The sequence below is a fragment of the Micromys minutus genome (genome assembly GCF_963924665.1).
Source record: "Micromys minutus genome assembly, chromosome: 2".
Classification (NCBI taxonomy): domain Eukaryota; kingdom Metazoa; phylum Chordata; class Mammalia; order Rodentia; family Muridae; genus Micromys; species Micromys minutus.
This window is the reverse complement of record NC_137971.1, coordinates 67,452,803-67,568,993: the sequence shown is the minus strand read 5'-3', so window position 1 is coordinate 67,568,993 and position 116,191 is coordinate 67,452,803. Positions and strand designations below refer to the sequence as shown.

General features: G+C 40.6%; 3 protein-coding genes and 1 pseudogene across 6 annotated transcripts; 2 read left to right on the top strand and 2 right to left on the bottom strand.

Annotated features, from left to right (window-relative positions):
- Positions 1–781: 781 nt before the first annotated feature.
- LOC308417642 (small nuclear ribonucleoprotein G-like) lies at positions 782–1,387 on the bottom strand (annotated as a pseudogene). The gene is made up of 2 exons: positions 1,351–1,387; positions 782–969 (listed from the first exon to the last, which is right to left on the bottom strand). The product of its transcript is annotated as a small nuclear ribonucleoprotein G-like (transcript).
- A 1,793-nt stretch (positions 1,388–3,180) lies between these two features.
- Positions 3,181–13,494, top strand: PSTK (phosphoseryl-tRNA kinase; the record flags this gene model as incomplete). The annotated part of the gene is made up of 6 exons (XM_080913308.1): positions 3,181–3,396; positions 5,550–5,841; positions 6,076–6,274; positions 9,645–9,720; positions 10,215–10,308; positions 13,279–13,494. The coding sequence occupies 6 exons, from the start codon at positions 3,181–3,183 to the stop codon at positions 13,476–13,478; spliced, it is 1,077 nt and encodes a 358-aa protein (XP_080769434.1). The 3' UTR covers positions 13,479–13,494.
- Positions 13,495–14,386: 892 nt separating this feature from the next.
- IKZF5 (IKAROS family zinc finger 5) lies at positions 14,387–41,522 on the bottom strand. Of its 3 annotated transcripts, XM_080912855.1 has the most exons (4): positions 41,416–41,522; positions 29,359–29,559; positions 19,286–19,468; positions 14,387–18,183 (listed from the first exon to the last, which is right to left on the bottom strand). In XM_080912855.1, exons 2-4 carry the CDS (start codon positions 29,489–29,491, stop codon positions 17,240–17,242), a joined length of 1,260 nt encoding a protein of 419 aa, XP_080768981.1. In that variant the 5' UTR covers positions 29,492–29,559; positions 41,416–41,522; the 3' UTR covers positions 14,387–17,239. The 3 variants fall into 3 exon arrangements, with proteins under 3 accessions (XP_080768981.1, XP_080768982.1, XP_080768983.1); XM_080912856.1 differs by lacking the exon at positions 41,416–41,522 and having other exon boundaries at positions 29,323–29,471; XM_080912857.1 differs by lacking the exons at positions 29,359–29,559; positions 41,416–41,522 and adding an exon at positions 24,816–24,828.
- A 178-nt stretch (positions 41,523–41,700) lies between these two features.
- On the top strand, positions 41,701–81,704 carry ACADSB (acyl-CoA dehydrogenase short/branched chain). Its single transcript, XM_080911396.1, has 11 exons — positions 41,701–41,835; positions 60,709–60,868; positions 62,053–62,153; positions 64,502–64,708; positions 65,935–66,105; positions 67,587–67,712; positions 69,436–69,528; positions 72,164–72,253; positions 76,303–76,440; positions 78,415–78,514; positions 79,175–81,704. The coding sequence occupies exons 1-11, from the start codon at positions 41,794–41,796 to the stop codon at positions 79,243–79,245; spliced, it is 1,299 nt and encodes a 432-aa protein (XP_080767522.1). The 5' UTR covers positions 41,701–41,793; the 3' UTR covers positions 79,246–81,704.
- Positions 81,705–116,191: the final 34,487 nt, after the last annotated feature.

Sequence of the window (116,191 nt, the reverse complement as noted above, 5' to 3'; positions counted from 1 at the left end):
CACAGCACCAAGTGCATCTGAGAGACACCAGTTTTTCAAGGTTCAAACAGTCTCTCTGCCTCTTCTGATTAACCCAAACAGCAAAGGCCTTGCTGAATCATTTCACCTAAAGCCATCACAAAGACTTTATAAATTGCTACATCTTCCCCCTTTCTGTTTTTGTTTTAAAGATTTGTTTATTTATTATATATAAGTACACTGTAGCTGTCTTCAGACACACCAGAAGAGGGCATCAGATCTCATTACAGATGATTGTGAGCCACCATGTGGTTGCTGGGATTGAACTCAGGACCTCTGGAAGAGCAGTCAGTGCTTTTAACCACTGAACCATCTCTCCAGCTATACCCCCTCCCTTTCTGTTTTTAAGCAGATTTGTTAGAGATAACAATTTTGTTGGAGATTTTGGAGTTGTGCAGTAAATATGGCCTTTTGTCTAGTTGTCTATCTAACAGTTTTATGCAAATAAAATCAGAATACATTTCAAAGCCAGTAAACTTCTAACAGCTTACACTTCCAAATTTCTTGAAGGAAGTCAGGACTGGAACTCAAACATGGCAGGAACCTAGAGACAGGAGCTGATGCAGAGACCATGGAGGGGTGCTGCTTGCTTTGGTTTTTTTTTTTTTTTTTTTTTTTTTTTTTTTCTTTTCTTTTCTTTTTCTTTTCTGAGTATCACAAAAGTTTATTTATAAAAAAGTTCCATATGAAAATGTACCTGACCTAATTCTACATCACAATCAAACAGGCCTTTGGGGAGGGATGTGGACACACTGCCGACCAGTTAGACTCTTTCCAAGGCTTCTAACTTGATGATGCTGTTTCCTCGATGACCACCATCCAATGTTGCTCTGTTGCCCGCTTGCTGCCATCTCCCCACACTCATCAATCACAAGTATTCCTTGTACACGTCACCTTTTAACTTCAGTGATAACTTCTTGTCCATAAACTTCTTCAGTTCGGGAGGGTGGGCTTTGGTACAAAGGCGAAGGAGTGGGGTGCTGCTTTCTTATAGAACCAAGGTCACCCACCAAGGGATTGAACCACCCACAATAACCTGGGCCTTCCCCCATCCACCACTAATTAGGAAGATGCCCTATACACCTGTCTACAGCCAGATTTTATGGAGGTGTTTTCTTAACTGAGGTTTCTTCCTCCCCAGTGACTGGTTTACCTAGAGCTATATAGCACAATGGGTGGCTGACCCTTGGCAAGTTAACATAAAGTTATGTTCCTAAAGCTTACAGATAGCATAATGCTTCTTGACTTCATAAAATTTGAAGAATTTCAGGAATGCAGATCCAAGAGTGGGATGAGTGTGGGGTCAAGATGCTTCCTGCTCCGGAGGAATACCCATGTTAATGTTAATGCATTTGTTCTGTGCTGTCATCCTGGACACCCACTGGCTTTATCCAGACTGAGACACATTACAAACTTTAGAGCTTATCTGGGGGCAGTGGTTTCATTTGCAGTGTTGGAAACTGTGGAGCCAAGGAGTGAAAGATGGCTGTGATTGTTAATGTTGCCAACCTAGCATGATCTAGTATCACTGACAAAATGTGCTTCTGGGCATGTCTGAGTAAGTTTCTTTTTTGCTTGTTTATGTGAGAAACTTTCTAAATTGGGGTGACTAAGGTGGGAAGACTCCAAATGTGGGCAACCTATGGATTGGGATCCTGGACTGAGTTAAGAGCAGCCAGCAATTGGAACACCAGGATTCATCTTTCTCTCCTTCCAGTGGATACAATGTGGCAATCTACATTATGTTTCAGCAGACAAGATTTTCCTGCCATATCTCACCGTACCCTTGAACATCAAGACAAAACAAATGCTTAAACTGCTTTTTGTTGGTAATGAGAAACATATATATATATATATCCTATCCCCAAATAGCCATGATTTTGTTGCCTGAGTAAACAAAAAAACTTGTGTGGGTATGGAGAAGGAAGAAGGATAAAAACAAATGGTTTAGGATATTATCTTGTATTGGGCCAATGGCAAAAATGTGAAAGTGCTTTTCCTCTTCAACTAGAAGAGAGATAGAGAATGTGTGTGCACTTTGTAATCATACATTAAAACAGACCTAGCATCCGATTGTCATTATCATTTGGGTTTTGCTTGTTAATTTTTGTTGTTTTGGTTTGGTCTTTTGAGAAAAGGTCTCACACAGTAGCTCTGATTGGTCTGGTATTCTCTTTGTAGACCAAGCTGGCCTTGAATTTACCATGACTCTGCTAACTGAACCTCCAGAGGTGCGTCCCACCCTGCTTATATCAGTTGTAGCTCACTTCAGCACACACTGATTTTGTTCTTGAGTGTTGACCACAGTTTGAAAACATCTCTTATGAATAAGAAGTACCATAAAGGTATTCAAAGAATCTAAGCTTATTTTTCCGTACAATACACACATGCACACCTTTTTGTTTGGTAGTTCATTGAGGTCTATTAGTTTGTTGGATTGATTTTTAGGAAGGGTAAGGAGTTTGAGACGGTCTCTTGTAGCATAGGCTTGCCTCGAACTCTTGCTCCTTCTGTGTGCTGCTGTGCTTCTGTGTTCGGCTCCTTCCAACTGCTGGGGCTATACCGCAATTGCCAGCTCCCTAATACCTTTTTTTTTCTTTAAATTTGAGTTTTCTGCCAGTATGCATTGGGGATAAGGGTGTGCCTTTTCTGTCCTTATTTTTTTGCACTAGCTGCCGCTTGGCAGCACCAGGACTCAGTAAGGAATATTCAACCCTTGCACCCTTCAAGCCCAGAAAGAGAAATATGCTGCCCTCGCTTCACCTCCTGCTGTTTGATTTCCCGCACTTTACCCTTCAAAGCCTTTCTTGAGTAATTTCTAGTCTCTCTTTTGTACAGAGGACACCCTAATGGCTTGAAGGTGGGGCAGAGATGATTATATCTGGAGTAAAGCCAACTCTGTGGCCCTTAAGGAGTGTCCAGAAAGTATGAAAAGCGCCAAGGACATCTGGGACATCTGGCCTAGGGTACTAGTGTCAGGGGCAGCTGACACTAGTCATTCACAAGGTCCAGAAGGCCACCTGAATAGCAGCCTGGACCAAGGCATCATCTCCGCACTCGCATCCTCCCTTGTTCCTCCGCAATGTCGCCAGAGGGCGCGGCATGGTGGGGCACTGCGCGTGCGCACTGGGCGCAAAGGTTTCTGGAGACTGCAGCAAGGGCATGGGAACCGCGGCGGGTTATGGGGCCGCTCGCTGCGGCGGGCGGCCGAAGCTGGGACTGTGCGTCCTCTGCGGCTTGCCAGCGGCCGGAAAGTCGACTTTCGCTCGCGCGCTGGCCCTCCGGCTGCGGCGGGAGCGGGGATGGGCCATGGGCGTTCTCTCCTACGACGAAGTGCTGCCTCTTTCGCTCCCGGACGGCGCTGGCTCACAGCCTCGGGTCAGCATCGGGTGGAGGCGGACATGTTCCGGTTCGGTTGCAGGCTGTGGGGTTGTGGGCGGTAGATGGCGAGCCGTTCTGGATCCTGACCAAGCAGTGCCTGCGTGGGAGGGGGAGCCTGATAGGAGCCGGAAGTCAGGGAACCTGGTTAGGTCCGCTTTGTAGAACTGTGATTCAGAATAATGTGGTGCTGAGGTCAGGGTCATTGCTTCGTAGAGGTGTTTATGCCAAGTTTGGTACGTTCATATATTACATATTCTATGCAGTGGAACTTTAAGATACGGCCTAGCAGTGTTGCCTGGGTTAGTCTCAAACTCCAGGGCTCAAGGATCACCCTGACCTCTCCTGTACAAGAGCCCTAAGGCAGAGTAAAGGTTTTAGTGTACAAGGTGGACGTCCTAGGCAAATACCTCCTGATAATAATCCCTTTGCTAGTTTCTCCGTAGGGTATAGGGTCTAGACAAAGGGAATCTTAAAAAGAAAAAAAAAAAGGTTAAAACCGATTTTGTAGGACTGGAGCTCTGTACCATTTTGGAATTCCCCATGAGAATAAAGAATACAAGATACAAGATAAATAACAATTGCTAGGCCTCTCCAGGAAAGTTTTACCAAATAAGGCCTGGTCTGCCACCAGTTTTAGAAAAAATGGTGCTTTCTTGGTTGACAGCTAGATGGAGTACTAACCTTGAATTGTGCCAACTGCATACTTCTTAATCCCTTCATTTACACGACAGTGAGGCTTACCATGATAGACGTACAAGGAAGCCATCCACATGGCAAGAAAGTCCAGTGTCCAGTTGCATACTTACTCTAAAGCAAAAGTCTTCGGAAATCTTAACTTGTTACACTTGATGGTTAGTGCTTGGGTGTAGAAAAGTTACATGAACTAAAAGGCAAATAGGATGACTACATTTCTAAGTACATACAAAGTACACACAGAGATAAGTATGTACAAAGACTCGATGTATTTGGCATGTGGAAAACTTGTATATTTCTTCATCCAACTATGCTGCTTCTGTGTTGGTCATGAGGACAAATAAAACGGTATTGTTATTGGGAGTGACTTATATGATAGTATTCGAATGACTTTGGAGAAAGATAAAGGTTATTGATGAGGATTGTTTTCCCTTCACCTTTATTACTGTGTTATTTATCCTGCCCCCCCCCCTCGGGTTTTACTTGGTCAGTGTGATTAGAAAATCTCCACCCTTAGGAAGTGGCACACATTTCCTTCTCTGGGTTAATCTGGTGTAGTTTTTGCTGACAGGGCAGGAGTAGGGCTCTTCTCCTGTGCTTTTGTAGCTCCTCTAGCCTGACTGCAGAACCACTCTCCTCTCCACCATCAGTGGAAACACAAGACCTGTATTCTTGAGCTCCCTATCTCCTTCCTCCTGTTTCTGCCATCTTCCCCAATCTCACAATCCAACTAGTTGGTCTGAGGTCTTCTACTTGACCAACGGACCTTAAAACAAACTTCTCTTACTACTGGTATCCTGTTTCATTTCAAGAACAAACCAACATTGTCACAGCTTAGGTTGTTTTAATCCAGCAGGATGTTGATCATGGTTCCTTTGGTCTCCTATGTAGTAAAGGGTTTTCATTCTCATATAATCATTCATTCATTCATTCATCCATCTATTCATTTATTTATTTAAATTACATTCATAGAACACCTGTAAGGTGTCAGTCAGCCTCTGTGCTGGAGGCAGGTGGTCTGGCAGGGAGAGACATGAAGGCACACAGAAGTACCCAACTGATACAAGCCTGGCTAGAGTATGGACAGCGTACAGAATAAGGCTGGATAGCCTTCTACATGACTGTGTCTGACTTCACGCAGCCCTGGGGACTTTGGGAATATTCCAGGGAGAAAGGAACTATAAAGAACTGCACGTGTGTCAGTTTTGTGACCTGAAATTTTAAACAGGAAGAAGATGGCAATAAAATAAGATGACTGGCCAAAATTCGGGCATGGTGCCACATGCCTTTAATCCCAGCACATATAAGGCAGGGGTGGGTGAGTCTCTGCGAGTTCGAGGCCAGTCTAGTCTACAAAGTGAGTTCAGAACCGCTAGGGCTATTACACAGAGAAACCCTGTCTGGAGATAAAAAGCCTGATATAAATTGCAATCCTTTGTTGTTGTTTTTTTTTGTAGCCATCCCAGTGGAAAATGTTCCGACAAGAACTGTTAAAGTACCTGGAATGCTTCCTCGTAGCGGTCATCAGTGGGGCTCAGATGTCTGCCCCACCCAACAGGACTGAGGCTGTGTGGGAAGATTTTATAACCTGCTTAAAAAGTCAGGATTTGATCTTTTCTGCAGTGCTAGAGGTCCAGCCTTGCCACCTCTTAGCAAAACCTGCTGTTTCTACACCTTTGTTTTTGGTGTTAGATGACAACTTTTATTACCAAAGTATGAGATATGAAGTCTACCAACTGGCTCGGAAATGTAATTAAAACATTTTTTTTCCTTACACGTGGAAACATCGATTCACATATATCAAAATCACAGCTGCCTTTAGTGAGATTTTTAAATTGGATTAGGTTTATATAGATTTAGTTTTTAGTGGGTATTCAGTATTGCAAATGGAGTTTCTCCTGCATCATCTGGGACTAGTATATATTTATTTCACATTTCTGGAGAGACAGACTGGTAATTTGGTAACTTTAAAACTGTTTTCAGATTCACTAGGCTTTTGCCAGCTCTTTTTAGATTGTCCCCTGGAAACATGTTTGAAGAGGAATGGCGAGAGAACCCAGCCACTGCCAAACGAGACCATCCAACTCATGGAGAGAAAGATAGAAAAACCCAACCCTAATAAACATGCCTGGGAACACAACAGCCTCGTAATTCAGAGTTCAGCATGTTCTTTGGAAGCCAGGTATTCCACTCTAAGCCATTTCGATGCTTTCCTGGTAGGTACCCTGGAAAACATAAACTGTTTGGGGTTGACCATTCTCCCACAGGCTTGGGGAATTGTGTGGTGGAGCCAACTAAACCAGGAGTCTGTCCAGGATCACCAAACTTTTAACAGCTAACATTTGGATCCAAGTTTTTTTTTTTTTTTTAAATAAATGTCTTCTTTTAACTGTTCAAACTGTAATGTCTCGGGCTGGGGAAGATAACTCAATGGGTAAAGGGTCTGCTGCACTGGACCTGGAGCTCAGATATGTAAAGTTGGACATAGCTACTCACATCTATAATCCCAGCACTGAGTGGGTGTGGTGCTCATGACTAGCCAGTCTGTTGAGAGACCCTGTCTTTTGGTATTCTTGTTAAAAGTTGCCTACTAAATAGGATGTTTTCATACTGCTTTTACACAGTTCTGTGAGCTCAGTGGTCAAGCACCTGTGTAACTTGTGCAAAGTCATTGCATGAAACCTAATATTCCTTAAGAAGTCTTAAGTTATATTAAACTAATATTGGGTTCTGATTTGTCCTAGAGCTCTCTACAGTTATCCTGCCCATGTGTATGTGAAACTTACCATACGTGATATATCTGTAGAATTTTGGAGCAGTACATTTTTTTATTAGAAATTTCATGAATGATGGAAATGTTCTCTGTTCTGTCCAGTATGGGGGCAGCTAGTCATGAATGTTGTTGAACACTTAAAAGTATCTAATGCAAGTGACATGTGAGTTGATAGTTCATTTAATATGGCCTCATATGGCTACAGACTGTGCTGTTAAACAGTGTAGACCAGACACATTGTGCACATTTCTTTAGTTTAATTTTTCAGCTAAATGTTTTTTTATATAATCACAGCATTTCCTGACTTCTCCTACCTCCTCCCATTGCCCCTCCATTCCTTTCCAAGTCCATGGCCCCTGATTGTCTTATACATACATAATCCATTTATATACATACAGTATATAGTACAACCTGATGAGTCTGTTGAGCGTGGCTTGTATATATGTGATTTCAGAACTCACAACTTAGTTTGGGGCCTCCATAGGGAAGACTAATTCTCTCTCAGTAGTCATTTGTCTAGGAATGGGTCCCATAAGAATTCTCCCAAGTTAGACTGTCTATTGGTGTTGTCATAATTCAAATCTTATTTAAGAAGCCAGATTGTTGAGATAATCATGGGTATGGCTTCTGTGTCATTGCTAGGAGACAATCTCACAGCACATTTTCTGGTCCACTGGCTCTTATGATCTGTCTTCTACGATGTTCTCTGAACCTTGAGTATAGGAATTGTGTTATAGATGTAACCACTAGGGCTGGATATCCCATAATCACTTGTTTTCTACATTTTGGCCACTTGTAATGGTTGCAATTGGCTGCAAAGAGAAATGTCTTTGAGGAGAGGTGAGAGCTGTACTTCCCTGTGGGTGTACGTGTTTAGAAGGCTGTTGGGAAGTGATGCTGGTTTACTACAGTGGTAGTAGTAGGTTCTCTTCTAAGATCCATGGTCTCACTAACCCCAGATAGTGGGATAGGTTTCCAGTACCAGGCATGTTTTCTTTCTGTTGAGTGGGCCTTAAGTCCAAATAGGCAACTGCTGATTACTGCCAAGAAATGATTACCAGCCACGATTGCTACTGTAGAGATATTGTCCCATGCTGGTTTTAAGCTTATTTAAAAAAAAAATCATTCTTTCAAAGTCTTCAGGAAGATTTCTCAGGACAGATTCTATATAGTTTATAAATTTATTTATAATTTTTATTTTATTTTTATTTATAAATACATACCCACAATAAAATGGAACTAGCACTTAAGTTGCTATTGTCTATACAGTTCATAAAATAAGTCACTGGTGAGGTTTCCAGTTTTCCAAAACAGGGTCTTAGTCTGTAGCCTACCCAGGCTGGCCCCAAATTTATGATTCTCTTTTAGTTTCCCAAATACTGTGTTTGATTATATATAGATGTGTGCCATCAAGCCCAAATAAGGTGTCTGGTTTTGTCATAAAATCCTGAAACTGAGAAGTCACATCACCAGTGGAGTGCTATTCTTTCTGGAGCGCCTATAAATCACTTGGCAGTAAATGGCTGATTGAAGTAGTTTTAGAATGTTGTCAGTTGATCTTCATTGCATTGACACCAGGAAGATTGGGGTAGTAGATAGAATACAGGTTTCTGTGTCACTGCCAGCCCTTACTGTAATCTGCAGTGTTGTCCTAGGTCTTACAAATGTGCTCAAATGACTTGTATATATACAGATAGTCACAGGGCAACCAAATTGAGGTAGTGCCAAGTCTGGAGTCCCATAATGCAAACTGAGAGGTAAATCTGATCAAGGCAACCTTCCCCAGCTTCTATAATGTAATAATAACTACTTAGCATATATACATATTGGCAGTGTTTCTGGACACAATGGTCCATCCTTACAACCCTTTAAGGGTAAAAATTGTATAAAACTTCCATTTTATGCTGGGAGAACTGAGGCCCAGGTAAATCAAGTAACATGCCTAGGGCGTAAATGGCAGAATAAGTGACCAGTGCAGTCACATTCTAGAGCCTCAACTTCTCTGCAATAAGAAAGATCAAGGTGGAGATGTTACATAGAACAGTCATTAGCTTGTAACTTCAGATCTGATCCCTTTACTCTAAGTAAAGCCTAATATCTGCTCCTGACTTTCATATTCTAATAACTACCATCCTCCCAAATGAGCCTCCTATACTGTGTGAGCACGAAGAGCTTGCTTCCAGGTCTGGTGTCTGATGTTGTTTCCCCTCTTGGCTTAGCCATCTAAGGTGGAATGAGTAACAGTACCTGGCTACCCAGTCTCTCAGAACCATTACTTTATTGTCTTCATTTGGCCCCTTTCCAATGTGCAGTATTACGTTTGCTCAATGACTTTCCTGTCTCACTGCATTCCATTTTTAAGGTTGGAGTGGTGGGCACCTTGTTATACTCCAGATTGGCAGTTTCCCAGTCTCAGCTTTACAGTGTTTACATATGAGATGCTTAATGTGTATATGCACTGAGTGAATGAGTTCTACCTGGATTCTCTAGGAACTTTTGGGTAGTGAAGAAATTTGTTAATCCTTACCTAGTGAATAAGAAGCAGCCAGAGGGACTACAATAGAGTTTTAAAAGTCTTCAGTCCAGGGGAAGAAATTGCTTATTGGTATATCTTAGAAAATTAGCCTCTTATGATGGCTTGTAATTTGTTTTGAGCTTCACTTAACATTTTACAAATGGAAGAATAAAACCTAGTTTCATTATTGAAATTTCTTAAAAAAAAAAAAAAATCACATCCTACAGAAAGATTTTTTTATACTTGGTTTCACTTTCTCCGCAGCCTAGAGGTGACTGACTTGTTGCTTACTGCTTTGGAGAATCCCATACAATGTGCTGAGGATAATATAGAACAAAAGGTAAGTATTCTAGCTAGACTTGGTTTGCAAATGAAAAGGAGTAACTTTCTTACAGGGAGACTTTTTGAGCTGATGATAGCAAGAGAAAAGGTTTAAAGGTCTGTTAGCGGAATAGCACTGTGGCAGCTTTTGGCTTCTGACATCCAGGCAGGGAGCTGCCAGGGGCCTGTGCTGGCTGGCCAAAGCCTCATGGTAAATGTTCAGCCATGCTGGAGCCTTTGAACAGGACTTTAAATGGGCCAAGGTGGAAGTATTTATACCGTCAAAGCACAGTAACAACTACATATAGGCTGGAGGAAGTGTTCATCCCTAGAAAGCCAGCTCTTGCACACTTACCAGCACACACTTTATAACAGGACCTGATCTCTCTGGATCTTCTGGGAGATAAAATGACAGAAAACCACCACTGCTTTTCTTTTGGTCCCTTCAAATGAGTCAGTACCTTGGTCATTCCTTTATAAATTATTCCCAGTAACAGTGTCTGTATTGCACAGGAAGCCGACAGGATAATTTGTTCTACTAACATCCTTCATAAAGCCGATGAGACCCTCCGAAGAACCATCTCTCAGACGATGAGGGAAGCCAGAGGTACGTTGACTTCATTTTGGGCTGTTTAGCTGCAGGGGCACTCTCTCTTGCTGCTGCCTTCACACCAGGAAAATTTATTCTATCCAAGTTTATATTGGTGTTTCAGATTAGTGTTTGCCGCTTGGCTGCAGAGCTAGACCACCCCTTGAAACTGCATGTTTTACTCCTTACTGATTGGTCTCTTTCTTTCACTAGACCTTTTCTTAGATGCCAGGGAATCAATTAGGAAGCAGAACATTCTAGGAAGGAGACAGACAAAAAGGAAATTATATGAATACATGTCAGTTCCTTGAAGTAAAAGTGGTAAATTTATTTTTTGAGAGTAATTAGGGTACTGAAGAGGTGATTTAATGGTTAAGGGCAATCCAGGATCAGGTGTTAGACTAGTATGGGATTTGAACAAGGTCACTGTATTATAAATATAAATAGTACTTAAAAGTAAGTAATCATATTTCAGATACATGGTTAACTATAGCTTTTCCAATAGTTGCTTTAGATCTTGAACATTTAACTCCTTGCTATGTTTAAAATTAGTTAAAAAAAAAAAACAGCACATTAACTCCTTTGATGTGCTAAATGTTTTATACTCACTTTTAAAAATCATGTACAGTGGGTGTAATTTTGTAAATAGGAAATGGAGGTTCACAGTGAATCAAGTAACTTTCCCACAGCTGAACAGCTGCTAAATTTGAGGGCCAACCTGGGATGAAGGTGATTCTGATACAGAGCTGTGCCCCTCGACCTCTGTCACCTGCATAAAAGCTGAAGACACTGAAAAACAGTGTATTAACCACAGCATGTTTCTCAAATTCTCTTTATCCATAAGCATATGTTGTAAACTGTGTGTAATGTAGTTTATAAACACAGGCACATGTGAAAACAAGCTTAAGAAACACACCCTCATGTTTAATGAATGCTTTGTTTTCTCATTTTAGAAAAATGCCCATCGCCACTTATCACTGAATTACAATCCAGAAATTCTAAGAGGGTCAGAGCAGAAATGACATACAATTACACCAAAGCAGAAATCATTCTAGTTTTTTCTCAGCCATTTGTTTCTTGTTCTGTCTTATGCCCAAATCATTAACCATTCCCACCTATTGAGAAAACAGACTTTTCTGGAGGGATTGATACTGCTTTCTGAATGTGTGTTTGAATAAAACTAAAATATTCAGTTACTTTGCCATCCAAAGTGAGGTGGCAGCCCACAGATGGTATAAAACTTGCAAATGTCTCACAGACACATAAATATATTTAGAGAAATCTTTACCACTCAGTAACACAGGTAACCCAAATAAAAAATGGATAAATAATCCAAATAGACACCCCCCAAGGGAAATAGAGAGATGGCCAGTATTCAAATGAAAACACGTTTAAAATTTAATGCACAGCAAAATATCAAAATATCAATCAAAATAATGGGAGATAGTGCTTCACAGCCATTAGAATGACCAGAATGAGGGGGTCCAAGACTTCTTAATGTGGACAAACCAGAACCCTCTACTGGTGGAAATATAAAATGATATATGTACTTTGGAAACAGTTAGGTGGTTCTTCCAATGTAGTTACCATGTGGCCCAGCTATTCTGCTCCATGGTGATAGGATGGAGAAAAATTATGTTGATACAAAGCTGTCTATAACAGAACTATTCATAACAGTCAAAAGTTGCAAACAACCCAACTGTCTATCACTGATAAATAGTTAAATACGATGTGGTTGCCCATATGATGGGATGTTATTTGGAACAGCTATAAGACGAGAATACTGACACAAGGGGAACCTTGCAGACATCTCAATGAAAGAGCATCAACATCCAGAACTGGGAAATCAGGTCAGCAGGATGAGAGTAGTGGGTTAGATCAGGGAAGTAGGGTTGAGAACGGTGACAGGGGAATCTAGGTTTTGATTTTAAGTTATGAAAATGTTCTAAAATTGACTATGGTGATGATTGCACATATGTGAATAATGTAAAAAAAAATATTTGTTTTGTTTTTTGAGACAGGTATCTCTGTATCTTAAGTATCTCTGGCTGTCTTGGAACTTCTTGTAGACCAGGCTGGCTTGAACTCACAGACCCACCTGCCTCTGCCTCTCCAGTGCTGGGGTTAAAAGCATGTGCCACTGTGTGAGCTAAGCTATTACATTGTTGGTGGATACATTTATGGTGTATTATATCTCAATAAAGCTAATTTCAGATGCTCAGGAACACTACCCATATGGCCATGCCTAGTAGAACATTTCTGTCATCATAGGAAGTTGCCTGGGACAACTGTTCAAATGCATTATTTATCAGCTTCAAAAAACCAAGTTGTCGGTTTATTTTTTCAAAGCAAAAGATAGTAAATTAGGTATCTTGGCTCAGAAATAACCTACTGTGTCAGGCCTTTAATCCTGGCACTTGAGAGGCAGAAGCATGCCATCTATATGGATTTAGGGTCAGTTTGGCCTATGTAGCAAATTCCAGGCCAGCCTGTGCTACATAATGAAAATCTGTAAAAATTTCTTCTAGGAATCTAGAGAGATGGGTCAATAGTTAAGAGCACTTGCTATTCTTGTGTTCAGTTCCCAGTACTGACATGGTGGCTCACAGCCATCTATAACTCCAGTAATAGGGGATCTTATGCCCTCTTCTGGCCTGTGAGCAGTAGGCATACCAGTGATGCTCAAACATACATACAGGAAAAACATTCAAGTATGTAATATAAAAATAAATAAAATCTTTAAAATACATACCCTTCCAGACTTATCTTTTTCTACACTTCAGAGCAAATTCTAACCCTAACTCCCTGTGGCTGTTATTTTAGAGGCTCTTCCAGATCATATGTGATTTCTTAGCTACGAACTATCATAAATGCCTCCTAATTGTTTATTGGAGAATCTGGCCTGTCTGATGGAGTCAGATGACTGATGGCAGCGGGGGCAGTCCAGACTGACTTATAGCAATAATGCTAATATGTGTTTTGTTTTAGATGAACAAATACCTCTTCATAACTTGAAGCATCTGGCAGAAGAGCTTAACAGGCTCAAAGCAGACATTTTGGAAGATCTAAGACAAGGAAACAGAAAATATCTGTGCTTTCAACAAACCACTGACTTATCAGATGTTATTTCTTCTTTTTGTAAGGAGAGAGATACTATTGTGCAGAAGTATTTTTCAAAGCAGCATTAAACTTTCTGAATTTCTAGTCAAGTGTCTGATTTGGGTAAAACTATTTTGTATGGCTGGGTGTTTTCTAAACCGATATATGACTTTCCATAGAACACACACACACACACACACACACACACACACACACACACACACACACACACACACACACAAAAATCCAGAATGTCTATTCTAAAAGTTCCATTAGCATGCCAGAATTTACTTCAGTGACACAGACATATGCCTCGTACTAGGGTACTATATATAGCCCAAACTGATCTGAATAAAAGGGATGTATTAGTTCCTGGCATAAAGTATGCCAAAATACCTCAAGAAAACCACTGAAAGAAGGAGAGATTGATTTGGGCTCACAGTTTCAGGAGCTGTACATGGGCTGGGGAAGGCATGGCCACTGGGTTGGCTTTCTACAGAGTGCCGGAATCTTGTGGTTGTTGTTTCTCCCACTGTAGATAAGGGAACTGAGAGCTCTAGACCAGAATCAGAGGCAGATAAAATCTTCAAGGACTAGGGACTACTTCCACCAAAGAGGCACCACATTCCCAAGGCTCTACAACCTTTTGAAACAATGGCACCAACTATTCAAATGCACAGACTGAAAAGCCTCTGGGGCACATTTGTCATTCAAACCATAACAACTAGATATGAGTTTCAGAACTATAGAGCTCTTTTGTTTTAAACTTATTATAACTCTTCTCTTTCTATAAGGGATTCTAGAAATTCAAACTAGCCAGTCATAAAATCCTTTATTAACATTTTTATGTACCGTAAATTACTAAAAAAACTCAGTTTGATTCTAGTTTTAAAAGACAAAAAACAAAAGTCATTAGAAAGTGTTATTTTTATTCATACATTACAAAAGCAAAGCATTATTCACAATAGGAACTACATACTATAGTTACTTCAGCATCAGATTGCTTTCCTGATCCCTAAACAATATAATGTATCTTACAACTGTAACGCAAGCCTTCTTACATCTTGCATAGAAAACATGTTCCGTACATCCAGGTATCAACAAAAATCTAGAAAGCAAATACCTACCTCCTAAGACTAACAAAAATGTCTTTAGCAGGGAATTTAATTTTTTTCCAACAATTCTTCATTTGATAAGTATTTTTTGTTTTTCTTTTTTTCAGTAATATTCCCTTTGTCAAACATCTGCAGATGAACAGCAAACACATTTCTAAAATGAAACCACTGAAACTACCCGATGGGAAAAATTTCAAAACTGAAGTCTAGTCTTCACTTGAATGTCAACAAGTTGTAGCTACATACTACATTAGTAAAATCTGAAATAAAATTATTCTGTTAATCTCTTCACAGTTTAAAAAAATATTAGTGGAGATAAATTACCAACTTTAAAAATCTAAACTCATGTTCACTGAACAAAAATAAATTTAGTTTCAGAACATTGCCTGTCAATGGCAAAGTACTATAAATAGTGCATGTTAAACTTTTCTCAACTCATTTCTATAAAACATTTGGTTAAAAATAAAATGAGGAACATATTTAGTATTTAAGGAAAGAATCCAACATCTTTCCTAGTACAGAATTTAACTCAGAATATTTAAGCAAAATCCTAAATCTTCAAAAAGTTTCTAAGGTAGATTTGCTTCAAATTTTTAGTGCATTCTGAAGTACTTGTAGCTTCATGCATCGACACCTTTGGAAGACCAACTGTGCTTGTTATGTTATTGGAAAATTAGTTTTTTCCTTCTAGTTTGTAATTATGAAAAGTCTTTTCCATTATTTAAAATAAAATGTACCTTCAAAACATTCGTCTTTAGTTGTTAGGACAAACAAATTGCACGTGTCACTGTGTGGCCCAGAATGTCTAGGTGATAAAGCTGGCTGTAAGGGGAGCCCTCCCAGCCTCTGAGATGTGTCTTGCAGCACTGCCCAGCCTGGCAGGGAACTCCTGGGCTCTAGCGCTCTTCCTGCCTCTGCTTCCCAAGCAGATGGGGCTACAGATGCGCAGCAGTGCACTGGGCTTCTTCCTCTTTCGGGAAGTCTTCACTGTTTGGGAGTATTGCTTTTAGTTGAATCAAACTTTAAAAATAGCAAAGTTTCCAAACATCAACCTGTTTCTTTCTGGAAGCTGAGGAGCACAGTCAAGTTATGTATTTAGAAAGTGTTGTGCTAATCTAGTGAATGATTTAAGCAACAGACCAAAACCACTAGAAGGTTAGGATCACAAGAGAAAGTGTCTTTGGGGCTGCACTGTAGCAATGCAGTCGGGATGAGCCAAGACTGGCTATGTAAGCACAGGCACCCTCTGAATGGCTTTCTAGCACAGGGAGGGAGGGCACAGATCCATTAACAGGGCACTTGGGGCTTAATGGATAGACACTCTCAATATTTCCCTCTTATTTACTGTAAGAGGTGATTTTTGGTCATAAATGTTTGACAGGGTATTTCTTTAAGAAGCCAATTGGGAAGAATTTCAAGTTATTAACCAAATAAAAATAAAAAATTTGCAAAGTACACAGAAAGCAATAGTAACTGACAATGTTTTATTATTTTGCCAGGCTCTCTTCAGAATAAGCTACTTATTACACGATACAAAAATAATGGCTTCCTATATAAAACTAACCACTCTAATTATAAGTAAATTAAACGTCACATTTAAATGTGCTTCATAATAACGTTCACTCTTTAACCCTTCCCACTGTGGTGACTGTTCCACCGTCTGTCCGTGAGGACTCACAGAGAGGACTCCAGTTGCCTGCTCTGTTTGGGCATGCTCTTGTTACTGTAGTTGTTCCTCGATATTAATTTTTCTGGATTTCTACATAGACCCTTCTTGGAAATTATGGGCAATAAATGTACAGAAGGCTAAGAAGGAAACTTTGGAGATTGTTTTGAAGCATCTTAATAAGATGGATGAGTTCCACTTCCTCTTTGGTCATCAAAGACTAGGAAGAATAAAATAATCAGTGTGGTTGTCAATCTTACCTGACACCATAATAGGTGAACGCAGAATTTTAATGAAGGATTCAGACTGAAAAAGGCATCTAGCACTCTAGTATATTTACCTGTGGCTTTAAAATAATACTCAAAGTATATAAATATATATATATAAATGAAAAACAAACATGTTTATACATTAAATGAACAGATATCTCAAATACCATACACAATTTTCAATTTAGCCCCAAATTTCAACTTCCAAGGCTTTCATTTTTATAATTTAAATTTAAGAAGAATTGTTTTATACTTGCCCTTGAAGAGAAAGATTTGTTACAATGAAACAAATAACTACTGGTTTCGGTTGTAATGAAACTAACTCAAGTTATGTGAATGAAAATAGCATTTTAATTATGAACAAACTTAAAGGCAGTTTTTCTATAAACACTGAAATGTTATAAAACATTTTATGAGTAGTTTATTGTGCCATTTTGAAATATGGCAGAAAGAACGTCTCACTGTAATGTATGTACTGAAGTATCAAGTGTACGGAGAACCCTGGCCATCCTTATGGACAAGTGTAGGAAACTGAACACCTGGTAAGATTGCGACTGTACTTCAGCTGGCATAGGTCTAAATGAAAGACACCAATGCATCTAACTATCTAATACAGAAATAACCCTGACCAGACTTTTATGAAAAGTTAACAAAACCTTTTTTCGCTATCAAACTTCTATTTTATGAATAAAATGTATACATTTTAAATTAGCATATACCTTATTAGGGATGATCAAAACTAAAGACCAAACTATAAACTCCCCAAAGGCCAAACCAAGTGAGAGCAATGCTGATTGTGTTCAGTGCTGGTTATGTTGCCCTCTTGCAAAATGACAGGCAAAATCATACTTGTTTTTACATCTGCACCCACATATATTACATTGGAAAGGATTTTCATACCCATGGCACCCCATGTGAATAGTGTAAAGGATATTGTCCGCAAAGTACATGTCACAGTGCTGGCAGTGGTGGAGAAGCTGAGGATCCTGGGCCGGCAGGGTTGGAGCTGGAGTGCTCGGCTGGCTGTTTCCTATGCTGGGGGTACTGGTGTGGGCACTTGGTTCACTGCTGGGCCCTGCCACTGGACTGTAGTTCCTCTGACTATGCGACGGCCGAGGCTCTGGACTGGTTGGGGAGGAGCTCTGAGGAATACTTGCTGACACAGCAGAGACGACTGCTTGGGCAGAGGGCTGCTGAATCATGAAAGGCTTTTCATCAGGGCAGGGATCTACATCAGGGGAAGCAGGGTTTTGGTTTTCTGGTGGTAAGCTGGACAACTGTCCAGCTAAAGTAGAGAGCTGATTCAAAGGGTTGTCAACCATGAGTTCCTGGGGGTCCCTGGGCAGGCCACCAGTTTGTGTAGTTTTCGATATAGTGTCATAGGAGTCGGTCTGAATATTTGGAATTTCGTGGGTAAAATCATTAAGGTAGTCTGGTTTCTGGACCACCATGGAAGGTGGACTTAAGTTGATTAGTGCTCTTCTGCTATACCCAAGATTGCTTGTTTTCTTTTGTAAAACCCCCCACATTTTCTTGCTGCTTAAGGAAGACCTGGTACCTTTAATTGGTACCATTTTATGTTTGCGCCTTCGATGGTGGGACAGGTTACTTCGGTCACTGCAGCGGAAGGAACACAGTTCACATTTGTATGGTTTCTCCCCAGTGTGAGAGCGCATGTGGGCTTCCAGATGGCGCTCATAAGCAGATGCAAACGGACATAAGTGACAGCGGTGAGGCTTCTCACCTGTTTGAGAGAAACACGGAAGAAACTGCAGGAGCAGCTCACTTACAGGACTTTTCATGTTTGTCCACTGGTGTGAGAATGGATACAAAACACAAAATGCTCTGCAGAAATGCATACTTGTATATTAGCTTTGCAAGATCTGTAAAGAAACCTAAGAACTGAAATAAAGCTTAAGAACTCATTAGCAATGATTTGTGACATATTTTTAGAATCTATTTAGTATGAAAACCATTACAGCTTCATCTGGCACTTGGGGAAAAGTAAAAATATTATTCCCCTCATAATTAAGAGATATAAAGATTTTATCAGCCAGGGAGTGACAGCACACACCTTTAATCACAGTACTTGGGAGGCAGAGGTAAGTGGATCTCTGTAAGTTCAAGGCCAGCCAAGGCTACACACAGAGACCCTGTATCAACCCCCCCCCCCCAATATTTTTAATCAACAGTATGTTTCATATTCTCAGATATATCTATACACAAATAATTTTTTTCAAGGGAGAAAAAAAAAAAAAAAAAAAAAAAAAAAAACACTCCCTACCCTGTAAAAGAAAGTTCAAAATCAAAATGAACTCCTGGTCCAAATATAAAATTTCCAGGGTCAGGCTTCTCCTCCACTTTCCTACTCGAGTTCAGAAGGACCAATCTTATTCAAAGCTCAAACTCCATGACGTAGTACTAAAAAGGCACAGCCTGGCATGGAGCACATAGAAAAGATACTTGGTGAGGGTAAGGCATACTTTGGAAGGTTTTTCCAAAGGATGGTTAAGAGAAACATGGTACTCTACAATTGTACAGAAACCTATTTTCTATAATTTAAACGTTATTGTGAAGAAAAAGATAAAACATTAACCTTAGTAATAACCTCTTGAACCTGACAGCAGAAAGATAAAAGATTATAAAGATCAAACAGAAAAATGGGTAGGTAGGAGGATCGATCTCTCCAAAGGGCCTGTTTCCAGTATTTGTATTCCTTTAAGCCACTGCTTTGATTTTAAAAAAAGGAGTTACTACCCAACAAACTTTCAGGAAGCTTGTTTGGAGCAGTCAGAGCTATGTGGACTTGAATTCCATGGTTCCCTCACCAGCGGCTCCTTCATTACCTGTGTGAATCCTGATGTGCTCGATGAGCCGGGCCGTCCCTTTGCTGGCATAGTTGCAGTACCGACACTTGAGCTTCCCATCGAAGGTCCTTTCAAACCCGTCTACTAACATTCCTGAGTTGTCATCCAGGGAAACTTCAACAGAGGGGTGATCAAGTCCGTTTTGATCACCATCTGTTCCAGCTATAAACAAAAGCAAAAGAAATCATGTACCTCAGAATCAATCCAGTTCAGCATTTTAGACTCAAGTGGCTAAAGATCTTCTACAAACTGATAGTTTCCTTTTGAAGAGTTTAATTCATAAAACAATCCAGATTTCTTGAACTGGGACAATGTTTACAGGAAAGTAGAATTACACTCAAAGAACCTTTAAAGAGGATCTCAAATTATTTATATATAAAAATTTACCAATTCTTTTGCTTTTGAAGAAAACAAATAAGGTGGAGAGAAATAAAGAAGTTCTTCAAGTAGGAGATCACAGGCACACACAGGTGCAATGTCTATGACACTGGTCATTCAACTTTGCTACAACTTTAATTAGGAGTTGTTTTAGTTCTAAAACAACAACTCAATTTCCTTTTGTCTAAAAACAATTATAGGATATTCTGTTATAGTCAGTTATTTGTGTTTTAGATTCTGGGTTACATTTAAGATCTGAAAATTCTAATTGAGTACATCAAGGAAACAAGGTATCTGACAGCTCTGAATGTAAGGACTATATGGATTTCAAAACTAAGATGTTTGTGTGTTTGCTTTTCAGTTGAACATATGAAATTTGTAGAAAGCAACAGCAGGAACAGATACTCATAATTAGGAACTACACATGTTGGGAATTACACCCTGGTCTCTTGAATCTCAGTCCTAGAATCTGTTCATATTATTATTAAAGGCAAGATTTGTATTCCTTCTTCTTCATGGGTACAGGACTTCAGCTTGATGCCAGGAGGCATAGTCCTTACATGCTCAGTTCAAACCCTATTCCTTTCCTTCTGCCCTTCACCATAAATAATTTCCCTTGCCTGGGGAAGTTCAGCAGATTGGTCCAACAGGGACCAAGGAGAGACTAGGCATGTAGTCTCCCTTTCCCCCACTGTTTTCCTTAAGACCTTGATGCTCAACATTTTGGTAAACCGAATCACTAGATCTAGGTAGGAACTGAAGCTTACCTTTCTAACAAAACTCTGGGGGAAGGGTGTGTGTGTTGGGGGATGATCCCTGATCACTGCTTTTCAGTCCCTGCATCTTCATGGCTTACAAGATCTAGGTCAGAGTTCAGCAAATGTTTTCTACAGGGCTGCGGTAGTAAATACTTAAAGTCAGGTGGGTTTGTCTCTATCACAATACCCAACTCTGCTGCCGTCCCGTAAAAGCAGCTATTGAAAATAAGCAAGCCGGGGGTGAATGAAGTTATTTTACAGCCCTTGTCTAATGTGTGCAATAGATGTTGATGGCCAGTAGTGCAAACAAGCGACAAATATGTAAAATAAGCATGCAGGTGTTCCAATAAAATTTTATTTATGAACAATGAAATTTAAATTCCATATAATTTGCATGTGTTATTACATTCTTTTCATATAATCTTCAATAATTTCTAGTTGTACAAAACAATTTTCAGACTGCAAGCTACAGGAAAGCAGTTAGATGAGGTCCTTGGGTGATACTCAGCTGACCCTGAGCTAGGTTAATGTAGATTTATGTTAAGGCAATACATGATAGACAGGGAGAAGAGGTGGGAAAAAGGAGAGGAAATGGAAGAGGAGGAGTCAGAGGAGAGGATGGAACGGGAACAAGAGGACAAGTTCATGACAAGTGAGAGGGATTTCTTAGGAGGGGAATAGAGAGTGTAATGGTAAATCTGCCCAAAATAGACCGCAGTTTGTTTTCCTAATTATGGAGTCATGTTTTCATTGAATAGGTTTATTGGGGTTGAAGAGGAAAATACAACAAATTGGTGATTGGGTTGAAAAGGATATTGCAACAATTGGCGCCCAACATTTGATTTAGAACCCAACTAACCTGAGTCTAAAGTTCGCTGCTCCCCAACCCTAGCCCCTAGAACAGGGATCTGGGCTGGAGCAGTGTTGGATTGAAAGTTGACTGGGTCTGAGGAGCCTACAGAGAACTGCAAAGAGGTTCCCTCCCCCAAAGCCTAGACAGAGAGCTACAGCCAGGGGCAGTATCAGGAAACAGAGGGAGGAAGAGAAGTCTCTGGGGCACAACTGCCTGTGAGATAGCCTGAGACTAGCATATAAGCAAGCGCTGCCAGCTTCAACCCAAATCTGTCCTATATGTACTTTATGCTTATACTAACTAGTGGGATTTCAATGTATGCTATCAACCCTCTAAAAGAATTAAGTACTGACAAAAAATATTCATATAGTGTTATGCCAAAAATGCCTTTAAAATATGTATATATATATATCCCTCTTTTTTTAAAAAATAAAGTTGAGAGAGAGAGAGAGAGAGACAAAGGAGCGCCGTGTTCTGAATTGAACAGCAGAAAAAAAGGTACAAAGGGCTCCAGATCAGGTATTTTGATACTTAAAGATGAGAAACACAATAAATATATTTTGGGATTTATGGCATGATATTTTGGATAGTATGACAAGGATGGATTTTAAGGAAATAGACACCTTATCATTTACCATTATTGTGATAATTATTCTTTTGATTTACTATGTCCTCTCAAAAGACAGGGCCTTAGATAAAAATTTCCTTGCCTTAGAAAAGAAATTACAGGTAACACTTGAACTAAAGGTTCAGGATTTCCTAAGTCAAAATAAGCAACAGAAAGAGGAGGATGAAGGCTGGAGACAAAAGCTAGAGGAGAATCTAAAAAAAAAAAAAAAAAAAAAGAAGAAGAAAGAAAGAAATCAACAATTCACAGATCAGACTGAATGGCAAGGAGATAGAGATAAAATTTGGAAGCAAAGTCTAGAGGATAATTTACTGAAGCTAGCAAATCAAAATAAGGCAAATGCTGCAATATCAGAATTGCAACATAACAAAATACACAGCAGCTTACAGATAGACTGAGCAGCAAAGAGAAAATAATGAGGTTTGGAAGCAAGACTTGGAGAATAACTTTTTTAAATTAATCAATCAAAAATTAATGGACATAGACTATCAGAGTTGCAATATAAAGAAAAACTCAAAATATGGAGGCAGAGCTTTGAACAGAGAATACAGTAACTTAAGGAACAGGAGGAGTGACAAAAGGAGAGACATGAAATGTGGATACAGATCTTAAGGGAGGAATTTAAAATTTCAATCAATGAAAATACTCAGGTAGAGACAGAGGATAAAATTAGAGAAAGCCAAACAAAAGTTGTTAGAAAGCAAACTTTAGTTTATCCAGTTAATATACAACAAAGATCTCCAGATGATGACCATCCACAGGGTTATGAAGAATTTGAATGGCAACCTGTGGATGTACTAGAACTGAGGAAATTTAAGGAAAGTCTTACTAATTTTGGAATGTACTCGTCATTTGTAAAACAAATCCTGATTTCTTGGGCTATTAAAAATAGAATAATCCCCCAAGACTGGCGAGATATGGCAAGAGCAATATTAGAGCCTGCTGCAAATTTACGGTGGTTCTCATGGTGGAGGGAAGAGGTGAGGGAGATAGCACAACAAGATGGAGCCTGGGTAGAGAGATTTCCACAGATCAGCTGCTTGGCGAAGGTCGCTTTGCTGAGGTAGAGGTGCTGGCTGTATATGATGAAGAAACTCTGGCATTATGTCAATTGTCAGCTTTAAAGTCCTGAGATAGGGTTGCAGAATCAGGGAAAAACTTGAACCATTCACTCAAGTCATACAAGGTTTTCAAGAAACCTTCCCTGACTTTTTACAAAGGCTAACCTTGGCTGTGGAAAGGAGTGTATCAGGCTCAGCAGCAAGAAAGGCAATAATTGAATCTTTAGCCTTTGAAAATGCAAATACTGTATGCGAGGAAGTTATCAGACTACTGAGGGCAAGGTCAGCATCAATAGATGAATGGATTAGATATACAGTTGATGTTGGATCTTGCTCACCTGATATAACTGTAATAGGAGAAGCTGCCACTAGACAGCTAGAGATGACCCAAGATTTCAAGTGTTTTAATTGTGGTAAGCTGGGTCATCTGAGGTATAACTGCAAGAAAAACCGAAATAAAATCAAAAGGGGGCTTATGCGTCCTGGAATATGTCAAAGATGTGGCAAAGGCCAACATCTGACTAGGGAAAGTAAATCAATAACAAACAAATGGGGCAATACCCTGCCAAAAAACTCCCAGGGGGGCCTCTCGCAGGCCCCAGTGCCAGGCAGGGAGAATTCTCTTCCTCAGAAAAATCAGATGTCACTGCTTCAAAAACAGATGTTCTGAGACCAGACAAGGCTGAGGCAAGTTCTGTAGACAATACCAAAAAAAAAAAAAAAAAAAAAAAAACCGAATATTTTGGCTAACTTCTATAGAGGATCAGAGACCAAAACTAAAAATACTAGTAAACGATATTGAAATTGAAGGAATGGTTGACACTGGAACAGATGTCACCATCATCTCCCCAAAATCTTGGCCTACTAGTTGGCCACTTCAAGAAGTGGATATACAATTTCAAGGTGTTGGCACTTTATCCCAAATAAAGCAAAGCACCAGGTGGCTTAAATGTATAGGACCAGAAGGTCAAGTAGGAAAATTGAGGCTGATATAGCCATTAACTTATGGGGAAGAGATCTATTACAGCAGTGGAAAACCTAAATTAATATCCCCTCGGTTTCAGTGTCTGGCCATGAACACCGTCAGTCTCCTAATATAAATTTTAAATTAGTCAGGGAACGTTATCAAAGGCAGTTACAGACTGTCCAAGCTGTCCATACAAAGGATACAACAGAGGCTGACAATTTAGCTCTAACCCAAGGAGCTACTGCTGATAAGACACCAACAGCCTTGCCGCTAAGATGGTTGACTGACCAACCTATTTGGATCAATCACTGGTCTATGGCAAAGGAAAAATTACAGGCATTAGAACAGCTAGTTCAGGAGCAGCTGGAGGCTCAGCATATTGAAGAGTCTAGCAGCCCTTGGAATTCTCCAGTATTTTTCATGAAAAAAAAAATCAGGCAAATGGAGGATGTTGAAAGATCTCCGAGCAATTAAAAGATTATTCAACCTACGGGTTCCCTGCACCCTGGGATGCTCCTGCCTTCCTTGTTACTTAAGGAATGGCCTATCATAGTGATTGACCTAAAAGATTGTTTTTATTTTTTTCCAAAATTCCTTTACATGAATGCAAAAAGGAAAGGTTTGCTTTTTCAATACCTAACTTCAATAGAGATCGCCCAGTAAAAAGATACCAGTGGAAAGTCTTGCCCCAAGGAATGTTAAATAGCCCTACCTTGTGTCAATACTTTGTACAACAGCCATTGGAAATGATTTGCAAACAATTTCCCCAATCTATTATTTACTATTATATGGATGACATATTATTGGCTGATTCGGATATAAATATACTAGAAAGAATGTTTGATGAAGTAAAAAACACCTTACCTTGTTGGGGATTGCAAATTGCCCCTGAAAAAATACAAAGAGGGGATTCTATTAATTATCTAAGATATCAAATAAGTCTGTAAAAGGTTAGGCCACAAACAGTGCAAATTAGAAGAAACCAATTAAGGACCCTTAATAATTTTCAGAAGCTACTAGGAGATATCAACTGGCTGAGGCCTGCAATTGCCTTGGCCACTCAAGAGCTAAGCAATTTATTTCAAACCTTACAAGGTGATAAAGATTTAAATAGCCCAAGGAAACTATCAGCTGAGGCTGAGAAAGAGTTAGCTTTGGTAGAAAAGAAATTGCAGGATGCACATCTAGATCGTATTGATCCAAAGATCAATCTTAGTCTTAGTCATTAGATCAATCTGCATCTTAGTCATTTTACCTTCTACTTATTCTCCTACAGGAATTCTTATTCAGAGGGAAGATTATATCTTAGAATGGATATTTTTAGCACATAAACAGAGTAAGGAACTGAAAATCTACATTGAGAAGGTCTCTGAATTAATACTAAAAGGTAAAATGAGACTTCGACAATTAGTTGGAAGTGATCCTGCTGAAATTGTGGTTCCTTTTACAAATGCAGAAATTGCCTCCTTATGGGCACATGATGAACACTGGCAGAGAGCTTGCAGTAATTTCTTGGTAGAGATTAATAACAGATACAGTAAAAGCAAGCGACTTCAGTTCATAAAAAGAACTAATTGGATTCTCCCTCATATAAAAAAGAGAAATCCAATATCTGGAGCCCCTACATTTTATACTGATGCCAGTAAGTCAGGAAAGGCAGGATATATATCTGAAAATGTAAGTAAGGTGATTGAGAGTCCCTGTAAGTCAGTTCAAAAATCTGAATTATATGCAATACTCTTGGTGCTGTCAGATTTTCAAGAGCCTCTTAATATAGTAACTGACTCAATATACAGAAAGGGTTGTTTTACACAGAGAGACTGCTGAACTTACTCAGGATGATTCTGAATTGACTTCACTATTTATTCAGCTACAACAAATGATCAGAAATAGGAGTAATCCAATATATACATATAAAATGCACATAAGGTCTCATACAGGTCTGCCAGGCCCTCTGGTGCAAGGTAATAATGAAATCGACCAGCTATTGATAGGAAGTGTACTAGAGGCTTCAGAATTTCATAAAAAAAACACCATGTTAATAGCAAAGGTTTAAGGAAATAATTCTCTAACACTTGGCAACAAGCCAAGGAAATTGTGAGGCAATGCTCTACTTGCTCATTATATAACCAAACTCCACTGCCTATAGGAACTAACCCCAAAGGTATCCAAAGAAATGAAATTTGGCAGATGGATGTCTTCCATTTTGCAGAGCTTGGTAAATTGCAATATGTGCACCATACCATAGACACATATTCAGGATTTCAATGGGCAACTGCCTTAGCATCAGAAAAGGCTGATTCTGTGATTACACATTTGTTAGAAGTTATGGCCATTATGGAAATACCCATACAAATTAAAATGGCAATGGTCCAGTGTATATCTCTAATAAGGTAAAGCAGTTTTTTGGATATTGTAATATAAAACATGTCACAGTCATGTCACATAATCCTACAGGACAAGCTATTGTGAAGAGATCTAATCGAACTCTAAAAGAGATGCTTAATAGGCAAAAGGGAGCAACAAACCCCCCCAGAGATAGATTACATAGTGCCTTATTAACCTTAAATTTTTAAAATGCTAATGGACAAAACGGCACAGCTGCTGAAAGATGAATTGTGGAGAAAACCACTGAATTAAACCAGCCTGTTTATATTAAGGATATTCTAACATCAGAATGGAAAATGGGAACTGTATTACGCTGGGGGAGGGGTTATGTCTATGTTTCCACAGGGAAAGAAAAGCTGTGGGTTCCTTCCAAGTTGATAAAGATCAGACATGACCAAGGGAGACCTTGAAGACCCTGATGACCAAGAAGAAAAGGGAGACTGACACAATCAACAAATAGGTGATGTATATGTGGTAATGTTTATGTCTCCATATACAGAGACAGCTCTGGAACCGGCTGACACTAAACTGTCTACACATAGTAACATTTACTGGGCACAAATTTCTCATGACTTATTATTACATACCATCTTTTAATTATGTAATACATATAATTATTACAGAATTATATTATGTAATCAAACTAATCTCAAGAAAGACTGTTATCTTCTTCATTAACCAATCTGTGCACCCTGCACACTCCATGTGAATGTCTTTAAAGAACTATATGATTTGCTTATAAGTTTTGTGTGCTGCAGGATGAAAGAGAAAGACAGCCCTGTAAAGATCCACACTCTGGAATGCTGAGATTCTGGGACCTTCCATTCCTGCTCCAAGTTTGATTCTACCTCAACTATATTGAAGCTGTTTCTTTTAAAGACTTGCTTCCAGAACTTTTCCAGAACTGCTTGGCTTGCCTGTCCAGCCTTTCAGACTGTCATAGTCAAGATGTCATCTAAGTAGTGAACTTTCTCAGCACATAGTGGCTGGAAGGCAACTGATGCCAGCTAACTCTCCTGTGACAAAGCTAGTTTTCCTATTTTCCCTTGGGCCCCCTGAAGGTGATTCTTCGCCCCAGTTCAGCTGGAAGCAGATAAGAGGTCTTTGTTCCAGTTCCTTATATGGGGGTGGATGGTTCTGGTTATTTTTTGAATTATGGATACTTTATAAATGCAGCGGACAAGGAGGGAACTAGAGAGTTTAAACTCAGGGATTGCTCCTTTTCCTTTTCTTTATCCTTCCTTCTTAGGTGGAGAAAAGGGGGTGGAAGAGAAATTGGGGATATAGCAATATTATGGAAGTTAGAGAAATAGACATAAGGATAGGTGAGTAAATTTACTCTCAAACAAGATATTACATAGCTACATCTTACATTAGTAGAAATCTTTGTAATTGATACAATCAATTGTACTCTTTACATTAGTATGGATTTCATTTGATACAAATTTAATGTTTTCACTAGTATCTTTTCTTATTAATTTAAAGTTGAGATTAATAGTTACTTTCATATAGGCATTGTGCCTATACAATACATTTTGGAATATAAGGCTTAGATACAGTCATATAACTGTTATTATACACTGTTTTTAGTTGATTAATCAATACTAGCTAAGGGCTGAATAACAAACTCATAGTTTGAGTCACAAATGCTTTTGCAGTTAGATAGATTTCAAAAACGGCAGAAATCCACAAATTATGACAATTAATGTTATTTATCTTTGTTGAGACATAACTGCTCCTTACAGTTCCCCTTTGGTGGAATAAATGAAGAAACTGAGCATCTCTACCTTGAGGTGAGGTATAGTTTGGTGGCTAGGCAGCCATTGGGCAAAAAACTGCCAAATTCATCAACAGATTATTACTGTCCAAAAGGAGACACTTTGTACAGAATAGTCAACTGATAATCTTTGCCGAGCCAAAGTTATCAGCCCTTCAATATTTCTGCATTTTTAGGTCTGTCAGTGATCCTGGGCCAGAAGGCTGAAGACTTACTCTCACATGTTGCTAACAGGGGACTACTGGTGGAGATTTGTCTCTATAACCTCTCCAAGCTCTGGAAACTGTGTTAGGCTTCCTATGTTTTAGATATTTGGTCATTCTCAGATTTATGATGGAGCTGAAGACTAATTTAGTTTGATGGCCTATCCAAGATAATTAACTTTGAGAAAACATAGTCATTTAGAATATTTCCAAGTGATAATAGTCATATACAGCTTAAATAATAGTCATATACAGCTTAAAGGTAAAGGTTTTTTCTTTTGTTTTTTAAAGTAAACAAAAAGAGTGATATGTAGATTTATGTTAAGGCAATACATGATTAGACAGGGAGATGGGTCAAAGGAGAGGAAACGGAAGGGGAGGAGTCAGGGAAGAAAACAGAAGAGAAGGAGTCAGAGGAGAGGGAGGAGTGGACGGAACTGGAACAAGAGACTGGTTCACGGCAAGTGAGAGGGATTTCTTAGGAGGGGAATAGAGAGTGTAGTGGTAAATATACCCAAAATAGACCACAGTTTGTTTTCCTAATTACTGAATAGTGTTTTCATTAGATGGGTTTATTTGGGTTGAAGAGGAAAATGCAACAAATTGGCGATTGGGTTGAAAAGGTAAAACAGGTTAAGAACAGTGTATGTGATCCACAAACTAGAGAAATTTTATTTCTAATTTAGTTTTCTTCTTTCACTTAAAGAGAAGAAATTCCTAGTTGAGGCTCAGGTCTAACCCACCTGATGGACAAATTCCCTGGGTTCCTTGGATTGACTGTCATCTAACATGAAGAACAGACAGACAAGGGATTTAGATGCTCTAACCTTTCAACAAGACTGTGACAGTTCTGTAGACTACATTAAACAGAGCAGACGTCTGCATGTTAAACAGAAGGGAGAAAATGCCTTGTATCTTTGTAGAAAAGGAAAAGAATGATCTATATTAGTGGAGAGTAATGGTCATAGCACGCAGAGCTATATAGGAACATTAACACATTTACCATTGTGAACTTTTCAGTAGTATTAAAATAGTCTACCTCCCTGAAGAGTCTCCGTTTCTTTGTCCCCACTAACGGATCCCGAGATCATGTTCACATGGTGTGTCTGCTGTGTCAGGTACTCCTGGAAATCTTTTACAAAGTCCAAAGGCTCTGGCTTCTTTTCACCCATCTTGGTGCTTTCTTCTTCTTCTTCTTCTTCTTCTTCTTCTTTGTCTTTAAGTTGAAAATCTGTTATATCTAGGGAACAAGGAAATAAAGAACCCAGAAATAATTTTACAAAGAAAATACAAAATTTTAAAAATATAGACAAAAAAGATTTTGTATAAGACATTGTATAAAGCAACATGAAAATAAAAGCTGTCTTTACATACTTTATCTAGAAAATTAAAGATATATAGAAAACAGTGAGAAACAGATTTAATAGGTAAGCTAAGTTTGTAAAGAATGGAAACAAATTACCAAGGCAGAAAGAAGAATACTTATAACAGCCGAAGATTGACAATTAGTCAAATGACCCTCAAGTAGGACCCTCAAACACATTGGTTGTAGCATGATCACAAATGGGCTATAACAGTGAAAATAAGCAAACTTCAGCTGCATGCAGCAACACACACAGCTCACAATCATAATACTGAGCACTAGAAGCCAGACAAAGGCTGTTCATATATACTACTGAAGACCAGAAACTAACATCCAATGCCAGAAATGAACAGTGTGTAGCCCTTGGTTGCTAGGGCAGATAGAGCCTAGCACTGGAAGAGACATAAACTAACTTCTGGGATGCCAGCAGCCTCGTTTCTTCATATCAATGCTGAGTTTATGACCAGAGTCACTACTCTGACCACCCAATAGTCCAAACTTTAAACTGATTTATTCTCTTACCAGCACATGAGTAAGAGTAGCTGGCTCATGTTCTCACCAGTACTTGACTTTCTCAATGTGGCTATTTTGGAAGCTATGTGGCATTATCACACCAATTTTGATGCATATACATTGATGATTAATGAAGCTGTATGTGAGTGGCTACTTATATTCTTTTGAGTAATGACTGTTTGCCCTGTAGACTGTCTTTTCTAATAGCTAAGAATTCTTCATACTATCTTAAATATAAACCCTTCATACATATATGCATTTTAAGTTAAGTATCTTCTCTTTATAATTTCCTTTCGATTTCTTTTCTTTTTTTTTTTTTTTTTTGGACTGTTTATTTTTTAAAATAGGGTGTGAGATAATACATACCCTAGAATTTACTAGAACATCAGAGCCACAACACCATGGAGGTAAGACTCTTGTCTGAAAACAAGTGGCAACACAACAGTACCGACACTAAATAATGATCAAAAGGAAACGAGGCCAGACCAAAACCAGAGTTCATTTGGGTAAAATTTTATCCATATTTTAAATTAAGAATGAATTTATAAAATGTAATCATAGGGATATTTGAATACAAGAAATGTATGCTTTAGGCTTTGTCTCCAAGTCTTCTGCTGAACATGAAGGTATTTTTAATTAAAAATAAATTTATACAATATATTCTGATTAGTTTCCCCTCCAACTCCTCAACTCCCCACCCACCCAAATCTACATCCTTTTTTTCTCTTTTTAGATTATAAACATGCATTTTAAAACAAGTAATTAACAAGAAAAAAAGCCAAAAATAAAGCACAATAAACACATGTATATGCAGACACACATGTTCACACACAAATGCCATGAAAACACAAGACTGGAAACCATAAAAATTCATAATGGTAAGAAAAATTTTAAAAATTTTAAAAAGATTTATTCATTTATTATATAGTGCACTGTAGCTGTCGTCAGACACACCAGAAGAGGGCATCAGATCTCATTACAGATGGTTGTGAGCCACTATGTGATTGCTGGGATTTGAACTCAGGACCTCTGGAAGAGCAGTTAGTGCTCTTAACTACTGAGCCATCTCTCCAGCACCGAAAAGTGAAAAATTAATAAAATAAATAAAAACAATGTCCAGACAAAACTTTATAAGGAACCTCCAAAAATGTCATTGAGTTCATTTGTATTGGCCATCTGGTCTGTTCTTAGGCACTGTTTGTATACCCCATGAGACTCTGTTTATCAGTTGGAGATAGCTTCTAGGTTAGGGACTGGGGCTCTATCTGTCCATTTCCTCTGAGTGCTGGGACCTGTCTGGCTTAGACCTGTGCATGCCCTCTGTATGTGGACACAGTCTTTATGAACAAAAGTGGATTTTGTTTTACCTTTTTTTCTAATTAAAATATAACTACATCATTCCCCCTATTCCTTCTTCTCTAACTCCTGTCATGTTCCCAAATCTATTTAGTGGTGTTTGATGTAGATAATTTTAGGGCTCACAACTCAATGTTGGATAATTAATTAAGGGACGCATTCCTAAGGGATATTAATTCTCCCTCTCTCAGTAGTCATTAGTTTTCTGCAGTTCTTTGTCTAGGGATGAATCCCATGAGAATTACACCTCCTTCTACATTAACATTTGTGCTGTCATTGTTCAGGACTTTTGCAGACAGCCATGTTGTTGAGATAGCATGGATGTAGCTTCATTTCAAGGAGACACAATTTCATAGTACATTTCCTGGCCCGGTGACTTTTATGATTTTTTTCTTCCCGCTCTTCTGTGATGGTCCCTGAGCCTTGGGTACACGAATTGTGTTGTAGATATATCCAAGAGGGCTAAGGACCCCACGATCACTTGTTTTCTGCATTTTGACCACTTGTGGTTTTCTGTAATGGTCTTGTTCAGCTGAAAGAGAAACTTCTTCGAGGAGAGGTGAAAACTACATTTACCTGTGGGTTTAAGGATAAGTATTCAGAATGTTGTTGGGAAGTTTTGCTAGTTTATTAAAGTGGTGGTAGTAGTAGGTTCTCTTCTAAGATCCATGGCCTCACTGCCCCTATGTAATTGGGTAGGTTTTCAGTACCGGGCATGATTTCCTTCCTTCTGACTGAACCTTGAGTCTAATTAGATACCTGTTGATTACTACCAAGAAATGATTGTCACTACTGAACCTTTCAGGATATCATGCCATATTGGCTATTGTTGGGTTCATAGGTATCACAGCTCGGAGGACTACTAATTGTTTCCTCCCTTGGCAGACTGCATATAGCACCTTCAGGTTCTATGAAAACTAGTCTTCAGGGAGGAAGTTTTCAGGTTGAATCCAGCTTGAATCCTGAATCCTATATTGCAGTACACAGTGTCTGTAGCAATCAGGGCTTACTTCCAACCTCTAGGAAGTAACCAAATACAACATCAACAGCCTATATTGTTTGAAGAGTCTCTTGGACTCTGCTGACCAACAACTCAAAGGAAGTGTTCTTATGCCTAGTCTTAGATTGGTGTTAGTCTATGGCTCATCCAGGGAGCATTACTGCCCCAAATGGCAAAACTTCACTGAAAACACACACACACAAAACCACACACCACCTCCCTCCCTCCCTCCTTCCCTCTCATATGTAATTTTAGGTACATATAAAATAAGATGATGTCTTAGTTAGGGTTTTATTGTTGTGAACAGACATCATGACCAAGGCAAGTCTTATAAATAACAGCATTCAATTGAGGCACGCTTACAGGTTCAGAGGTTCAGTCCAGTACCATCAAGGTGAGAACATGGCAGCATCCAGGCAGTCATGGTGCAGGAGAAGCTGAGAGTTCTACATCTTTATCCAAAGAAAGCCAGGAACAGACTGAGCATCCTTAGGCAGCTAGGAAGAGTGTCTCCAAGCCTACCCCCAGAGTGACACACTTCCTCCAATAAGGCCACACCTTCTACTAGTGTCAGTCCCTCGGCCAAGCATATGCAAACCATCACACATGATTCTTGAGGCTTTAAAATTTTTTAGATTCATTTTTATTTTAGGTATATAAGCGATTTTCCTGAATGTATGCATATATACCATATATGTATATGTCTGGTGCCCACAGGGTCAGAAGGTGATTGTGAACCACTATGTGGATACTAGAAACTGAGCATGGGTCCTCTATAACAGTAAATAAGTACTCTACTCACTGAGCCATCTCTCCAGTTTCCTTTATATAAATTTTTAATGTAATCCAATTTACCCATCTTTTCCTTTTTACATTTATAACTATCTGTGTCCTATTTGGAATAACCATGCCTCCATCTTACTTGAATATAGACCTTAATATTTCCTTAAAAATCATTTTTCACCTTTTCATATTTTATCTAGACTTTCGTTTTGTGACTGATGTAAAACAGGAGTCAAAAATAATTTTTACAAGAAAATATCCAATTGTCCCAGTTATATGCATTTAACAGATCAGCTTTCCTATTAAATACGCTGCCCCAAGATTGCCTCTTTGAAATAAGTAATTATATTCATGAAAGTTTATCTCTGAATTCTCTATTCTATTCCACTAAGCCTTTCTATTCTTACAGCCAAATTTATTCTCAACAAGTCTTTGTTATCTTGGTAATATGACTTTATCAGGTTTGTTTTTCTTCTCCAAGAATACCTGAACTCTTGGTTCTTGTCAAGATTTATTTTTATTTCTCTGTGTGTATACACCATGTTTGTGTCGTGCCCACTGGGTCCAAAAAAGGACATCAGTTCCCCAGTAACCACAGTTACAAATGGCCATGAGCCACGGAAACAGTAGCAGCCATTTAGTCCTTGGCCCAAGTTTTTAAATGGCAGAGGTTAACAAATGAAGGACTTTCATAAAAGCACATTTTTCAATTTGCAAAAACCTCACTGACTTTATAAGAAGCAAACTTTGTACTCTTCATTTAGAACCATAGAGACTAGACCAACCTTTGTGTCTCCATTACAGATCATTATCTTTTTTAACAATGCAGTGATACCCTCAGGCAATGACAGACTCAGGCTGATATCCCTTAATAATTACTGACCCCAGCAAAGCTGACATTTTTGTTTACTAGTTATTACCTTTCCTCCTTTAATTTTAATCTATTCTTTACTTGAAGATATTTCACCAAATAAGAACATATATGTGGCTGAACTTTCAGTAAATATAATCTTTTTGAGTTCTTTCCTTCCTTCTTAAAAGCTACCTAGAAGGTCTGAAAAGCTGTTATTACTTATCTCCTCTTGCTGTTTTCTAAAAAGTTCCATTGTATGAAAGAACTGAATATTTTGTTTTTATGTCCACCTCACTAGTTTTAGACTCTAAACAGAATGGGATCTCTCTTAGCTTTAAAACAGTGAACTCCAATTTTATAACCTAAGACAAAAATACAAAATTGTAGTTCTCTTTCAAGTTTTATATCAATCATATATAAGAATATACAGCTCATGGTAATCTCTGAGACAATGCTAGCTACTTGGGAACAATTATTTTTATTACAGTGAAATAATATCTTGGTCTCAGAGTCAAAACTGTTTCCCTTATCAGTTCATCCACTTGGTTGGGATTATATAATTAGCATCTATTTGCCCCTTAGATTAGTGAAATAAGCAGCTGCCTCCTTAGTTCCCACTAACTCGCATATCACAGTTTGCAACTTTCTAAGTTTATCTGCCATTTTCCTGATTTGTCCTTTCTTATCGTTAGGTCACTTCTTTAAATCACTTGCCTTAGTCTTATTCAGCTTTCCCAACCTTATTATTCATTGTTTTTCTTATCTTACCATATTAACTAGTTGTGTCATACTATTTGTTTAACTATAGTTAATACTACTAATTATTTGTATTTTCAAATTAGCTCTTATTTAGAAAACAGGAGTTAGTCAGCCAATGAAAAAGGATGATCATTAATAAGATCACAGGCCGTGCTTAACTGTAATTCAGTCCTCAGGAGGTGAGGGCAGTACAATTATTGTAAAGCCCCCTCTGTTACACAGTGAGTTTGAGGACCTGTCTCAAAAATTTTAAAATAAAGAAGAAAGAAAAAGAAAAGAAAGGAGAGAGAGAGAGAGAGAGAGAGAGAGAGAGAGAGAGAGAGAGAAAGGAAGAAACCTGCTTTTTAAATTAAAAACAACAACAGGGCCTGAGAGTAAAGAGGAACTGTTAGAAATAGAGAAGTAGAAAAGAAAGGCAAGGCTGACAAAGTGGGGGTAATAATAGAAGGAAGGAAAATGATCAACATATATCATATGCATGTGCAGAAATGTTATAATTAAGATCTTTGTCCAATTAAAATATACTAATTTTCAAATGAATCATATCCAGGATAGTTTTTTAAATTTTAAGGACTATGAGGCTCAATCAATTTTCTGTGTTCTGATTATAAAAGCATCAATAGGGCTGAAGAGATGGCTCCGTCAATAATGAGGCACATGAGTGTTAAGATCTGTTCAAAGTCAAATATAAAAGGATAGGCATGTCAGAAGGTACTTACAACCTCAGTGCTGGGGAGGTAGAGACAGGAGGATTCCTGGAGCTTGCAGGTTAAATAAGAGACCCCCCATATCAAAAAATAAGGTGAAGATTGAGGAAGACACTTGATGTCACTTTCTAGCCTCCACATACATGTACATGTGCATTCACACATAACACATGCATACATGCACATATGTAAACACACAAACACAAAAAAAATCCCAGTTTTTACATTGCAATTCAGAGTTTCTTCTTGCCAATCAACTTATATGGAAAGTGATACATGTTTCCAGAAAGTGAATGTACTTTAATGGTCCTCAGTAAGCAAGACAATCTTACCAAACCTTGACTAGAAAGCTTAGCAATGCTGTGATACAACGCTTAACAATGCAACAAAAACACAAGACTTACCATAAGCAAGCAGAAGAAAATGGTATTTTTATAACTCTAACTAAAGTTTAAGGACAGAAATGAGCCCAATTACAGAGCATGGCTGACATATTTTGACAGTCTTAGCTATTCACATTGTCACATAACAAGTTTCACTGTGTTCTCTGCCATAAATTGTATGCTGCTATCAATTATGCACAATGAATTAAAGAGAAATAATGCCAAAGAAGTGAAAATGCCGCCGCCGCAAAGACCAGCTTCTGAAGAAGGGGTTCAAACACACTTCTATGTTAAATCTACATTGTCCATGATTTAAAACTTAAGTGACCCTTCATCTCTAAGCATCTTTGTGTCCGTCAGAGCTGTGTTGTGTTACGTAGATCTGTGGGCCACAGGCGTAACGGCCAGCTGTTCACACAGCAGTAGACAATGAGACAGACTGTAAATGATAGGTGCCTATGTATAAGCTGAGTCTTTGGCTCAAACCCCAGCTTCCTGAGAGGTATTCTCAGGCCAATACCGCTAAGCATGATATATGGAAAAACAATAATTCTGAAGCTAAAAAGAGCCCCTGCTGTAAAAAGAGAATGTGGGTTTGCTGTCCACACCATCCTGATAACAAGAACTCCATGTATAACCTGCTATCTGAGGATGTTGTTCAGTACTGACCACTTTTAAAACCCCTACAAACATAGTATGAATGATATATACATGGATTCAACCAAACATGAATGGGAAACATCCAATTTAAAAAAAAAAAGCATCCTAAACAGTTTAGATTCACTTCCCTTGGCATCCCCTAAACAATACAGAATCAGAACGACTTATGCTGTATCAAGTATCTGGGGAATAAAGAGAATGTGAGTGTGTGCCTATAATCCCAGCCCTCAGTGGCCAAGGCAAAGAGAACTGAAGGAATTCAAGACCAGTCTGAGGGATACAGAAAAGTCCCATGTGAAAAAGAAAAAAATGTGTATAGAAGGATGTATAACAAGTTACATGCAAATCCTATTGCATTTTATGTAAGACATTGAATATCCTCAGATTTCAGTATACACTGGATGTCCTACATCAATGCCCCAGGAATACAGAAAGACTAACTATGTACAAAGAAAAGCAGGGAAGTATAATCTTTCAAAATGGTGTCTGTTAAGTTTTAAAATCTGAACAAAAGGCTGAGGTGCCTACTAAACATCTCAAAGTGGACCTCACCACCAGATTCTCCCAGCAGTCCTCCTGTAACATTCCCTACCTGTTACAGGGTCCAGTGGCTTGCTTGCATATACCCTGAACATTTCAGCCCAGGGGGGCTGGGCTGTCCTTCCCCATATAAGCCAATCATTTTGGTCACCTGCCCTTTCTGTACTACTTCCTGGCTACTGCACCTGGTTGCCCTCTCCCCTCATAGCTCAAGGTCATGACCACTCCGGGCTCTCCCAGATGTGTCTGCCTCTGGCTATGCTCTCCACAAATCTACAATAAACTTTCTCTTCCACCATGCCTGGGAGCAGTCATGTCCTTTCCTTTCCTTTTTCTTTCTGTTTCTCATTCAGTATCTTTCTAACTGACCTCGAACTCAACACCTTGGACTTGTTAAATAAGAAATACTCATATTTTTAACATAAGAAAAACATATTTAAGCATTCCTAAAATTATTATAGATTTTGATACTACATTGCAAGCCAGATCTACTCTATGCTGATATTGTTCTAAATGAAGATTTCTATGTTGAAATCTAGCCTCCAATATGACATTTGTTGTGAAGACAGAGCCATCAGAATAGGATTATAAGAATAATAGTTGGCTTTCTGTTTTCTGCACTATGAGTATATAACCAGAAACCAGATCCCGTATCAACTCAAACTTAATGAATTCTCCTACTTAATGAAGCCTCCAACCTTAATGAATTCTTTAAATTACCTAGCCTGTACTAGTTGGTTATTTGTCAACTTGACACAAGTTCAGGCATATCCAGGAAGAAATTTTTGTTTACAAACAGGGTGTCACTAGGTAGCTTTGCTGGCCTGGAACTCACTATATAGACTAGGCTGATCTTGACCTCAGATCCATCGGCCCCTACCACCTAAGTGCTAGAAAGAAAAGCTTGCATCACAATGCCTGGAGGAAAAGGTATCATTTGAGAAAATACTTCCATAAGGTTAGCCTGTAGGCAAGCCTGAGGACTACTTCCTCGATTAGATATAGGTCAGGGACTAGTTCACTGTGGGAGGTGCCATCCCTGGGTTTGTATAAAGAGTAGGCTGGGCAAACCATGAGAAGCAAGCCAGTAAGCACTAAGAAAAAGCCTTGGCTTCTGTGCCACAGTTCCTGCCCTGGCCTGCCCTGACATTCTTCAGTGATGGAATGTTAATGGAAATATAGGATAAAATGAACTCTATTGTCCCTAATTACTTTTAGTCATTATGATTTGTTTGTTTGAGACAGGATCTTCCTACATAGACCTTGGCTGTCCTGGAACTCACTATGTAGACCAGGCTGGCCTCAAACTCAAAGATCTTCCTGTCTCTCTGCCTCCCAAGTACTAATATTAAAAATGTGCACCACCATACAGGCTAGTAAGGATGTTTTATCAAAGCAGTACAAGCTGTAAGTAAGACATAGTCCATTCAATTTGTTATCAGATATATATCTACTTCATCAACTAAAAAAGAGAATACTTTCAAACCTTATAAGACACATTGCCCAAGCTAGTACAGGGAAAACATCGAAGAATTAATATTCCATACATCCTGTGTGTGTGCATACATATATAATCAAACACCTTTTACTCAGAATCGAGGTGTTAAGATGCAAACTGGAAGATAAGGACAACTATGAGACAAATATAGAAATCAAAGGGTCTCCTCTCCTTCGCCATCACACAGCAAATGCCTGACTCGACTTCTTGCCAGGTTTCCCCCCAAGACTTTCAAAATGAAGAAATTTCTGGCCAAAAAAACCAAAATTGTTTTATTCCTCCAAGGGATTCAGATGAAAAGTAATGACAAAAACACATACAACATGTTTAAATTGAAGTTTGATTATCTGTTCCACATGAGCTAACTGGTTTCAGCAATAAAATATATAGAATCTTAAAAGAAAAAAAGAACCCCCTCCCCCTAAAAAACCCAAAGGTGCTAGAGAGATGACTCCTAGTTAAGAGCACTGGCTGCTCCTGCAAAGGACCTTGGATGGATTCCCAGCACCCACACAAGAGGCTTGTAACCATCTCTAACATATGTTCCACGGGATCAGATGCCCTCTTCAGGCCTCTATGCATATCATGCTTACAAATGATGCACAGACATGTATGTAGATAAAACACACATATGAAATAAATAAATAAATAAATAAATAAATAAATCAAGGAGCTCTTTAATATGCTTCTCCACTAGAGGAGAATTCAAAGAACAATACAGTGTATTAAATTTATATAGCATTACTGTAAAAGAAATGTTTAAACTGAAGGTTTTGCTAATAATAAGGAAGAATACTTAGCCCAACGTTTTAATGTGACAATTTAACCCAGAGGTTAGGTAGGCCTAATTAAATTGTTTATAGTTCAATAGCTGTGTTTACTTCTATAACCTATTGATTATGATCATTGAAAGATTTACTCTCCAAGAGAATATACTTTAGTAAAGAAGTCTGATAAATGAGACTTAGTGCATACAGAGTAACGTGGACCTTCAAAAAGAATTAGTACACAACTTCTGAGTTCCTGTCTGCTAAAGACTCTGAATGCATGAACACTGATAAGGCTCTTCTGAGAAATCAGAAAACAAACAAACAAAACAAAACAAAAAAAACAAAAAAAAAAAACAAAAAAAAGAAAGAAAAAAGGAAAACAGAAAAGAAACCACATCAGAAGAAATACAAACAAGAATGATACAATCTAACCTGTTCACCCCGAATTAGTTCCATTTTCTCTATTGCTAAAATGTTGAGTAACTGAAATTTACTCTGGAGACACACCAAAGGACTCCAAGAGGCCATGGAGGGAATTTCAACTAAAATTCAAAAGCCATAAGAAGTCTGCAAAGAAAAGCAGACAAGTGAAAACTTTGCTGGGAACTACAGGTTTAATAACAAGTTATAATATAACTTGTGTTTCACTATTATTAGCTGAAAAAAAAAAACTATGCTGACTAAGCCGACAGACAAAAAAAAAAAAAAAAAAAAAAAAAAAGCAAGGGCAAGCTTGGTGGCTCACAATTACATCCTAGTCACTTCAGTTACTATCATGTTGCCACTGGTGATTTGCTTTTAACAAAAAAAAAAAAGTTACATGTCATTCCATATTCAATATGTTAATTGCAAAAGATGGCAGGCTTAAATTGCTGTGTAAGTCCAGGTGAATATAAAAGGACATTAACCCTATGCCAGGAAATCTAAGAAACAACTACCAGAGCTCAACAACGGCATATCTGATCCCATCTTCATTATCTTATAGTACAACAGTGACGGTTTCCCGGGAAACACGGGAGCATTTCAGGAAAAGAATTTCAAACACCCTAGTTCACTGCAAGGAACTTCCAAGAAAACATTCATCCTCAGCTGTGCCGAAGACAACATAAGCTCAAGACAAAAATCTTAAGGTAGTCCAGATATTTTAAGCAGCTGTTTCCATTTTGTGTCTTCTAAATGTAATTTCCCTGGATCCTTTCTCACCTGTCACTCCCCTGTCCCGTTCGGACCAGCAGCACATAAAGGAGTCATTAAATGGGCCGTGTGGTTACTGGCAGCTACAACTGACTAGTCTTGGGATCTACAGTTAGACAACAGAGTATTTGGACGCTTAGCTGAGGAGCCACGCTGGGTATCCAGTCGATCGGGGATGTAAACCTTGAAGGAGTCAGAAGAGCTCTTTGCTGTAATATCCACCCCAACCTCACCTGTTCCCAACATTGGAAAAGTATAGCCAGCAGAAGCGAGTTCATGAGAGAAAACTCGAAGGTTTAGAAACTCCTTCCCAACAGCAGCCCGGGACTGGCGTCGAAGTAACACCCTCTTCAGGATACACTGGGGTTGTTGGGGTCGACTCCTGACTGGCGCCCGAGAACGCACTACACAGGGAGAGCTCCGGGCGATCGCCACCGGTCAAAGCACAGGACAGCTCCCCACCCAGAGCTCCAGGCTCTCGCTCGACAGCGCCGACTCGCGAGCCTCTGGTCGGCAGACCCAGTCGCCTACAAGCCCAAGAAAGTCCCGAGTCACCATGCTGCCATCCCACGGGGCACGCAGGACCCTCCGCTGTGGCCAAGGCTAAGGCGATGTTAGCCGGCCAGCAATGAACCCGGCACTTTACCTTCCGCCATTCCGTCAACGTGCCAAGCGTAACTGTAGCGCCGCCGTATAAGCTGACATCCCATTACTCACCTCCTGACAAATGCACCGAGGAATCCCTACAGCCTTGTTCGCCGCCGCCGCCGCCGCCACCGACTCAGCGTTCGTCAACGTCGCAGTTGTAGCCACCATATTTGTTGTGTCTCCGCTCCCTTCCCGCCCGCCCCACGCCTTGCCCAAGTCTCGCTCAAGTCTCGCTCAAGTCTCGCGTGAGCAAGCTGTAGAAAGCAAGGAGAGAATTATGTCTCTCCAGGGGTTCCGTAGGTGGAAGTGGGCGGGAACTCTAGGGGGTGTGTGAAGGGAGGATGCTCAGAGTGGGTAGGGCCCGAGCTTGCCCCGCCCACGGTGTATTGCACTAGGGTTTTGTAGAAAGTCAAGCAAGCTTAACAAGTTTCTGTGCCTGAAGCAAGGATGGCGGTCTCTGCACTCCAGATGTGGCGCGCTAGCGGGCTGGTGAGTAGGTTCGAAGCGACCATCTCGGGAGGACTGGGTCATACTGATTCCTGGCGACGTCATCTTCTCCTAATGGGCTGGAGGAGGGGGGGGGTCTGGGGCTGGTCTCCACAGACCTTTTACAGCGGGACACTGCCATCTAGACTTCCTTCAGGATCAATCCCTGGTAATGACACATTTCCCCGGATGATTATTGCTTTTTTTTTTTTTTTTTTTTTTTTTTTTTTTTTTTTTTTTTATGGTTAAAATCTAGGCCTACTCGCCGAGCCTAATGACATCTTCAGTAGACCAGCTGAAGGGGACCTCATATTCCTGGGACTTAACCATTCAGGGAAAGAATTTCTTAAGATTTATCTCACTGCTGGCTCAGGTCCCTCCCTTGGAGGGATCTACCTTAGACTCTAAGGAGCCCAAGAGCCCATTCTGATCCCCTTCCTTAAACTTGATCTGAGGCTAGCCTCTTATCTCACCAGGATTTTTCTGGCCTCCCTTTGCTCTCTTGGACCTTCTGGGCTTGGAATTACGACACACAGCACAGTGCCAAAAACAGAATGTATTACAGAATAACAGAAGGCACTCTTACCAGTCAGGGTGGGCAATGGCCAAAAGAACCATTGTGCCAACCTACATTTTTAGTTGAACTTTATGTTATTTCTGAAATTGACAGCATTCCTGGAGGGTGTTTCCCTATTTAGGAGATTGGCAGATCTATTTGGCTAACTTTTAAGTGAAAGGGCAATTGAATGTCTTTGTTGTGATGGCAGTTAGTTGGAAAACCTCCAGCTAGATGCTAATCTCAAAATTTCCTTGGGCAGATGTTAAGTCTCAAGTCAGATAAAACTCAGATGAGTAAGCAATCAAAATCCTGCAATATTCATCCCTAGTTTTACAAGCTACTGATGGTGGAAAAGTAGCTTGTAAACGGTCTGCACCTCTTCACCTCACATTGTAGATAATTAACATTATTTGATTGTTTTACAAGCTTGGAGTATTTAGGAAATTAATCAAGTTATGTTAGTGTATTATTACAAAGGCTTATAAACAGGTTTTCATGATTATTATTTGTTACTGTTTGATAATTGTTGCTTAATAATAATGTAGCAGACTTGTCTGGGTTTTCAGTTTGGCCCACTGTTTGTTTTCCTAGCCTGCAAGTTCTTGGTGCTCTTCCAGCTTCTCTTTCTTTTCATGGCCCTCTTAACAAGTAGCAGTTTAATCTTGGGATATAGAGATTTCATACAAAGGATTAGGTGACTTTGATCAAAACTACTGCTGTTTCTCCTTGGTTGGAGATACCACTGAAGCGTTTTGTTTAGATTTTTACATTATAGTCTTGCATAGGCTTTGGATCTCTTTTACACAAATTAGAATATTTTACTGAATTTTGCCTGTAGCATGGTGGTTAATAAAGTAAATTTTGGTGTCAAGTTGCTGGGATATAGAGCCCGGGCTCTGTGGTATAACCTTAACTACTTGCATAAACTCTTTGAGTCTGTTTTCTCATATGTCAAGTGGGATGGGGAAGGATAGTACCTATCTATAGGGTTGTTGTGAGGACTAAATAAGTTCATATGTCCATGGAAGGCACTAAGAAGACCATAAAGACTAGTCAGTTGTCAGTGAATGTCTTTACTCCCATTCATGAGGCACTGTGTACTATATCAGATACAATGTGGACTAAAGTACATATGTTTTCAAGAAGTTTATTCTTATGATTTAGAACTACAACTACCTAACCAGGTGTCATTTAGCAGTAGAAAAAAAAATCCCAAGGAGTCTACAGTATACCCCTAAGCTCAAAAGAGAGAGCAATGGCAGGGATTATTACAGTGCAAAGAGGCTTGTTGGATGCAGGTTTTAGAATCTAGGAGGAAAAAAACTGATGCTGTAACAAACAGGGAATGACACTATTTTAAAGAATTTGGAAGTTTAGCCTTGGGATTATGTAGAGCTACTGAAGGCTGAGAGCCTCAGAGGTACTTATTAACAGTGAAAACACAGACTGCTGGGACAAAACGAAATTTTTTCTATGAAACCTCTGAAGTCAGTATAAGTGGTTTCAATTGCAAATGAAGAATTCAAAGGTGACACCCAATGCCTCTACCTCTCACAGCATTCAGGTACCACTAAGATGCCCTGCCCACCTCCACCTTTGGTCTTTTACATTCTTGCAGATGGATTAGAACTGCTTTGCATATTGTAAGTTCTAGACTCAGGATGTCTGAGTTTGATTTCTGTTACCTCTTAGCCCTGATATCTTTAGAAAGCAACTTATACACTCTCCTTCCATTTCCTTTTCTGCAAAGGGGGAGAACAATAGTTTAAGTTAGGCATTAGATATTAGATACTTAGGACAGATTCTTATATGTAAAGACTTAGCACATACTAGCTATCAATACAGGCAAAACCCATAAAACTGAAAAGAACGGTTAGGGTGTCTTCATGTAAAGTATGTGGGCAACGCTTAATGTTTACAAAAGAGTTGTGATACCAGTGAAATCTGAGTTGGGAAATGAAACATGTGTGCTTTTTAAAGTGAATATTAGGACATTGAAAACACAGTATTTTGACTGTTGAAGAAATAGAATGGGTAGACATGGTTAAAGGAGATGAATCTTGAACTGACCATCCAAAGAAGGGATGGCTTAGATCTAGGTAAAGCAACAGAGGGTGGAGAGTAAAGGACAAAGAGTTGTGTTGATGAAAGTATAGAGGTAGAAACATGCTCGATTTGATTAAGACTATCAGGCAGAGTTAGAGGAGGGAAGGGGAAACGGTGGCAGGTAGGGATGTACAAATAAAGAAATAAGAATAGCTGGTATGACGATCTTACAGAGATAATGTTTTCCAATGGCACGTCTGTATCATGTTAAGGATTTTTGGCTTCTCCAGTCTAGGAAATTTCCCAACTATGGAGATTGATCACAGATTTATTCTGTCCTTTCCTGTGTGTCTATTGCCCAAAGGATTACCCATAGTCCCAACTAGCATGGGCTTGTAGAAAACATTTATCTTCATCAGTATAGAAATTACAAGGGTTTTTGCAGATGCAAAGGCATCTGTTTCTCAGTCTTTTCTCTCTGATTCCAAGGCCACTAATTATAAAAATTCCCTCTGTCAACTATAAACTTCTCTCAGGATCCTTGCACAGTTGCTATTTTGGACCTACATTTCCTGGATTTCTTTCCTAAGGGTTAGATTAGGGTTTCTCACTAATGCCATTTAGAGTCAGTCCACTCTTTACTATAAGGAATTATCCTCTGTGTCATAAAATATTCAGAGTTATCTGTGCCATCATAATATACCAAGGTTCTAGGTTTTGGCTATTAAAAATATCTCTAGAGATCCCTGGGGCAAATCCATCCATTGGAAAACCACTAGTATAGAACTGTATAATGCTATACGGCTGAGAAAGGGTGACTTTTTCCTAATAATAACCTTGTAGGTATTAGGATAAAACCAACCTCCTGCTCCAAAGAAAATAAGATGATAATTTATTCTGACCCAAACATGAGCAACTATAGCCTTCAAGATGGATCCAAGTTATTCTGAATGTCATGTGGCACTTTGGAAGAGGTTACATGAACTTTCATAGTCACGAAAGAAAGTCTTAAGTAAGTGTATCTACCAATTATATCGGTGAAGGCATCAGGTCGCAGCAGATTTGGGAAATGTTTGGAATAAGTTTCAAATGTTGCCTTGCAGCATTCTTTCCTTTATGACTGGTAGAAACTAGTGGTCCGGAAAGTTTAACAGTGGACTCCAGAAGATTGGCTTGCGTAGTCATCTTTTAGACCAGCCACTGTTATTCTCCTGGAAGATTAAGTTACTGTTAGAGACTTCTAGAAGCTAAGACACAGGGCCAGAGACCCGTGGAAGACAAAAGTTCAGTTTCAGTAGCTTTGAAGAAGAGCAAGAGTAGACACCACTGTTTATAGAAAAAGCAAGTGGAGTGGAGAGACCAGATTCTGAGCTGGGGCATGGGGAAGATATGCAAGAATAGAGAGATAAAATAGAAAATGAGACAGGAGATGCTTCAATCAGATCTTCAGGTGAATAGTCTGGATTTAATGAGAAGTTAGTAAAGGGTGTCTGTGGAAGTTTAAGATTCATTAGCTGTTGGAAGTACAGAAAGTAACATTGTAGTTATTATATAGTAACTTCCCCTTCTGCTATGTCCTAAGACCCTGAAGTATTGAACACTCAATATTCTGAGGGTTCTGGGTTTGTTTTTTTTTTTTTTTTTTTTTTTTTTTCTTTTTTTTTTTTTTTTTAGTAATACTTTGGTAAACTCACCCTTTCTCTTCCAGAAAGCATGTGTGGTTTGAATAAGACTAGCCCCCATAGGCTCAAAGATTTGAATTCTTGTTCACTAGGGAGTGGCACTTTTTGGAAGTATTGGGAGATGTGGCCTTATTGGAGGAATTGTGTCGTTCAGGGTGAACTTTGAGGTTTTCAAAAGCCCAAGCCAGGACAAGTGGCTCCCTTTCCTGATGCCTCATGATCCTGATTGATGTTGAACTCTCAGCTCCATCTCCAGCATCATGTCTGCCTGGGTGCAGCCATGTTTCCCACCATGATAAAAATAAATTAAATTTCTGAAACTTTAACAAGCCCCAGTTAAATCCTTTCTGTTTTAAGAGTTGCTATGGTCATGGTGTCTCTTCAAAGCATTAGAATAGTGACTAAGACTGAAGTTTTATAGTTTCTCTTTAGCATGCACAAATTGCCGTGATTAAAAACTTTTTTCTGCACTTTTTAGCCATCATTATTAAATAAAATAAGATATGCCCTGGACAACATCACCAAACCCTTATTGCTTCCCTCCTCCCCTAATGCTTGTGCTTCAGCTTAAGGGAACTGTTGCTGCCTCTGCCAACCACACAGAGCCTAAGTAAGGTGTGGGAGAAATGAGACTACTGTGATTGTGATTATCCATCTCCACTTTTTGTTTGTTTGGTTTGGTTTGCACTTGGCTTGTTGTTTTGTTTGGGGTTTGGTGGCGCAAGCACACACACTCTCTCTCTCTCTCTCTCTCTCTCTCTCTCTCTCTCTCTCACACACACACACACACACACACACACATAATTTTAATTAAAAAATAGAGTCCCATATAGTCTTTATCCAGTTTTCCCTCCACATTACTTACTAACTGTACTACAGTACCACATCCAGGAAATTGGCATTAATGTGATTCACCAAGTATTTCAGAAAGCCAGCTTGCCTGTGTCTGTATGTGTAGCTCTGTGCAGGTTCATCACATCCTCACTTGTGTTTGCAGTGCTACAGCTAAAGATAATTCCAGTAATACAGAGGCCTTTGCTGCCCTCTTCCAATCACATTACACTTACTTGCCTCCCTGGCCCTTAGCTGCTACCAACAGCTAAGCTCTTTCCCAGTGTTGAGTGCATGGAATCATCTAATGACAAAGTCAGTTTGGGACTGAATAATGTTCTGTTGTAAGAGATGGGTAAAACATTTTTCTTCTACCCTTTAGATTTAGTGGCTAAGCCTGAGAAAATAAAAATAGAAAAAGACAGATTAATGATTAATAGTGGTGAGAAATTTCTTTTGTATATATAGCAAGTATGTGGCTGGTTAGGGAATAAATTTAAAGGCTTGACTAATAGCTTTTTCAAACAGGATTTCATGGTTTTACTTCCCATAAATTTTAGGTTCCTTCAGGTAACTAAGTTCTGAAAAGATTAAATGGAAAATTCCAGAAGTAATCAACTGTAGATGGTCCTGCAGCCATTTGTATTTTGATGTTAATCCTACTTCCCCAAGAAAGGCTGCCTAGTCACCTACTCATGGACTTCATCAGAACCGTCCTATTTTAATTAGTAAAATAAAGATGAGAGCCGGTGATTGGGCAGGGGAAAGAAGGTGGAGAGAGAGGATCAGGGAGAGAAAAAGGGAGAGTGAGGGAGGACAGAGGAGGACCAAGAGAGAAAGGACCAAGATGGAGATCGGGAAGGATGAATTGGATCCAGGTGGACTTAATTGGCGTCAGGTAGCTATGAACATTTTAAGGATTTTTAGGTCTTATATCTCATATAGAAGGACAGTTTGTATCTTTGTCCATTTGATGTAAGCTTATTGTGTAGAGGGTTTGTGGATTGAAAGTTTGATATATAAACCTTATAAACCTGCATAAAAAGCTATTGGGCCTTAGAGTCATGTTTGTGCTGGGCAGGGCTTTAATTTTACCTGGGTTGGAGGCAGTTGAGTGGGCGGAGTAAGACTGTGGGGGCAGCTTGGATGGAGTGACAGAGTCTGTGCACCAGCTCCATACTAGAAGAGGTACCCGTGGAATGAGACCTCGGGGGCCGATAAAGAGATAAACCAACTTTTAAAATATTTATTGCAACAATCAACTCTTTAGTTTTAATTGCACATTATTCTGAGTAACATAATAATCTGTCCAAATCCAGAACATGAGTTCTCATTTGTCCAGCTGGCTATGTGCATGAAGTATGTGCTAGCCATCTGACTTTGTATTGTAGTGCCTTTGTTTGGATATACCATGTTTTACTTAGTAATAGCCCTAGAGCACAAGAGTAGTCATATGAAGGAAGAGCTAGAACATAAAATATAGAGAGACAGATTGATTTTGGTGCCATATGAAAGTGAGTTCCAAACTGTGTACAAATATTCATAGCAACCAAAGGAGGAAACAATTCATGTGCCCTTTGTTTTGAAGAGTTAGTTACCTGTGGTACATATCTACTGTAGTTAGGACCTATCTGGACCCCCAGCATTTATAGAATGATGTGTCCTCCTCTTTTACACAGTCTCACTATAGAGCTCTGGCTGGTCCGAGACTTGCTATGTAGGCCAGGCTACCTTGAACTTACCCCTGCCTTCAAGTGTTGGTACATACACCACTAACCTGGCCTGGTTTTTGTTTTAAGCTGAAAACATCTGGAATTCAGCAAGCCAAGTTTTCTAGAAGATTTCTTTGCCCACCAAGAACTAGCAATCTCTTGGAAATGTGACGACTCTCCTATTGAGGTTTATGGTCCTGAAGAAAAGAGAAAACCCACCAACATTTATTTCTGCAAACATCATCAAAAACTTTCTTATAGCCACACATGGTGGTATATACCTGTCATTCCAATACGTGAGAGACAGAGGCAGGAGGATTGCTATGAGTTCGAGACCAGTCTGATTTATACAGTAAGTTTCAGGCCAGCGAAAGCTAGTTAGTGATATCCTATATCAAAAATTTTAAAACTAATAAAAAATACCTCATGATTTTAAAAATTAATTGTTGTGAATGTGTGATACTTGTGTGGATATGTATGTGGAAGTCTTTCTTTCCATCTTTTTGTAGGTTCTGGGAATCAAATTCAGGTTGCTGGACGTATGCAGTAAGCACCTTTACCCACTGAGCAAGCCATCTTGCCAGCCCCAAACCTTTTTCATAAGTGGTCATTGCCTCCCTAAAAGTCTATGTGAATTTCCCACAGAAACATATTTATGTTTTCAGAGGTCAGTTTTCTCCTTCTGTGGTGTGGGTCCTAGCAATCAAACTTGGGTCATCAGGTTTGGCATTGTGTATGTGCCTTTAGCAGCTGAGCCATCTCTCTTGTTAATATTTGTGTTTTCAGTGGAAGTCATGTCTACTTCCTTCTTTTTACTTAAGTTAGGATGCTATCATCCACTCCCCACCCCCACCACTACACCCTACACTTAGGAAGGATTAACTCCTAGACTTTCCACTGGATGTCTGATATACATGTGGGGTGTGTGTGTGTGTGTGTGTGTGTGTGTGTGTGTGTGTTCAAAGGTATAACTGCTGGCTCATTGATGCCACTAATATTTTATTTCAGACATTCTGATAATGTGGTCTGTGGGTAGAAAATGACAGAGGAAACAGTAGGCACAGGAGGGATAATGGCTAAATGGATATAGCATGATTTTTGCTAACGACAGGCCCGAGTGTTCAAACATCCCTTGATAAGGAGTAGAGGAGGATCTTGTTCAGATATCAAAGGTGATCAGATATTAAGGTGGATTCTGACTGAACTGGCTTAGCAGAGTGCTTTTTGCTAAAACTGGATTTTACAAGGAATCACACAAGTGACTCTAAGACTAAATGTAAAAGCCTAACCTAAGATTTAGCCAGAAATGACACCACCTCACTAATGTAAACCAGGCTTCCTATTATTTATCTGGGAGAACTTTTGGATACAAGGAAGCCCAAGTCTCATTTGTCTTTAAGGCCCATAAGTGATATGGGTGTGCTCAAGTGATATGGGGAAAAGGAGCTTCCTTCTTCATCCTCTGAATGCTTGCTAATTGAACCTTCTGAATAGACAGTGAAGAGATTGACTGAAGAGGCATACAAGTTTATTGCAGACAAGAGGGAGTCAGGAAAATGAGAAGCCAGTAACTCAGGTTTTAAGGGCTGATACTTTGAGAAGACTGTTATCTCAGAGCCCGTCTTAGAGAAACCAGCTATGTGAAAAGAATTTCATTAGAAAGGAAAAGAGCTGCAGAGACCACAGTGAGCAGAGAGTCTGCTCAGCGTATCCAGGCGTGATAGCGGTCTTCACCTCTCCGGTTGTTTCCTGCATTCCCTTCAGAACGTCATTAACATAACAAGGAACCTTTGTTTACTAAATGTGTACTTCTTAAGATTAGCTATAGCCAAATCTGTGGCTTCTCTGAGCTACATTAGACAATGAATGTCTTGGACCATACATTAAATCTACTAAATCCCTGGTGTCCAACCTGTGACCTGAAGGTACAAAAGCATACATTTATTTTTCATGACATTATAATATGATGTTGTCATCTGCAAAGTTTATGTTCAAGAACTATCCTATGAAGTTCCAAAAAAGTATTATGCAAACATTTTGTACAGGCTGGTTTTGTGTCAACTTGACACAAGCTGGAGTTATCACAGAGAAAGGAGCCTCAGTTGAGGACATGCCTTCATGAGATCCTGCTGTAAGGCATTTTCTTAACTAGTGATCAAGGGGAGGGCCCATTGTGGGTGGTGCCATCCCTGGGCTGGTAGACCTGGGTTCTATAAGAAAGCAGGTTGAGCAAGCCAGGGGAAGCAAGCCAGTAAGTGACATCCCTCCATGGCTTCTGCATTAGCTTCCTGACCTACTTGAGTTCCAGTCCTGACTTCTTTGGTGATGAACAGCAGTGTGAGAAGTATAAGCTGAATAAACCCTTTCCTCCCCAACTTGCTTCTTGGTCGTGATGTTTGTGCAGGAATAGAAGCCCTGACCAGGACACATTGTAGTGAGGCTGAAGAGTTGATGATTGAGAGCACCTCTGCTCTTAAAGAGGAAGAACCTGGGTTCATTCTCTAGCTACCCATGTCTAAACCTTAAACACACACACACACACACACACACACACACACACACACACACACACACACACACGTATTATCTTATGTTTTAAAGTAAGTATTTGATTTTGGTACTGGACTGCATTTAGAGTCATTTTGGGCTGCATGTGTCTTTTGGCCCATAAAGAGCATTGTTTAGATAAACATGGTGATTCCCTATAAACCAAACATGTCCTATATGTCTGCTTTTAGTTTAAAAAAAATAGAGCAACAAATTACATGCTTTGTGTTAGATGATCCACATATTAATGTCACCAGAAAGCTTTCAAGAGTTCTACATTTGAAATAAATAAACCAGTAGTGAGTTGCTAGTTACTAAGTCTTTTTAACTCCCTTTCCCAGGAGTAGCTAACCTTGCTGTTAAGACAAAGAATAAAAAGCAGCTTTTGCCAAAAACAACAACATCAAAAAAAACAAAACAAAACAAAAAACTCAAAAACAAAAACCAAACCAAAAACAAAAACCAAACCAAAAACAAAAACCAAACCAAAACACCTTTAGGCTGTTGAGTAGCCTCACTCAGAGGTGTCATCTATAGCAAAGCTGTCGTCAGGACCTCCAAATTAGTGGTGGTTTTATAGTCAACTAAAAGCATTTGAAGCTAGAGAGCTTCTTTGGCTCTCCCTCAGATATCCTTTCTTCCCAGGGGAGAATCAAATGGGAGATGATTGAAATCTTAGAAGACTACAGAAGTCTCCCTCATCTGCAGGGTGTATTTTCCAGAATGCCCAATGGACACCTAAAACAGTGGGTGAGACCAAAGCCTATAACGCTTCCTGCATCCTAAGTATCCGCCACACTTGTCACTCTGTGCCCTTCGCTTTTGTAGCTTGAGGCGCTGCAGTGAAATGAAGATGGCGTTCTTTTAACTTCTGCAGTTTCGTGGATCATTTGTTTTTACTGTAGATCCTGAGCGATCTCAGCATATGTTTGTTTTTGGTTTTCTTCCCCTATTAAGGTAAGAAATACTTTTCATTTCAAGGAAATACTGCTTTCTTCGGCACATCCAAACAGCCAGAATAACTTCTTTCAAACTTTGGGGACATTATTAAACAACTTAGGTTATTTGAACATAAGCACTGTTGTGATGCTATTTGTGTTCACTGAGAGGCTGGCAATGGCAGCCACGGCAGCAAGGTTGTCTTCTCCCTCCAGGTCTGTAACAGGGAGAGGGAGGAACAGCCCAAAAGTAAACACATTCTGCCCTTGAGAACAGCTAGAAGATAAGCCATTTCCAATCCAGGTTACTGCTGATTATACTATAATTTAATAATACTTACAGTGAAAATAGGGGGCTGGAGAGATGGCTCAGCAGTTAAGAGCACTGGCTGCTCTTCCAGAGGTCCTGACTTCAATTCCCAGCAACCACATGGTGGCTCACAACCTTCTGTAATGGGCCGATGCCCTCTTCTGGTGTGTCTGAAGACAGCTATAGTGTATTCATAAACAAACAAGCAAACAAACAAAATTTTGAGACAGACAGAGAGAGAGAGAGAGAGAGAGAGAGAGAGAGAGAGAGAGAGAGAGAGAGAGAGAGAGGGAGAGAGAGGGTAGAGATTTTCTTTGGAGGATTTCAGCTGACTGCCTCACATTCCCCATTTGATTTCTGATAGATGCTTGCTCTTTGTTCCTTTACTTGGAAATCTTTCTGTTTCCAAGGATATTCTGCTTTGCCCAAGACTCTCAATTTGGAATTGTTTGAAGGGATTCCCTGGTTGTTGGTTAGATGTTTGTAAGCCACCCAATTTGATGACATTACTTTTTTCTCAGTTGGGCTATTCTGGTGTCTTGAGTGATGTTGTGAATACCCAGTTTGGTAATGTTTTGCCATCTGTCTCTTTATCTGATACTCATTATTTATTCTGTTACCTTTTGCTCACTATATACTTAATAAATCCCTTATTCAAAACCAGAAGTACAGCATTCATAGATCATTCTCTGAACTGTAGAAAATAATTGCCATGCCGTCAACAGTCTATTTGGTAACATAGCTGTCTATCTGATAACAGTTACCCATGGACCAGCTGGACAGAATAGGATAATGAGAGGCTTCCTTATGTACTCTGTTTGGTTTGCAATCCAAACTGCACATAGTTTATTTTTGCAACTCTTCCATTTAGTGTTTTCAGACCACAGGTCACAAGAGTGTGGGAGGCAAACTGCAGATAAAGGGTAACGGATAGGTTACTGAGAAAGGCATTAGGAACAATGAATGGACCCAAGGGCAGTCAATGGCCTGTGATGAGCCACAGCTAAGCTCTGGTCACATTAGTCTTATTCTGCCATTAATCATTCTTGTGTAATGCAGTCTTGAGGTTATTGAAAACAAGTAGGCAAAGTCTTACGATCAGATAAAGCATCCACCAGTTAAGTCATTGCTTTATGACCTTCAGGAGAAAGGTCATAAAGGAGCCATATAGAGAAGGGAAATCGGTTATTGGTAAATGTTTCCAGAATAAACCAGTTTATTTAGTTTAATTATATGTAGGTTTAAGAAATCCAAGAAGTCCTTAAATGATATCTTGAATATGTAAAACCTTCTTTCAGCCTTTTATATCACATTAAGAAGTTTCAACAGGTGATGGAGAGATGACCCAGCAGTTAAGAGCACTTACTGCAGAGGACCAGAGTTCTGTTCCCAGGGCCTAGCCAATTGTAAGTTCAAGGCTCTGACTCCCCCTTCTGGCGGACATGGGATCCTACAAGAACATGGTACAAATATACTCACACACATACAAACAAATACAATCTTAGAAAAGAAGTTTTAACAGGAAACTTTTGCCAAGTAATCTTAATAAAAGGGAAGAAAGTAATGAGACTGACACAAACCCTTTACTAAGATTTATTTTCAAAGAAATAAACATCACCCCACACACACAGGTCTTTCCTGTCCTCATAGGTGATAACTCCAGAGCTGATATAGATACTTCAGTTTCTTTGAATATTTAGTAACTCTGTGCTTTTGTGCTTTAAAGTTTATGTAGGCATAATGTTTTTATACAGTGTATAAAGCTTACCCTTGTGTTACACAAATGCTGATTTCTCTGCCCTCACATCTTGTTTTAATCTTGTTTGTAGTGTGTATACCAAGAATTTCCTATCTTGGGTTTGTGTAAATAGTTTCTTTCTTTTTTTTTTTTTTTTTTTTTTTTACCATTTATTCTCCGCCTTGCCAATAAATGTTGGTCACCCAATGGCTGGGCAGAATAGGGTGGAACTTCTGCCAACCAGAGGAAGGAGAGAAGGGAGAAAGGGAGATTCAGATTATCGAGGAGGATGGAGGATTTGGAGCCATAAGGAAGCCATAAGGAAGAGGTCAGGAGTCATGGAAATACCTGAAGCCCAGAGAGCATATCAATATTAATATGAAAGTATCATGGGATGGTGCTAGGAGGTAGCCAGATTAGCGTAGACAGTAAAGATAGATAGATCATTTAATTGCTCAGCTATTGAGGTAAAGTTTTAAATAAATCTTGGTTTCTCTGCACAGTTATTGGGGACTAGCTTAAGGTAAAGAAATACAGTTGCTGGATTAATTCATTGTTTACATTTATATTAAAATAATTTATTTATTATTATACATAAATGCTCAACTTATATTTTTGCAGTTGTATTTTTTTCTCAGTAGTTCTAAGCCTGGTTTGCCTTAATATACCACAAAAATTTAACCATTCTTTCATTAATATTTAATTGGGTTTTTAGTGTTTTACTTTTGCTGACATCTCTGTATCATTTGTATGTGTGTACTTGTGCCTATGACGGAAGTAGTATTGTTGTGTTTTCCTATAAATATGGCGTCTTAGTCTGCTTTATAATGCTATAACAGAGTACCAGAGAGTGGGCAGTTTTTAGAGATTAGAAGTTTATTCTCTTATAAACATCTAGTTAGTCCAAAAGTAGCACACTAACATGGTAGATTTCCTTGTGTGGGCTTCCTTTCTGAGGACCTCTTTGACCTCACATGACTAACTCACGGGAAATGAGTGGATTGCCGGAAAGCCTTTTGCAAGGGTAGGATGGTTTAGATATAAAATGCTTCATAGGCTTTTGAATCCAATGTGTTTGAATACTTGGTCTCTACCTGGTGATGTGTTTTGGGGGGGCTGTAGATCATTTAGAAATTGGAGGCTGGTTGGAAGAAACAGGTCTTTTGGGGGTAGTCCTGAAGTGTGTAGGCTTGCCTGCTTCCTATCCCATCTTCCTGTCTTCCTGAGCCATCAAAATAAAAGCAGTTTTATGTTTCTGTCACCAGACCCACATGCCACTCCCACTGGCATGTCTTTGCCTGTGCTGTGGAAAGTATCTTTAAAGAGTGAGCCAAACAAAACAAATCTTTTCTGTTGCTTCTTGACAGGTGTTGGGTAACAATGAGAAAAGTAACTAGTAAATGGATTTAATTCCATTCACAAGAGAGGAGCCTTTTGGCCTTATCCCCTCTAAGGGACCCCACATCTTAATTCCACCATATCGCTATTAAGTTTTAATACCTTGCATTTGGAAAATGCTCACTTAAGCAAACAGATGAGAGGTAGTGAAAACTAGCTCTCACAACTCTTCTGTAAGCTATTCCAGACAAAGTTTTGTGAAGAAAGGAAAGTTGCCCTTGATCTAGGAAATGAAAGCTACATTCTTCACACTACAAAATGTCTTTTGTTTTTTTTTTTGTTGTTGTTGTTGTTGTTGTTTAGAAGATATTGACAAGACAAGTTTGGCTAGTTACTGAGTGTTGTAAAATCAGGAGAAAGATCAGAGGGAAAAATAGATTTATTGATAGGTTTGAACATCTGGTGATGTGCTAGAAAAAGTTTAGCACCATATTTTATGAGAAAAGCTCTAGGACAGAGACTGAGGCTGTGATTAGACACAGAGACCTTAAGAGACACAATACTGAGTGGCATCTCAAAGCAGAAGTACAGTAGCAGTCATTGTGTGGGAGTAGGGAGATTCACAGACTATGAGAAGAGGTCATGATCAGAGTGTCACTTGACTTGGCCTCTGGCCTGAAATCTCCTAAGCTCTTGGTAGGTATTAGGTAGAAAGAAACTATTGTGATGCAAACAGAATAAATAATTTAAAAAAAATCAATGATGACCATTGTCCAGTAGGGCATAGCAGTAGTGGTCAAGGGTAGAAAGCGTGACTTTGATAGCTTTCTGAGTCTTAAGAGAAATGGTCACCTTCTTTGTCCTTCTCCCAAGAAGATGGCCCTGTAGCATTCTCAAGTATTATTGTGAAATTCAGGAACCATTCCTCCTTACCCTAGGAAGGGAGACTCTGAGAACAGCTTCAGGAGGAAAGCAAAGTTATTCCTAATCTAGGAAAGGGAAAGAATATTCTCTGCAGCCGTGGGGAAAGCAGACTTTCCTCATGCAGCAGGTAGTAAACACAGCCACACCCCTGGATCCCTCTCAGAGGAGGAGCCAAGAAGGCAAGCAGGGCAGTAAAACAATGGCCACAGAGAAGTACAACTCTTCCTATTGAAATTTCTCCTTTTGCACGTCTGAGTGAGTCTTTGCAAGTCAGCATGATTTCTGTAGTGTGTTCTCTGCCTTTGCTGGGCTATATGTCAATCAGTTAGATATGGACCACTCTAGGAACATCTGAAATAACACTTCCTTAAGCTAAAGCGTCATGGAAAAAAGGTCCTACCCAACACAGCGGTTAAATGTAACAATAGCAATAGATTTGCCAGAACATTCCACAGTCAAGCATTTGTAACTTTTCAGCACTCTGAGTGCAGCATATGTGGCAGAATAGTAAAAGTTTATAGACCTTTTCTCCAAATGTTTAAAATGCATAAAATAAAAGATACAGCGTTATAAAGGAAATCAATTATAATTAAACTGTTATAAAATGTCCTAATGTGATTGAGCAGTGTGTGCTTTTTAAATACAGCTTGGCAGCCATTCTAATGGCCACTGTAATTTTGCTATAGTGATGAACAAAAACATATTCCAAGATACTAGCACTAAACCAATGTGATATAAAAATGGCTATGATTTCTTTTGGCAGAGTCACATTTATTGCTATATTACCAAAATGTGTTGCCCACCTTCATAACTTGCTGTATTTTTGCTAGAGGTTAATGAAATAAATCTGTAATTCCTCAACCCTCCCCAGGTTCATGGATGTGATTCTTCTAGTACATAGTACATTTCTGGTAAGTTGAATAGAAACAGATCATATAGAAACTAAGGAAAGGACTTGGCAAGGCATAAATAATCATTATCCCATTCAAGTAACAATTGCTGCTCTGGACAAAAAAATGTGATGATGTGGTACAATGGGTTATAACTGCAGAAAATCATTTTGATAGCATAGACACCAAAACTGTAGTGATTGTGGTCAAGTGCCAAAGCATAGGGGCATTAGAAAAATCAACAGTGAAACCCTGGTTGTACAGTTAAAGGTAAGAGGAGGGGAGATTTCCTTTCCTTTATTATTATCTCCCAAGAGGCATAAATAGTCTCTCATGATGCTTTGACTAGAAATGGATTCCACTCACAGCATTTAGTCTTCATATTTTATAATTGGCATCTTCAGTAACCTACCCTATGATTGCGTACCATTTGGAATTTTTCTAAAACTTCATTTGCTTCTGTTATCTCCTCTGAATCTGAAGTAATTGTTGTGGGTTGACCTGGCATGTGCTTTGTCAGTGGCAATATTGAGACTAAGGGGCTTACACTTGTGTCAGCAGGAAAAATAGGTATTATCGTAAGACCCACTGGCTTCTTAAGTTTCTCAGCAGTGGGCTTTCTTTTAAAGATCAACGTAGGTACAAAGGTGATGTATTGACTAAGAGACAGAAAGAATTCTGTAGTGAGCTTAGTGAAGTAAATAACCTCCTCTAGAAATGAGAAATGTAGGCCAGTGTATTGCAGGCTTTGAAATGGATAGGCAAGTTTCACAGGCAGTTTATGGAGGTAGTTGGCTCATTCGTTCATTCTTTGGCCTATATATCGAGGGCACAATCCAAGACTCCATCACCAGCACTGAGCAAAATTGCCCCTGTATTTATTTCTCTTCCACTTCCATATTTCCACTTCTCCCCATCCTTCCTTCACTCCTTGAACCAGCTGCTACAACTTGCCTCCCTTCAGCTATTAGAAGCGTGCCTTCCTGTATGTAGTTCCTTTGCACTCCTTTTTCCTGTCCTTTTTACTCTGTCTCATCAAGAGGGAAATAATGTGTTTCCCCATCCTTCCTCCCAACCTAATGTTCTTGTCACAGTTCTGGTTTTAATGACAATGGGGGATATTTGGGTGACTTTGCCCTAAACTCACTGTCTTTTAATTCTGAAAACAACAACAACATCAAAATGAACTAGAAAACAAAAATGGTGACACATATTTTCTTCCCTGGCCAATGCTTCTGTCACCCAGGAGACTCCAAAACAGCGTATGTTTGCACTTCAGCACACAATTGCCAATTCGGTGACATATAGCAAAGACTGATGATGCTTTCAAACATTGTAGCTCTGTGTCTTCTTCCTGGGCTAATCAATGGATGAGCAAAACATTGAGAAAACGCGTCACTATAATAATACGGTATTTGTTACAGAGTTGGACCAGCCCAACAAAGAAGCTCCCAGTTGGCAAGCAATGGCAGCTGACAGTTTGTGCCTTACTACCATCTCCAATAGCAGTGCTGCCACACTACTGTATTCTCAGTAGTCATAAGTGGAAACGGTCACAAATATTCATTAAGCTTCAGCTAAATGACGATACTGTGATAAATCTTCTATATAGAGATTGTTTTACTAATCCTTACAAGACTTCAAGAAATTACCTGTATTTTACAGGTATAGAAACTAAGATTGTAAAAGATTTTGACTGAGACATTAAAAAAAAAAAAAAATCACCTGTACCACTCTATCTTAGTCACTGTTCTGTCATTGTGGAGAGAAGCCATGGCCAAGACAACTCTTATAAAACAAAGCATTGAATTGGGGGCTTTCGTTTAATTTCAGAGGCTTAGTCCATTGTCATCATGGCAGGGAATGTGGTGGAGGGCAGGCAGGCGGGTGGTGGGCGGGTGAGCAGGCAGTTAGTTGTGAGATTGGAGAAACAGCTAAAAGCTACGTCTTGACCTGTGAGCCTGGGTCTGATGTGGACTTTTGAAACCTCAGTATCCACCCCTAGTGCCATACTTCCTCTCACAAGGCCACATGTGCTCCAATAGGGCCATACCTCCTAATCCTTCCAACCAGTTCTACTCTGGTGACTAAACATTCAAATATATGAGTTCATGGGGGCCATTCTTATTCAAACCACACACCCTTCAAAAACGATAAAATAATCTGCCAATATGACATAGATATTACATATCCAATGTTAGGATTTAAGCCTAGTTCTTTTACACTCCAAAGCTTGTTTCCTTAACCTTTATACTGTATTGTCCCCCCCCCATCCTGACAGTGGTTAGTCAACAACAGGAGTCTTGTATTCCTATCCAAGAAGTTAATGAAATGAGAAATGTATTTAGAGAATGAGTTCAGTATAAGTGTGTTTCCTTGTTGGATAAAAGGTAGCTGGGCCTGAAGATGTGACTTAATGTTAAGGATGTGCACTAGAAAATGGCTGCAGGGATATACATTTCTAATCTCAGGAGGCAGAGGTAGGGGCATCTGTGAGTTTTGAGGCCATCCTAATCTACCTAGAGTTCCAGGACAACCTGAGCTAAAGATGCTGGAGGGAGAAGAGGAGAGGGAGAGAGAGCGTGGCTTTCCTTTCTCAGAGGACCCAAATTTAATTGCCACCACCCACATCAGCTTGCTCACACTGTCTGTACCACTAGCTCCAGGGGAATCTGACACCTCTGGCACTTGTGGCCCTCATGTGTGATACCTACATACAGACCACACACATACACAGAATTAAAAAGAATAAAAGTAAATTTTTCATTAGAGGCTCTGCTTATTTACAGTAGCTCATTGCTGGATAGAGGAGTGCCATACGACATTCAATGACTTTTCATTGTGTTTAAAAGACAGTGAATGTAGTTGTGCATGGTGACATATACCTTTAATCCCAGTGCTGGGGGGGGGGGGCAGAGGGAGGTGGATCTCTGTGAGTTTGAGGCCAGCCTGGTCTACAAAGCAAGCCCAGGACAACCAGGGCTATTTTATAGAGAAACTATGTCTCAGAAAAATTAAAAAAAAAAAAAAGTGAAATTTAAACTGTACCAACTTAAGCTCTCTTATTTTAGAATATGGGTATAGGGTTTAAGAGTAAGTGATGTGGACTGCTCTTGCATAGAACCCAGGTTTGGTTCCCAGCATCCATATCATGAGGCTCATAACCACCTAAATCTCCAGTTCCAGGATACCCCATGCTCTCTCCCTTGGACACTGACACATGTGGTATAAATAAACTCACAGATGTAGATATACATATAAATACATAAGAATGAGTGATCTCATTATTCCCAAGGAAACTAATGTTCAAATTGCTTTCTTCTATGTATATGTCTCTTCTTTGATGGGGCTGTTCCTAAAGCTAAGAAGAAACTTCCCAACTTACTTGTCTTCTTGGAGAATTCCTCCTCGTGTCCTGAAATCCTCACAACCAGAAGCTCTACTCAGTATAACAAATAATGCACTACCCTTTGCACCTCTACAGACATTTACTGATGAGGATATTATGATGAAGAAGGCAGGTAAGGAAACCTTCAGCCTCATCTACTGGTCATGGGAAACAAGATATGAAACACAAAACAGCCTGGAAGATATGCTTATCTCTGTTGTGGTTGCTCTTTTGGGGGGCTTGCAGGGTGTTTGTTTATTTTTGAAACAGGAGGTTGCTGTGTTGCCCATGACAACCCCCCTGGGCTCAAGTAACCTTCTTGTTTCAGCCTCCAAAGTAGCTGGGATTTAGAGTCATATAAACGGGATTTTTCACATAATTATTTGGGAAAAGTTATATAAAAACGACAGCAGAATAAAAGGCTAGGTTACAAGTTAAGGCTTCCCCATCTCTGTTCCCCAATTCTCCAGCTCTTCGCAGACTAGTTTCATTACTAGTCCCTTCTGTAGACCTGGAGTGAGGACATGACACTAACTATCCTACAGCGCACAGGGAAAGCATCTCCGAAACAAAGGCTTGCCTGCCCAGGACATTCTTAGTACCGAGGAGGAGAAACCTTCCTGTGTGTGGTCATGTGGCTGTTAAAAGGTCCATGTTAGATGGAATGCGCTGGTGTAGAAGTATAAGGTGTAAATAGGTAGACAGTAGGCATCTGGCATCGTGGTGTATGCCTTTAATCACAGGACTCCAAGGCCAGAAGCAGGTGGATCTTTGTGAGTTAAGGTTAGCCTGATCTCATAGTAAGCTCCAGGCCAAACAGGGCTGCACAGTGAAATTCTGTCTCAAAAAATAGCAAAAGAATAAGATGGGGAGGAAGGAAGCAGGGAGAAGGTTTAATGTGTCTTTCGTTGGTTTGTGTAACAGAAGTAACTGACAGGTAGAGCTTCTGGGCGGAGATGTCCAGAAGATTCTGAAGAAAGCTTTCAGGAGGAATTCGGGAGTTTAAAATTAGCTGCCTTTAGGGAGATGAACTCTAAATCCAAGATAGGAGAATAAGGCTCTCATTCTTCATTTTATGCCTTCTATGGTATTTATACTTTTGCTTCAAAGGGAATTATGGGATTGCTTTTTTGTGTAGTTATAGAAGGAAGTTGTAATTTGTATTGCGAAAAACTAAATATAATCATGTGTATTTTAATCTATTGGTTAAAAAAGAAGTTTATCAACAAACTGTTAATGAACTATTTCTTTCTTAACTCAAAAATATCTACCTTACCTACTTAAACATAAACTTACCAGTAATTCTTTTTCCCACAGTTAAAAAATTTGCTCAGGAACAAATTGCTCCTTTGGTTTCAACTATGGATGAAAATTCAAAAATGGAGAAATCAGTGATACAAGGATTATTTCAACAAGGGGTATTTGTTTCTTAATTCTCCTTTTGAACCTTTTGTCATTTAAATTTTTATACAATATATTTTATCATATTTTCCCTCCCCTATCCCTCTCCTGTCTTCCCCTACCTTTCTCTACCCACCCAATTTCATCTTCTCTCTCTCTCTCTCTCTCTCTCTCTCTCTCTCTCTCTCTCTCTCTCAAAAAAAAGAAAATCAAACAAGACCAAAAAATACACAAAAAACATTGAGTTCATTTTGAGTTGGCCAACTAATTTTAAATACACCTTGTCTATTAAAGCACATGCAGACTTTTCAATTGAGGAGTTATGATGATCATAGTGAGTTCCTCATTCCCAATCCATAGTATATGTGTTTCTTCTTGGTTAAGGTCTTAGTTGATTTTATACAGTTAAAGATTTTTAACTGGATTGATGTTTTAGCTTGTCAGTTGTCTTCAAAGGAGGCTTCTAACATCTGGCGGGAAGAAACATGGGACACCAGAGACTAGCAAACTCCGGTGCACAGGGAAGATTAACTAAGAACGGATCGTATCCACTGTGTGGGTTCTTGTGTATGCAGCAGTCTTAGAGCAGAGTTAATGTCTGAGTTCCACACTAACCAGATTTCCAGCTTTGAGATTCACATAGTCCCCGTAGCTCTTGGCACCAAGTAGGACATGTAGAATAGATTAAGATAGAATTAATTTGGCTATGAATAGGGTGTTGTCAGTGTTGGAACTCCCAGGAGAACATCTTAAAAGTCACATGCTGATTCCTAGTATTTCCCTTTAGGCTCAAAGTGTTTTTCTGTTTGTTTGCTTTACTTTTTGTTTTTAAACTAAGTATGTCCAGGAACCAGTCACTCCTATTCAACACCACCTTCCTAATCTTTTCTGTCACCTCATTGAAAAATAACTTTTGGCACCAAGCCAAATAATTTCATTTCTTCTGGTTTTGATGGTTTTTCTAATTTTTTTGTTATCAATGGAATACTTAGGAAAAGGAATCCCATGTGGAGACATATGGGGCCACACAGAAGCCTGGTTGGTAGACAGCGACCTGATGGTTCCTCTCCCAGCCCATGTCTGCTGTCATCATTGGCAGACCCCATCCCCCTGCCATGCTTCTATGAGAATCCTTTGGTGGTCTCACGGCTTGAAAACTGTTCTCCTGGGGTGGTAATTCTTGCACTCAGGGCCATGTGCACTCAACTATCCACCTACATAAACTGTTCTTGCTTATAGTAGCTAAGCTGCCTCCTAATTTTAGTCCCAGTGCTAGTCACCTGCCACATATTTCCAATTAAAGAGTGCCAGTGACCTTTATGGAGGGGCAGCATTGCTAACAATTGCTTTCACTGGGAAATCACTGTCAGTCCCCCTCCCCCGAAGTTCTCAGCCTTCGTGGTTCCGCCTTTCTGTCAGCTACATCTTCAAGCTGAAATATACAGCCATAGCCTTAACTCAGCAGGGATGTTTTAGGCGAGCCTAGAGAGAAATGGAACTTCATCCTTTCTGCTACCAGATGTGGGTCTTTAGCCACTGGAATGTGTCATGTTCCTTTCCTAAAATAAGGACGATTAAACACGGAACAGTACTAAGGACATTTCACATGCCAGACTTAGACATTGAAATCAAATGGCCACCTACAGATGTTGGCCAACATTTAGTGTTGTGTGTCAGCACCTGTGACTTGCTGGGTGTGTCACTCAGACACTACCAGTATTGTCTGCTAGCCAACTTGGACTTCATAAAGTGGCCCAAAGTGGATGGTCGCATAGTTGTTACCTCTGCTGAAAAGGTCACATGAAGACTTGCTGAGAAGACTCTGCCAACTGAGGCTGCAAACACAGACTGGGAACGGGTTACTCTCATGCATTCGCTTACTGCACAAGCCAGCACAGAGAGGCCTGGACTGAAATCCCAAACCAGCTCGTGCTTTCTTAACGAGAAGGGTTCTCAAAGCATACTTAGATCTCTTTATTCTTCAAAACATACTTAGATCTCTTTATTCCGTCCATTTATGCTACAGAGCATTTTGTATCTTTCTTTGTTATCTGAAACCTAATGTGGAAAAAAAGAATCTAGTATAAATTCGTTCTTCTCAAGGGGAAAAAAAAGGAGGGGAGCGGGAGCAAACCAGCAACCAAAAAAACTAGTGTTTTTACAGACCATTGTTTATAGCAAAATAGCTGTATCAAATTAAAATATAAATAAAATTTTAAAATTCAGAATCTATGTGGTGGGCTCTGGCTCTAGCTTGGGTGGTGGTAAAGTGCTTGCTCAGCATAAGGGGCCCCAGGTCATACAGGTTTACAGTTGACTCGTTACACGTTACAGTTTCATCTTTCCTCATCTGTCTCTGCTTTAGCTGATGGGCATTGAAATTGAAGCAAAATATGGAGGAACGGAAGCTTCCTTTTTCTGTTGTGTCCTAGCAATAGAGGAACTAGCTAAAGTAGATGCATCTGTGGCTCTCCTGTGTGACATTCAGAACACAATAATTAACAACCTGTTTAGAAAACATGGTACGGAAGAACAGAAGGCCACCTATTTGCCAAAGCTGGCTACAGAAAAAGTAAGTTGAAATGAGCTGTTGAAATGGGTTGGGTCTAAGGTTCCAGTGTTTTCAGGAGAACAGTAACTGCACTATTGACTTTAATTATCCAAGACCACAATGCAGCACCATCAATCAACCAAGCAGTGCTCGATAAATTATTGCTACCAGAAAAACACATTCTACTTCTCATTTGTCATCTGGAAATTTAGGAAATAATCATCAGACAATTATTTTTAGCCAAGCATGGCAGGGCATACTTGTAATTCTAGTGCTCAGAGGCTGAGGCAGGAAAGCCGCTCATTTGAGACCAGACTAGTCTACATAGCCACTTCCGGGCCAGCCTGGGATGTGTAGTGAGACGCTGTCTACAAACAAAACAAAAACTGCACTTTTTGTCTTGTGTTTTGTTTGGGAGTGGGTTCTGACTGTCCTCTGTAGACCAGTCTGGCCTTGAACTCACGGAGACCTGTCTGCCTGTGTCTCCCTAGTGCTGGGATTAAAGGTGTGTGCCACCACAGCCCAGCAAAACAACTGTACTTTTATCGAAATTCCTTCTCTAGTACCTTTGTTGAGATCATTTTCTACTAGAATTAAATAAATTTAAGCATGGAGGCTTTTTCTTGTCTTGTTTGTTTGTTTTCTACCTTCAAACTTCCAAGCTTCCTGCATCTTTGACTTGAGTTTGAGATGGCTGGAGGCTCTATCTGTGCCAACGTGACGTGGGTGGGGTCTTAATGAAGGTAGACTAGGAAATGCTACACTGTGAGCATGTTTTCCTAAATCTGTATTTTATCTTAGATAAATAGTAAGCGTGCTTTTGATAAAATCATAATTACAATTCTATTTTGTTAAAACATATACTTCTTTTAAATGCAGGATCTCAGTTCATAGCCTTGGCTTGTCTGAACCAGGCTGGCCTGGAACTCAGAGATCTGCCTGCCTTTGCTTCCTGAGTGCTGGGATTATAGGCATAACGTACTGTGCTCAGTGAAAATATAGATTTTTAAAAGCTGCACAGTGCAGTGGCTGGAGGGGGGTAGAGTGCGGGAGCTGGAAGAAAGCAAATTCTGAGTTCAAGGTCAGCCTGATCTATAGAGTGAGTTCCTAGGGCAGCCAGCTTTATACAGAGAAACTCTGCCATGGAGAGGAAAAAAACCCCACAAACCCACAAATTTCCAATTTTTTTTCCCTATGACTTGCTAATATAAAGGACAGACACAATAACTTTTCTCTCACATCTCTAGTTAGGGAGCTTTTGCCTCTCTGAAGCTGGAGCTGGTAGCGACTCTTTTGCTATGAAAACAAGGGCTGATAAAAGCGGAAATTACTACATCATCAATGGGTCTAAGATGTGGATTAGCAATGCTGAACATGCAGATCTCTTCCTGGTTTTCGCAAATGTAGACCCCACCTCTGTAAGTATAAAGAAAATCTTTTCTTCTTTTTTCCTTTTCTTCCTTTTTTCCTTTCTAGGATTAGTTTTAAGCATCTCATTCTGTGAGAGTTGAAGGAACATTTTTTTACTCTTATTCATTTAAAGCTGTTGACATAGATATTAATTACACAGGGGACCTTTTATTACTTCCCTCCTAATACCCTAATCTCTAATTGGGTAGAACTTTAATTTTCTTGTATAATAATAAAGGATTTAAGTACTTGTAGAATACATTACTTTTAAGAATATTGAGAAATATTTAAGAGTATTTTATTCAGATGGAAGAAAATCATACAGCAAAATGGTATGTTTTATTTTCTTTCCTGGTGTGTTTGAGAATATTGAATTTAAGGCATGAGGGTCTCATGATCATATACTTATAAAACTAATTTCAACACTAACTGTGGGGTGTAGAAAAGTACAAGAAGTAGTAAGATTCCTCTCTGGGTGGCCCTGGCTGCCCTAGAACTCTCTATGTAGAGCAGGCTGGCCTCAAACTCATTGAGATCCACCTGCCTCAGCTTCCAAGAGCTGAGGTGCCCCTGAAGACTGCACCACCTGGCATAGGTTCTCCTTTAGTAACTAATGTCCTCTAATTATTCTGCTTCTGCAGTGCACATGTTGAAACCCAGAGTCCTTTGGTGGGGACTGTTCATGTCAGCTTTCTTTGCTTATTGCACATGTGTGCACGTGTGTGTGTTTGTGTAGATGCGGATGCATCTGTGAGGGAACCACAAGTCAAACTCTGCTTCTCAGGAACTGGCCACTTTCATTTTAAAGATTTTTTAAAATTAAATTAGAGCTATGTGTATATGTATTTGTCTGTGGAAGGGTATGTATCCTGGGTACAAGGTCTGTGGAGGCCAGAAGGTGTCAGATCTGCTGCAGCTGGAGCCAAATTTGAATCTTCTGTAAGAGCAGTGCACGGTCTTAACTACTGATCCCTCCCAAGCCCCGCAGCTCTTTTTGAGGCAAGGTCACTCACCTGGGCAGCAAGCCCCAAGGATTCACTGTCCCTGCCTCCCTAGCACTGGTGTTACAGCGCATGCCACGGTGCTCAGCTTACGTGCAGGTACTTAGGATCCAGCAGGCATCCTCGAGTTCACAAAGCAGCACTAAACCAGCTGAGCCATCTCTCCAGCCCAAAACTTTCTTTCCACTCTTTATGTTTTTTAATTTTTATTTTATGTGTGTGAGTATTTTCTCTGCATGTATGTCTGTGAACCACATGCACGTCTGATGCTCATGGAAGCCAGAAGAGGGAGCTAAATCCCATGAAACTAGAGTTACAGACCATGTAAACCACAATGTGGGTCCTAGGGAGCAAACTCTGGTCCTCTAGAAGAGCAACTGAGCATCTCTTCAGCCCCTTAGCTTTCTTACATTGAACTCTTTGTAAACAGGGATTTTAATCACATTTTACTTTTTCTTTTTTCTTTCTTTCTTCTTTTTTTTTTAAAGGGATACAGAGGCATCACCTGCTTCTTAGTAGACCGAGATACAGAAGGTTTTCAGATAGGAAAACGAGAAAACAAAATGGGGATCAGAGCTTCTTCCACTTGTCAGTTAACATTTGAAAATGTCAAGGTAGGTATTCTAGAATATTCCATAAAAGATGAATGAGAAGTCAGCCTTACATAGAACTATGGGAATATAAAGGGATTGTCAAAGCAGAAAATGGTGTAAGTGCACAGAGGAGTTCTTGGTGAAGCTAGTCAGTAGTTAAGCCCTGACTAAGAGCATCTTTCACAAGACCTGAGGCCCCTTTCTCAGGAAAACTTTTCTGTCCAACCTCTGACCTGGAAAGCAAATGCAAGACGTTAACCCTAATTATTATTATTATTATTATTATTTACATACTTCTGAAACATTTATACTTTATAAGCTTGGCATTTGTGAACCTACCCCTGCTGGGAGAAGGAATTCTGAGGTTGGTACACCAATGGCCACAAGATGGAGATGTTGCTCAGTAAGTGGAAAGCAGCCAGGCTGCACTCCACAGATCTTCCTCAGGATGCTGGAGCTGAGCTGCAGCCTAGCTGGGGCTCAGATGTTCCACTGCTCTGCATCTTTGTGGGCAGCTGTGTCTGGAGGTACTGAGATATCTTCACAGATAGCTTTGGGCCTCACTCCTTCCTCCTTTCCCTTATCCTGTTCTTTCCTCCTGCTCTCCCTCGTTTGTTCCTAGTTGTGATTATTGAGGATATTTTGCTGTATGTATATGAAGGTTGTTTTGCATGTGTGTGATGTGTGTGTATGTGTATATGCATGTGCTTGTGTGTGGGTGTGAACCATATGTGTGCCTAGTGCCCTTGGAGACCAGGAAGGAGTGTAGGATCCCCTGGAATTGGAATCACAGATGATTGTGAGTAGCCGTGTGGGTGCTGGGTAGAGAACCTGGATCCTTGGAAGAGCAGCAAATCCTCTTAGCCACTGAGCCATCCCTCCACTTCTAGTATTAACTTTATATATTATAAGGAAAGATTATAGCTTGTTTCTCCTTCTCTCCTACTTACTGAATGGGAGAGTGCACACACACACACACACACACACACACACACACACACACACACACACCACACACCTCAGTAGACTTTCCTAAAAATGAATCATCTCAACAGAAGAGCAGTTTATTACTTTTGCTTTTGAAAATACTTCATGTTTTTGAGTTTCTAATGATTATCTCAACATAATTAACATACAAATGAGAATTGGAAGCAACTTGCTACTCATATATGTTATAGACAAATTATGTAAAATTCCCTTTTTCTAAATGTATTCATGCATTACTTAGATTGTACTTAGGCTCAGGAGGATGCAAAAGTGAGCAGCACAAACTTGGGAGGATAGTGAGGGGCAGGCAGATGTCAGCAGGCAGCCAGACGGACGGTTTGCTTTGTCTGGTTTTCCTTGTTTTATTTATTTAATTTTCTGTGTATGCATGTTTTGCCTAAATGTGTGCATGTGTGCCACCTATGTTCCTGTTGCCTGCAGAAGTGAGAAGAGGATGCCAGATCCCTTGACTGGAGATAAGGATGGTTGTGATCAGTCATGTAGAGTGCTAGGAGTTGGAACTGGGTCCTTTAGAAAAACAAGTGCTTTTCTCATTGATGTTTACTCAATCCCACAATAGAGTAAGGTCACACAAATTGAGGATAAAGATGTGTGTGTGTGTGTGTGTGTGTGTGTGTGTGTGTGTATACATATATATATTCAAGTATGTATGTGTAATTACATGTTATGTATATTTAAAATAAAAACATATGATATAAATCTCAATTTGGAAGTAAGCATACATTTGTATTTTCAGGTTCCAGAAACCAGTGTTTTGGGGAAAATTGGGCAGGGGTATAAATATGCCATAGGAAGCCTTAATGAAGGCAGAATTGGAATTGCTGCACAGGTAAGACACAGCTTAGCTCTTTCACATACTGAGCCAATTAAGATAAAAATGAAAGAAGACAATTGTCTGGAAGCTTTTGAACACAAGGTGGCACCTGGTTCTTGCATGAGGGACAAGATGGCTTCAGATTATTTCTCTCCAACACTACTTTGGTCAATTATGTAAGTGCCCAGAAGATCAAACAATGGCTTAGTAATAGCTGTTTTCTGCTTTGAGAACATTAAAGTATTATCTAATAGACCAGTAACTTCCAAATATATTACATACTAAATAATGCCATCTGTTTTTTAGTTAGCCTTCAAAACCTGAAATTCATTCTTTTAGAACTTTTTAAAATTAAAAACACTCATTCTGTTATATAAGTATGTAAATTCTATTATGAAGTATCCATATATTTATACATATATTCTATTACATAAGGACCCATACATATATGTATATATACACACATACATTCTATTATGTATAGTTCTATACATGTGTATACACACATATAACCCTAATCTCACCCCTTAATATATATTATATCATACATATATATGTGAGTACGTGGGTGTATGTAATTCTGGTTACTCCCTTTCCACTCTTTCTCTCATTTCCTTCCCATCCTTAGCAATACCATACCCCCCAATCCTACCAGATTGAGTTTTGTAACTACTAGCTGTTTAGTGATCCTTTTAGTCAGTATCTAAGATTTACTAAAAGCTTTTAGATTTTGATATAAATTATATCTGTTAACTGTTAAAATAGTTAAATGTTGAGTTATTTCTTCACATTTTTTTCCTGCTCTTCTTTACTACATTCACAAAATGGGCCCCTTGGCCCCGAGGGGAAAGTTTCTGAGGATTGAATCTAGAACCCTAAACATGCTGAATATCTGTTCTACCCCTGAGCTATACCCTCACCCTAACAAACTATTCTTAGACCAAAGTTCAATTTCGGTTGCTAACAAAGCTCAAAGAACACTGTCATACCTGTACTTTTAAAGGTTTTCTTGTATAACTTCACTGGATACAGCAATAAAACTCCAGTATGAAGTCATGGTCTCTAGATATACAGAATATAGATGTTTTGACCATGAAGTATATGACATGGGTTTTATTCCAATTACTCCACATTATCTTATAACCCAGTAAAATGTTAAGAGCAGGTACGTATGAGTCTCAGTGGTTGCTTGCAGATGAAAAGGTACATGTAACAGTGAACTGGAGTCACTGTTCTTTTTTACTGTTCAAAATTGAAGCACTGTACCAAGATGGAAATGCATGTTTTCATTCACAGTGGATAATTTCAATATTTAAGTCAGTGGTCTTGGCACATGCCTGTGATCCCAAAGACTTGAGGTAGAAGGGTTGAGAGTTTGAAGATAAACATAGAAAGTTCAAAGCCAGTGTGTGTGTGTGTGCATAGCAAATCCTACCTTAAAAACAAAGTCAGGAACTAGAAGGATAACTCAGCAGTCAAGAGCACTGGCTGCCCTACTGGAGAACCCAGGTTTGATTCCCAGCATCCACGTGGTGGCTCACAGCCAGCTGTAACTCCAGTCTCAGGGGCCCCAGTGCTCTCTTTTGTCTCTGGAAGACCTACATGCACATATTACACAGACGTACATGCAGGCAAAACACTCAGACATATTAGAAAATAATGAAAAGAAAAAATCTAATAGCCAAAATCAATCTTCATATTAGTAGAGGCTTTCATGCTAGAAGATGACATAATCTGTAACCACCAAAACTTGCTGCCTCATTTTAACTTGGGGTTTGTGGAGGCATTGTCCCCTTAATTTTGGATACAATCTTCTGTTCTCTAGAGAATACTAAATAAAGGTTAAAAGAAAATGTGAATGAACACTAATGAAATATTGATGTTTGTGAGCATTTCCCCCCAAAGCTTTAACTATTGATTTTTTTCTTTTTCTTTTTTTAAACCTACATAGTTTGACATAATTAGATAGTGATTTACTAGCTACCTAATGTTGAAGTTTAAAAACTATTTTTAAGCTCAGATCGTTCAATAGTTATAGAAATTGGTTAGCAATGAGACAGTTCAGCTAAACTTGTTACCACATTTTGACTTTATCTTCAAGTGTGAAAATGAGTGTTTTTACCAGACTCTCTGCAGTTGTCTGAGTCCCAGGGACGTCACCCAGGGAGGTTTGTAAAACATCGATGCCTAGGCCACACTCCTTCACCCCCTTCCTCCCACTCATGGTACAGTGCTTGTCTAGCACGGTTGGCACCATGGGTTACCCCCTTGGTACTTCAGAAAGCAAGACAAACAAAGCAAAGCTTTGACAGAGTCTGTAGTCTTGAGTCCATTGCTCTATGCCTGGAGAACTGGAGCTTAATGAAGAAGACTTCTGGCCAGCATCCTGGTCACATAACTGTAGCCAGAATTTGCTAGAATTAAATGCACTTACTCCTGCATAGACGAAAGAGTCCACATTGTCTCCACATAATGAGATACCCTGGGCAAAGGTATGTAGTGTGCCCAACGCACCTGCCAGCTCTGTGTCCCCTCCTTGCTTCACCCCCACTCTGCCTGCCTTGGAATGTGCTATTTGGGTAACTAAAGGCATAAACTTGTAACAAAATACATTTTGATCTTTTGGTTTCTCTCTCTCTTCTTTAAACAGATGCTAGGACTAGCCCAAGGCTGCTTTGACTACACTATTCCATACGTTAAAGAAAGGATGCAGTTTGGCAAACGAATATTTGATTTTCAGGTATATAATTAAACTTTCTGTTATCTTGGACTTTTCCCCTTCCTGTGTTAAAAGCTATGAATGGAGTCCCCCAAGGATGTTTTATTGGGGAGAGAAATAGGTCTCATGGGATAAGCTTGTGGCCACCCTAATCCTTTCTAAGGACAGAACCATAGGTCTTGAGGCCAGCTGTTTTGTGTTTGGGATGCTCTGGTGGGCACTGGACAGTTGTTTCTTCACCGCCTCAGAAGTCCAACACCTCCTGGCTTCACACCTCACTATTCTGTATACAGGTTCATATGACTTTATCTGAAATGCCTGGCACTAAAAATATTTGAGACTTTGGATGTTTGCAGAGTTTGGGGCATTTTTGTGGACATGGTAAGCGAGCCTGGGGATGTGAGATAAATCTAAACAAACTTTATTTACATTCTTTATATGCTCTACATGTAGCTCCGAGACAATTTTATACAATACTTCTAATAATTTTATATATGAACCAGAATGTCACAGGTTGAACTTTCTACTTGTGGCACCATCTTGATACTTTAAAAGCTTTAGATTTTGGAAGTTTTGGATTTCGGGTTTTCAGATTAGGAATGCTTACCCAGTAGTAGCCGTAGCCGTAGCTCCTGTGTGATCTCCATCCTACACAGGAAAACTGGGGCACATAGAAGATGGGCTCCCAAAGACATGTAGTCGGTTTGTTGTTTTTCATTTTAGTATACTAGAGTACTGTGTCAAGGTCAGCTTCCAGCAAGAAGGACAATCAGTGAGACAGGAGGCTTTTGATTTTCCCTGTAAGCTAGGGATTAGTGTTTCTTTATGTATGCACATGGTCAGTTAAACTACTAAGTATAGCAGTGGTTGCATTTTTAGAGACTGTTGGGGTGTCTGATTTTTTTAGGCAAAAATTTAATATTAAGAAATTTGTTCATGCCAGGAATGGTGGTACGTTCTTTAATCCCATCCCTCAGGAAGCAGAGGCAGGTAGATCTCTGTGAGTTTAAAGCCAGCCTGGTCTACACAGTGAGTTCTCTAGACTTCAGAGCTTTAAGGACAGGCGTAGGCAGTTCATCCTTACAGCTCTCAGTTCTTTCTTCAGCATAGATCAGAGCATGGCCTCCATACAATGCCTTCTATTTACAGGACGCTCAGGGGACTTACATCTTGCTATTATGAGTTATTTTGTTGTTTTGTGTTGCCTTGGTTTTTTTTTTTTTTTTTTTTTTTTTGAGATTTGTTTGTTTTGTTTTTCATGGGAAGAGGCATACCACTGTTATCTTTCTGCTTCCCATGGTAGTTCATGTGGTCATTGAATAAACTGCTGTTACACTATGGTAACAAGCTTAATTGGCACAAGGTATTTTATTTTTAAAAGGGGATTGGAATCTCTGAATTCTGCACAAAAATCCATCAGAACCTATATAATGATATTGGCATAAAACAGGCAAATTGACTGATAGGCAAAGACAGAAAGGCCAGAAACAGACACATTCATGTTTACACACTGGTACACGGTGGATACAACCTTGTAGGCCACAAGTGAGAGTACTCTCTCCGTGTGGGGAAAAAATGAAATTATCTTTGCTTCTTACAGCAGATAGAACTGAGATACAGCAAAGAAACCATGTAAAAGGCAAGTCTAAATTTTTAGAAGGAAGTAGGAGACTGTGTTTATAACATTCAGGTAAGAAGGGATTTCATAAATGAAATAAAGAAAAGACTAACATAAAGGAAAAGAATTAGTGAATTTTCAGGACCAGCCTTAACTGCATAGTAAGTAGGAAGCTAGCCAGCAGCCAGGACAGTATACCAAGAAATTATCTCAAGAAGAAAAAAAAGGAAAAGAAGAGATAGGAAAGAGGAAAAGAAAGAAGAAACTATAAGCAGAAAATTTGTCTACCAAATTTATTTTCTTCAAAAAAAATTTTCTAAGTGGGAGGGGCTAGAGGATAGCTTTCAGGGAGATCGCCTGCCTAGACTGTAGCATAAGGCCCTGAGTTCAGTGCCCACAACACAAAAAGAGATGGTATGAGGGAAAGACATGTCATAGCAGGGGGATATTTGCTCTACATAGGCTTGCAGGTAGTCCATTGTCAGGATGCGTCATAACTGACATGTCTACGATAACCTTTATGCACATCAAAATAGTGTAAATACTAAACATCACAGACGGACCCCCTCTGCTTGAGTTTTTACTCCTTTCATTTGGAAAAGCTTTTCATTAGTGGGATTATTAAATAGTCGCTTTAATTGAGACTGTCTTAATTTTCATCACATATTACTGAAATTATTTAATTGGCTACTATTGTTAGACTCAAATCATGAAGACAAGGAATTCTGGCTACCGTGTTTAGTGCTGTGCCTGCCTCCCATTGCTCAACACAGAATAAGCATATAGTGAATGCTTGAATGGTAGATAGGTTAGATATGAGAAACGTTACAGTCCGTAGTAAACATTGAGGCTATATTTCTAGAAAATTGGGCTTTGGAGGTTTACTTTTTGTTTTTGTTTTTTAAGATTTTACTTATTTTAAGTATGTGAATACACTGTAGCCATCTTCAGACACACCAGAAGAAGGCACCAGATTCCATTACAGATGGTGGTGAGCCACCATGTGGTTGCTGGGATTTGAACTCAGGACCTCTGGAAGAACAGTCAGTACTCTTAACCGCTGAGCCACCTCTCCAGCCCTCCCCCCCTTTTGTCATTATCTTATTTATTTATATCCTGATCATAGCCCCCCTCTCCTCTCCTCCCAGTCCAATGCGCCCACCCCTTACCACTTTCCTCCCTCCCCTTCTCCTCAGAGAAGAGGACACACTCTTCCCCCTTACCAGCCTGCCCTGGCACATCAAGTCTCATCAAGACTAAGCGTATCCTCTCCCACTGAGACCAGATAAGGCAGCCAGGCTAGGGGAAAGGGATCCAGACACAGCCCCTACTTTAAATGTTGGGGGACCCATATGAAGACCAAACTGCATATCTGTTATATATGTGTAGGGAGCCTAAGTCTAGCCCATGCATACTCCTTGGTTGGTGGCTCAGTCTCTCCATGGGCCCCCATCTTTCTAAAGACAGGGTCTCAGTGTGTAGCCCAGGCTAAACATGAACTGGCAGCGGTCCCTCTTGTTTTTGGGTCCAAATACTGGAATTACAAGTATATTTCCTTTCATGCCTGAACCAAAGGTTAGCAGACTGTTTATCACCACCACAGTTTACATTCATATTCTCACCGACACATTTTATTTATTGGCAGGCACTTAGAGGTACCTCATCACTACATAAAAATTTCAGGGTGGCAGTAATTTTTTAATATGCCTTTGAAAGTTATTCTTTAGAATTAGAGTAAACGGGAGCTGGGGATATGGTTTAGGACTTGCTGGACAAGCCTGAAGCCCTGAGCTCCAGTAAGCACTTAATGAAGACGACACTGGAGAAAGGACAGGCGTCACATCCCAGAGACTCACTAGCCAGCAGCCAGAGGGTGAGCACCAGGCTCACTGAGACCCCTGTCTCCAGGACTGAAGGAGAGGGGCACAGAGGAAGGCTATACAGCTGTTGCCTATTGAACAGTGGCGTAGACTCACATTAATAAAGTTGGTTGGAGGAAGAAAATTGGTGCTTCAAATATTCTTTTATTACTTTCCAGCTAGCAACTTTTAATGTGTTGGGGTCATGTTCAAAATTAAAATTTTCTTAATTCAATCAAGCAAAGAACATTTGAAAGTTTTGTTCTATTGGGATTTAGTATTAGCCCACTTTTTATCATAAACAGTTGAAAGTAATTACGAAATGTAAGAGTCAAAAGTTTTAAAGCCTGACATTTTTATGGTGCTATTTAAAATCTTAACAAACTATGAAAGATTTTATGAGTTTTGAAAATATTCAAGAAAGAATCCATAAAACCTGTAGCCTATTATTATTTCACTTTAGATTTCAGATTTAAGGTGTTTAAAAGGACTGGATTTGGATTTCTTTGGGGAGGTATTTTGAGTCCGCAGGTGTTAGAAGTAAACTGAGTATTGCAGACTGTCATTTTCTAACCTGGGTCTGAATGTTACAGGGGCTCCAACACCAAGTGGCTCAGGTGGCCACCCAGCTGGAAGCCGCACGGTTGCTGACGTACAACGCTGCCAGGCTCGTGGAGGCCGGGAGGCCATTTATAAAAGAAGCATCTATGGCCAAGTACTATGCATCAGAGGTGATCTAGAAGGGGCCGCCAGCCTGCTTCTTTTAACAATGTCGATTAGGCTTAGGTTACCCTCCAAAGAAAGGGAACGTGCACTTCCCACTCCCTGCAGTAGAAGAGTGTCACTGCCGTGGGAAGATGTGTCACTTCAGTGGTGTCTCCGTGTTCTCATGAACAGCCAGTTCAGGTTGAAGCACAGCACATCACGTCCACAGAGGCCTCCTCTGAGTGACGGCTTCAAGCCCTGGTTCCAAGCTGGGGTACAATGAGTACATGGAGGATATGTTCATGACAGGACCACGTGAGACTTAAAGCACCCAGAAAACATGACCTACATGTGTAATATCTTCTACTCAGATATCTCCATTCTCTGTGTACACATGGAACTATGAAGAGAGTTGACCCACATTATGGGGAGGCGTCTCCCAATTCTTGACACTGTCTAAGGTTTTGATTTAGGATGAGCCAGCCTTTGATATTCTGCAGATGGGATGAGCTGCTTCCAAAGCTTTCCTGTGGTACTTATAGCCCATGGGCTACAGGCTGGATACACCGACTTATACTCACTTAACCCTTACAGCTCTAAAATGAGAGACCACCATGAACTGGGGTCAGTCTAAGAAGAAACTGGAAGGGCAGGCTGCTCTTGGAAGAAGACAGGCAGTTTGGCAATTGTAATGGGCTCTCAAGGATGTCCAAAGAAAGCCTAAATTCTAGTCTCTCTCTCTCTCTCTCTCTCTCTCTCTCTCTCTCTCTCTCTCTCTCTCTCTCTCCCTCTCTTTCTATATCTTCTCTGCCACCTAACTGTCCAGGCTATATCATTTCTTAGCCAAACACAGCTGCTTTCGTGGTCCTTATTACTGTCCTCAGTCCAATCCTGCTGGTTTTTTGGTGGCCAGGATGTGACTTCTCACAGTAAATGGCACAATATTCATATTATTTTCTCTATAGTAAGCAAATTCCCCAAAATGTAGTGATTTGAAATATGCAGTTTTATCAGCTGCCACTTTGGGAGGTCAGAAGTCTGAAATTGGCTTTACAGATATCAAATAAAGATGTCCGTAGAACAGGCTTTCTGGAGGCTCCAGGGAAGAACCTTCCAGCTCCCAAGGGCTGTTCACATATTTGACCCACATCCCTTTGTCCATCTTCACAGCCAGCAATGTAGCCAAAGATCGGTCTCTCCCTCCCTCCCTCCCTCCCTCCTTCCCTCCCTCCCTCCCTCCTGTTGCTGGAGTCAGCTTGCCTTCAGGGACTAGCTCTCCAGCATCCTTCCTCTTTTATAAGCATTTTTGGGATTACATACTCATCTCAATAATCCAGGATAATTTTCTTATCTCAAGTCCTTAGCTTAGTCCCAGCCGCAAAGCCCCTCTGTTGTTAGGTTAGATAACGCATCCAGTTTCTGGGAATTAGGCTCTCTCTGGACATCCTTGAGGAGCCACTACAGTAGTCACACTGCTTGTCCTCCTCCCAGGGCCATCCCACCCCTCCAGTGTCTTCTCTCTCACTCTGACCCTAGTCTCACTCGTCCCTGAGGCCAATGGGCCCCTGCTCTGTTTGGAGTTTCTATACATGTGTTGTTACTCAGCCTGTGATGCCCCTAACTGGCACTGTAGTTCTCAAACACAAACAAAACACTGTTGTGTGTTTCCTCACAACAGTTTTCCTGGCAAGCTCCTCTTCTCCCTGCAGCTTATAAAATCTGTGTCAAGTGGTATACTGTCTGTCTCTAAATGACCACAAGGACCGAAGGGGTAGTGTCTGTCTTCCCCCACATGCTCCCTGTTGGCAAGCATGTGAATATGAACAAGTCTGGTTTCTTTTTCAAATTAAAAAAAAAAAAAAGTTCTGTGATTTAATGGGGAATTCTAGAGAAATAACTTCAACCCTTCCACTTGCTAACAGTGAATGTGTGCAAAAATGTCACTCCAAGGCTTGTCTTGCGCAAGCTCCAGTCTATAACCTGCTCCTTGCCTTTGGTAGGTCGCTGGGCTAACAACAAGTAAGTGCATTGAGTGGATGGGAGGGGTCGGCTACACCAAAGATTACCCTGTGGAGAAATTCTTCCGTGATGCAAAGATCGGTGAGCAGACTTTCCATGTTCTCTTGTTTTATTTGCCACTGTGGGTATTTGGGCTATTGTGTTTGTCGATTTTATATTACTGGTACTTAGGTACAAGCATTTTAATCTCTACAGAATGTTTATTGACTTTTCTTTGTGGCTGGATTTCTTCCTTCTTCCTATCAGAAAAATGAATTTATATTTCTAAAAACATCAAATTGACTCTTAAAATGCCTCAGTAGACCTTTTAAGAGAACTGCGACAAAATGCACTATCTTCATTTTCCTGTTACTGGAGTTGTTGGTATTTACCATTCCTGGAGTCTAATACTGCTCTTTGAAGTATGGTTCTAATTTCAGAAGGCAGCTGCCTAATCATGCCTGAGTGCTCCAGTGCTCCACCAGCAGCGAGGAGAGCAAATGGCAGGCCTGAAAGCTGCCTGGTCCTTAGAAGCAGCTGGGCTTGCTCACTGATGCTCTAAGAGCCCAATCCCCAACTGTTCAAAGCTGGTTTTAGTGAGCCGCAGATCAAATGGAAAACTGTTACCTGGTCAGAATCACTTTGGGAACAGAATTCTGTACCTCAGAGCAAATGTAGGGTTGTCTTTGGGACTCATTTCTGTGTGGCTCTCTTTAGCTGTGAGTACACTCCTAAGTGTCCTGTTTTTCCCTTTTGTTTAAGGTACAATATATGAAGGTGCTTCCAACATCCAGCTGAACACCATTGCAAAGCACATCGATGCGGAATACTGACATCTTCAGGATGGGCCCTCTCTGGCGTCAACCGCTGTGCCTTGCTGAGTAGTCTGAGAGCAGCGCTGTGTTTCATGGGAAGCCCCTTGTCCTGGACTCAGGCTGGGGTTTTGTTCCTCTCCCTTTCCAGTCTACTCTGAAGCCATTCTAAGCTTCTGAACACATTTACATTTCTCATCCTGCTTTCAGAGCACACAAGTGTCGCTACACCAGCGTTTGGGAAGAAGAACCACTTGAAGCATTGGTATCCTGACAGTAACTTTATATTCCCACTAAATCTTTGTACTGTGGTACGAGCCAGAGGAACATTTGTTTCAGCTGGCAATTTTTACTCAATATTTTAGAGATCCAGTGTTCCTAAACAAGGTAGACACTGATAAAATTTATTTGGAAAAATCTAGAACTCTTAGTTCTAAATATCAAAGAAATTTCTACAATTAAACTATATGAAAGATATATTATGTGGTGGCTTTTAGCAGCTCATTTTAAAAACATGTCCCTGTATTCATTTGCAACTATAAAGTTTAAATAATTTGGCCTAATCATCTGAAAATTATTAGATCATGCACTATTTTTCAGTAGTATGATTTATTTCTATATTTTAGTTGAGTATTTTTCCCTCAGACTTGGTTATTAGACTTTATCCTAAATAGTAATTAATTGAGAAATTTAATTTTTGATTTAAAAAATTGATTCTGAAGAGAAATATGCCCCCATAAGGAAATAATATCACAGTCTCATAAGGAATGGGGAACAGAGACTAGGTAGTCTGAAAAGACACATTCAGTATAAATATATATATGTAGTCATTTATATAGTTTATTAAATAATTTTATATTTGTGAAGACAAAGATTTATGTTTTACAATGTAAATGAAAAACAGGCAAAGCCTAATCAGATATCCAGCTGGTGAAGCCATTGATCATTGTTAGGAATTTACAGTCAGGAGAAGACCCTCTAGTTGCAGTCCCCGAGTCCTCTGGAGAGAGAAGTAGACAGCAGACAAATGAGTTTCACATTTCCAGAAGAAACATCACAAGTTAGACGTGAAAAATGCACATGGCTCATGCAGTTGCTGAAAATAATCATTACTTTTAGCTAGAGAGTATTTCAGTGCTTTCTAAAAGGATAATGTTTATTAAGAAAACTTGACATTTTCTAGGTAATTTTGCTTTGCACAGTCATGTTTATTGAGCTAAATTAATTTCCACAATGCAAATCATAGTTAAATATGCAAGGTTGTGTAAATACAGTTGAGATAGGAATTACATTAAAGCAGTAGGAAGAAATAGAACAAATTTAGACCTTGAATCCAAAAAGATAAAGTCTGCTCGACTTTCAAATGGGAGAAATGATGAAAACCCCTCACCCAGTCTTTCAGAACAGACAGATGTGGGGATAAGAAAGCCAGGGGGATGCAGTGCCCTGACTTCTGTGATGGTGTGAAGGAGGCAGGCTTTCGGATGATGCACTGGGAGTCAATATGAGTAAACAGAGTCCTACCTTCCATCTCTTGAGTTAGGAACCCAGGAAAGGGTGATGACTGCCATGTCTAACTCATCATCAGCAGAGACTGTCCATTACCTATTTGGACTTGAAATGTGTCCGTAGTGTTCTAATTCTGTGTGTACATTCTGCACATATTCACAAAGGATGGTTAACATGCATTAGTTACTAGTGTGACTAACATAGGAACTCCATGGCTTCTCTCAATGAACCCTTGTATTGTTTCACCAAAGAGGATCTCTGGGGTCTACTGATTTCTTCTGATTTCTATGACTCTGTAATCTGTCATGAAACCTTGTCCTGGAGTTTGTGTGGTAAGGAACCACATGCTGCTTGTTAATCTGAGGATTGAGATGACAAGGAGCACAGGAGATAAAGAACTTACCTGGGATATGCAGGTGGAATTGGTTGCCAAATTTGCATTGTTAGAAAGACCGAAGACAACCATAAAGGCAGCTCTGTTGTGTTAAACTGAAAGACTCCTAACCAAGGCTGCTTTCTCAGATCATCTATCCAAGGACAAAGACAAGAATTCAGATGGACTGGCTCAAATTCAGTGTTCTTTCCACTACTAAACATGATCGTTGTTTGACAGATCTTGAATTTTGTCCTTGTTTTACTTTGTTGATTTATTTCAACTTTAACTGATAAGTAATGAGTGTCATACTAATGTTGCGGTTGATTGGTCACATGCTAGAGGCTCTTGGGCTAGCCCAGATGTCCCGTCTGAAGATGGCTGTGTGAGATCATTTTGCGTCACTGTTATGCTGTTTTATAAGAAACACTCCACAGGGTACTTATGCTCGTGTGTCATAAAGTAAAGCTTTGTTTTAATGGTATATATGAAATTTTGTTCATTGTTACAATCAGTGTTCTGTGGGGGAATGAAAAGGTAAAGAACTAAATTAACTGGAGATTCTTGCTGCTAGAATAAAGCGAAGCTGTCAAGCATATGGACAAAGAGTGAATGTGGTCTTTTTGAAAGGCAGGAAAGGTGGGCAACTTTGTCCACCTTGCCAATAGCTCTTTTCTCAGGTAAGCCAGTTTTATTCATTTTCAGAGAATAGGCTTTGTCATATAGACCAAGTTTGAACTCATGATGCTAACATGATGCTAAAAACCCACCCCACCCCAGAGGATTCTGTGTTCGTGGCAGTGTTGGCAGCTCTCAAGCAGAGAGGTCACTGCTTTTGAGTATATCCTCCCAGCAGATACATGTGTGTGCATGTGTGTTAAAGAATTAACCTTTTAATTCAGAGATACACCACAGTACAGAGCCACAAGAGATTCTGGCTTGTTCTGGATTCCTTCATCAGTTTAAAATTATCTAGACATTGATAAGAAGTTGTTCACTCAGAAATATGTTTCTGTGGCTGTTCTATCCAAGATATTGTGATTTTTGAGCCACCATTACCACAGTAAGTATCCCCTTATTTAGGCTGTGCCTACCCAAATTTAGGGTGTTTCCACCTTATTTGGGGAGAGCCCACCTTCATTTAGGTTGTGTTCAAATGAGAAGGCCAGAAAGATGGGTCAGCAGTTAGAAATACTTTTTGCTCTTGCAAAGGACCTAAATTTGGTTTTCAGCACCCCAGTGGTGGCTCACCTTGGTAACTCCAGCTCCCTGGATCCAGTGTTCTCACCTGCCTTCCACCTCTCACCTCTCACCTCTCACCTCTCACCTTCCACCTCTCACCTCTCACCTCTCACCTTCCACCTCTCACCTCTCACCTCTCACCTCTCACCTTCCACCTCTCACCTCTCACCTTCCACCTCTCACCTCTCACCTTCCACCTCTCACCTTCCACCTCTCACCTTCCACCTCTCACCTTCCACCTCTCACCTCCCACCTTCCACCTCTCACCTCCCACCTTCCACCTCTCACCTGCCTTCTACCTCTCACCTGCCTTTCACCTCTCACCTGCCTTCCACCTCTCACCTGCCTTTCACCTCTCACCTTCCACCTCTCACCTCTCACCTCCCGCCTCTCACCTGCCTTCCACAGGCATCAGCCACTCACACATCTGCAAACAAAACTCATACCCATAAAAGTAAATGAATCTTTTTAATGCTTACTCCAATGAGGTAAAAGAAAATGTTAAATCCTAGATACATGAAGTTGGAAATATTTAAAACAAGAAAAGAAAGTTGGAATATATGGGAAAAGACTGCAAATGCTATAAAAACAAAATATAGGAATATTTAACAAAACTGATTTAAAGACAACTAATTTTAAAGACTATCTCATAAAAAGGGAGACTCACCAAAAAGACCTGTAGCCATGAACTTTATTACCCCTAAGAACATAACAGGGAACTACATAGAGCAAAACAAACAGAAATAAATGGGAATAATTGACAATGCTGTAATCATGGGTGTGGCTTAGAAATCTACAAGTCAATGATGGGAGCTGGGATGCAGATGCAATCTCAGCACTGACAAGCCTGAAAGCAAGATTGCCATGAGTTTGGGGCCAGCCAAGGTTACTACGAGAGAAAGGGGGCAGGGCAGAAGAGACGAAAATTTCCAGAGGTCTCTAGTCCAAGAAGCCAGGTGCCTGTTTTAGACTGAGTGAGCTGTGACCTGGGCCATCTCCGATGCACCTCTGTCAACACTGCCTATTCTGGGCACAACCTATAGGTTAAAAGATTTCTGTACCGTAAATGGATAGTAAGATGCATGGTAGGGCTTCAAATAAGAACAGGTTTCTGTGTTATGTAAATAACACAATGTCCTTAACATTTACTCTTGCTACAGAACCTAAAATATTTACCTTTTGGCCCTTTAAGGAAAAGTTGTCCATTCGGTGACTACCTCTGTCAGGTTTCTCTGAAGAGGTTAGTCAGTCAAACCGTCAGGGTGGATACCAAAACACAGACTGACAATGAGCTCTATTCACTCTCCATTTTATCTGTAATCGCACCAGCTCCCTCCCTCTGCAAGTACACTCTTATCCCCGTCCCTAAAAACTGAATTTCCAGGTGGGTGGAGGTGGTGCACTCCTTCAACCCCAGCACTTGGAAGGCAGATGCAGGCAGTTCTCTGTAAGTTCAAGGTCAGCCTGGTCTGCAGAGTGAGTTCCTGACAGCCAAGAATGCACAGACTGTGCCTCAAGAAATAAGCAAATAAACAAGAAGAAGGGGGGAAGGAAAGAAGAGAGAGAGAGAGAGAGAGAGAGAGAGAGAGAGAGAGAGAGAGAGAGAGAGAGAGAGAAGGAAGGAAAGAAATTAATGTCCAAGTTTGGAATGGTGGCACATGGCCGTAATCGTAGCACTGAGGAGACTAAGACAGTAATACTGTGAATTTGAATCTGATCTGACCTCAACACCATTTCACAAAACTAACTTACTAACTTCCTGTGAACCACTGCTCTGCAGCTCTGGAAGTGGACTGTGGATGCCTTATATCCTGTTCCTCAATCCCTGTTCGTCTGCTTTCGCTTTTATGGGTGAATTTAAATCCTCTTTTTGCCCTCAGATGGTAGTCTGTTCTATCTGTCCTGACGAATGTGATTTCAGTGGCCTTCAGGAAGCCTTCCTTGATCTGTGCCTGAGACTTCCTCCCCTTGACTGGCTTCTCCCTTCATATCCCAAACACCCCTTTTCCTGTTTCTATCTCAGTGTCACCCAGTGTCTCAGTTAGGGTTTCACTGCTGTGAACAGACACCGTGACCAAGGCAAATGACAGCATTTAATTAGGGCTGGCTTACAGGTTCAGAGGTCCAGTCCATTGTCACCAAGATGGAAGCATGGTAGCATCCAGGCAGGCATGGTGCAGGAAGAGCTGAGAGTTCTACATCTCATCCAAAGGAAGTCCAAATGGGGGCCTCCATGGCGCTTGCTTCAGTGAGCTTTGCCTTTTTACCAAGAGAGACCGTGAGGAGGCTGCTAGGGTGTGTCACAGAAGCATCATTACTAGGATGTGTCACTGAAGCATCATTACTAGGATGTGTCACTGAAGCATCATTACTAGGATGTGTCACAGAAGCATCCTGTTTTAAAACCCAGCTGTTGCTCTTAGAGATGTTTTCTCATTTGGAGACATAAACTAACAATAAAGTGACATTAGATAGTACAGTGATGTGCCTGTGGAGGGCTAGCAGTCAGAGGGTCCGTCCAGCCTAGTGGTCAGTACAAGAAATATACAGCCCCAGTACAATAAATATACAACTCCTTTACATAGCCATAGTCCATTGTTTCAGGCACAGGCCTTCCCTAAGTGCTCAAAAGCTAAAAGTGTGCTTATTGATGGGTGTGGTGTTCAATTTCAAGTGTGTTTTATAATGCCTTCACTTGTTGGGACAAGAAGTCCTAGGAATTATTCAGCTTGAAATGTATTAATATGAAAGGATGCTGGATATAGCGAAGTGTATCAGTGCATGCCTGAAATCCTGGGAAAGCAGAGGTGGGAGGAGTATAGGGTTTGGGGCCATCCTAGACTAACAGCAAGTTCCAAGGCAGTCCGGGTTCATAGACCCTGTAGAGAAAGAAGAAAGAAAGGGGTGGGGGTATTAAAAGTAAAAGACATGAATTTTTTTTGAATGTTGTGTTATAAAAGACACATATACATTATGTCTATGTTCTCACGAGTCAACTTGTCGAGGGCAGGATGCTATCCGAGCTAGCATTCTTTAACTCAGTTGACCCTAAGTTTACACATTTTACCTTCTTCCGCTGATTTTTTTTTCTTTTTAGTCTGTAATTTCTACTGGACCTCAGCAACCAGGACGATCTCCAGGAGAACAAACATTTCAGAACAAGCTGGCCCCAGCATCTTGGCTACTAGAATAGGGTATGAGGGAGCTCAGTCTGAATGAAACTGAACGCCGAAGTTTGAATGCCTGCTGCTCCATTCCAGGAAAGCATTGCACATTCTAGGCAAAGGGCAGAACATCCTGCTGGCATTTCGAATAGCTCTTGAAAGGCAGCCCTCTTCCATCCTTGATCACGTCCAGCAGGGTTCAGCAGAAGCAGGCAGTGCACTTGTGTTTGGGGTTAATTGGTTCTTTGGTTTGAGGCTTTTATGTCATTTTTTTTCTCAAGATCTACCTCTTACTCTTCAGCCATTGTCCTATTCACTTGACTTCTAAAAAAAATTTGGTCTCTGCTTCCTGTACCATCTTAGGACTTGAGTTTGTGGTTCCTCTTCAGGGCCACCTGGTCACTTCAGCAGAGGACACCTGAGGCCTCCATTTTCTCTAAAGTCTCCATTTTTGCATTCCTGGCCTAGAGCTAGCAAGTGACTGTCTTGGGCTCATTCATTCTAGCTTTTGTTTGCAGAGTTCTACTGCCACGTTTCTGAGATCCAACATAATCTTTTCATGAATGCATGGTCCACAGTACTTTTTTTGTTTTCAACGTAATTTAAGGTGTAATTGGGGGCTGGAGATGAAGGCTGAGCAGTTAAGAACATCTGCTGCCCTTGTAGAGGAGCAGGGTCTGGTCTCAGGGCAGCTCACAACCTCCTCTAACTCCAGCTGCAGAAACCCGACGCCCTCTTCCAGCCTCGGCCGGCACTCACATACATAGTGCACTGCACATACGCTCAAGAACACAAATACACATAAATGTAAGTAATAAGTGTTTTCTTCTAGAGCATTTAGAGTTGTAAGTTATTTACACAAAACTATTTGTTTAAATGTCACTTAAATGAAATTTTTACTAAATGTTATGACTTTTTATAAAAGAACAAGAACAAGAAAACACCTTCACAGACTTGGGATTCAGTGCTCGTAAGTGAATGTGGAGAATTCATATGATATTCTGTGTATGTTACTGCTAGGCCTCGATAGTTATTCAAATTTAAGAGAGTGGTACAGATTATTAATACTTTAAGCTATCGCTCACCCCCTGTATGAAACTGCTCCAAAGCTATGCCTGTTCCCAGAAGCCTCTGGAGCTGCCCATCAGGACACAAAAGAGAAGCCAGGAAAGATCAGCTCAGTTCTGCAGGGAGTAATGACTGGTTACACGAGGATCTGTTTCTCAAATGTCATCTGAGAGGAAGGGCTTCACAGGTTTGTAATTTGTCTTCTAGCTAAAATAATCTTCCTACTGTAGCGTAGCCTGTTCTTCTGACGGTGACTTCCTCTGACAGTTTCTGCGTGGACATAGTCTCTGTTTGTGTTACTCTTTGGGGACAAGGCAGATGGGGGGAACTATAGTGACTTGAAAGGTGTTAAGTGTGAGAATGATATTTAGGTTCCAGGTCACTGGCATGAAGCATGGAATCCCAGTGAATACATTCATGATGTGTTTGTGGAATGCAGGCCAGAGACAGCCAAAGATCTGAACTCTTTTTCCACGGGTCTAAGAGCAGTTATCACATTGAGAATATTTGAGTTAACCTTGAGAAAAACTGTGTAGGATTCATTCTGAAAAGACCTGACTGATTGCTGGATTCTTGGGACTAGTGAGTTAATTTTTTTTTCTTTTCTTTTTAAGAGAGGCTAGAGCGGCAACTCAGAAAGAGAAATATCAAATCTTCTTTCTTTTTGGAGGCTCCTAGCTTCAAATTTTCAGATGTGAATACATAGCATGCAGTAACTACAGAAATCAGAAAAGTTAAAATGGAGCCATTGTCAGGGTAGAGGGGTTGGGGAGCAGTAGAAAGGGGAATAGCAGGGAACAGCAAATTTAATCAAGGAAACAGGAAAGGAGGGACTTCTTAGGGAGGGGGGTTAAATACAAAAGAAGAGGGAAGTTAGAAGGGAATAGCAAGATACAAGTGATTTGATGGGCCAATGGGAAAAGAGGGGGTTCTTTAGGGAAGGGTGGAAGATGGAAGTAAAGGAGAGAGGTGAGTAAAGTAAAGACTATCTGAAAAGCCACAAGGAATTGTAATGTTAACTATTTACAAAAGAAAAAAAAACCCTATAATACACAGAGCTTTGTGTATAATATACATATTTTAATGAACATTTCTTGTTTGGGCTAATAATGCTCTCTCCAAGAACCAAAGACTACCTAACAAAAATCCCAGTATCAGATATGAGAAGCCCTCTTAAGTTGTTGACCACAACGGTCCAAGAGATTCCCAAACATATAGCCAACTACTGTGGTCCTTGGTTACCCCCCAGAGGTGGAAGGTAAGTTCCCATTGCTAAAGACATCATGTACTTTAGAAACAGGGCCCAGAGACCTCTGAACCGGAAGTGATTTCAATGCCCCCTTCCCTGGGACTAGCTTTTACTGGACAAGAAGGCATCATGCAAGTTTCCAAAGACACCTATGAACCACCTTAACAGCCAGCATGGTCTGATGACACCAAGGGTGCAATAGTGTCATACATGCCTTACAAGTGACCAACAGCTCTCAATAAGACATTACTGGTGCTGGAAACCTAGCTAAGTGCTCATTGTTAGTGAAGTCATGGTTACCAGAAGATAATCTATGACCACAAATTTATTAAACTACCATATTCCTAACGACAATCTATAAACATTTGCCCTTGTACCTACAGATAAGTGTAGTCTTCACCCCTCATAAATAAAACTTCTCTTTGTAATAGATGGAAACACCTAGAGAAAACTACAGTCAAAATCCAGAGTGGTGGGAGGGTGAAGGAAATCCTCCAGGCCACTCAGCCTTTTGGCGCACACTTTGAGCACCACTAAATGAACAAATTTGTGATGGAGATATTGGGAAAAATAGGAAATCAAAACAGTGGAGAGAGGCAGACCTGGAGATGGGATGAGATTCAATGGTGGTGATGTTAGTGACCTGCTCTGTTACCTGAGGTCATAATGATGTCAGCTCCATGCTGCTGCTGAGGACCACACCTGGGTCTGTGGTGCTACCACAGCCAGGGTCTGTGCTGATGTCCATATCCTGTGTTACCACTGAAGGCCACACAATGTCTGTGGTCTGTGCTACAGCTTGAAACAATGTTGATGCTTATGGACCAGACCATGACTGGGGATCCTCTTGATCTGAGTAACCTGTGCTGCTACTTGAGGTCATGGTGATGTTTATGGTCTGGGCTGCCTCTGGGGGTCTTGTCTGGGTCTTACTGCAGCTGGTAGCTATGTTTGTGGTCTATGCTGTCACCAGAAACCATATGGAAGCTCATGATCCATGCTCCCGTTGACTGTAAGCAACAGGGAGCTATTTTTGCAGTGACACATAATTGAGAAAGAGGGACATGGAAAACTTTTGTGACAAACCCTACTCCCACCCCAACCCCAAAAAGAAGTAGCCTAAACAGGAAACCATCAAAGAAAACTCTTAAAATGTATGATGAGGATGCTGAAATTACCTATTCACAATTGATGGCTTCTGTGGGAAGTGGGATGTCTATTAAGGGGCAGGTCACTAAGAGTTTGACCATGCTCAAGTGAGTATATAGATAACACAAATTGGATTTTTAAAAATTTAATATTTTTATTTTATTTTATTTTTGTGGGGAGGGAGGTCACAAGGATATGGGCAGACATGGAAGGACTGGGCAATGCATGGCGTGAGGCGCCCAAAGATCTGATAAGAATATTATGTTGAAAAAATGGAGATTTGTGAAGCACGGTCAGAGTGGATGTATCTGTAAAACACTTCCACTCCTAAAGCTCAGGCAACATCACAGAAGAGAGGGTGGAAGGATTGTGAGAGCTAGAGGATCAGGGAGTTCACTGTCTCTTAGCGATATCAGATGCTACACCCGTACAGTCTCATTAACATGACTGCCTAAATGTCAGCTGTACAGCAAGACACCAAAGAACATGCCAAAGAAGACTGAGGACAAAATTACAGGCAACTATAGAAAGCTAGAAATGGGAGAGGTGGCCTTCCCTAGGACAGGGCACACCAACTAGTTGTCCAGCACCACTCAGTCCTAAAAATGTACAGCATTATATGGCCTGTGAACAGGTTTTATTTAGGAACACACACACACACACACACACCACATATGCAAATACATTTTTTAAAGTTGCCATGGGTTTGAAGGAGAATGGGAAAAGGTATATGGGAGGTTTGGAGGGAGGAGATGGAAGAAAAAATGTAATTAAATTATAATCTCAAAAACAAAAGAAAACAGAGCTAGAGATACCTTGGTGGCTTTAGCTGTTCATCTAGGGGGCCTCAGTTCCCAGCACCCACAATGTGGGTCAGAACCATCTGTAACTCCAGTTCTCGAGAATCTGACACCACCAAGTATGCATATGGTGCACAAACATACCTGCAGGCTAAACATCCATACACATAAAATATTTTTAAAAAATGCTTCCATTATACCTTGATCTAGAAATCCTAGCTAATACAGTAAGATAAGAAAAAGAAAAGGAATTCAAACAAACAAAAAAAAAAAAGAAAGGAAGGAAGAAAGAAAGAAAGGAAGAAAGAAAGAAAGAAAGAAAGAAAGAAAGAAAGAAAGGAAAAGGAAAGGAAGAAACAAACCTTTTTGTTCATAGGTGATATAAGTGTGGCATCAATGGGAAGGGAGGCCCTTGGTCCTGTGAAGGTGAGGCAGAAGTGGGTGGGTGGGTGGGTGGGTGGGTGGGTAGAGAAGCACTCTCATAGAAGCAGGGGGGGATGGTGGATGGGATAGGAGGTTTGCAAGGGGGAAACCAGGAAGGGGGATAACATTTGAAATGTAAATAAATAAAATAATTAAATAAGTTTTTTTAAAGTACAAATTTATTTTTAAAAAAAGATTCACAAGGACCCCCTCCAAAGGCTATATAAACAGTAAACAATTAGGGAGAGATACAATCTTTCGTTGAAATTGTTATCCAGGGAACTCTAGAGATGTAGCTTTATCACCTGTGCAGGTGGTAAAGTTTGTGGATACCCCAAAACTCACCCCTGCTCCTTTAAGTAGCCCTAATAAACTCACTGATTCATCAAGCTAGACTTTTAGTAGATTTGTTTCCTTTGCTGATGCTGGTGTTCTTCTGGGGTGAACAGACATCTCTTCATGTCTCCCTAGGAAAGTCACACAATACAACCTTGTCGACTAAAGGAACTAACTACACAGGATCTTGGAAGAGATATGTGATACTAGTAAGGTTGCAGGACAAACAGTTAACATCTGAAGGTCAGTCTCTTAAACACCACCAAGGAACAAGTGGGATCTGAAGTTTTAAAAAGTGATGTTATTTACACTAATACTCCTTAAAATGAAACAGGTATAAGTCTAACTAAATAGGTACTAGATCCATATGAGAAAAACTACAAAGCATTGAAAAGTAAAAGAAGCAAACTGAATAGAGGTGTATTGTATGATCATGGATGAGAAGACTCAGCATCATCAAGACATTCTTCCCAAATTACTCTAGCTATAGACTCAATAGAAGCCATATTCAGTTTCCATAAAGCTGCTTTGTAGATATTAACAAGCAAATCCTACAGCTTATGTGAGAGAGGCAAAGTAACTAGAGTAAGCAAAACAGTGCTGAAGAGACAGAGCAACACTGAAGAATTGTCCAACCTCAGGACACAACTGTAAAGCTACAGTGATCAGGTGAGTACAGTATCAGTCAAAGAACAGGCAAAGAAAGCAAAGTTCAGAGCCACAAGATGCCAAATGAGTATTGCAAACTGGCCAATAGTAAAGGATCAAAGTCAATAATAACAAATCAGTGATAACCTTTCTAACAGCAACTGACTGAATGAAAACAGCCAAACATTTACATGCCAAAAAAAAAAAGAAAAAAGAAAAGAAAGAAAAGAAAAAAAGAAAAGACACAGACAACAGTGAGGGTGGGGTTCCCACCACCAGGACTCAGGATCTGCTGCAGGAGGCTGAGCTCCTAGATGACAGGAGTGTTTTTTGGGCCAAGGGTAAGTCTGAGGCAAAGGCCTGGGAGGTCACGCTGGAGTTCTCAAAAGCTCAGAAAGTGCTGTGTTCTCTGGAAAAGGGTCCTTTCTGGCCCACAAGCAGGCCTGGTCACTGTCAACAGGACTCGGACCCAGAATCTGCATGCAGAAAGCCGAGTTCCCAGATCAGCTGCACAGGCACTTTTCCACCTGGACCAAGGGTTAGCCTGAGGCACAGGCCCTCCAGCTATCCTGCGAAGGAACACTGGAAATTCTCAGAGCACAGGGAACTTGTGCTCTCTGGAAAAGGGTCCTTTTTGGCCTAGAAAGAGAGCTGGGTCTCTGCCATTAAAACTCAGGACCTGTAGGCAGAGGCCTGAGCTCCCAGAACAGCCTCACAAGAGTTCTCACACCTGAGCCCATGAAGACAGAACTGAGTCACTGCCATCAGAACTCACTGCCTACCCACAAAGAGCTAAACACCCAGGAGCAATCTCCCTCCCGAGCCTATGAGCCTTCAGACCCACAGGAGAGACAAGCACCAGTCAGAAACAAAAAGATCACCTACAATCACTGACAACAGAATGGCAAGAGGAAAGCACAAGAATCCAAATGATGGAAACAAAGACAACATCAGAACCCACCACAGCAAGTAACAGATTCCCCCAACAACCCAGAAAAACAAGATTTAGACTTAAAATCATGTTTCATGATTGGCGATGGAGATCTTCGTTAAGCACACGAATAACTCCCTTAAACAATTACAGGAGAACCAGGAGAAATCACTCAAAAAACTACAGGAAAACAAATCCAAACAGGTGAAGGAATTGAAAATGGAAATAGATACAATAAAGAAATCACAAAATGAGACAACCCTTGAGATAGAAAACCTAAGAAAGAAATCAGGAAGCATAGATACAAGATCACCAACAGACTACAAGAGATGAAAGAAAGGATCTCAGGGGCTGAAGACAACATAGAAAACAGACAAAACAGAGAAGATGCAAAAGCCAAAAAGCTCCTAACCCAAAATGTCTACGAGATCCAGGACACAATGAGAATAAAATATATTTTCAACCAAAAGTTGTCAAAAAAGATAAGGAAGGACACTTTTTACTCATCACAGGAAAAATCTATCAAGATGAACTTTCAATCCTGAACATCTGTGCTCCAAATACAAGAGCACCCACATTCATAAAAGAAACACTACTAAAGCTCAAAACATATATAACACCACACACAATGATAGTGGGAGACTTCAACATCCCACTCTCATCAATGGACAGATCATGGAAGCAGAACTGAACAGAGACAGCAAAACTAGCAGAAGTTATGAACCGATTGGAATTAACAGACATCTATAGAACATTTCATCCTAAAACAAACGAATATACATTTTTTTCTCAGCACCTCATGGCACGTCGGTCACAAAACAAGCCTCAACAGAAATAAGAAGATTGAAATACTCCCATGCATCCTATCAGATCACCATGGACTAAGGCTGGTCTTTAATAACAAAGACAACAAAACGCCTACATACACATGGAAGCTAAACAATGCACTACTCAATAATAAAGTGGTCAAAGAAGAAATAAAGGAAGAAATTTAAGGATTTTCTAGAATTTAATGAAAATGAAAACACAACATACCCAAACCTATGGGATGCAATGAAAGCAGCACTGAGAGGAAAACTCATACCTCTGAGTGCTTCCAAAAAGAAACTGGAGAGAGCATACACCAGCAGCTTTACAGCACAGTTGAAAGCTCTAGAACAAAAGGAAGCAGACACACCCAAGAGGAGTAGACGGCAGGAAACAATCAAATTCAGAGCCGAAATCAACCAAGTTGAAACAAAAAGAACTATACAAAGAATCAACAAAACCAGGAGCTGGTTCTTTGAGAAAATCAACAAGATTAATAAACCCATAGTCAGACTAACTAGAGGGCACAAAAGGAGTATTCAAATTAACAAACTCAGAAATAAAAGGGGAGACATAACAACATAAACTGAGGAAATTCGAGAAATCATCAGATCCTACTACAAAAAGCCTATACTCCACAAAACTGGAAAATCTTGAGGAAATGAACAAATTTCTAGACAGATACTGGATACCAAAGTTAAACCAGGACAGGATAAACCACCTAAATAATCCCATAACACCTAAATAAATAGAAGCAGCCATCAAAACCTCCCAAACAAAAAAGCTCCCGGCTAGATGGGTTCAGTATAGAATTCTATCAGACCTTCATAGAAGACCTAATACCAATACTCTCCAAACTATTCCACAAAATAGAGACAGAGGGAACACTACCCAACTCATTCTTGGAATCCACAGTTATGCTCATCCCTAAACCACATAAAGACCCTGCAAAAAAGAGAACTTCAGACCAATCTCCCTCATGAACATTGATGCAAAAATACTCAATAAAATTTGTGCGAACTGAATCCAAGAACTCATTAAAATGATCATTCACCATGATCATCTGGGGATGCAGAGATGGTTCAATATTCAGAAATCCATCAACATAATCCACCATATAAACAAACTCAAAAAAAAACAAAAAAACAAAAAAACAAAAAACAAGAAGAAACCAAAACCACAGGATCATCTTGCTAGATGCTAAGAAACCATTTGACAAAATTCAACAGTCCTTTATGTTAAAAGTCTTGGAAAGAGCAGAAATCCAAGGCCCATACCTAAATATAGGAAAAACAATATACAGCAAACCAGTAGCCAACATCAAACTAAACAGTGAGAAATTTGCAGCAATCCCACTAAAATCTGGTACTAGACAAAGTTGCCCACTCTCCCCCTACCTATTCAATATAGTACTAAAAGTCCTGACCAGAGCAATTAGACAACAAATGGGTGTAAAGGGGATACAAATCAATAAGGAAGAAGTCAAAATATCACTATTTGCTGATGATATAATAGTATACTTAAGTGACCCAAAACCTTCCACCAGAGAACTTTTACAGCTGATAAACAACTTGAGCAAAATTTCTGGATATAAAATTAACTCAAACAAATTTGTACCCTTCCCCTACTCAAAGGATAAACATGCTGAGAAAGAAATTAGGAAAAAGATATCCTTCAGGATAGTCACAAACAATATGAAATACCTTGGTGTGACCCTGACTAAGCAAGTGAAAGATCTATCTGACAAGAACTTCAAATCTCTGAAGAAGCAAATTGAAGATCTCAGAAGATGGAAAGAACTCACATGCTCATGGATTGGAAGGATCAACAGTGTAAAAATGGCCATCTCACCAAAAGCAATCTTCAGATTCAATGCACTCCCCATCAAAGTTCCAACTCAATTCTTCATAGAGTTGGAAAGAGTAATTTGCAAACTCATCTGGAATAACAAAAATACCTAGAATAGTGAAATCTATTCTCAACAAGAAAACTTATGCGGGAATCACCATCCCTGACTTCAAGCTATATTACAAAGCAATTGCGTTAAAAATTATGTGGTATTGGTACAGAGATAGTCAGGTAGATCAATGAAACAGAATTGAAGACCCAGAAATGAATCCACACATATGGTCACTTGATCTTTGACTAAGAATCTAAAAACATTCAATAAGAAAAGGGCAACCTCCTCAAAAAATGGTGTTGGTTCAACTGGCACTCTACACACACACACACAAAAAATTCAAATTGATTCTTTCTTATTAATTCTTTCTGTACAAAGCTCAAGTGCAAGTGGATCAAGGATCAAACCAGGTACACCGAAACTATTAGAAGAGAAAGTGGGGAAAAGCTTAGAATACATAGGCACAGGGAAAATTTCTGAACAGAACACTAATGGCTTATGCTCTAAGATCAAGAATTGACAAATAGGACCTCATGAGACTGCAGAGTTTCTGTAAGGCTAAGGACACTGTCAAGAAAACAAAATGGCAGCCAACAAAGTGAGAAAGGATCTTTACCAATCTCCCATCTTATATAGGTCTAATATCCAATATATACAAAGAAATTAGACTCCAGAGAATCAAACAATCTTATTTAAAAATGGGGTACAGAGTTAAACAAAGAATTCTCAACTGAGGAATATCAAATGCCTGAGAAGCATCTAAAGAAATGCTCAACATCCCTAGTCATCAGGGAAATGCAAATCAAAACAACCCTGAGATTCCACCTCACACCAGTCAGAATGGCTAAGATCAAAAACTCAGATGACAGCAGATGCTGGTGAGGATGTGGAGAAAGAGAAACACTCCTCCACTGTTGGTGGGGTTGAAGCTCATACAACCACTCAGTCTGGCAGTTCCTCAGAAAATTGGACATACATAGTACTACCTGAAGACCCAGATATTCCACTCCTGGGCATATACCCCAAAGATGCTCCAACATATAAGGACACATGCTCCACCATGTTCATAGCAGACCAATTCATAGTAGCCAGAAGCTGAAAAGAACCCAGATGCCCTTCAATAGAGGAATGGATACGGAAATGGTGGTACATTTACACAATGTAGTACTACTCAGCTATTACGAAATTTAGACTTTACAAAATTCCTCGGCAAAAGAAATGGAACTAGAGACTACCATCCTGAGTGAGGCAACCTAGTCATAAAAGAACACACATGGTATACAGTCACTGATATTTGGATACTAACCTCAGAAAGCTCTGAATATCCAAGAAACAACTCACAAACCTTATGAAGCTTAAAAAGAAGAAAGGCCAAAGTGGGGAAGCCTCAGTACCTAGAAAAAGAAAAAAGAAAAGGAAAAAATTGCGTATTTATCATATGTTATTATGTAACAAATTTTGTGAGCTATAATATTATATAAAATAAGTAACTGAAAAAAAAGAAAAGACACAGACTATATATGTCACAAAACTTAAATCACACAATTAAATCTAAAACACTAATGTGAAATACCCAGAAGAAAAGCTAGATGACCTTAGATTTGCCGATGACTTTTCCATTTAATATTTATTTATTTCAGTATTTGCTACATATATACACGCGCACACACTCATATGTACACACACACATGTGCATGCCATGACCAGCCATTTGGGTCCCTAAGCATGCAAGAAGGCTGTCAGGCTAAAAGTCAAGCACATTTGCCCAATAAGCCATCTTCAGTGGCCTGCTGAATGTGACACATGTCAGACATGACCTGCTGTGCTTTAGGTCTTAAATGTCCCCTAAAGTCCATGTGTTATATTCTTGTTCCTACAAAGTGCTTTTAGGAGTTTGTGGAACCATGTGGGTCCCCATAAAAGGTCTTCGGGTCAATAGAGGTGTCCTTCTTGAAGAAGAACTCTAGTTCCTTTCTCTTCATGTCTCCTGGCTCACCGGGAGGAATCAGGTTAACAGCTTTCCTGGGCTGTCCACCCCCATTATAATGTATTGCCTCTCCAAAATTCCAAAAACAACAGAGTAAAAAAGAGTGGCTGAAACCTCTGAAATGGATAGCTAAAATGAACTGTCTCTAAAAGTTGACCATATCGATGTTGTCATAGTGATAGGAAGCTGAGTAGCACGTGACACATGAAAGACTTGAGAGGCTCCAATTAAGTGTCTGCTCTGCAGAAGACACAAATGAGAGAATAAATAGGGAAACCACAAAGTAAGATGTTTTCCAAGAATCTTTATCCATACTATACAAAATAATACTCAGTGATAGGAAAAGAACCAAATTAAAAAGTGGGCCCAGGGTCAGCATCATTCAAAAGATTAAGAATAAATGTTCTTATGGAGAACCTGAGTTGAGCTCCCAGCACCCACCACTGAGGAACTCATAACCCCCAAGGCTCTCACACTCTCTTCTGGCCACTAAATACCCACATGCACAGTGCACATGCATGTGCACACACACACACACACACACACACACACACAAACACACACACACACACACAAGTAACAAAAATAAAACGTGGACTCAAACGTTAAGAGGATTCTCAGCAAATGAGAATTACAGATGTCAAATGAACACATGGAAGTCTGCTCTACACTACATGCTGTCTGGGAAATGCGAATCCCTACTGGATACTTGCCACAGAACACTACACATGCCTGGAAATGACATGAGTTAGAAGCAACCAGGAATGTTATTCCTTGCTGGGGGAACTGTAAGGCAGCTCAACCACACTGGAAGACACATTGGCTATTTCTTAGAAAATAAAGCAAGTTGTTACCAAGCAACCCAGCAATCACACTTCCTAGTACTTACCCAGTGGAACTAAAAGAGTGAGTTTGGCCACACAAACACCTGCATGTAGATGTTTACAGTGGCTTTATTCATAACTGCCAAAATTTGAAGGAGGCAACCAAGGTACCCATCAGCAAGTCAATTGGTAAATAAACCTAGCCAGAGTGGAGAATCATTCCACACTGAAATGAAATGAACTGTCTCAGGAGGATGAGGCTCTAGTTCTGACCACAAGTTGACTCAAGGAAACTGACCACAAGCTCTGGACTCCAATGCTCTCTTTCCCTCCTGAGATCAACCTTCTAATGTTTAATCACCCAGAGCCTGCATGGGCCATGGGATGCCCCTCCTTGCTCAGGACCCATTATCTATCAGGGTGATGAACTTTCCCCAGATTTAGTACTCAGGACTTACCAAAGGAGTGGTCTCTGGAGCTGCCAGCCCTCCACAACCACACGAGACCTGTGCTTTGCTTCCAAGTTCTGTGTATAATGCCTGCCAAACACGGTATTTGACACAAAATGCTATGTGAAACCTTGGTCTTGTATTGACATTGAGATTCAACACTTGGCCTCCATCCCCAACCACAGTGATGTCCATGTCTGACTCTGCATTGAGCTGTTTGAGGAGGCAGGGTAAGGGATGAGTAGTCAGATAAAAAGATATCATGTCTGTTCTTTGGACCCCAGAGTACCTCTGTGAGCTTCAGGGACATTCTGAGGCCAACTCAGGCCCTTCAGTGTGAGAACAGGACCAACCCTATCTAGACACCTCTAGGAATATACACACACCCCCACCCTGCTCAGGGCAGCAGCCATCAGCTTCTATCAGCTCTTGCTAACCAGCATGGTGCCTGAGGCCTTCCTGCTATTGCCATTATAGGACTCAGTAGCCAACTACCTCAAGTTTTGCACTGGGACAGAAACCAGTGGCAGCTTACATCTTAGGCCTCCTCACCATGATGTTCCTCTAAATGTGAGGTCTCATCTGAACTCACCCTACCTTCCCCTTTCATGTAGTGATGTGATCACTGTGGTACTTACCCTTGCCCTGTCTCCCTTCTTCATGCCCATCCTTCAGTTGACATCCCCTATCCCAAATGCCCAGGGCTTTGTACTCATTTTCCAAGTTGAATAAAATAAATTATTAAAAAATTTTAAAAATGAACTATCAAGCCATGGAAAGACATAATAAAGCAAAATTAAGGCAGTGTGCCCACTGGACGGAGCAGCACAGGATTGGACTCTGGGTGGTGACATTCTGAAAAAGGCAGAGTTATGATGGTAGGGAGGAGACTAGTGGATTCTGGGGATTAAGAGAGAATGGTGAGCTGGTGGGAGTGGAGAAGAACTACTTTGTGAGATACAGTAATCATGAATCATTCACTTGTCCAAGCCCACAGGACATTGGCCACCAAGTGCTGACACTAATGTGATCTATGGACTTCAGAAGTAATATACCAAAGTCTCGCTGTGTATCCATGGCTCTCCTAGAACTCACTTTGTAGACCACGCTGGCCTTGAACTTAAGAGATCTGCCTACCCTTGTTCTCCCCTCCGATTTTCAAGTCAAGATTGGTGGTTCTTTCATTACCAATGTTGTTTTGGGAATAAATAGACTTTCTTCTTTTCCAAACAGTCAATGTGTTTGCTTGTTTGCTTGCCTGTTTGGAGCTGCAGAGATGATTCAATGGATAAAAGTACTTCTTGCCTACCCAGCAGCTCACAACTGTTCATAACTCCAGTTCCAGTAGATCTGATGCTCTCTCCCGACCTCTTCAGGCACCTGGCACACATGTGGTGTATAGACATGCATACTAGCAAAACACTCATAAAATAAATTAAATAAATCTATTAAAAGTTAAGTAGCTAATTTAAAGGCTATATTTCTTAGATACCTTTGTTGCTACATCTAAAAGGCTTGTTTGTTTGTTTGTTTTTAAAATCTGTTTAGCCACAGCTAAGACTCTGGTATGGTATACTGAGCACTGGAATTCTTAGGCCATAGCATGGTGGGTTTTTTTTTTTTTTTTTTTTTTGAGATTTTATTTATTTTAATGTTATGTGTGTGACTGTTTGCCTGAATGTGTTTCTATGTAATATGTGCATGCAATTGCCAAAGAGGCCAGAAGAGGGTGGAAGATTCCCCTAGGACTGGAATTACAGAAGGTTGTGGGTGCTGGGAACTGAACTTGGGTCCTCTAGAAGAGCAGCAAGTAATCTTAACCACTGAGCAATTTTAGAATCTCTCTAGGTTCTAAAAAGATTTTTTTCCGTAGAACACATTTTGATCATATTCTTTCCCCTCACTGAACTCCTCTCAAATCTTCCCCACCTCCCTATCCACCCAACTTCATGTTCTTTCTTTATCTAAGAAAAGAAAAGAAGGAAATAAGAGAAACAACAACAAAAATCAACAAACCAAAACTAAAAGAAAATTAATAAAACATAAAATATAAAAACTAAACAAAAAGTTCACACACACACACACACACACACACACACACACACACACACACATACACACACACGTTGGGGTCCAGGAATTGCCTCACAAACCACCCAAACACCGATCTCGGTCAGACAGGGCTAGTTTATTAAACATACACCCCAAGACTGATCAACCTGGGTCATGATCCACCTTTGGGAGCTGAACCATGACTCTGAGTTAAGATCCTACAGAGTTTTTAAGCCCAAAGTTCACAAATTTCTGTGCCAAATTATTTCATAAATAAGGATTTAGGGACGGGGGATTTCCTTAGGAACATGTCTTTGTTGTACACTTACCCTGCTCCCATTGCTTGGTGGTGTTCAACTGTGGTAGGAGACTGGCTTGTCTAATATTCATGTCCTAACTTGTCTACCAGGATGGGACTTGTCTCACATTCATGTCTTAACGTGCCAACCAGGGTGTCAGTTACCCACATGTCTCTCTCTGCCAACCAGGATGTCAGTTCCCAGGGGACCACTACTCAAAATGGAAGTTTTATTCCAAATAGTTTCTTTTTTCTTTTTCTTCTGATGAATGTCACCAGCCTATGTGCACAGAGGAAAGGTGTGCAGAAGATGAACCTCTGGCTTCCTTTTCCTCTCTCTTGGAATTATGCTATAATTAAAATAAAGAGTGGATTGCAATTGAGGTTTTTAAAAATTTTTTCCCTTTTAACATCACATATACCTTTATTTTTTATTTCTTTTTTTATTAGATACACTTTGTATTTACATTTCAAATGTTATCCGCTTCCCCCTCCCTCTCCACTTGTCTCTACGAAGGTGCTCCCTCTCCCAATCATCCTCTCCACCTCAGTGCTTTGGTGTTCCCCTACAATGGGAAAATGCTCCCTCACTGGATCAAAGGCCTCTCCTCACACTGATGGCAGACACTGTTATCTTCTGCTACATATGCAACTGGAGCCATGGGTCTCTCAATGATTGGTGTTTTAATCCATGGGAGTTGCGAGGGGTTTGTTTGGTTGATAATGTTGTTCTTCCATAGGGTTGCAAACACTTTCAGTTCCTTCAGTCCTTTCTTTTAGCACCATCATTGGGGTTGCCATATTCAGTCTGACAGTTAGCTGCAAGCATCCTCAGCTGTATCTGTATGACTCTGGCAGAGCCCCCGAGGAGGCATCTCTATCTGGTTCCTGCCAGATAGAGATGGCATCAGCAATAGTGCTTGGGTTTGGTGGCTGCACATGGATGGATCCCAGGTGAGGCAGACTCTGAATTATCTTTTCTTCAATCCCTGTTTGATCTTGTATTTCCTTCCGTGATTGTTTTGTTCTCCCTTCTAAGAAGAACCGAGGCATCCACATTTTGGCCTTCCTTTGTTTCGAGCTTGATAAGGTCTGTGAATTGTTTCTTGGGTATTCAGAGCTTTCTGGGGCTAATATCCGCTTATCAGTAAGTGAATACCATGTGTGTTCTTTTGTGACTGGGTTACCTTACTCAGGATGATAGTCTCTAGTTCCATCTATTTGCCTAGGAATTTCATGAAGTAATTGTTTCTAATAGCTAAGTAGTACTCCATTGTGTAAATGTACCACCATTTCTGTATCCCTTCCTCTGTTGAAGGGCATTTGGGTTCTTTCTGGCTTCTGGCTATTATAAATAAGGCTGCTATGAACATGGTGGAACATGTGACCTTGTTATATGTTGGAGCATCTTTGGGGTATATGCCCAGGAGTGGAATAACTGGGTCTTCAGGTAGTACTATGTATGTCCAATTTTCTGAGGAACTGCCAGACTGATCTTCAGAGTGGTTGTACCAACTTACAACCCCACCAACAATGGAGGAGTATTCCTCTTTCTCCACATCCTTGCCACATCTGCTGTCACCTGAGTTTTGATCTTAGCCATTCTGACTGGTGTGAGGTGGAATCTCAGGGTTGTTTTGATTTTCATTTTCCTGATGACTAGGGATGTTGAACATTTCTTTAGATAATTCTCAGCCATTCAGTATTCCTCAGTTGAGAATTGTTTAGCTCTGTACCCCAGTTTTTAATAGGATTTTTTGATTCTCTGGAGTCTAATTTCTTGAGTTCTTTGCATATATTGGATATTAGACCTCTATCATATGCAGGATTGGTAAAAATCCTTTCCCAGTCTGTTGGCTGCCATTTTGTCTTCTTGATAGTATCCTTAGCCTTACAGAAACTTTGCAATTTCATAAGGTCCCATTTGTTGATTCTTGATCTTAGAGCATAAGCCATTGGTGTTCTGTTCAGAAAATTTTTCCATGTGCCTATGTGTTTTCAGCTCTTCCTCACTTTCTCTTCTAACAGTTTCAGTGTACCTGGTTTGATATGGAGATCTTTGATCCACTTGCACTTGAGCTTTGTACAAGGAGATAAGAAAGGATCAATTTGAATTCTTCTGCATGCTGACTGCCAGTTGAAACAACACCATTTGTTGAAGAGGCTGTCCGTTTTCCATTGAATGTTTTTAGCTCCTTTGTCAAAGATCAAGTGACCATATGTGTGTGGGTTCATTTCTGGGTCTTCAGTTCTGTTCCATTGATCTACCTGCCTAGCTCTGTACCAATACCATTTTTTTTAAATCACAATTGCTTTGTAATATAGCTTGAGGTCAGAAATAGTGATTCAACTGGAAGTTCTTTTACTGTTCAGAAGAGATTTTGCTATCCTACATTTTTTTTTGTTATTCCAAATGAATATGCAAATTGCTCTTTCTAACTCCATGAAGAATTGAGTTGAATTTTTAATGGGGATTGCATTGAATCTGTAGATTGCTTTTGGCAGATGGTCATTTTTACACTGTTGATCCTTCCAATCTATGAGCATGGGAGATCTTTTCATCTTCTGAGATCTTTTTAGGTTTTCTTCTTTAGAGATTTGAAGTTGTTACACAGATCTTTTACTTGCTTGGTTAGGGTCACACCAAGATATTTCATATTGTTTGTGACTATTGTGAAAGACTGAAGGTGCTGAAAGTGTTTGCAGCCTCATGGGAAGAACAACATTATCAACCAACCAAACTGCACATCTCCCATGAACTAAAACACCAATCATTGAGCACACATTGAAAGTCCCATGGTTCCAGTTGCATATATAGCAGAAGATAGCAGTGTCTGGCAACATTGTGAGAAGAGGTCTTTGGTCCAGGGAAGGCACATTTTCCCAATGTAGGGGAATGTAGTGGAGATAGTGATTAAAGGGAGTTTACCTTAGTGAAGACAAATGGAGGGGGAGGGTGTATAATAGTGGGGTGGGAGAAGGGGAGTGCATTTCAAATGTAAATACAGAGAGTATCTAATTAAAAAAAAAAAAGAATTGGCTTTTGCCTGGCAAGGTATGTATACTTTACTTCCTGTCCTTGGGAAGCAGAGGAAGGCAAATTGAGTTTGAGGGAGGCATACTCTTTGAGTTTGAGGCTAGCCTGGTCTATTTAGTGAGTGAGCTCTGGGCCAGCCAGGCTTTCAGGGGAAAGTGTGTGAGAGATGATCCCACATCAGACAGGTGAACGGAGCTCCACCCACCCCTGTGAGGTCTGGGGCATGAACAAGCCTTATATGTGTATGGCAGAAGTACATTCTTGTTTTCAAGTCTAGTGTTTAGGTTGAAGACCAAAGGGGAGGTGGAGGCACTAGCCCTTCCCCACCAGTTTGTCCCCAAAGGCATCTGATGCTCTGTGGAGTGGGATGAAGGCAAGTCTATCTTTCTGTTCTGTTGCATAAAATCTGAGCTCCACGACCTGAGACCTTGCAAGGTCATGTCTTAAGCAGGACTTTTAATCAAGTTGTTAGGAGAGGACACAGACATCCTCTCTGCCTGGAGGAGACAGACAGACAGGCACAGGTGTGCACACAACAACACACACACACATGCTATGTCTTTTCTCTCAGCAACATAGTTCAAAGATCTGCAGGGTTTCTTCCTCTCCCCACTCCACCCCCCCCCTACTATTTCTCCATCTCAAATGTGCTCACTTCATTTACAACACCTTCAAAATGAAGGACCGGAGTCTAATGAATAGTTAAAGGCGTGGTGGTTAGAAATAGGCGCCTGGCCTTGTTTCTTTCCTAAACTGGTTGATTTATGCCTTGTTGTGATTTTTTTTTTTAAGGACACAACACTACTAATTTATGTGTGAAAAGGACATTGAATTAATCCTGAAGATCTCAGCAGCCTTTAAAGATTGGAATCATATGTTGAGCTCGTTTAAAACTTGCATTGGAAATTAAAGCGGAATAAAGCCCTTTAATTTGAAAGGTGCATCCACAGTGGGCTATCCCTAGGATGTCTGCGGGGTCATTATTCAGAAAGGTTAAGGAGGGACTTTATTTTTTTATATTCACTATGTATTTCCCAGTTACAGCTCACCATGGTGCATTTCAACTTATAAAGGGAAGAAGATAAAAAAGAGGGGGAGGGGAGCTCTTTCTTCACTTCCCACTTAATTTCCTCGCCTCCACGCCAGTCCCAGCTTAATGAATGTAATTGCTACCTTTGATGAAAATACTATTATCAAGATCACACATTACATTGGAAAACAGTTTTTCTTTAAACACAGCTACTGCAGTCTCTAATTATGCATGTAACAAGTGTCTCCTGAACAAAAGATCATGTTGTGTACAATTGCTAGGAATTGGAGCAAGGCGAATTTGAACAAAGGACAGATTAGATTTGCTCCCTGCTCCACAAAGCCCATCCCTCTGATTAATTTCCTGCAAAACCTAAAACAATTCTCTTAAAAGGCACTCACCCCCTCTCTCCAGAATGATCCATATGCCATTTGGGTCTTTCTATAGGATGATAATGGCCCCAGATTTGAACCCACATTAGAAAATAAGAAAGGGCTTTTATGAACTTCCTCTTTCATATGCAAATGAACACAAGCTCTCGAGGGATAATGAGTCCCCCACCCACCCAAAAGTGACTTTTTCAGTGGCCATAAAAGAGCTCACTGGTAGGGAAAGGTCTACATTGAACATATTCAACTCAATTATTTTATTAGTTTTAAGAAATGAAACATCTTTACAAAAATACTCTGTGCCTGGTGAGAATGACCGTAGCTTTAGCAAGGCAGCCTTTGTGAGAAGACACCTTCTTGACTCATGAACAGCAACCTTAAGGTTTTAGGAAACTTTGGGTTTTAACCAGCGCCTGCACTGGATGGACAATGGGGCAGATTAAACAAGTTCTTCCTGGTCTCTTTTTATCCTTATCAATTGTAATAACCTGGCAATGCCTCAGTGCTGCTTTCTGGTGTTGCCCACATCCAGGAAAAAAAGCCAAGTTAGTGTCTCTTTAGGCCTGTCTAAGAAATGTCTTCCTCAGAAGACCAGTGTCAAGGCCTGGCCCCCAGGTGTTGGATACAGTCACTAAGCAGTAATTGGATCCTGGGGACTCTGACCTGACAGCTGAATGTTCTTACTGGGATGTGGGATCTGGTTGGAGGGAGAGCATCACTAAGGATGTGCCTGACTTCTTTGTGTCTCAGTCCAGTACCAGATTAGCTTCCTGTAAGCATCTCCCCTCTGAGCCCTCCCACTGTGATGCCTAGCCTGACCTTCGGCCCAGAGACATGGAGCCAAATGACTACAGACCAGTCTCTTCCAGACCAGGAGCTAAAATGAAGCCTGCATTCTTTTAAGTTGTTTCTCTCAAGCATTTTCCAAGGTAACAAAAAGCTAAAACATCGTCTAAAATATCTGTTGCAAGTATGAGGTCCTAGAAGCAGATGGCCTGGGACCACATCTCTACTCAATGGTGTGCCCTGGAATAGAAAGTCCTTTATGTCTTCATGTCTTCAACTGTAAAATGAGAATAAAATTAACAGGGTAGTAAGACAGACAGACAGAGAGGGAGACAGAGACAGACAGACAGAGAGAGAGAGAGACAGACAGAGAGAGAGACTTGTAAAATGTGCACAGAGCCTTCGCAGGGGAGTGTTCATCCCAAGTTGTACACTCAGCTGATGCTGAACAGGGGCAGCTTTTCTCCGGGGGAGAGGACCTGGTGGCAGTGTTCACTTTCTCTGTTATCCAGGAAGAAGAGGTTAGCTGGAACTCAGCTTAAGGAGCTCCCCAAGGGTCTAGAGTGTGCCACTGTGCTGCATGTGGCTGCTTCTCTTCCTGGGCTTGTGTCTCTAGGACCTGACCCAGAAAAATCCAACTGGAACCATGGAGAAGAAACCCCCTCATGCCCCACCCCTGCTTTCTAACAAAAGGAGGAGGATCAGACACTTAAAAAGAGGTTCAGTTCTGCCCAGCTCCTCAATCTCACAACGCCTTACTGTATCCTTCAGATGTTTTCCTTAGGGCTGTGAAAGTCATCACAGTGACATTGGGCTACGTAGATCACAAAACCCTTCCCTCCTGCTGGACCCTCCCTGCCTCCCTTACCCAGCCCATCTCATGTTACTTTATTTTCTGTCTCACTAATTGTCAGATACAGTTGCAAAGCCTGTGTGTGCTGAGTATAAACTGTATCTCCAAATTGTGTACCCTGCAGGATGTCACTCGGCCCTTAAACGTGATTCGGGAAGACAATAGGGGATTTCGAAAAAGCCCTTAGCAGATGAGAAAATGGCCATTCTTCAGTCTAAAGGAGAAAAGAATGGGAGGGGGTAATACTAAGGACACTCTAAGTGGGGTGATCTGAGTGCTGTGGACTAAGTTTGGGGACACTACATGATGTGCCTGGATAATTTTATCAAAATGATACACTCTCTAAGACCATGCTGTGAAAATTGGCCATGAAGATCGACCTACAGAGTAAGCTATAATGCAATTTGGTGCTAAAAATCCTGTATATTCAAGTCATATCTGCTTCATTCCTAGCTTAGCCTATGATACTAGGTGCAACTGTAGCCTTAACTCAGCAATGAGATAAATGTATTTTCCTACTTAAGATACATTTTAAGTTTTGAGATTCTTTATCATTCCTTGGCTGTCCTCACTTACTGGGAAAGAGGGTCCTTGGTTAAGTGTATCTGCATAAAGTGAGGGTATTTCCAGCGGTATCTTTCCAAGATGACAAGGATCTGGGCTACTCCAGGGTATACCTTTAGATCCTGGAGAGACAATGTATATGTTCTTATATAAAAAGCTACAGAGTTCCATTAGTCTGGACAGTGTGAATAGAACACACACATACACAGAGGGGGGTGGTGGGAGGGAGGAAGAGAGGGAGGGTTGCAGGTAGGGAGTCAGTCAAGTCTGCATTTAAACTGCTAGGGAGAGCTTACCCATCTTGGAGACCTCCCATAGATTAGACACTGGATCTTAGAACTTACAGACACAAGAAAAAGGACTACAACACTTTACACCTAAAGCACTGGGCTGAGGTGTGGAATGAGAAAGAAAGTTGAAGAGATAGGCCTGAAACAGCCTCTTACACATCACAGAATCAGAAGATCAAGCGGTATACACGCAAGCATTGTTCTCAGCTGTGTCACCTGTGTGACCTGTCACTCTCAGCCCCATGAGTAATGGACAGAAAGCCACATGGGGCTCAGCAGGGACCCCAGAAGTAGTCAGTCTGCCTTGTAACAATTCTGTTCTCGTTTTCTTCCACTCACTGGCCAGCAGCTCTTTCAGAGCAGCAGGGATGTGAGGACAGGCCCAAGGGCATGAAAGCCGGGGCAGAATGAATATTCAGGTGGGTGCTTTGCAACCCCCCCCCACAGCCCACACATCTATCTCTTGTCCCATTCCTCATGCTGCCTGCCACCCTGAACCAATTGCTCTAAGGAGTCCTAACTAGGAGATGGCATTAAAGATACGTGAACTTGGAGGCAGCATCCCTGACTGTTGATGGCAGAGCAAATGGCCAGCCATTTCCTGGTCCACTGAGTGCACAGGGAATTAGCAGACTGCCAGTGAAAGCTGCTCCATCTGTCGTCTACACCCCTCACTGACAGAAGCAAGGTGGAATCTATACCTAACCTTTGAGTCCATGAAGGACAATGTCCCAAATGCCCCTGAGATGATACATTCATGATACAGAACCATGCTCTGGGGCTCCCCGAGAAGGTCCAGCAGGTTCCATCTCCAGTGAGAAGGTGTTCGAGTTTCCTGAGATTAGCGAACAGACAAGACTCTTGGGAAACCAGGAGAACAAGAACCCTTGACCCTTTGTAGGGTCTGAGGGCTATTAATGAATCACCCAGGCCTGGTCCAGCCTTTTCTGGCCTTGTCAGCAAAACGGGTGTCATTCCAGCAGCCTCTCAAGATGGCCTCTGAGCCCCAATTCTAGGTCTGCCTTCCTAGAAAGCCCTTCCCAACCCCAGCCTCATCTTCCTCCTTAGCCTGGAGGACTAGCCATTACTCTTCCCTGACCCTCCTTGCTCAGCCCCAATCCTCAGTGTTGGTGTTTGTTTTTACTTTTAGTCTGGGCAACTTTGCCCTGCAGGTTGCTCATGTTGTTGTTCCTACTCTCAGACTGGTTTGGATGGCGAAACTCCTAGGATAAAGAAAGGGGAGCCAGGCTAAGAAGAACAGGACCCCCAGGATGTCCCTACTATCTATCAAAGGATGTGTTCTAAAATCAGTTGGCTTTAGGAGCCTACGGTTTTGTACTACAGGGTAGGAGTGTTTGGGAAAGGTTCACACTGGGCTCTTTGAACCTTACAACCTGGGCAGGATTACGGTCTGTACCACTTTGTCCACGGCCAGGGTTCCTTAAATGATCAACGATGAGAAATATTATATATAACACTTACCATAACAACTCTCACTGTTGATGCATGTGGTGAGTCAGGAGGGGCAGAGTCCCCCAACCACAGCTACCGTTTGAATGCAAGTTATCCTTCACAGGCGCATGTCAGAACACTTGGCCACCAGGTGGCGGCGCTGTTCTGGAAGGCTGTAGACCATTGGGGAGGTAAGACCTAGAGGAAATGGATCTCTGGACCTGTGGTTTGTGCCAGCTGTGTATTCTTTGCTTCTAACTTCCTGCCTGCTTGAGTGTGAGGAGGTGTCCGCTAGGGTGGAGCTGCTGACCATCCTGTCTCCCCACCATGACTGATGGTATCCTTTAAACTGTGAGCCAAAATACATTTTCCTGTATTTTCTGTCAGACATTTGGCCAAAAAGCAACACGTTATGGGTGTAACCACTTTGCCAGATATACCGGCATTGGAAAGCAGCTTATGTCAGCTGCCCACATATTGGACCGGATTGTAGTTACCCTGACCTTCCAGATGACTTCACAAATGCAGGAGTGTGTGGGAGAAAGCGCCAAGTCAAGGGCTTTCTTGCCACACTGCATAGAATGACAATTTTGAGGTACAGCAGGTAGTTAAGGCTTGCTGTTGAGTGAATGAAAGCAAGTGTTTGGGTCAGTGGAGGATAACAACCACTGCTCAAGGACCTGGGAGTTATCAGTATGGGGACAGGAGCTCCTTTTATTGGTTACTCAACAGGTGCTTGAGTCCTTGTCTTAGTGCCTGCTGTAGTGACCAGACCACTCGTGTCTACAAGGCTTTGCCTAAAACTAGCACACAGTAGGCACTTAACAAACAACCTTAAACTGAATTAGTCAGATACTTCAGGATCTGAAAAGGGTTTTAGAGTCACCCCTCATTCCAAATAGACCCAGACTTGTGACTGAATGCAGGGCGCTCAGCTATAATTTCATACTGCAGAAAAGCAGGTGGGTTCTTTTGTTTATTTAGACAAACATGTCTCAAACATTATACAGAACATATCTATGATAAGACAATTATTCATCATTTATCTTAAATTCTAATTAAACATCTATTTGGAGTGTTTTGTTTACTTATTTTTTTATTCTAAAATCTTGCTTTGTTTACTTGGATTTTTTTCTCATCTGCCCCTCTGCCCCACTTATGCTTTTATCACAGTAAGACCACGTCTCAGAAACTGTGTAGCTGGGAAGAAACTAGAGACGTGGCTCAGAGGTTAGAAGGCATTTGCTGCTTTTTCGTAGGATCTGAGCTCATAATTACCATTGATTCCAGTTCTAGGGAAATCTGAACCTCCTTTTCTGAACACAGGGTACATACATATACGCAGGCAAAACACACATAAAATAAATCTAAACTGAGGCCACAAAACATGGACTTGTGTTAACTGACCAGTAATGCTCAGATAAAACTCACTCAGAGCCTTGGGAATGGTTGCCAGCTCTCCACCTCTGAGCTAAGTCCCTGGAACTGTCCTTATCCAGAACAGACTTATCAACGCAGGGCTCACATAGGCCACCTCGCCAGGGGATTCTCCCCAGGAAGCTCTCAACTACAGCCAGCTCTGCAGAGTTCCAATGTAGATAGACAGTTCAGGAGCAGATTCCAACTGGACTCAGTAAGATGAGGAGATGGGGAAGAGCCCAGCCTGCTCCTGGCCAAGTCACAAATGGCTGTTAATACTTCTGCACTTACATACATTGATCGGTTAGCCCCCTCCGCTCCCAGCGCCAGATCTATGAGTGAGAGAAAAGGAAAAAAGGGTCCGGCTTTAAACTCTTATCACTAAAGTGAGTCTCCCTCTACATTAAAAAACTACCCAGCCCCTGTGGTAGCAGCGGGCTCTGCTCCTGGAGGCATAAATTTATGTGTGTAGAAAAAAGACTTATTGGTGAATTTAGCAGTATTTTTCGTTGAACTGGCAGTTGCAAACATTACACCAGTATTTATTTGATTCTTAAAGAGTACAAAACCATGGACCACAAATAAAGGAGATGGAGTAATAGTTTGTGGCTGGGCCACTAGCTTTAAACTTGAAATGAAGTGTCCAGTTTTGAGTTACTGTGTCCAACCACCATTTGTACAGTTTGAAAAGTGAAGGCACTTTTCCAGGCTGTCAGTGCGACCGTAGCTCATTCGTGTGAGTGATATCACGAAGGAGCAGTTGCTCTGCCCGGAGCACCTCACTCATGACCAGAATATATTAAATGTATTAATCTGGGCCTCGTGGCGTAATTTAGGAAGGCCCTTTATTTGACACATTCCTGTACATCCCTGCTTTATTGCTTGCTCCAGCAGGTAACAATGTCTCAAAAGTCTAGCTCCTGAATGAAGTTAAAATCACATGTCACCCCCATAGCATATGCAGCTGGCTGGCTTATTTTGCTATCAAAATTACCACCCTGCAACAACATGAGACATTTAACAGGGACGTGTGTGATTTACCTCACAGGCTCTAGATGGGGTGGTGAGGAGGGACTTCGGTGTTGAAGTGACCGCATGCTAAGGCTGCTTCCGCTCCCCACTCGGCTGTTAATGCCCAAACGGTTTAATCAGACTTTGGGGATGAAAGTGAGCGCTATTTGAGAGAGCCCACTAAATATTAATCACTGAGTTTGTTTAGGTCCTTAAGGGTGGGGGAGGGCACTAAGGTGGGGGAAGGGAACATTTCCAAAGGGTCAGCTCTCCAGCAACACACAGGATTTATAATCGTTTCTGAAGCAGTCTGGTGACCACTGTCTGTTAAGAATGTGCCTGGGACTTAATGTAGCACTGTCTAATTTTAAGGCTAATTGGAGCAGCCTTGATTTACAATTTGATGCAGTATTTTTCTACCTGCCAGACTGGCATCTTTGGAAAGTTTATGATCTCAGGTAGCAAGAAAAGGACAAAAAGGCAGGGAGGGTGTGCCTTTCCTGAAATTATGAATTACTCATCTGGGAAGAGAAGGGGATGCTGTTTAAAACTGTCTGGGACAGGCAAAATGACTCAGTGGGTAAAGGTGACTTCTGCCCGGCTTGAAGACCTGAGCTTGATCCCCGGGACTCACGTGGTGGAAGGAGCGAACTGACTTCCTCAGGCCTCCACACAAGTGCTGTGGCATGTGCATGCAATCTTCCCATCACTTACTTAATTAGCTATGAAAATAACAAAACTGTCTGTCTTCTAGACCAGTAGCCATAGTAGGAGTTTATTGGTCCTGGGTGATTTCATCCTTGTGGGCCTCATTCTACACACACACACACACACACACACACACACACACACACAAGCACCTACCCACCAACACACAATTGAAGTTATTATCCTTATGTTTTTTTTTTTTTAAGAGCATTTCACATTCAGTCATCGTTGACCTGAAACTTACAACAGAGACCAAGATGGCTTCAAATGCTCAGGCTGCCTTCTCTGTCTCCTGAGCACTGGGATTAAAGGTGTGAGCCACCACTGCATCTAGCTATAAAATTATTTGTATGACTGAATTATTACTGAAACAAACATTATCTAGGAGAGATTCATTACTTTATGGTTATCTCTCATAGTCACTTTTGTCTAGTTTTTAAAGATATAAGGAAAAAAATAAGTTGGATGTGATGGTGCATGCCTTTAATTCTAGCATGTAGGGGGCAGAAGTAGGTGAATCTCTAAGTTCAAGTCCAGCCTGATCTGCATAGTTTTAAGTTCAAGACCAGCCAAGCTACATAAAGAGACCCTGTATCAAAATGTGTGTGTGTGTGTGTTTGTGTGTGTGTGTGTGTGTGTGTGTACACCAAAAAATAAAGAAACAAAAAATACAAGAGCATTTCTGTGTGCCCTTGGCAGTGGCTGCTGTGATTCACCCAAGCTTCAGCTCTTTCTTCAGGAAAGAATTTTCTATTCCCTTGTTTTACTCTTTGCTTTGTTTTTGCTGAGGATTGAACGCCAAGCTCCACTAAAGTTAGAGAGGCACTCTGCTGCTGAGCTGCACCCCAGCAGGAGCTCCTCTGTTTTAAAGGTAAGATAGTCTGGTGGCAGCTCTCAGAGGCATTTTAGTGAGGGCATCTCAAGACCCCACCCAAGTCAAACCATTCCCCTGTCTCCCTGCAACTCTGTCCTGGACAGGAAGGAACACATAGTCCTTCCGTCTCTTCTCTTTTTATTGTTTATTTTATTGATTGGTTATTTTTATTTATTGAATAATAATAGAGGACTATTTATTTAAAGGCTTGGTCCCTGGCTTAGTGCACTGCGGACTCCTGCTCCTCTTCTTGTTTGCTTTTTTTTTAATTAGGCTATTGCTATGGGATTTCTGGTGCTTTCTTATTCTGGGGCTGTCTCCTAGAACGAAGCAGAAGGCTCCACCTTCAGGCACGGTAGACTGCTGTGCTGGACCGATGGCGGTGGCTGATGGGTCCAGCAGCTGACCCCCACCTCTCATCGACCGCCCTCCTCTCCGCAGCAGCCTCTGCAGTCCAGAGGCTGTAAGGAGAGTAAAGAGAGGCCATGGTCCGGGTCAGCCAGCCAGTCATTAATAATGTTTTCATTGGTGACAGTGACAAACCTGCAGTACTTGAGGAGAGTTTATTAAGGTCAGTCTATAAATAAGAATTAAAAAAAATTTAAAAATAGGTTGACACCGATGAACAGACAGATGAATAAAATGACTGAAACACTAAATAAGAGTGGCGGAGAGCAGCCCGGGACACGGGAGGCCCCGCCCACTCTAGCTGAGGCCCCTGTCCCAAGTTCAGATTTCAGTCTCTGCTTCCAAGATTCCAGGCGTCTGGGCGCGGGCTAATATTTTCTTATTTAAAATCTGTTCTCCCAGCTGATAAAAAGAATTGCAGCCGTTTCTCTATGTCAGTCCTGTAACTGAGAGCTGGTAAAACTTAAATGTCTTGTCTTGTCTGCATTTGCATGCAGATGGCCTTTCCCAGAAGCCTGGCTCCAAGCCTGTGGGTGCCTGGCTGTACCTGGCTGGTCCTCAGTGGTCTCAGGAGAGTGCAGGGGAGTCACAAGCTGAAAGTGAAAATTTCTACAATGTGGTGACTGGTCACATAGAGCAGGAGGCCTTCATGGTGTTTGTGTGTGTGTGTGTGTGTGTGTGTGTGTGTGTGTTCGTGCATGTGTGTGCATGCACCTGTATGTCAGGATGTGCGTGCATGTGTGTGTGGAGGGCAAAAGCCAACCTCAACTGGCATTCCTCAACTCTCATCGACCCTCTTTGAAGCAGGGTCTCTCCCTGGCCTGGAGTTCACTAAAAAGGTAGGCTGTGGCCAGGGAACCCCAAGGATCTGCTGGTGTTCACCTATATAGGTCTAGGGTTCCAAATGTGTGCCTCCATGCCTGAGTTGTTAAGTGAGTGCTGGAATTGATCTCAGGTCCTTTTGATAAGCACTTCATTTGCTGAGGCATTGCTTCCGGCCCCTCATGGTGACTAACTCTCACATGAAATCTCCAGTAAGTCACAGTGGTCTAGAAAGAAAGCAGACAGTTGCCAGGCTGGTGAGTCCCCTGAGTTATCTGTTCCCCATATGTCCCCAGTCTATAGGGGCTCAGGCTTGCAGGCTGGCCAGAAGCACAATGAGCTCCCACCAGGAAGTATAGGTAAGAGCTTTGGATCTATGGGACGTTAGTCCAGTTTGGCAAGGGTCTTGTGAGAACTGCCTTCCACACTAGACCTGAACCAGGAGCACCAGGCAGGAGGGGAAGAGGTACAGGGGAACATAGACTGGCTTCTGAATCATTGTGAGATGGGGAAAACCACACCATAGGCAGAACAGATGCCACCCGGCCATGAAGACCTATCCTAGAGTAAAAGAACCCCATAAGGGCCTCCTGGAGGAAGTTCCCGATGATGTTATGCTTTGAAAGACAAGAGGGAATATGCCACAAAGTAGGGGGTGGGGCTCACCAGGGTCCCCCTCAAAATTCATATATTGTTATTCTAGTCATGCTGGATGGCAGAATCTGCTTTTTTTTTCAAGTCTTGTTTTGTTTTGTTTTTGTGTGTTTGTGTGTGTGTGTGTGTGTGTGTGTGTGTGTGTATGTATATATGTGTGTGTATGTGTGTATGTGTGTGCATGTGTGTAGCACTGGCTGTCCTAGAACTTACTCTGTAGTCCAGGCTCACTTAGGACTCAGACATGTACCAGCCTTTGCCTCCTGAGTGCTGGGATTAAAGGCATATGCCACCACACCTGGCTTTTGTTTTTAATTAATGTTTTACTGCTTGAGAATTTTATACACAAATATTGTATTTATATCATTTCCATCCCTACGCTCAACACCCCTTCTCAAGCTCATGACCTCCTCTTCCATAGCTATTATTGTTACGTGAACACACACACACACACACATGCGCACACACACACACAACCTACGGAGTCCATTTAGTGTTGTCCTTATGTACATGTTTTTAGGGCTGACCACTTGAAACTGGATAACCTATCAGGTTCCTAGAAAGAACTGATCCTCTCTCTCCCAGCAGCCAATGGAGACACTTCATCTATGTGTGAAAATTTCTCCATCCATGTTGACTTGTCCTCTGATATTTTCAATGTATAGGTTTTATGAAGACAACCGTATTGCTGAGAGTTTATGGGTGTAATTTCTGACATGTTTAGAAGACACTATTTATCAGCTGGTGGCCTGGTGCTATGGTTCTTACAATCTTTTTAGGCCATCTTTCACGATGCTCTCAGATCCTTGTGTATAGAGGATGCATCATAGATGTACCAGTTGGGAACAAGCTTACTTGCTGTTGTCTTGTCGTAGACCTTTGTCTTAACCTCCATCTGCTCCAGAAATAAACTTCTTTGGTTATGGGTGAGAGCTACATTCATCTGTGGGTATATTTAAAATATAGTTGGAAATTATACTGATTTTGAAAAAGACAATAGTAAGTTGGAGAGATAACTCAGCAGTTAAGAGGACCTTTCCAGAGGTCCTGAGTTTAATTCCTAGCAACCACATGATGAATCACAGACCTCTGTAATGGGACCTGATACCCTCTTTCTGGTGTGTTTGAAGACAGCAACAGTGTATTCACATATATAAACATAAATGTCCTTTTTAAAGCAGACAATAATAAGTTATCCTTTAGGGTCTATGACCTAACTATTTATGACCTCCCTCAGCAGTATAGCTAGCCAGGCATGAACTCCTGCCTTCGGGGTGAGCCTTTAGTCCAGCTACTCAGCTGTTGGATACACCACTATTGAACCATTGATGATATTGGGCTTTGCATAGCTGAGAATGGCCTAAATTTGCTATGAGCTAAGGATGGTCTTGAAGGTCTTTTCATTCCTTTGAAGTTTGGGATGGTAGTACTGTAAGTTTTAGTCCATGGTCGATTTGTCCC

Coding starts and splice junctions, on each gene's coding strand:
- ACADSB (XM_080911396.1), top strand. CDS start 41,794: ATGGCGGTCTCTGCACTCCAGATGTGGCGCGCTAGCGGGCTG. Junction 41,836..60,708: donor TGTGGCGCGCTAGCGGGCTG/GTGAGTAGGTTC, acceptor CTGTTCCTAAAG/CTAAGAAGAAACTTCCCAAC. Junction 62,154..64,501: donor AAGGATTATTTCAACAAGGG/GTATTTGTTTCT, acceptor TCTCTGCTTTAG/CTGATGGGCATTGAAATTGA.
- IKZF5 (XM_080912855.1), bottom strand. CDS start 29,491: ATGGGTGAAAAGAAGCCAGAGCCTTTGGACTTTGTAAAAGATTTCCAG. Junction 19,469..29,358: donor AACGGAGACTCTTCAGGGAG/GTAGACTATTTT, acceptor TTTTGTTTATAG/CTGGAACAGATGGTGATCAA. Junction 18,184..19,285: donor GCACATCAGGATTCACACAG/GTAATGAAGGAG, acceptor TCTCTCAAACAG/GTGAGAAGCCTCACCGCTGT.